At 37.9% G+C, this 112,183-nt stretch overlaps 1 protein-coding gene across 17 annotated transcripts; it reads right to left on the bottom strand.

The window, feature by feature from the left end:
* Window positions 1-8,822: 8,822 nt before the first annotated feature.
* Pcm1 (pericentriolar material 1) lies at window positions 8,823-105,382 on the bottom strand. Of its 17 annotated transcripts, none has more exons than XM_036166599.1 (41): window positions 104,954-105,382; window positions 86,062-86,179; window positions 83,951-84,196; window positions 83,009-83,278; window positions 80,898-81,068; window positions 80,608-80,724; window positions 78,852-79,040; window positions 74,724-74,901; window positions 74,472-74,561; window positions 71,868-71,977; window positions 70,131-70,347; window positions 67,944-68,142; window positions 66,767-66,940; window positions 66,144-66,298; window positions 65,797-66,026; window positions 62,585-62,736; window positions 62,328-62,457; window positions 60,792-60,932; window positions 59,790-59,980; window positions 56,591-56,788; window positions 54,756-54,975; window positions 54,506-54,651; window positions 53,816-54,006; window positions 50,587-50,758; window positions 46,432-46,790; window positions 35,512-35,697; window positions 30,131-30,303; window positions 29,662-29,793; window positions 27,158-27,278; window positions 26,144-26,302; window positions 25,613-25,752; window positions 22,869-23,003; window positions 19,602-19,799; window positions 18,521-18,583; window positions 17,935-18,070; window positions 17,373-17,533; window positions 14,760-14,826; window positions 13,199-13,455; window positions 10,087-10,179; window positions 9,892-10,006; window positions 8,823-9,178 (listed from the first exon to the last, which is right to left on the bottom strand). In XM_036166599.1, exons 2-41 carry the CDS (start codon window positions 86,155-86,157, stop codon window positions 9,153-9,155), a joined length of 6,504 nt encoding a protein of 2,167 aa, XP_036022492.1. In that variant the 5' UTR covers window positions 86,158-86,179; window positions 104,954-105,382; the 3' UTR covers window positions 8,823-9,152. The 17 variants fall into 17 exon arrangements, with proteins under 17 accessions (XP_036022492.1, XP_036022490.1, XP_036022491.1 ...); XM_036166597.1 differs by having other exon boundaries at window positions 14,754-14,826; window positions 104,954-105,381; XM_036166598.1 differs by having other exon boundaries at window positions 14,754-14,826; window positions 25,613-25,749; window positions 104,954-105,381.
* Window positions 105,383-112,183: the final 6,801 nt, after the last annotated feature.

Below are 112,183 nucleotides of genomic sequence, written 5' to 3'. Positions count from 1 at the left end.
CTTTTGGGATCAGAGACTGGTGATAATGTGTTGGCTAAGAGGACATAGCACTTTCACTTCTACAATCTCAAGGGTGCTTAATTTGGGGGATTTAGAATTAAAGACGCAACACTACATTAAAAGCACCCAGTTCAGGTTTAAGTCACTGAATTGCACAGTCCAGGCACTTACTACTGTAGTAACAGAATATGTGAGTCCTCGTTAGTTGATATAAACTTACTACTATCCATTATCTTAGAATTGTGGGGGTTAGATGTGGCCAGCAGGTCCTAGACTACCTCATACTGTGCATAGGCCCTGCCAGCAAGGTAAGGAGGTGTGGCTGGCCTTGAGCCATGAGTACAATTTGTCAGCCTTTGGGGATGTCCTCCCTTTTGGACTGGGAAAGCAGGGTTACCTAGCCAGTTGCAACAGAGCAGACAGGTTTGCTTGGACAATTTTCCACGGCATTTCTACATACCATGTAAAGATTTTTACATCAGACTTTGGCAGGATTTGCTTTGAATAATAAAGTTTATTGTCTCTCTATAGGGCAACCGCTGGTCAAGCTGACTAGTAAAATAGCTCTTAATGTATTTCTGGCAGTTTCCTAACCTTGAGATGCCACAGTTAGGATAGAGATCACATGGAGTACAGTATCCACTTGGCCTATCCATTACCTCCTTGGGGGACTTGGGAGGGGGGCAAGTGCATCAGATACAAACACACAGAGGTTCTTAACTCTGACCAGGAGTGCCATCAACCATGAGGCTGTGCGCTAGGCTAGATGGTTAGCTTGCAAGCAGGCTAAGATCTTAGACCATTCATGGGTCTTGTGACCTCCTGTTACACCTGTGCTGTAGATATTCTGTGAGATGCTGATCACTGAGCCTTTTAGAACAGCTGGGCTAGGACCCAGGCATGTAAGCCCTTGGGACAGCTGCCTCCTTCAAGGTTTTGTTGAAGGTAGGTCAAAGTGAATGATGTATATTACATTTCCTCGAGGTCTCAGCAGACTGGGGACGGAGTGGCATTCAAGACATGAAGAAAATTGACATAAATCACTTCCCCTGTTGACCAAAGGGGTCTGAGCCAACTAGCATTTTGCATAGTGGAAATCTACATAAACCAATCTAGCTTTTAGCCATATCTTTTTCCCTGAGGATCTCAACCTACCTTGGTGGTCCCGGTTCTTTCTTATTGATAGTGGTGACACCTGGAAGCTACTGCTTCCCTAGAGAGGCTGAGCAAGACCTAGCAGGTGTCTGAGGACCTGGCTTTCTGCAAATGTCATCACTATCCAAGTGACAAGAGTCCAGTAGAGTTAGCCAGGCGGTGGTGGCACACGCCTTTAATCCCAGCACTTGGGAGGCAGAGCCAGGCGGATCTCTGTGAGTTCGAGGCCAGCCTGGTCTACAAAGCAAGTTCCAGGAAAGGTGCAAAGCTACACAGAGAAACCCTGTCTCAAAAAAACAAACAAACAAAAAAAGTTTCCAGTGGAGCATCTAGAAGAATTTGGGTTCCAGGTACCACAGAGGCCAGCACGCAGCACTTTTGAGAGGTAAGTGGGAGGTGCAGAGGCATTGGATCCTGGTAGATTCAGCTCCACACCACAACTAAACCTTTGCAACTGACATGGAGGCATCCAACCTGGTGGCCCTGATTATTCCAAAAAATGTGTCTGCGGTAGGGCCTAACTATTAGTAATCGGTAAGAATTTAAGTGTTTTCATTTACCAATAAAAGACACTGATTTTCACACATAATTTTAGCTTCTGAAAAACTATTGAATGATTGTAAAATATTGCCTTAAATTTATCACATAGGTTGGGTGTATAGCTCAGTTGTAAAGCATTTGCCTAGCATGTGTGAGGCCTTAGATTCAACCTCTGGCATCACAAGATAAAGGCAGTTAAAGAAAAAATTACTACCCACCACCCAGAGATGGTTGAAGGGCTTAATGCCTGGTGGCTTTAGCTCAATCCCTGGTACCCATATGGTGGAGGAAGAGAGCTGCTCCATGAAGTTGTCCTCTGACTTCCACACATACACACCACAAATGTACTTTTATATATTGCCACCCGGTTATGCTTCTAAATTTATTCAGTGCCTAAAATGTTAAGGCCAGGTTTGATAGCACATCTATAATCCCAGTACTTGGTTCAAAGGCATCCTCAGCTACATTGTTAGTTTGAGGCCAGCCTGAGCTGTGTTGAGACCTAGTCTCAAAAACAAAAGAAACTGATGATATCAATAAGACTTGGTTAAGAACTGTAAGTTGCAATGTCAGACATAAAATATGCTGATAGAATGTTAGGAAAGTATGTACCTTTGAATATTTGATGTATAATTTTCCTTGATATTTTGTGTTATATTTAATAATTTAAAGGAAATATAATGAATTTTTCACCATTCCTTCTCCAGCTTACCTCAGGATGTTTTTTTGTTTTGTTTTGTTTTTTTCGAGACAGGGTTTCTCTGTGTAGCTTTGCGCCTTTCCTGCAACTTGCTTTGTAGACCAGGCTGGCCTCAAACTCACAAAGATCTGCCTGCCTCTGCCTCCTGAGTGCTGGGATTACAGGCATGCACCACCACCACCCGGCTCTCAGCATGTTTTATAAATATTATTATTTAATATGTAGAGTGTGTGCTATTTCACATGTAGTGGTCAGAGGACAACTTTGTGCAGCTGGTTTTCTCCACCATATGGGTTGCAGGAATAGAACTCAGGTCATCAGGCTTGGTGGCAGGTACCCTTACCCACTGAGCCATGCCACTAGCCCACAAACATCATGCCATAGTATGCAAACAGGCAGAAAATGTTGGAATTCTGACTTCTTCACCAGTGGGCTGACTGGAGACTTAACTGCCTTGTGGTTTTCTTATTTGCCTTTGTAAAATAAATGATCAACAATTATTTTCTCCTAGTTCCTCTAGGTTTAGGAATCTAGACTTAAACTGCTTCTCAACTTTGCAGGCAGTTCAGCAGAACCAGTACCAGGTACGGTTAGATACCTCAGGACTGTTTGGAGCGTTACTCACACAGATGCATGGGTGAACCCAGTACCATTTTTCTTGTGAAGTATTTAGAAGTGGTGTTGCTCTACTTGACTGGAATAATGTGAACTGCCAGTACAGAATGGTCTCCACATGCACAGACCTGAGTATTGGTGAAATTATTAAGGCCACTCCACATAGTTAAAAGGGAGGTTTATTTTTTGGGGTAACTTACAAATGAAGGGATAGGTTGTAGGGTCTGGCAAAGGTATGGCGCAGTCTGGTGGTGTTCTCTGGAGGACTCTGCTTGGTCTACCTCCTGTGTCCAGCATCCCAGAACCAAGAGTGAGCCCTCCTCTCCATCCCTGGGTCTTCCGCTTCCTCCTCTGCCCCGCCTTGTGGGCGTGACCATTACCGAAGCCTCAATGAGGGTTGGAACTTCCAGGCCAATGCTGGGATGGCTACCCACTACACCTGAGTATGCCATACATACAAATACACAAAAGTAATGTAGCTAAATACATACAAACTTGATATAGGTGAATCTGAGTATTAACTTGAATTTTTTTTGTTGTTGACAATACATTGACAATGAATACTGTCAGTTTTAACTCTATTTTTTTTTTTTTTTATTCTTCTCTGTTACATCCCGACCAGTATCCTCTCTCCTTTCCTCCCAGTCCCTCCCTATAAACCTCCTCTCTACCCCAGATCCACTCCTCCTCTTCCTTTAGAAAAGGGCAGGCCTCCCAGGGATATCAACCATCAGGGCATATCAAGTTATAAGACTAGACACATCCTATCTTATTAAGGCTGGACAAGGCAACCCAGGAGGAGGAGAAGGGTCCTAAAAGCCAGCGAAAGAGTCAGAGACAGCCCCTGCTCCCACTGTTAGGAGTCCCACAAGAACACCAAGCTAACAACCATCCAAATGCAGAGGACCCAGCTCAGACCCACGCAGCTTCCAAGATCGTCACTTCAGTCTCTGGGAGCTCCTATGAGTCCTGCTTAGTTGAATCTCTGGGCCATTTTCTTGTGGCGTTCTTATTTTATTTCACAAACTAGGTAAAATCTATGGTACAATGTAGAATGTAGGTTGTAATTAATGGCACTTATTTTTCTTGATTTTAATAGAGTAGGTATCTTATGTTTTCATTATTTAAGAACGCTAGTTGGGAGGGGCACTGGAGAGATGGCTCAGCAGTTAAGAGCATTGGCTGCTTTTCCAGAGGCCCAAGGTTCAATTCCCAGCACCCACATGGCAACTCAAACTGTCTGGAACTCCAGTTCCAGAGGATCCAACACCTTCACACATACAGACAAAACATCAATGTATATAAAAGTTGAAAAATTCTTTTTAAAAAAGCATGCTAGTAGGAAGTTTGGAAGAAATAATCTCTGGTTAGAACTAACTTAATTAATCCTTTTTGTGGGGGTTGAGAGATAATTCAATGGTTAAGAACACTGGCTGCTCTTCCAGTGGACCTGGGTTCAATTCCCAGCACCTACATGGCAGCTCACAACTGTCTATAGCCCCAGTTCCAGATCTGGCACCTTCACACAGACATACATGTAGACAAAACACCAATGTACATAAAGTATTTAAAGAATCACCTTTTCACATGAGCTCATAGGACACTGAAGCAGAGAGCAGAGGGCCTCCACCAGGTCCTCTTGTGTATACATTGCTATTAGCTTAGTATTTTTATGGGACTTCTGTGAGAATGAGTGGATCTCACTCATGTGCCAGCTTTTGGGACTCTTTTCCTATTGGTTTGCTATGTCCAACTTTGATATGACAGTTTTTACTTCACTTTATTATTTTGTCATCTTTGGTTATCATCTCTTAGAAACCTGTTCTTTTCCAGAGACAGAAAAGGAGTGGACCCAGAGAGGAAGGGAGGTGGAGAGGAACTGGGAGAAAAGGGAGGGATTATAATCATGATATATTGTATGAGAAAAGAATCAATTGTAAAGGGAAAAAAAAAGACAAAAGGATTTCTATCCTTTAAAAAAAAATTGCCTTTTGGTTATTTCAGGGATCTTAAAGTTTTTGTCTTCTGGTCTACACATATTGAGAGTCACATTAGTGGGTTACTTAGTGTTAGTCTACCTCAGATAGATGGGATAAATCCAATAAAACAGCTTGCTGAATGAAAAAACCCGAATTACTATTTCCCTTCTTCGTATTGTTCTCAGGTGGCCATGACATCCAGGCATCAACTTGACTCCTTCTTTTCAGTTTTAATTCTCTTTATTAATGTCAAATTCATCCTCTCCTCCTCCCCATCCCTCCTTAGTCCATTCTCCTCCCCTTTTGCAGCGCTGATGATCACGGGACTTTGTGCATACTAGACATCCTACTCCTGAGATATGCCGAACCCCCTCCATTCTTTTAAGCAGTGAAGCACACTGGCTATTCTTACCCTACAATTGAAGAAACCTTCAGTCACTGTTACCAGTCAGGACCACAGTGATAAAGCCAGTGTCAGTCAGTTCTCAACTCTTCTTAGTACAGCTGATTTTCTTTTTTTCAAGACAGGTTTTCTCTGTGTAGCTTTGCACCTTTCCTAGAACTCACTTGGTAGCCCAGGCTGGCCTCGAACTCACAGAGATCCTCTTGACTCTGCCTCCCGAGTGCTGGGATTAAAGGCGTGTGCCACCACCACTCTGCAGTTGATTCTTGGCATGCTTTCTACTTGCTGTTCCCCCTAAATGGTTACTTTAAAAAATGGAAATCAAAGTTCTCAAATCATGAAGGGCACATTATGTGGGTTAATATTGATAAACTTCACTTTTTCTAGTGATTTTTTTTCCATCACTACCCTCTTGAATTTACTTCTATTTTAGATTTTACTTTTAGATGTACATATGTGCCTGAGTTTATGGGTACTAGGTGCATGCAGTACCCACAGGGGCCAGAAGAGGGCATCAGATCCCTTAGAGGGGGAGCTGCAGGTTGTGAGGGGGGAACTGAACTCCAATCCTCTTCAAGAGCAGCAACCACTCTGAACTGCTGAGCATTCTTTCTATCCCTTAATCCTATCTTAAAACAAATTCGACATTACACTTTCTACTGAGAAATAGATTTAAGAAATCCACTGAAGATATTGACAGCTAGTAGATTAAAGGCCTTTTATATTTTTATTCAATAAAATTACAAATAAATCTTTTCCTCTGCCCAAACATGTTTACACAATTTCTCCTTTACCAGTCTGCTACTTCATTAATTTTATAGCATTTTTCATTAAAAAAGTCTGCATATCTGGTTTAGAAACATAGACTTTGGAGGGCTTGACAAAATCCTGGATGTCCTATTTAATCCTTGTAGCAAAAACATACACTGTCACCAGGAAGTTGATGCAAAATGTGTATTACAATCTTTGTCCTATCCTACTGCTTAAAAACCTAGAAACCAACAATCTGGTGAATGTCAAATAAGACATAGCACTAAAAACACTTGTTGGGCCAGTGAGAAGGCACAATGGGCAAAGGTGCTTGCTGCTAAGGCTGAAGACCCGAGTTCAATCCCTGGGACCTACATGGAAGGAGAGAACAGACTCCAAGTTGTCCTCTGACCTCCCGACATGTCCATCATAGTACACATGCATCCCTCCATATAAATGTAACGATTTAATGCACATGTGTTTGTTTAAAAACAGGCAGGCGTTTTGGTTCACTAGTTTGATAATCTGCCCTCTTTGATCAGCACATTCTCTGCAGTGTCCTCCTCAAACCCATTTCTGCGATAACAGGAAAACACTGAGGATGAGTCTACTGACCTTGAGGTCAGAACTGCTGTTAAGGTAGGCAGCTAGAATAGAATTCCAGTTCCTTTGAAGAGCTGACCAAAGGCTGCTTTACTCTGTCTCCTGCTGATTTAGTTATTAGGAGTAAATGATAGGTGATTTTACAATAATACCCCTCTTCTAGAACAAATCTGAAAAAGTATGCTTCCCTAAGTCCACACAGGCTTTTTTTGTATCATACTTGATATTTATATTTTCTCAGATACTTTCAAGTCAGGGAAGATAGATTCAAACTCACAATCTCTTTGTTATGTACATATCAAAGGTATTTATAAAAAAAACAATGGAAATGAGAAATAATAAAGAATCTGCTCTTCATAAGAAAAATACTCTCCGGCAGTAGCTTTCGTCAGTGTATTATTATTTTTCATGGCCTGATTTTTTTTTTTTTTTTAACATTAAATACTGCCAAGTCAAACACAATTCTGGAATGAATTCTAAAGTGCAGTGAGTACATCAATTTAAATAAATATGCAATTCAGAGTTTTATGTAAGATATGCATTTATTAACAGTGAAAAAGCGTTTACCCAAAGTGAACGTTACAAAATACAGAGTACCTCCATAGTCTGGGTAGTTCACACTGTAGCGTTATTTCTAACTTCGTAGAGTTGTATCTTACTCATTGGGATTTTTTTCTCTCTCTTATCATTAACCAAAGTTTTAACTTACAAATTAAGACAAATATGAATACTTAATTTAAGTAACTTTTGAGCAATACTTACTAAAAAACCATATTACATACATTATCTGTTCTCAATCTCTGGGTATTTTAAAACTAAATTATCTACTAAAATATGAAAACAGACTAGATAGCAGCTATACTATAAGTCAAATAAAGTAGTTTAATGAAGTCCATAGGTACCGTGGTAATAGCTAACATACTACACCCATTCTTCCACTGTGGCATGCAGAGGGGTGGGGGGAGGAGAATGCACTGCAGTGGTAAGGCCTGGCTTGAGGGTTCAAATCAAGTTTCTTGCTTTGAGTCTGGAAAATACACAACTTGTTTGTACATATAAATTATTGTTCTAATGTCCCTGAAGTCAGTCCAACTGGGTAAGAATCCTTGATTCTGGGTTGGTAGTTTCCAAATAAACTTGAAGACATTCAAGATATATGGTCTTAATTTAAATTAAATAACAATACAATAAAAGCCCTCAGAGGGAAATCATCATTTAATATTCCCTGACTGGACATTTATATTAAGCTATCAAGCAAGTGAGAATTTTAAAGGAATACCAAACAAGTTCTTACAGGGTATTTTAAACAACTGTTACACAAATTTAAGTAGCTACTTGGAATTAACACTGAATTATTCCCGGTTAATTTGCTCCAGGAGAAAACCAATCAGGGCGGTGGTAAGCATGACGGAATCAGAAGATAAAGCACTTTTTTCAAGTCGGTTTACTAAGTAATGAAAAGCTCAGAGACTTCCTTAACACTTGACTTGCTTCTCTCTCTCAGGACACACAAAACCAACTATTAGGCTTTGGTTTTAAATGATCATCTCAAAAGGCATGTTTGTCCAAAGGCATTACAAATCTTAATGTTCTGTTACATGAATTTAGTTCTATTTATCCTACTTGAACAGTTTGGGTTTTCATTGTAAATTAATTAGAATGCTACTTGTCTGTACAGAAAATACTCCCTACACTGATATAATGCTTGTTTGTTAATTTTTAGACAGGATCTGCAACTCTGGAAAATATTAATCTAACAGATCTTTTTGTCAAGTTCTAGGTACTAACATAATCTAAAGCTCGTACACAGTGTGGGTTACTAACATGTTCTATGACCACTCCACCCCTGGTCACCTTTATAAAGTCTACTTTATCCTTACCCAGGACCAGAAAGGAACTATGAGAACATCAGACCCAACAACAGTAACACTGGCATTACTCCGAGGACTGGTCTAAGGCTGGGCTCTAGAGTAAATATGTATTTCTCCAATTCTTGACCACTGCTGGTTCGGAATAGTGTTAAGTTACATAAAACAGCAATATGCTGCAGAGAATTCAACAAAATTTCCCAAAAGCATACTTTACAGATAAGTTCAAACTTTATTTAAAACTACATTTTAAAGTTAACATATCAAACATCACAATGAAGGGTGAGGGTCAAGACCATAACAATAACAACAAAATAATAATAAAATAAAAAGAAAATTCCCACAGTGTGTCAAGGTTTGAATCTGTCCAGGATTCAGATTCTGATGTTTTAAACTGCCACAGGCAGAGATTAGCACACCCATCAAAAATGCAGTGTCAAACTAATTTACATTTTATACAGATCAAAACAGATATTTATTTAGTGTCTTTTTGTATGCACTGACTATGTAAGAGAATTCGATGAGTCCCTGAAGACAGTTCATGTACTCTGGGCTCCCACTGTTTCTGAAAAGAAGAATGATGGTTAATGTCTTATAAATTGGTGAATTAAAATATTACTAAAAAATGTTCTGTCCAACACCTCATTTCCAGAAACACAAGAAAAAAAACTTATATGATTTTAACTACTGATAGAGAACAACAAAATGAAAATGCTTTGGTTTTGAAATACTCTGAGCAGCTCAGAAGTTGTACTATTACATCCATAGAGAATGAAATTGGTTTGTGTGTGTGTGTGTGTGTGTATGAAACAAGTATAAGGTTTAATTACTACAATTGTAAAAATAAACTGTGCTTATCTGAATAAAATTAATAATGTAATAATAGGATTTTTTTTGTTTACTTTCTGCAACAAAGAAGGTTAAAGGACATTTAAAATAATAAAGGCAAAACCCCCAAACTAATGTGAACACAATGACAGGAAGGGAAATGGATCTCAATACACACTTTTTACATGGGAGATGAAAGACATTACATGTATTACATGTATCTGAAGCATTAAGAAATCATAAGACATTCGTATTAGATTTGCATCTAGTACTTTATTAAAACTAAAGATTTTGAAAAATAGAGAACATAATCTGATATAATTTGAAAAGAATCAAGCAGCTGAATTGACAGACTGCCTCCTTAGATTTTCTAGGAAGTAATAGTAAAAAACAAACTAGACTAGTGTGATCATGATTATTCAATACAAAATTAAAATTGGTAAGGTTTACCAGGTTCTTTCAGTATCTGAGAATTTCCAGCTAATTCTTCAGTCTGCATTTCACATATTTCATCAGATAAATGGTTTTTCTGTTCTTCTTCTACCATTTTCTTCCTTAGCTCTGCCTTTAGAATGGAAATTAAAAGCATGATCTTTCATCTAATAGTTGTTATGAAGACAAGCTTAGCTGAAGAGAGCCGAGTACCTCAGAGTAGACTGTCAGTTTGAGCGGCAGATCATCAACTTTCACAAAGTCTTCTTCATCAGACTTTTGACTGACGTTCCCAGATTCCGCCTCCTGGAAAATAAGTATATTTAATAAAGAAAAGCAAAAAGCACAACACATTTGCCTCTGTATCAAAATCTAAATCACTCACGCCTAGAAAGAAGGTGGAGTTTTATATATTCATATTTATATGAATGATTTAAAAACGTATAGTTTACAGAACAGGGTACACAGCTACAGCTGTGAGCTTACCATTGGACCCCCCCAACCCCCACTGAAAAACCAGTTTACAAAGGCTTAATGAATAAGTAGTTACAATGGGGGCTAACTAACTAACCAACCAGCATTTTCTTCTTCTTTTGTGGTACTGGGGATTGTACTCCATCTTAGAAATGCTAGACAAGAGCTATTTCACTGAGCTCTATCTCTCACCCTTACTGTTTATGTTCATAGAATGCATCAGAATTATATTCAGGATATAATATATATATATAAGCTTTTCAACTTATCATGTTTGTTAAGGCTCATGTAGAAACACTGGTTGTGAATTTAACAATTTACTTTTGTGCCCATCTCAAATTCTTTTTCTTTAACTTGAATTCTCTTCTTTCCTTAATTATTCCTTGCAGTTTTAAAAACTACCTTTCTATTAGCTGCCCAAGTAGAAACCTGAGGTGGTTTTCTCTCTTGCACCATCATCACAATCCACACCCTTCAGCTGCATACCTTCCTCCGACAGAATCTTTTTTTTTTTTATTTTGAATTTTTTTTTTATGTGCATGAATGTCTGTGTGAGCTGGATCCCCTGAACTAGAGTTATAGATAGTTGTGAGTTACCATGTGAGAGATGAGATTTGATCCTTTGGAAGAACAGTCAGCACTCCTAACCGCAGAGCCATCTAGCCAGCCCCCAGACAACATCTTTAGACTGGTCTTCAGAGAACACAACACTGACCATTTCACTGTTTTGTGAAATAAATTTTCAGCATGAATCTCTGCCTAAAAACTGAAAACCAAAAAACCCCTATAATCTAATTATGAGATATTATCAATAGAAAGTCTTCTATTTTGTACTTATGCTTTTAATCCCAGCACTCAGGAGGCAAACAAAGGCAAGCAGAACTCTGTGGGTTTGAGGCCAGTTTGCTCTCTACAGCAAGCTAGCAGGAATAAATAGAGAGCACATCCCAAAAGACAAACAAATCAGAATCAGCTGGGCAGGGGGCAGGGAGATGGCTCATCTGGGTAAGGTAACTTGCTGCTGAGCCTGAGTTCCATCCTCAGACCCACAATGGGGATGAGAAAACAAACTCCAGCAGGCTGACTTCCACACACGGGCTGTGGTGCATACATTCACATGCCTGCCCTTGCTCTTGTTCTCTCTGTCAACTAATATAAGAAAGATTTCTGAAAGGGGCTAAAGAAATGGCTCAGTGGTTAAGATTATTGGCTGCTCTTCTAGAGGAGCCAGGTTTAATTCTCAACACCTATATGGTGGCTCACAGCCACCTGCAATTCCAATTTTAGGGAAACCAATATCCTCTTCTGACTTCTTCTAGGGGCTTGTGAGCATACATACATTCAGACACATTCACAAAAAATAAATAAATGTTGCAACATTTGACAATTAAATCAATTTTCAGAGCTTTGAATGCCTAAGTGTACATGGCAAGAAAACAAAGCAGTTTGTAATAGTTTCTACTGATGTTCTTAGTTCCCTTCTGACCAATCTGTAAGTCATAACTAGAAAAATAGCTTTAAGAACACAGTCAATTTTAATTTTTAAAAAAATGAACCAAAGGCTAGTAGTAGTGACAGACACCTGCAATCCTAGCACTCAAGAGGCGGAGGCAGGAGGAACACCTAAAGTTCCAGGCCAGTCCATCTACTTATCAAGTTCCAGAATGGCCAGATCAAAGTAACCAGCACAAAAAACCAAACAGTAGCAACAAAAAGGGAAGGGAGATATTCTACCCACCAGGGTTCAAATAGGATGCTTCATTTTGGCTAAGAAAAATTATATTAAAAATATGTAACCTAGGGGCTGGAGAGATGGCTCAGCAGTTAAGAAAACTGACTCCTCTTCCAGAAGTTCTCAGTTCGATTCCCAGCACCCACATGGTGGCTCACAACCACCTGTAATGAGATCTGGCGCCCTCTTCTGTCATGCAGGGACACATGTGGGCTTAATATTGTATACATGATAATGAATCTTTAAAAAAAAAATTTTAGGGGTTGGGGATTTAGCTCAGTGGTAGAGTGCTTGCCTAGCAAGCGCAAGGCCCTGGGTTTGGTCCTCAGCTCCATTAAAAAAAATAAAATTTTTTTTAAAAAAAGTAACCTAAACATCCCCAAACTAACCTGTTTGCTATGAAATTGAAATGAAATCAAGGTTCAGAGTGAAACTAACTTAGGTATTTCCTGTTATAAGTGTGATTTCCTAGTATACTGTTATGTAATTTGCTATATATAAATACTGACTCTGTTGAACAGTTAGTTCTCTGCCATACCCCAAATTTATACCTTCAGGTATATCAAAGGCTTTCAAAATGCCCCAAATAGCAAAGAAGTAAAAAATGGATTGTGTAAGAGATTAAATGATAGGGGGCTGGAGAGATAGCTCAGAGGTTAGGAACACTAGCTGTTCTTCCAAAGGTCATGAGTTCAATTCCCAGCAACCACATGGTGGCTCATACAACCATCTGTAATGAGATCTGGTGCCCTCTTCTGGCCTGAAGGGACATATGCAGGCAGAATACTGTATACATAATAAACAAATAAATCTTAAAAAAAAAAAAGAGAGATTAAATGATAGATCATTAGCACTACAGATTTGAACATGAACTCTTGTCGTCATCCCTAAGTTTTTTGGTTTTCAAAACTATAAAACCTCCAGGTTTTGAGATGGTCATTTAATTTACTACCATTTTCCTATCAAACTAAGCATGAACAAGAGAGAATAAATGTTCTGACAGGTTCTGAACCTAACCACAAACTGGAGTTCGATTTATATGCCCAATGTGTTAGTCGAAAATGAAATATACACAGCAATGCAAAAGCAAAACTACTTGGAAATGTAACCATTACATACATAGTCATTCACTAACACTGGAGATTCAGTATCAGGACTTCCAGCCAGAGAGCTCTCGGGAGTCTCCCGAGCAGATCTCACTTCTTTGGCGTTAGGCACTAAGGTTTCACTTGCAGGTAAGGGTAATGGCATAGGGTCAGGCTGTTTAGATGAATCAGTAGGAGTAAGTGAGTCCTTATGGGTAGTGCTATTTAAAGGTTGTCCATTTTCCAAGATATTGAGATAACAAGGTTTCACAGGAGAGCTGTCTTGATCATCTGCCATCAAAAGGAAGTCTCCATGTTAGAAAAATGAAGCACCTGTTCAATCCACAACACTAAGTAAAGACTGTATCATCAACGAGAGTAGTCAAGACATGGAAGACTCAAAAGATCCCCATCCAGATTTTCCTTATCATGGCTCCCAAGTTTAGCTGAATAGATTTAGCTAGGAACATGTTAAAGTAAATTCTTTAAGGCCAAATGATATCAGTGAATAAGGAATAATGAATTAGAATTTTTTTTTTTTTTTTTTGGTTTTTTGAGACAGGGTTTCTCTTTAGCTTTGGAGTCTGTCCTGGGTCTCGCTTTTGTAGTCCAGGCTGGCCTCGAACTTACAGAGATCTACCTGCCTCTGCCTCCCAAGTGCTGGGATTACAGGTGTGTGTCACCACTGCCCGGTGAATTAGGATTTTTAAGACTAAAGCCCTAAAATGAGTTTTATTTTAAAACAAACCCCTCTCATTTTTCTCTAAATAAACTGTGGATAAATTTTGTGTACAGCTAAATATTTGTCAAACACAAATAAAAAAGGGTGGGGAAGAGCTGAAGAGATGGCTTAGCTGTTAAAAGCACTTGCTGTTTTAACAGAGGACTGGAGTTCAGGTCCCAGCACCCACATCAAGTAGTTTACCGCAATGGACTGTAACTGCAGTTGTAGAAGGTCTAGTACCCTCTTCTGGCCTCTGTGGGCACTACATGCATGTGATACACATGCATATACTTAGGGACACCGACATTTAAAAAATAAATAAACAAAAATACTTGCACTGGGCAAGGGTCCCATGCCATTAATCCCAGAATGTGGGAAGCAAAAGCAGGCAGATATCTCAAGTTAGAGTCCAACATGATTTATAGGGTGTTCCAGGCAAGCCAGGGCTAGAGACTGAGACCCTGCCTCAAAATAAATGAATACATAAACAAACAAATGAATGGAAAATAACTGCTAGTTGGAGGCACAATATGGGTGGTGCATGGACCTGCAATTCAATGACAGAAGCAGAGGCAGAAGGATCTGAAATTCAAAGTTATCTTCAAACTACATAAAGAGCTCAAGGCCAGCTTGGGCTACATGAGGCTGTTTTTAAAAACTTAACCAAACTAAACAACAACAAAAATCAAATCAATCAATCACTGTTCTCTTACACAAAATATTTACCACAATAACAAAGATAGACATTAAGTCCAAAGTGTGTTTACACTTACATTAGCGTAGAATTAAAAACTACTCTCTTAGTTGTAAGCACATTGAAAGTATTTTAAAAAGTGTAAAAATTAGGGTTATTTAGACTTCTTACTCTTACTAGTTGTTTCTTGGTCTGCTGGTACAGTTGTGCTTTCTGGTATTTTTTCAGGATCATGTTGCAGCACCTAAAAGAAAAGTATGTTTCAATAGCAAGATCTAAAAATATATGTCCTTATAGAAAAGGTAATTACCACTGTGGTTTGTGTCCAACCCCAGAGCTATAAAAAGGGAAATGTAAAGTCTTCTCAAATGTTTCAAGGTGCCTTTAGTTAACAATTAAAAGATGGGTAATTAAAAGGTTTTCTTAGACAAGCACAAAACAAGTGATAGAATAAAACAGATCCCACAAGCTTTTACTATGTTTTCTCAGGATCTCATCTCAAAACGAAAGGCTATCTATAATTGTAGCCCTTAAGTGAATTGAAAGCCTGGAGCACAAGTGAAGAAAGAAGAGGAAGATGGACCAAGTCAAGTACTTGCAGCAGAAGGAAAGCCTAATCTGATTCATCCCACAAGTGGAAGCAGTCGACGCTAGGAAGGGTTACAATGGCAGGACAGGGTTGACGAGCATCACAGGGAAGGACGCTGGGGAGGTGTTTATCTTTTAAGGAAGTGGCGACTCCGAGTGTTTCATGTCCAACCTCACAGAACGTGGAAGATTACATTTGTAGAGAACTGAACTAGCCTCCCACGAGGGGTTGAAGTGGAAGGAGGTAGACATGGTCAAAGAAACCACACAGAAAATAGGGGTTTAGTCTAAGTCCACGTCATGATGGGATGCCTACTCCTCCCATTTAGCTCAAGAATGCCAACAACAAAACTTCTATGCCAGCATGAAGAATGGAGAACCTTTTCTGAAGAAACCAAGGAAAGCACCAACGTAAACTGACAACTGGGACTTTCTCTCAGAAAGATAGCTGCCTATAAAAATGCCTTACACAGAAACTCCAAAGAACTTAAGACATTTTTTCAAAACTGTGTGTGTGTGTGTGTGTGTGTGTGTGTGTGTGTGTGTGTGTATCTCTATAAATCTTTAAACAGCCAAGGTTCAGCAGATAGCTATCTAAAGCTTTCAGGTTTAGAAGAAAACATATGACATTATAAAAAATAATCAGAAAAATGTTAAAGTGTTTAGACAGAGAAGGTAGAAAAGTTGAAATAAAATAAAAACTAATTAATACAAGTATTAGGACCCAGGATACATTCCAGAAAGTAAAGCAAAATGATAAAGCAATTGGACAGTAAAAGGAACAGAGGAGAAAAATGAGATTATCAACCAGGGGCTATTTTACCATCTATAATTTCCACAGAGAGAAGAGAAAATGGTGGCAAATAAAGAAAATTTAACAAGTGTAAGAAAAGAATATAAATAGGGAAGACTAAACGAATACTCAGACAACAGAAAAAAAGTCACAACAAAGCTGTAAAACTCCAAATTCTTGGGAGTGGAAGGCTTTTAGTGTAGGGAACAGGACAAACCTATACATGTAGGGTTAAAATTAAGAAATCCCAGGACATCTGCAAAGCAGCTCTGTAACCAAGATGATGAAGCAGTACAATCAATATCTAAAGGAAAATAAATACCTTCAACACTTAAGAATTTTTCAAATATGTAACCTTTTATGCATTCTTTCTCAGAAGGGTACTAGAAGATTTATTATCCCTGAAATGAGGTCACAAACCACAAAGGAGAAAGACAAAGGGCTGGTTTCCATAAACCTGATGAACATATTGGAGAAAAAGAGATTCTTAGGTTGGTAACTATTCAGTAGATCTAAGGCCTAATCTAGAATGCAGCAGAAAAGGATAGTACTTGAAGGAGGGAAAAACAGAAGGAAAGATCATTTAGTTCATGTATCAAATTCTGTGGAGAGGCTTGTATAGACAGCTACTAGAGGACAGGATAGAATACTTGGGAATGTATATGTTCAAAGAATACTTATAAAAATGGAGACCATTACTACATCTGTACAAGGGATGTACAATGGAATAGTAACAATATTTACTTGCTCAGAGGCTGGAAGTATTTATATACTTTGGCTAAGTCTAAATATTAAACACAGATTTAACTAACACACACATACACACATACAGAGTCACTCAAAAAACTGAAGTAAACAGCAGAAGAAACTGTATCAGGTATAGATAGCCTCTTGAGCTAGATAAAATAAAGGCAGGAAACAAATGATTTTTTCAAACCCAGGGCCTTGCGCTTGCTAGGCAAGTGCTCTTCCACTGAGCTAAATCCCCAACCCCTGAAACAAACGATTTTTATGCTTGTAAAATTGAATAGGAGAAAAATAGGAAACTTTAAAAATTTGTATCTTTTAAAGTATCTTATAGTTTTACAACTTGTTATAAAAAAGATTCAAGTGTTTTAAAGATTATTAACTATAAAACTAGTGCTTCAGATTTTTTGTTTTTGAGACAGAGTTTCCTTTTATAGCCCTGGCTGGCCTTGAACTCAGATCTGCCGACCTTTGCTTCCAGAGTGCTGGGATTAAACACACACGCCATCCAGCAGGCATGTTTCAGATCTAAACAAATACACTAATTTTTAACTATTTAGTCATGAAAATGAGAGTGCAAAAGGGCATTCACTCTGACAGCTTTCAGACGGCTCTTGTTTTCACCACAGGACTGGGGAGGAGCACTGCTCTGTAACAGGCACCTGACTGTCGGGTTCATTCTCTTCTGTAGTGTCAGTGTTAGCCTGAAGTGAAGTCTGGACATCCACAGGACTCTCTTCAAAGTCTTCCATTTCTTCATCCTCATTTTCATCTTCTCCACTTCCATAATTAGTTAAAGCCTGGCTTTCAGCTTTAGATAGATCTAAGTTGATTACACACAAATTTTAGTCAACTCACAAATACAGATGAGTCCCACTGTGTTGCTGGCACTGACTCCTGGACTTCAATCATCCCACTGCCCCAGTCTCCTACTGTTGTACATTACCACATCCCCCATTCAATCTTAGTAATGGTGACTGTCTACTGCATCACCGAGTGACACAGGTACTGTACACATTGTATCTGAAGTACTCAAACTAGTGCACACTAGAAACCGTGGTGCTGAATGGCAAGGCAATTTCATCAGGTCATGCACAGCATTCAGTCAAAATGATACTGGGATTCAAATCCAGAGTTTGACGTAATTCTCAATGCATCCCTACAAACTATAAGCGACCTATATAAAACTTACATATAAATATGTCTTAAAGCCTTTAAACTTACTAATAGACATAGGACACCTTTCACTTTCTTCATCTTCCTCTTGATCAGAAACATCAGAGCTTACATTTTTGGGACCTTTGGCATCATAGACCTCAGAAGTCTGAGTCTGCTTAATAGTTTCAGTCTCATCCTTGTCCTGTAAACAATGTAAATAATTAACTCTTGGAGTGTTTTAAAAAGGTATACATGGTAGAGCTTTCATAGCAATAACAGCTACTCTGTAATAATATAAATTACTCTGACAATCTAGTTTTGTTTTAAAAGAAAAACTGTGCTGGGTGGTGGTGGCACATGCCTTTAATTCCAGCACTCGGGAGGCAGAGCCAGGTGGATCTCTGTAATTTCGAGGCCAGCCTGGTCTATAGAGCGAGGTCCAGGAAAAGGCACCAAAGCTACACAGAGAAACCCTGTCTCAAAAAACAAAACAAAACAAAACAACAACAACAAAAGCCAAAAGAAAAACCATGGTTTGTAATAAGAAAAGACATCTAGTTATATACTTGTAAAAAATATTAAGATAAAAGCTTTTACAATTTTGTTTTGTTCTAAAAGCATTTTATATTTATAGACATAAATGGGCACTTACTTTGTCTTCATCATCAATCTCTCCAGCAGGTGAGCCATGATCTCCTTCAAGAATCCTTTTGGCCTAATAGCAAGTAGAATTCAGCAAGAATACTTATGTAATTCCAGTTTTTCTAATCTTAATAAAGAAACCAGTAAATCAGCCTTTGTTACCCGTCATTTTTCACATCTAAACCACTGAAGTAACTTACTCAACTGTCAAAATTATTTGTCTGATGCACACCAATCTGAGACATTAGCTTATCATTTCTCTTTAAAAATTTGTTACTGATTAGTTTTATAGATATGTACTTTATCACATCTCCTCTTAAAATCAGTACACTGAGCTTTCTCTCTATGGAAAGCTTTCCCCAGTCTTCCAGTCTTAGCTCATATCTCAGCCCTGGGGAGTCTCATGAGACTGCCTACTTAACGGGACTAAAAGACTTATTTCCAGGAACCTACGATGGTATTCTGCTGCTTTATTTTCCTTATTAGTAGCAATGGTTGAAGTGGATTTCTGTCTAGAACAAAACCAGGAGCACTGAGGAGAAGACTCTAAGTTAGAAGGGTTTCTCTGTCTCGCGGTCAGAGGGTAAGAAAAGGGGATGCCCATCTAGAAAGCCTCCCAGTAAGCCTTCCATTGCAGAACTAACTGATCAGGATCGCATGAAGAAAAACTAGAGATGAAAAATGAGACCCTAGTCAATGGGCAGATGCTTGTTGGCTGGAAGTGACTTCCTGGTGACACATATTCTCAGAGGCTCAGTGGCATCTGGCAACAGCCATCATAGGGAAGCTGTCCAGGAACCAGATCCGGGTTCTCTCCTCTCTGGAGCTCTTAGTAAGCAATACAAAAGTGAACTGGACACCTCACAATTCACAGTTAGCATCAATTCCTGTCTGCACTTCTGATCTCGCCTTTGTGGTGGAATCCTAAGTTTCGTATGTAGCCCATGTACTGATTTACAAATTTGACTAACTGGTTTTATGAAAAATAACTGTTCTTGTTGAGGTCAAATGAGTTTATTTACTACTAATAATCAAGAACTGTATTTACAGACTAACAACAACTCTTCTTAAAGGCACAACTTGAAATTTACCTCTTTTGCATAAGACTGTATCACTCCAGCTGCTTCCATTTTCCTTTTGCATCTCTGTTTAACAGCTATACTATTATTATCCAAGTCTTGCATGAGCTTAAAAAAAGCCAATTCATTAAACAACACTTCAGATATCTCTACAAGAAGATCTTCTCCACAGTCTTTCAGTTTTCTGCCTGCAAATTTTGCTAGTGAATCCTATTTAAAGATAAAATAAATAATTTTAAGATCATCGTAAACTTCAACTGTGGATAAAACAATACAGGTGGTTTAAAAGATTACACTGTAATAGTTGCTTAGAGAAAACCAGTATTCCTAAAATTTTATATGTATGTATGTATACACACACACAATTTATGTTTTTTGAGATTTTAATATTATACTTCTTTCATTTCCTCCCTCCAAACCCTCCCACGTACCCCTCCTTGTTCTCTTTCACTCTGACTTCATTATATTGCTACACACATTTATGTATGTATACAGAAATACATAAGCAGAACCTGCTCAGGCTGTATAATGTTACTTGTATTTATGTTCTCACCTACCCACTTAATGTTAGCTTTCTGTACATGGTTGAGATCTCCTGGGGCTCCCTTTGTCCACATTAGCATGTCTACTGTTGCTGTCCTTGTCCCTAATACTTTCAAAGTAATGGAAAACAACACCAAAGCCATGGCTATATAAAGACAAATTAGTATTACTATGAAATATTCTATTACAAAGCAGGCATCCTGCTAGCCCCACTTAGAGTATACACAAGGGAAGGAAAAGAATATATGGTATATATACCATATATTATATATACATAGAAATATAGTACTTTCTTAATATAATTCTTGGGCACAAATGAGTAAAACCGACTCCTAATCTCCCAAAAGTTCCCAGAGAGTACATGTTGGGACTATATATGTACTACAGTAATAAAAGATTAAATACTATGTGAGGATAAACTGTCTTCCTCATCTACATGGTGCCAAATTGTTAGTTTCTTCCTTTACATTAGCCAACCAGTCACTCTCATTGAAAATTTTCTACAGAATAAGCTTATAAGTATTAGTTCTACTCAAGCTGAAACACAGCATCATCAAATGAGTAACTGTGCTATTTTATATAAAAGACTTCCCTTTTTCTTTCTTGCAAAACTATGGGCTATGCTACTTGGAGAAAAGGTAAGCTCCACTGCTGTGTCACTTTACCTACTGCCCCACAGAAAGCAACACAGAAACACTAACTAGAAACAGTCACAGAAATAGCATGGATGCTGAGACTTGCAACCCAAAACTTCTCAACAGATCTCAGAAGAAAAAACCACAAGTCAATACTGTAAGGTCTAGCTCATGATAAAAATTGGAGATGGAGGGGAGGGGAGGGGAAGGAGGGAAGAAAGGGGAAGACAGGAAAGAGTCTAAGTAATATTTAAATTAGCTTTTGTTCTTTAATAGACATGAAACTGTGGAAGAAGTCAGGAAGGAAATGAAGAAAGGCAGTCAAATTTTCTTAGAAGAGCAGCACAGACATTGATTAAAATTATGAGTTTTAAATAATTTCTATTTTAACCATATTCTAAAATAGCTATTTCTTTCTCTTTGAAATAAGCTAGCTGGTTAAATTTATAAAAACTCATTAACCATAAGTTATCTTAATTTTTTTTTTACTACTTCAGATATTGCCGTAAGAATACATTAATTATAATTTTTCTAATAATATGCTAATAAACCCTACTTGTACAAAGTACAAAGTTACTGATGAATTATATACCTTATAAATTATGTATTAAACAAGAGTCAGAACAATTTTGAGGTTATTACTGAATTTGTGCTTTAATCTTAATACTACCAAAATGGAAAATTATAGTGAAGGAAATTAGTATCTAAGCAAGATTTTAAATTAGCTAACAGGTAAAGTGATAGTACCTCACCCAAAAATCAGTTTAACTTCTGCAAAGAAAGCAAGACAAAATTTCATAGAAAAACTTCCCAGTAAGAGGAAAGAAAAATGTACTATCTAATCTAGAGTAGCAATACTCATCAATAAACTGTCTCAATGTGAACATATTCAGGTGATCATAACGGAAATGATTTTTATTATGTGGAGTAATTAAGAGTCTTTACTTACCTAAGAGTACTGCAACTTGAGCAGTACTGACATTTAGGATCAGAAAATTGTTTCAATAACTATCATATAGGTTTAGCAGCATGCCTAGCCTCTACCCAATATATCTCTTTCTTCTTTTCCTTCTTATCTCTCTCCCACCTTACTTGCTATATGAAACAAAACATCTGCAGACACTGTCAAATGTCTCCTGGGACACAAAAAAATCTTCTTGAGCTAGGAACCACAGCCTCAATATAATTTAAAGCTTCAGATTATCTGAGGGTTAGAAAGTGATTACTAGAGGCGAGGCAATGTGGGAGAGAAGGAAATAAAGGAAGTCAGATAACAGGTACAAAACAAATAGAAGGTTCAGTGTAATTTGCTTTGTCAGAGTGGCATGCCCACAGTTCACAGCAACCCATAACCTTCACCTATGTCATGACTATCTGGGAGAGAGGAGCTTAAAGGCTTCAAATAGAACTGATAAGGAGAGTGAAATGCCAGTTATCAAACACATACTAACAGTTAAAAGAAAAATTAGCTATGCTCTAAACACTTTCTCTAATGAGAGGCTGGTTTTCTAGCTTTGAAAATTTCCCAGATTATTTAAAATTAAATCAGAGCATGCTTTCTAAGCATTTCAGTCTTGAAGTATTCTTATTGGTAGAATATCAAACCAGTTTTAAAATTTTCTTCTTCATGTGTATGTGTGTGTATCTATGTGGGTATGCCAAGTGTGTGCAGATGCCTTAAAAACAACAACAACAACAACAAAAACAAAACAACAAAACCCAGAACAGAACAGAGTGGCAATTTCCTAAGCCCCTGGAGCTGGAGTCACAGGCAGTGTGAGCCACCTTGACAAGGGTGCTGAGAACCAAACCCAGGTCCTCTGGAAAAGTAGCAAGTGTTCTTAACAGCTGAGCCATCTCTCCAGCCCTTTCAAGCCAATAGACTATTACTGGAGTTAGGACAGGCCTTGGAGATGGCCATGGTAAATAAAAATACAGAAGGTCTTCTTACAATTTTTAACTAAGTAAAGAGATAATATTAAAATGCCATCTAAAATGAGTATTAGAATGGACTTTTGAATAAGTTGTATAATATCAGAATACAACAATAGAACCCTAACCAAATGGTACAGATGTAACATATATACAAATAAACTCTTACCTGTAATATACTTCCTAGTTGTTTATGAAAGAACTTGACAAATTCTTTGCTCTCATCATTTTGTTGGGTAAGGGTCAAAACCATACGTCTTACTGAAGTAAGAAGTTGAGAAGAACATACTTCATCCATGTGCTCCTAAGAAAAATCCTAGTAGGTTAGGTCATAAACTCAACTATTATTTAAAAAATAATCTACACAATTTGAAATTTCTTTCTCTTGGATAGTTTCTCTCATTTTCCAGAGAGACATTGGAAAGATCCCTAAGAGTGGCCAGTCTCTACAGTATACACCCTGAACAGTTTGGCGATTTTAACCCACACACCAGAAAACGACTAATAAAAGAAATTTCCTGTTCTAATACTTTCCATCACTTCCCTTCTGTACTAAGGAGAATTATGCATGCCAATCCTTTAATCTGTCTATGTTTTTGTTTATAGTTCATCATTTCAACTATGTATCTATAGTGGTTTAAATAAGAATGGCTTCCAGAGACTCGCATAGTTGAATCTTAGTCAGAAGGGAGTGGACCACTTTGACAGGACTAGAAGATTTAGGAAGCATGGCCTCGCTGGAAGAGGATTCTTGGGAACAGGGTGTTCAGGTTTCAAAAGCCCATGCCAGGCCCAATCTCTCTCTGCGTGTGGATCAGGGCTCTCAACACCTGCAGTATCACACTTGCCATGCCTGCCGTCATGCCCCCAGCCATCATGAGAATGGACTAATCCTCTGAGACTAAGCAAGTGCTCAATTAAATGCTTTTTCTTGTAAGAGTTGCCATAGTCATGGTGTATTCTAACAGTTGCTAGTTACTCCATCAGCAACAACTGTACCCATACCAAAAACTAAAAATGCCTCTACATAGATGTCTTCCTAACTTCAATGCCACTTAGGGCAAATCTCTTCTTAACTGTACCTTAAAAACCTTATGAAAGAAGACCAAATGTGGTGGCATGCTTCACTTGGAGAATGAGGCAGGAGGACTGTTTTAAGTTCTAGGCCAACCTGGGCTACATACCAAAACTGTCTCAAAAAACCAAAACTATATGTCAGTTATGAAATAAGCCTAAGCCTGTTTAGCTACTCAAGGACAGTCTAGAGTAGACCCGTAACGAGTAATCTCAAGGTTCCCATTCCTTTTCTGCTATGAATTCCTTAAACAGGTCCTGTCACTATTTTCCAGGTCAATTCCTCTCTCCTCCTAACAATGAGGTGGCTAACCTACATGATACCAAAGGCTGACCTACGTACATGAACATATATATATACATAAGTTCATGTGCAGAGGCAGCTTCTTTCTGCAAGGAGCCAAAGACCAGCACGTGACTGTGGTGTTGTGTGTTTTCCTTAAGATAGTGTCTCACTTCATAGCTAAAGCTGACCTTTGACTCTTGATTCTCTCTTGCTTCAGCCTCCTGACTACTGGAATTACAGGTGTATACCACCATGCTTGGTCTCTAACAAGTCAACATAGACAACACATTAAAAAGTTATCTAACATTAAAATATCATCAATAAAATAAACGTCATCAACTAAAATGCCACTTTCCCAATACTCTAATCATTTAGAGAAAAATATTTAAAATGACTCTAACATCTGGAAGGTTCCTCATTCTTTCCCCTTTCTGACTTCCCTTCTTTAACACTGCGTGTGTGTGTGTGTATGTGTGTGTGTGTGTGTGTGTGTGTGTGTGTCTGTATGTACATCACACTTGTTCCCAGGGTCTGAGGCCAGAAACTGGCAGAAAATCCCCTGGAATTGTACTTACAGATACTTGTGAAACAACATGTGAGTGCTGGGAACCCAACATGGGTCCTCAGTAAGAGCAGCAAATTCTCTTAACCACTGAGCCATCTCTCCAAATACACGTGAACCTGATTAATAAAACATACTACTGGATGTACAGATGCAGTTTAAACCCAGAACAACAGTAGGTATATCCTACTCTTACCAACGACAGATCATCTTCACAAAAAAAAATTGACAAACCTGAGTTAAATGGCATTATAGAACAAGGCTTTTTTTTTTTTTTTTTTAAAAAAAAAAACCTTACTGGCCTTTTGCTTAGAAATTCTAGTTTCCTATTTTTATGGCTTTTCTGTGTGTATGTATACGTGTGTACATATGCGGGTGTGCAGTCTTTGTGCTTTTTAGTGTTTTCTGTTTGTTTTGTTCTATTTTGGTTTGTTTATTTGCCTGTTTTATAAAGAGAAAGAAAAGCAGGCATAGAGTTGGATTGGTAGGGAGATCTAGGAGGAGATGAGGGAGGGTAAACAATGATCAGAATACAATGTATGGAAAAACTATCTATTTTTTTAAAAAGTAATGGGAAGAAAAATTTAAAATGAGCCTGATGACAATACATTTTATAATTTTCCATATCTGGGTGAAGTGCAAACTATGTTTTCATTTCCAATTTTTAAAATTTCCAACTTTTGAAATTTTTACTTTAGATAAAAAGAGTGCAATTTTAAAATTCTTATTTTAAATGAAATCATAGTATGCGATTTCAGAAAGCAATTTGTTTCTTCAACTGGCCTAGAAGTCACTGTGTATACCAGGTTGGCCTCAAATTCAGAGGTCTGCTTGTTGATGCCTCCTGAGTGTTAGAGTAGCATGCAACACCACACCCAGTCATATTCCACTTGCACGTTTTTTTCTTTGCCCTGTTAATGTTAACAGCACTATTTACAAGTAAGTATATATGGTCACTGTTAGTAATTATATAAGCTGGTTTATTTTTTACCTTCAAAAAAGGAATGACTTCTTTCATAATTGCTTTAATTTGGCGGTCCAGTTGTTGAGTATCAATTCTAGGACACGGGACAGCAGAAACGTCACTTACAGGCTGTGGCGAAATGTGATTCTCAATAACGGGAGTTTCTACTTTTTAAAAAAAATGATGTATCAGTGAAAGCCAATGATATTATATACAGACATATATATACATTTATATAATATTTTATAGAATGTTATAATAATTTTATGCTAAAATAATACAAAGGAAAAACCAAGTAGTTTTAGCAGTCCTTATAATCAAAAGAAAGCAGTAATAAAACCAGTAATATTAAAAAGGGCTTTAACTTTTTTTTTAAGCACAGAGTGGCAAGTATATAGTTTAGATTAGTCCTGAATTTGTAATGTAGCCCAAACTAGACTTAAACTATAATCCTCCTGCTACAGTCTCTTGAGTTATGGGATTATAGCTATGCCCAGCTAGCTTCAGAGTTTCTGTATGCAACTCTGACTGTGACTTCTGATCGCTCTGAAAACCCACCTTCTAAACTGCCGCCTGTGGCAGTGGCAGCAGCACCATCTTCACCCTCAGCAGCGCGGCAAGTAGACCTCACATCTGGGTTACTTCCAGTCTCAGTCTTCATGCGTTCATACTCTCTCATTCTGGCTAAGGCCTGATCCAAGTGGATCACAGTGTTACCTGAATTTGGAACAGAAATATTCCGAAAGTATGTAAAAGCAAATCTTGCCCCATACTCTCAAAAATATAAAAACCTGAACACAGGAAGGAGACTTAGCTTTTTCCAGGACCTATTTTTATTTATGTGCAGGTATATGTATGCGTCTGTTAAGTAAATGCCACATGTGTGTGGGTAGCCCACTGAGGCCAGGAAAAGGTGCTGGTTCCCTTCAAGCTGGAGTTTTAGGCAGCAGTGAGCCATCTGATGTAGGTGCTCTTCACTGCTGAGACATCTCTCCAGCCCAGAATTAGCTTTGGAAGAATTTCCATTTACGGTGCTAATGAGGCACTTCATGTACAGCATCATCATCAGTTATTTGTCTAACCCTTAAATTACCCTACAAATGACAACACTTAAGTAGCTCGCCTCAGACTGCAGAACCAGTTAAGTAAAGGGATTGGTACAAAATTTGAGTTGTTTTTTTTAACCTCAACCCATTAACTTCATATTTTTATTGAAAATACGTTTGGAGAAAACCATGGATTTTCCAATAACTAACTATATGATCTTTTTCCTTAAAGAAAAATAAAATTCCATTAAAAAAAAACCCAAAACACTTTATTATTCGTATTTGAAGGGTCTTTGTTTTTCCTAAGAATATAGCCAATTAGACAAGAGTCCTACTTCAGCAGTATGTGCATAGCTTAGAGAGTGGATGATTTTCCCAAGGTCAAGGAATAAACAAAAGTCATGGATTTAGACTGATGGATATTTTTTGTGTCTATCCTAGTTATTTCCTTATTTAACTATCCAAAGTCTGCCAAGAGATCATGATGTAAAATCATATGTAAGATTATTAAGAAAGCTCTGCTTACCTAGATCATCTGTTGCAAAAGGTTCAAAGTTGGAAGATCCAGACATGACACTCACATTATCAGCATCGTTCCGTTCACTTATTTTGTGTGTTTCTCTTTCAAAGTTCTTCTCAAAAGTTTCCTAAGTTAAGTAAACAAAAATCACTAAATAGTCCATCTAAAGCGTTTCATAAATATTAAAAAATCAAACACAGAAACTTCTATTTCCATAAAACCATACATCTAAAAGAGATAATAAGAAATTGCATGAGTATTCTACCCAGACAAGACCACAATGTAACCCAAGTTATTAAAGAGCCATTAAAAAAATTAAAATATTAAGTAACCTTGGAGAACTTCTTTGCTAAATAAAAATAAGAAAGCCAACTCATTAAAAATTATAAATTGATAGTAACATTTTAAATTACCTTTACATTTTCATGGACACTTTAGATTCTTACTATATGTATCTCATTGTCTTATATGTGAAGAACATGACATTAATAATTTTATAAAATTATACTTTATTTGGCACAGTTAACATATAATAATGTACCCATTTTAAGTATATAGTTTGATGAGTTTGGACAAATGGATAAACTTACATAATCAGCTTCTCTAAAGATAAAAGACCATTCGTTTGACACAGTGGTTTTAGTCACAGCACTTAGGAAACAGAGACAGACAGATCTCTGTGAGTTCACCAGCCAGGTCTATATAGGAAGTTCTAGGTCAGCCAGGGCTACCTGTGAGACTCCCTCTCCAAAAAATAAGTATAATATATGTCATATCTATAAAGATAATTTCCATCAGCCAAGGTCTTTTTGTATCCTCTACAGTTAATCTCCATTATCTGTCATCCATATAATTTCTGTCACTTTGTATCAGTCTTTCCCAAGTTATCTCAATGTCCCTAATCCTTACTATAATCTAGTAATTTCTTCCCCTTCCCCAAATGAATGAATAAATACATAGACAATTGTGTCATTTTTCATTTCTTGCAAAGAGGAACATACCATTTTCAGTTACTTGTAATAATTTACCAAAGTACTAAGTACTCATTTCCAAATTTATATTTAACATTATAAAAATGAAAACTATGGGACTGAGTCTTTCCCAAGTTATCACAATGTCTAGTAATCAGCAAACACCAGGTTCAATGAGAGATGTTGTCTCAAAAGATAATATAGAGAGCAATACAGAGTGTCAAGGAAGACACTCCATGTCAACTTCTGGCCTCTATACACAGGTGCACAAACACATATACCACACACACATTCATATACACATTATAACACATACACATCTATATGTGTACAAGCAAAACAAAATATAAACTTTATAATTTTTATGGTAGCATAAGATTTAGAGCATAGTGAAGAACAATTTTCTTTTTTTTTTTTTTTGGTTTTCTGAGACAGGGTTTCTCTGTGTAGCTTGTGCCTTTTTTCTGGAACTCACTCTGTAGCACAGGCTGGCCTCGAACTCACAGAGATCCGCCTGGCTCTGCCGCCCAAGTGCTGGGATTAAAGGCATGCGCCACCACCGCCAGCCGTGAATAACAAAAGTTAAGGAGGAATTGTCTTCAACATGAGTTTAAGAGTAAAAAAATAAGAGAAAATCCTCAATTGTTTCAAAGCAAATTATTCTTATCTGAAAAAGAGACAACTTGAAAAAACAAAACAAGAAACAAAAAAAACAAAACAAAAAAACCAAAAAAAGACAAAATATCCTTTTGGAGAAATATATTCTGAAAAACATTATGTTAACACTATAATAATGAGAAAAATCACAACAATGTTATTCCAACCCTTTACCTATAAGCCGATGTCTGCTAATCAATTATTCTATTCCTACTGAGATCTCTGGGTGCTTGAGTTATTAAAAAAAAAAAGCATGTGCTATACAAGAGCTGAATCAACATTTGAACTTATAAATAGGCCATTCCCAAGTATCTAACATAAAAAAGTAGCCTGCCATTTTCCATGTGTCTAAGTAGAATACATTACTTTTTTTTTGAGCTGAGGATAGAACCCCGGGCCTTGCGCTTGCTAGGCAAGTGCTCTACCACTGAGCTAAATCCCCGACCTCTACATTAAATTTTTTTCTTGATCTTCTTTTGTCCATGTTTCTCTGTGATCTAACTGCTATTTGTCCTACTAATGGTTCTGAAGAACACAGCAAAGACTTATTTAAATGTCTAATAAAGATATGTATGGCTATTGCAAGGTGTTTTGTTTTGTATTTTTGAGACGGAATTTCTCTGTGTAACAGCGTTGGCTGTCCTGGATCTCACTCTGTAGACCAGGCTGGCTCTGAACTCAGAGATCTGTCTGCCTCTGCCTCCTGAGTGCTGGGATTAAAGGTGTGCACCATCACCATCCAGTTATTACAGCATTCTCAATCTATCATTTTTTTTAAAAGCTCAACATCAACTATATTAGGTAAGGCTACAATCTGACAAACTTCAACTTTTGTTTATTATACATTAAAAGTATGTCCGCATTTAACATATATTGGCTTACATCATCAGTAGTAGCAAGGCTTTCACTTGGAGTAAGTTCTGAGTTTGATGCTACCCAAGTGCCAGAATTCACAGATTTTACATTTTCTCCTTCTTTTTCATCACTTTCAGAAATATGTCTGGATACAATATCCTAAATAAGGAATAAATAAAGACATTTATATACAACACACACACACACACCATTCCAAATTTATGTTGCAAACTTAAAAGCAGAGGTAGATAGGAGAAAAAATCAAGTACTTTTCATAGATTAAATACAAGGCACATACATACATACAAACATACATACATATGCATGTAAAGATAACCTAAAACATACTGAAGCTATATAAGAAATTTAAAATAAAATGCTGCAAAAAGCCGAAAAAAAGTCTAAACACATAGAGAGCAAAGATGTGCTCCACTTAAGAAAGCAATCATATATAAACATGGAGTAAACTGATAGAAGAATATGAGGTACCAGATACCTGCAATGCATATAAAGCCCTCTGTCTCAAGTAGTCTGTATTAAGTAGCTGCAGCTCATGGAAAAGTTCAATAAGAAAATGTGGACGAGACTCATTTTGAGAAATTAATGTAGCTACTTCAGAATAAATAGTATCCCGTAAAGCTTCAAACATGGAAAAATCACTTCCAGTTTCTAGAAGATAAAAAAAGATCAAGAAAATAACAACAACATAAAACCTTCATAATAACTCCTATTAATCTATATCATTTTCTAAGCTTTAACTGAACACAATTAGGGCTTTTAAAGAAATAATCTTAAAACATCGAGATAAGTAGTATGTATTAAAATGTTTAAATTCAAGAATAGCAATATCTTAACTGAAAATTAGTATTAACTTAGTTTCAATTTTAGAAAATTGACCAGGTGTGGTGAAGCCTACCCAGCAGTGTGGAACGTAAGGGCTAAAAGTTAAAGCCAGCAGCTGGGGCTACAGAGCCAAAAACTGGTCTGAGAACTACGCCAAACCCACATTCAAACAAAACCCGGAAAAGTATATGTACTTCACGGGACTAATGACTGAAAGCTATAAGCACTGAATGCAATAAGTTCAATTAAAATAATTTTGGTTTATTTTGGTAATATGAACTTCAAAATAAAAAAGGAAATCCATTTATTAATGCTGAAAAAAAACCAATGCTGCAGCTTAATAATTCACAATTATGCCATAACTGCTTAATTTCACTACAATGTCATATTTACATAACTTGTTAAAATCAGAGCAGAAGGTGCCCAAGTACAGTTGCCAGTTTTACAGACATTCTACATCACTATATTATTTACCTAAAATACTGCCACAGAAACTGTTGACAGCACTTTTAAAGTCATACTTTTTTGTAGAGGTGTGTAGTGATGGAAACCAGTCCCAGGCCTCACACCTCTGAATCATATGCTTAGCCCTAGACTGTTTTCAGGGTACACACAGGAAATGTGTTCTCTCTAGAAACAGAAACAAAGACAAAAGCAGCCCACACCCAAATTTTGTGATCTTTCTGGAACAACAGTAGAACTGCAAGTATCTAGTTACTTTTTTTTCAAGTAATGATTCTAAGAAAAAGATAAAAAATGTTGAGTGTTTCAATGTATGTCATTTATCTGAAAAGCATGAAAAGAGCATGAAGATGTAATCATTTTTGCAGAATAGGGATAAGATAATGCAGCAGTAATGTATGCTGATTAAAAAACCCCTCTGCACTAATTAGCTAAGCTACATGACCAGGTATTAAATCCCACAAACATAAGAGTAAAAACATGCAACCTATCCTATTATTCCTTAAGACCGCTATGCATTTTAAAAGGTGATATATTAAGGTTCTCTTAATAGTTTCAAAATGTCCACATGTGATATATTAAAATAAAAGTAACATTAACTAAAGTAGGAATGAAAACCAAGAAATCTCTACTTCAAGGAAGAAAAATCCAGATCAGGTACTATTTGTTATATAAACTTTCAATCCATATACAGCATCTTAATTATAGTTTAATTTGTAAAATATTTCCTTCAAAGCTCTAAGAAAGTAATGTATTTATGGCTTAATAGTTTGATATGATAAAATTATTCTATAATAAAATTACTCCTAATTAATTACAACCTTCAACTCTTTTTTAAACACAATCAGGAGGTTTAAATTTCTCCTCCTAAACTAAATTAATGCTAGAAACCTCCTCCCTAATCCTGATTCTTCTACTGTAGGTTTGGGTCCTGTTTTACTTGACATTTTCGTTACGAACCGGGCCTTTAGCAGCTCACTCAACACTCTCGCCATTGTTTAACTTTCATTAGAGACTCCTAAAAATTCAAATAGGACTTTACTTTCCATTCACATATTGCTGCAAAAGGAATGAAAATGTTTTTATAACTATGAATCATATGAATCATATGAAATAAAAAAATCCCTCTCATTACTGCTGTGGTAGGAGATAAAATATTTTTGTAATTCTAATTCATATAAGACTGTATCTAATACAAATATGTATTCTGGAATCAAAATAGCATTTTGGGATATTTCTATTATTTATTATAGTCTATACCCATCATTGCTGGGTTTTATTTTATTTTACTTTTCAAATATTGACTGATAGTGAAAAATAAATAGCTATGGAATAAAAACGCCTGTATCTACTTACAAAACAAATTAATGCTTCTCATTATTTCAGATATATGAAACAAGTAACTTTCAAACACTATCACAAAAACAGTTTCTGTTACTTTTACAGATGTGTTAGCTAGGTTTTATGTTAACAAAACAAGAAAGGCAGGCAGTTTTGCCAACAGCAAATTATAAATGTAAGACTTTAGAATGTGAGTATTTCATCTTTATACGTTCAGAAACATAGATATACTAAGTTAAATCCAGAAAAGAAAAGAAATCCAAGGGTTAGGAAAATGGCTCAACAGTCACGAGTACTGGCTGTTTGCCCAGGATTCAGAGCCCACATAGTGGCTAACAACTGTCTGTAGCTCTAGCCCCGGGCATCCAACTCACAGACATACATGTTGGCAAAGCACCCACATACATTAAAACTAAAAAACAAGTTGGGTCTGGTAGCACAGGCTTTTAATACCAGCACTCAGGAAGCAAAAGCAGGTAGTTCTCAAATTCAAGGCCAGCCTGGTCTACACAGAAAGCTCCAGAAGAGCCAAGCCTCTGTGACTCATAAAATAAAACCAACCAAACAAAAAAATTAGGATAACGTAAGGATTTGAGGTTCAGTAAGTAAAGAAAGGTAAAAACCATGGACACCAGAACTAAGCAGACTGCTACCTGGTGCTTCATCACATGTACTTCTGTTAGATTTGCTAGACTGTTCTAGCATTTTAGCATGTGCTGGAGGAAAGGATAGACACGGGATGAACATAAAATGTGTACCTGTTGTAAAAACACAAAGCGTTTATAAGTGAATGAGAAAAATCAATTAATTAAAAATGTTTGCCTACAGTGACATGCTATTGCAAGAAAATGCTATATTTGGAAAATTCTCATTAGATGGGCTAGAGAGATGATTCAGTGGTTAAGAGGACCCATATTCGATTCTCAACACTCACGTGGTGGTTCACAACCACCTAGAACTACAGTCCCAGAGGCACTAGTCAGTCACGTGGTACATAAACACATAAGCAAACAGAACTTTATTTTGTTTTAAAAAACATACTTTTTAAATTTAAAAATGGGAAGTAAGCTCCTTAAAGAAATTCTGCTATAAAGTTGCTGTGACTAATGATGACAGTCACAGTGAAGCATTGTCTTTTTTTTTTTTTTTTTTTTTTTTGAGGAGAGGGAGTATAAAAACACTCTGACACTCCTATAATTCCCGTGGGAGAAGAGGAAAGCATAATCCAATAATAGCAGTAAGTGCTGTACTCTAATTAGCATGTTATAGGCCAAGTTACAACAAGCATCAATAAACAATGTAGAAAATATTAGGAGCACAGTAAATGAAAAACATGTCTTTTAGAGTATTAATGAGTAGCATATTTAGCATATTTTTACACTCAAACTATTTAATTCACCAAAATTCAATAATTTTTTGAGACAGGTTATTACTATGTGCCCCTGGCTGGTAGACAACTCAGTATATGGACAAAACTAGCCTCCAACCCACACAGATATGCCTGTTTCTGCCCTCTGAGCACTGGAATTAATGGCATGTGCCACCATGCCGGAACTTACTATTTTTTTTTAAATCTGACAATAAGGTCTGGGATACTAAATTTCCGTGGAAATAATAATACTAATTTTTATTAAGCCATTCAATTTTGTGTCCTTTCTCAACTCCCACCCAACTCTTTGACAATACCACTGCTGGGTAAAAAATAGTGACAGGAGATGAAAATTTAAAAATTTTGTGGGGTCCAGTACAATAGAATCATTATTTTTTCCAAAAGAACCCTGTACTTTACAGTTAAAATGTTCAGTGCTACTAACTCCTAGCAATATGAGCTTGAGAAAGCCATTTCAAAATACAAGCAAAGGTGAAGTTTCTATTCTAATTACAAAACTAACAACTATCTACTACATCCATTTCAGAAAACATAAATGAGTTTATAGTTCATAAAACCACTGCAAATATTTTGATATATTTCCTTCTATCCTTGTTTTCCTTTACATTTTATTCATAGCTGGAATTAGACTGTTCAGCCAACACTAAACCTTCAATTTTTTCTCACTTCTGCTCCCTTAGGGTGAATTCCAAAGAACATATCCTAAGTAAGGGCATCATTTACCAAATTTTACAAGAAAGTACAATTTCATATTGCCAGCCTTTTAACAGTGCTAGAAGAAAACAGGTATCTCCCAATTCCACAACTGAAAAACAGAAGTAAAACAATGGCATTATGAGGCTCAAATGACCTGGTGAAAAATTCTATGAAACAAAAAAACCTGTAAGTAGTAACTATGATACAAATGGTAGCTGAGATCATTTTCACCAAAGGAGACAAATGAGATTATAAATCTATATTTACCAGCTCTTTCTATGTATGTGAGATGTGCCTATTCTTTGTAAATCACTAACTTACTGGTGCTGACTTAAAATGATGACAGCCATGACTCCATTTAATGAACACTTGCAGAGAATGTTCCACCTATCATGTATTATACAAACATTCAGTGTAAAAATACAAAAGTAGTTATTTGCTACCAAAGCACTCAAAAAGATGACACAAACATCTAAAATCATTTAATACTACATCCTGTGACTCAGATAATAGAAAAGGTTCATACAAGGCAAGAATGGAAATGAAAGGGAAAGCTGGCTAATCTTCGACTCAGATACAATTTTGAGATTCCAGAATTAAAATTTTATTTAAGAATGAAAGGAGCTTGGGGGGGGGGAGATAAAAAAGGGATGGATGTGATATGGAAAAGATAACAGCTGATGACTGGTAAGCTGACAGATAACATGGCAGCCATGGGAATGCTCTAATTCAGCATCGCTAAAAGAAAAGAGTTTAAGGCAGAGGAGCGTGAGAAAGGAACCAATTCCTTGATGGTCACATATGTTATATTAAGGGACACACACTTTAGCACAGGCAGGATGCAGCATATGTTTTAAGAAAGGAAGTAATGAGATTTCATATCAATCCTAGTTAGGTAAGATTTTCAGAATTTCAATTAGGAATTCCATATTAATATCAATGATTTGTTTTAAAATAATTTTAATGTGTCAGAAACATTAAAGAGATCACAGCAACAACAAGTATTTCTAGTTTACATTTTCTATGATGAAAATCTTTCACGAGACAGAAATCTGTGAAAGCCTATTATTAAAACTTGCTTTAGTATAGCTTTTCAAAATAAGGTGAATTCCTTGGATTAAAATAAACAAAAAAGAGGAACATACCTGAAGATATTTCTGCAGACCTACTATATTTTATTATTTTTTCCAGCTGTTCATGATTCTTTCTGCTGAATAATTTTGCTTGAACAGGCTCTTCAGTCTGGGCTGAATGTCTGTTCCTACTTTTGCAAGGCTCCCATGTGCTAGACACACTGGCACTCTCACACCCTCGGGTAAAAAAGGTGACAGCTGTTATCAGTTGCAGCTAACCTGACTGGAAGGGAAGCTCATTCCCACAGTAAAATTGTACAAGTAACTCTCAATTCAGAGTGCTGTAACAGCCTGGCATGAACACAATAGAAAATCATGTCTTAGAAGGAGGAGCAACAAGAATCAATTCCAACAGTTTATTTATCTTCTAATAGTCATCAGAACACCTTGACTAAAAGTACAGTTAAGAAGAGAAATCACAGATCTGAATTCTCTTCCAGACTCCAACCTAACACGTTTTCAATTTTATGAAATACAAAACAGAAACACTCTACTACATTTTCTTCCTAAGGTTTTTAAACTTCATATTCATTGTTATGTGGTACAACTCCATCTCATTCTATATAGATGGTTATATCTATCCTCCTCCCCCTGAATTAAAATCAATTATCTTGATCAATATATTAACCCTCATATTTTACTGTATCTTATTTTTGACATTGTTTTAGTTCCTATTCCAAAGTCCTTTTTATTCTTTTGGTCACAGAAGTTGTACAGTATGTTCAATGATTTGGTAAGCAAACCCCACTTAGCTTCTTTTCTTGACCACTCTTAGGTATTTATCCTTCCATATACGATGAGAGCCTTTTTGTTGGTCAGTTTCAAAATAACCCAAGGCAATGCAAAGTAGACCAAAAATAAACACACTTAATTTGAAGAAAACTTATATTTAATTTTATACATTTTTTATCTCAGAAGTAGCTATGTTTTCATACTTAATCTTTTTTTATATTATCCAAAATAAATAGCTTTTTATAAACCTACTACTTTTCTTGCTAACAAGAAAAGTGTGTGCCCACTTATTCAGTTCCCAGGTATTCGTTTACCTTGTTAACATTGGTTTTTCTCCAGTATCTTTGGGGATTGCCTAATATAAAACAAAAACAAACCAAAAAAAAAAAAAAAAAAAAAAAAAAACCTAACAGAAACAAATATTTCTCTTTACCAATAGTTATCCCAATTATTTCTGGTCCTGAGATAAACTAAACAGGCTGGTAATAAAAAAGGGTCCCTTTTTAGTTCCCCATTCTGACAGAAATGTCTGTGAAGTGTTTCCATTCTACAGTGCAATAGGCACTAATGAATGGCTTTGTTGTCCTTAACTCGCTTTATTTTGTTTCACTAGGAATGACTTCAAATCTAACCTACCACGATGAATATGACTTTTTTCCTTTTAATACAGATTTTCTGGTAACAAATCATGAGAATGTTTCTGAAATTATACAGTCAACTGTCTAATATCCTTTTGATATATTAGCAGTTGCTAATACTTTACTTTTTCTTTTGATACACAGTTTTGAACTTGTAGCAAACTTCCTGCATTAGCCACTTTACCTTTGAATTTTACACTGAGATTGGTTTGTGTGTATGTGTTTGTGAGTATACCTCACAGCTGAGCAGTGTGGTGCACACCTTTTATCTCAGCACTTGGGAGGCAGAGGCAGGCAGATCTCTGAGGTAGAGGCCAGCCTTGTCTACATATTGAGATACAGGAATACACATAGAAACCCTGTCTTGTTCACTAGTGTCTCTGCCTGTTAGTGTCTCCAGGAGATCACTACTGGGCAGACGAGAAGGGCCGAGGAGAGGCTGCACGCACCTTGTCTCCCACAGCTTCAAGACTAGACAAGTGAAGGCAGGACCTTCACTGCTGCGTCCCCTGACCAGAGCAGCTGCTCTCACGATGTCGAGTGAGTGCCAAGTGCTGTGCTGTCTCTGCCACATCTTCTGTGCTTTCAAACCTCTTCTATTTTTAAGGACATAATTTAGGTTAGGATTTCTTAATCTCAAATTTGAGTTTCTGTTTTTTTTTTACTTTTTTTTCCAGGATGACGTCCAGTCACAATTATTCATTCTGAATGAAACTTACTGGGAAGAGTTCTCTTAAAGGCTAGTTTATTACTGTTAGTCACATAAAACAGGTCCATTAATAAAGGGAATGTCTACCAAAAGTACGTGGAAAATGATATGAGTACCATACATATGATCGTTTGATTAACACAAATTGCTCTGAAGAAAAGTAAGTATGCTAACCTAACAAGATTTATAAAAATGGAATTAAACTTTTGACTTTATTACTGAATCACATGAGAAGTATTAAATGAATTCTAATTGAAATTAAATATAGGTTATGGATACATACAAAATTCTCTTTGTGTACTTTACAAAGGGAAACATGCAGTCAACTTGCCCCCCTCAAAGAGAGAGGAAGAGAGAGAGAGAGAGAAATACCCTACAATTGAGATGCTACGAAGAGGGATATGCTGGTTGGTTTTTATCCACTTGACACAAATCTAGACATATTTACAAATAGGGATTCTTAGCTGAAAAAACTGTATCCATAAGACTAGCCTATAGCAAAATCTGGGAGGTACTGCTGATTGATGTGGGAAGGCCCAGCCCACTATGGGTGGTGCCAACACTGAGCAGGTAGTCTTGGTTGAAGTAAGAAAACAGACTGAGGGGCTGGAGAGATAGCTTAGTGGTTAAGAGCACTGGATGCTCTTCTAGAGGTCCTGAGTTCAATTCCTAGTATCCACATGGTGGTTCACAATCATCTGTAATGAGATCTGGTGCCCTCTTCTGGCCTGCAGGCATACATATGGACAGAACACTGTATACATAATAAATAAATCAAAAGAAATGCTTTAAAAAAAAAAAAAAAAAGGAAGAAAAGAAAACAGACTAAGCAAGCCAATAAGTGAAGTTTCTCCGAAGCATCTGCATCAGTTCCTGCTCTGATTCCTTTTGCTGATGGGCTTGATGTGGAAGTGTAAGCTGAAATAAACCTTCCCTTCTCAAGTTGCTTTTGGTCATGATATTTTACCACAGCAATAGAAACTCTAAGATAGAGGGAAAATAGCTGTCTATCATAAGTAGATAAGATTCTCTTTACTAAAGACATTATACATTTTGGATGCAGGGCATGGTAAAATTAAGCTGGAACTGACTTGGAAACTTCTTCCCTTCTGGCTTTTATAGTGCTTAAAGATGCTATGCAGGCCAGTGGGGAGGAAAATAATCCATCAACAGCCCCACCTAGTGGTGGACCATGCATGCTGCAACACCCACCTGAAGTCACTGGTAAAATGGTGGCAATGTGTTATGGGGTAAACTGATCTCTGACTGGATTTGAGGCTTGCTCCACAAGAGGGAATTCATACCTGGTACTGTAAACCTATTTCAAAAAGTCCGCAACCAGAAGATTATAGACCCTACATGGGAACCTACTACCAATGTTTTGCTAAAGGACATGTTCTCAAACTGTCTTCTAAATATTATGCTCATTGCCATAGATTTATGCTGCTCTAAACTTTAATCAGTTAAGTTTTTTTTGCAGTGGGCATAGGTTAATGCAGAGGCTCACAATAGGTTGAAGTTCTATGAAAGTAACTGTTAAGTGTTCAGCATTAATGGGACATCTGTTAGTCTCCCAAGCAGGGAGGCAGAGAGACTATAGGAGCCAGAGACTTGGAAGGACCACTGTGCAATGCTGTCTTTTAAACATGATAGTTTCATTAACTCAGAACAGCTATAGCTACCTGCATATGTTGCCCATAAGATCAAGCCAGTCAACCATCTACCACTGATGGGACAGGGACTCTTGAGGCTCCACTTTCACTGAGGAGCTATAGACAGTTGGTGGTTGCTGGGAGAGGGTGAGGAACTTTTCTTGGAGTAGGGAGTAGTCACTGGTAGGTTGCTCACGCTCCAGTGGTTGGCCCCACACCTATGCTTAACACAGCCAGTAATAACTGTATTCACTGAGCGTTGAGTGTGGTGGTTTGAATGAGATGTCCCCAATAATCTCAGGCATTTGGTACTTGAACCCCAGTTGATGGCACTGTTTGGGTGTGAGCTTAGAAACTGCGTCACTGATGGAAAAGGTATGTCACTGAAAGCAGGCTCTTGAGAGTTTAAAGACTCACACTACTTTGAGTTCACGCTCTGTTTCCTGCTTGTAGTTTAAGACAGAAAATAAGCTCTTAGCTTCTTCCTCAAGTTGCTATGGCTGCTGCTTTCTCACCACAATGGATTCTCATCCCTCTGGAAGCTTAAGCCCAAAGTAACCCTTCTTTCTATAAGTCACCTTAAGTCACGGTGTTTTAGCACAGCAATAGAAAAATAACCAATACAGTGAGTTGTTTTAAAAAAGAAGAAAAGGGCTGGAGAGATGGCTCAGCAGTTAAGAGCATGGGCTGTTCTTCCAGAAGACCTGGGTTCAATTCCCAGCACCCACATGGCATTTCATAACTGCCTGTAACTCCAGTTTCAGGAGATCTGACACCTCCACACAGACATACATTCAGGAAAAACATGAATGCATGTGAAATAAAAATAAACATTTTTTTTTTTAAAAAGAAGAGGATATGAAGGAAGAAGGATGCGTTTGGGGATAGAGTAGGAAAGGGGAGTTGGTGTTGGGGTCCAAGAATGAGTAATATTTTTTAAAAGAGTAGAGGACTAGAGAGATGGCTCAGTGGCTAAGAACATTTGTTGCTCTTCCAGAAGACCTGGGTTTGTTCCCAGCACTGACACAGTGACGACACATAACCATCCATAATTCCAATTCCAGGGAATCCAATGGCCTCTTCTGACCTCAAATGACACCAGCCATGTAGTGCCCACACAAACATGCAGGTAAAACACTCATATATGTAAATTAAAACAATCTAAGAAATTTTTTTTAAAGAGGGAGGGACCAGAGAGGTGGCTCAGCATGAAGGCACTTTACTGTGTTACCCTGGGAAACAGAATTTGATCCTGGAGCATATATAAAGGTGAAATGAAAGAATCAATGACATGGAGTTGTCTCCTAACCTTCACACATATGCCACAGTGCATCTACCTGGGGACTCTGACCCAATAGTGTCTGTCTATCTCATAAACACACACAGAGAAGAGAGAATAAGAATAATATATATATATATATATATATATATATATATATATATATATATATATATATATAATAAATAATTTTAAAATAATATTTACAAAGGGAGGAAAAAGACCCATGAATCCCAAATTAAAATGATTAAAGGCAAGGGCTAGGTTTCTTTTTATTTTTCATACTATATTTTAAATTTTATTTATTATGTATATGTTTAGCTGTGTCAGCCTGTAGAGGTCAAAGGACAACTTTAGGAAATCTGTTCTCTCTTCCTCAATGGGGATCTCAGAGATGGAACCTAGGTCACTAGGCTGAGTGGCAAGCATCTTTACCTGATGAGCCCTCTTTCCTATCCAAGATCTGGATTTCTAAGTTAAGGTACTAATGTGTGACTAATGAGTTATTTCTAGGGCATTTGGGGGTTGTGTTGGGTTTTGTTTTGTTATTGAGACAGTATCTCACAATGTGCCCAAGCTGGCCTCAAACTTGCAATCCTCCAGACTCAGCCTCTCAAATAACTTCAATTACAGATGTGAGCAAGCAGGTCAAGTTTCTTCAAGGGGAACAGCAGAATTAGTAAAGGTTAATAGTCCATGTTAACACTGGCCGAGTGAGACGGCACTGTGAACGCGTGAGTACACGTGACACTCTGAGGCTCTCATCTCTCCTGTCTGTTCACATCTCTCTCCTGTCTGGTCACTGGACTCCACATGACTGGAGCAGCTCCAAGAAGCAGCAGCACTTCTACTGATGCCTTCAGTGTCGGGAAAGGCAGCAGCCATGGCGTTCTCAAGGCCTGCATATATCCAAACAGCCACTCAAGGAGGAGCTGACCCACTCTTTAGCAGCTTCCTGGAACACAGGGCTGCTATGCGGCCCATTCTCACTTACAATCTATCCTCTCTCTGTGGAAGGCTGTCTAGAAAGAAAAAAAAAAAACATGCATGCTTCCACCCTCACAGCTTCTAATGAAACAGGAGAACTTTCTGACTCACTTCTGTAGTACACCAGTGGACTATAAAATGGCTAAAGATGAAACTGTCTCTTGGATCACTTTGTTTCAGTGTTGTTCTGGAGTCTTAGTACAGTGTATACTGATTTCTTTAGTACAGGCTAGCTCCAAAAGTCTGTATATTTCTAATGAGCTTATAAATGTCAATGTTCTTTATCAATGGCTTATATTCTAAAAAGCAAGAATGTACTTGAACAATTTGATTCTGTCATATATAAATCAATTTTAGTGCTATCCTGTTTGATTCTGCTGTGGAACGGGGCCTTAACGATGGCAGTGAATGCCAGCTGAACAAATGTGATTGTATTATTTGGGCAGATATTTTTAAAATTACACACGAAGGAAGACAGTACAAAGATCAGAACAACAATCTTTGCCCTAACATAAAAAAGCTGAACCATATATATGGCAAAACAGAATGGCCATAATCAGCAGTACTAATGACAGCAAATTTTGGTACAGACGCTGTGACAGGGGAACTCTTATATACTGCTGGTGGGCATGTAAACTTGGATAGCAATGCTGGGAATCATTTGGGAAGTTTCTCAAAAACAAAACAAACAAACCAAAAAACCCCTAGAAATAGCCATCTGATCCAGTTATCTGACTCTTAGGCATATCCTCAACAGACTACATCCTATTACAGAGACAGCTGCATTTTAATGTTCCCTACCACTCTCTCCACAATAGTTACTAAGTGGAATCACCCGTCTGTCTATCAACTCACAAATGGATAAGAACACATTACAGTACTACTCAGCAGTAAAGAAAAATGTAATCGTGATTGCAGGTTAAATGCAAAGAAGTAGAAAAAGAATTAAGAGTGCAGTAGCTTAGGTGGAGAAAACAGATGTCACATGTTCTCTCTTACATGCAAATTCTAGCTCCAAATCATTTGTCCCTTGTGTGTTTAACTTGGAGCACAAGAGGAAGCCAGAAAGGGGCATTTTTCAGGTGGAGTTGGGCAAGGACGCTACTGGGAATAGACAGGCTTGGGGAGCATGGGTAAAACCAAGGGGTTGTAAGGAAGGCCAATCCAAAGGAAGGGGGTATGGGAAGCCCTATTAAAGCCTACTACCTCAAAATCCATTTGTAAAATATAATTGGAGTTATAGTAGACTACATGTGCTATGAAAGAAGAAAAGGGTATAGTAGGGGAGGAGGTAAAGGACTAAGCAAGCATGGAGGTGGGGACAGAGTAGAATAGGAGATACAGATTGTGAATTAACCAAAGTGAAGGAAACCATGTTAGTACGCTAATTTCAAAAACAAAAAGAAATGTCTGCATGGAATTACCCTGCACTGGTGGACAATGTAGCTCCCAGAGGGCATGAATTATTATATGAAAATTGCAATGTAAGTCAGGAGATGCCTCCCTACGATTTATTGGTCAGGGATATTCCAAAGGTGTACAAAATACCACAGGCTATCCTCAGTTACTCACTGTGTTGATTACTTTTATACTTGATATACTTTTATATATTACTTGACACAAGGTAGGGTCATCTGGGTAGAGAGACTCTCAGTTGGCCTATAGGTAAGTCTCTTGGTCATTTTCTTGATTAATGACTATATAGGAGGGACCAGCCCACTGCGGACAATGCCAACACTGGGCAGGTGGTCCTGGAAGTTAGAAGAAAACAGGCTAAGCAAGTCAAGAGGAGCAAGCCAGTAAGCAGCACTCCTCCATGGCCTCTGCTTTAGTTTCTGACTCCAGGTTCCTGCCCTAACTTCCCTTCACGATGGCTTACAACTGAAGGCTGAATTAAAGCCTTCCCTCCCTAAGTTGCTTCTGGTGTCAGGGCACTTTATCACAGAAAAAGAAACCCTAAGACACCCACCACAACTCCATGATAAGACCCTATTGCTGAAGACAGCACACACTATGGTTGTAGGCCATAGAGGTATCAATCTCAGTCCAACAGAGGAAACTTTCTTTGTTTTGGTTAGCTTTCATAATGCCAGACAGAGCCATGAAGGTTGCTGAGAGAGAAAAGGCACCTGTGATCTTACCCAGTGCTGGATCCTGCATGCCACAATACCGACGGAATGCCCACTGGTGCAATACTGACAGTATTTGAGGAAATTTCATGCCTGGTACTATAATCTTGATCAAAATCCCAAGGCTTCAGAGGTCTTAAGCCCTAGAACTGAACCTGCTACTGTTATTTTTCTAAATGGTCATTGTAAAATTGCCTTCTAAATGTCTATGTTTATATCCATAGATGTAAGATGCTCTAAGTCTTGGTGAGAAATGCTGAAAAGAAACGGAGTACTCAGTCCTAAATAGTGTCTTTATCAACAGCATCTCCTAAGTCCCAAGGCTCTGGGTAGGTCTCAAAAGAGATGGTAGCAAGAACGTAAGGGCCAGAGCTGTCTTCCAGATATGACACGGTTACAGAACTCAGAAATCCACAGCAGATAAAGCAACCCTGCACAAGATCAAGCCAGCCAAACTCTGGCATGGACAGATGGGAGAGGTACTCTTCAGGCCTCACTCCTCCTTTGTTAGGAGTAACTGGCATTTGACCACTGCTGGGGGAGAAAAACTCAGTCTTTTTGAAGGTGTTTCCTTCCACTGGCAACTTCTTGTGCTCCAGTGAATGACCCACCCATATGTGCAACACTAACTGGACTTAGTGGGGTATCAAAAAAGACAGTCTTCTCCCTCGTTGGCCATCTGAAGGCAAGATGGGTCACCAGCAGCTCTACAGAGTTACTCACAGTTCTAGGCAGGGTTCTTGTGTTTTTTCAAGCCTACTCGACCAACTACGGTCTGATCCAGAAATATAAACTGAACAAGTTTTCGCAGTGATTCCATTAGTATGCAAAGGACACAGGTTTCATAAAGTTGGACTAAACAACCTTTCTTGAATGGATTATTCAAGGCCATCTACCAGTGAAAGAGATCGTGCAACTCTTTGTCACAAATAAAAAAATTTTAGACTCTTTCAAAGGAAAAAAAGGACAAAGTTGGGAAGGTGACATGTTGGGGAATATATGGGCAGTTGTTTGAGGGAAATGGGGTTGGGTTGTTTGATATTTCATTTTATAGAATATGAAATTCTCAGGAATAGAGAAAATTCATAATTAAAAAAGAAATAAAGGGGTTTCACAACAATAAAGATTTCTTCTTGACCAACTAAAGCAGGATCTGTATTTTGTCTGCTTGTTTATTAAAAAGGGTTTTAGTAGGTAGCCTAGTCTGACCTTGAACTCTCAATAATCCTGCCTCAAGATGAATCAGAATCTCTACTTAAAACAGTATTCTATGGGAGTCCATATGAAACTTTAAGAAGTTTAAGGAGTACTGCCCCCCAGCACATCAAATTATCTAGCTAAATGAGAGAATGTTACAATAAAAATTGCTCACATTCCTTCAGTTATGTATCAGAATATTTGTGGGGACAATGAACTAAGAAATCAAAAATTATGTGATTGTTCATAGGGTCTGTCTCGGAGAAAATTAGCATGATTTACCTGAATGGATCTCTGGTTTAACCAACGTAAGCATGTGGTCTTTATCTACAACATTCCAGAGTTTAACTGAAAAAAACTGCTTTAAATCTGGTGCTTTGGTCAACTTTTAAGAAAGGTAGAGAAGAGCCTACTTTTTAAAAGCGAGTACACTAGCAGTGCTCTAAAGGGAACTTGAATCTGATATCAGTAACCAAATTCAACGAAGCACAGTTCATCTTCAAGTAAGCCTGCTCTAAAAGTGGTTCATTTATGGACTAAAAACAACGTGGAGCGGGGCATATAGAAAGTGTGGTGAATGTGGTAGTTCTGGCCGTTGATACTACTGCCCTCCTGTAACTTTGGAGCTTAGTCATTATTTTTTGAATAGAGAGAAAGCAATACAGACACAAGGAAAATAGTAAGTTCAAAAGATCACACTCCACCACAGTGGTTATTATCACATGAGCTTTAAAATTCCATGTTTTCGATGGACAGTGGTGGCGCATGCCTCTAATCCCAGCACTCGGGAGGCAGAGACAGGAGGATCTCTGTGAGTTCAAGGCCAGCCTGGTCTACAGAGTGAGATCCAGGACAGGCACACAGTCTCGAAAAACAAAAAAAAAAAAAAAAAAAAAAAAGAGAAGAAAAGAAAACAAACCTACCACCACCACCACCAAAACCAAAAACCAAACCAACACTATATTAAGAATTAGAAGGCTATTAAAGACTCATCATGAATCTAAGAAGAAGACTTGATTAAAATTCAATGTAGTGCCCTGGTATGACACTACTAAAAGAGAAAAAGGAAAAAAAAAACAAAACAGTAAAAGTTCGGTATCTATTTTTCAGTAACATAAAATTTGAAGAACATCTGCCCAGCTGAGTCTCGACAGCTGATAGCTGCTGGGAGAGAATCATTCTTTTTTGAAAGTGTTCCCTGGGCTCCAGTGTATGGCTCCACACCCATATACATATGGGCTGCACTAACTGGAATTAGTAGGTTATCAAAAAAAAAAGAAAAAGAAAAGGATATGACACCGGAAGGGAAAACAAGCTGGTGGATGAGTGTGTGTGTACATATAATATATATATATATGTGTGTATATATATGTGTGTGTGTGTGTGTGTGTGTAAGAAATGAGAAATTTTAAGAAGCACAAAGAATAAATGCAATGCTTTAAAATACTTACATGAAATGCTACTTAGGAATTTAAAAACCAAAAAATGACTGAAGTGGGTCTCAACAATACCTGTACATCTGGCTGTATAAAAATGTTAGCATGTCAAATTAAGAAGCCCAACACTTCTTGTATTTATACTATAATGCTCAACAAATCTCAAAACTTACCAATATTTTTAACTCTACTTTTCAGCTGAGTAGAATTCCTCTTCTTACTCCTCGATTTGGGAGTTTTGTCTTTAGAAGCCAGGCTGGCCTGGGCAGATGCTTTTCTAGTTTTAAAAGTTTTAGTTACTGTTGTTGGATCTATGGGATCGGGCATACTGCTAAAGCTTTCCAATGATTCTTCATCAAACTGGCGTCTTCTCCTGCTTGTATCTGGTTGATTTTTGCGGTTACTATTTGTAGCTTTTTCTGCAGACACTGCAAATCCAGTCTTGAAAAGTGGCTTTTCTACTACCCGTTCTTGATCATATAACCATGGTGTCTTGATGTTTTCAACTTCCTCTTCAGGCTGTTTCTGATTCCTTACCAATAAAAAAAAGTTAGACATTACAATTAAGATTTATTTATATCTATTGAAATCTCCATATGTGGAATAGATTTAGGTGAATAAAATCATAAGGCTAGAAATGTTTTCACAAAAACGTGCATTCAATGTGTAAATGCTATGTATTATAAATTACTTTTATCTTGGGTCCTTTACTGGCAAAGTCTAAATCAAAGACCTAACATTTATAATGTAAAGAAGGAAAGAAAATATAAATTCAAAGCTCTAAGACGTACCAAGCAGACCACGGCAGAAAAGGCTGAGGAAGAGCTGAACTGCTAGTTTGTGAATCTACAGGAGTTGCTCAAAGCATTTCACACACGGGATTTGTGGAGACAAATGCCACTCCACTGGTGTACTCCTTTACTCACTGCGTATGGTTTCTGTTGGTCCAATGTCATTTCTCAGGTTTTATCTGCTAAGTGCCACTATCACTGATTTTAAAATATACAACATAAAATTGTATGTTGTGTACTTATAATGTCTTAAGAGCAAGTGTGAAAAAGAAATATACAACTTTTTATCATAGAGCCTAGCAAATGTTCACACAGAATATTTTTGGGAGACACTGACCTATATATTTTAACTCAATGAGTCAGACATTTCTAGCTTGTAGAACAAATTCAGCCAATATCTGTTTTAGATGACCTGTAAACTAGAAGATTTGTTTCTATTCTTTGGGTTTTTTTGAGACAGGGTTTCTTTGGGAAGTCCAGGCTGTCCTGGAACTCACTCACGAGATCTCCCTGCCTGTGCCTCCCCAGTGCTAGACATATGCCACCACTGCCCGGCTTTGTTTCTATTCTTTTTTTTTTCTTCCACTTTTTTTTTTTCCCCGAGACAGGGTTTCTCTGTGTAGCTTTGCACCTTTCCTGGATCCCGCTCTGTAGACCAGGCTGGCCTCGAACTCACAGAGATCCGCCTGCCTTTGCCTCCCGAGTGCTGGGATTACAGGTGTGCGCCACCACCGCCCGGCTTGTTTCTATTCTTAATAGTCTGTTTTTTTTTTTTTTTTTTTATCAGAAAAATATTCCACATATGAAAGTTATACATGAAATTCTCATTTCTTTTTTGGTTTTTTCTAGACAGGGTTTCTCTGTGTAACAGCCCTGGCTATCCTCACTTTGTAGACCAGGCTGGCCTTGAACTCACAAAGACCCTCATGCCTGTACCTCCTTAGTGATGAGAATAATGGCATGTGTCGTGAAGCCCAGTGAAATTCACATTTCAGTCTGTAAAAAATATAGTGAACGCAGAGTCATACAGTCATTCTCATCTTTATAGATTGTCTGTAGCTGTTGTTTTTTGGTTTTTTTTTTTTTTTTTTTTTTTTGGCTTTTTCAAGACCAGGTTTCGCTATAGCTCTGGCTATCCTGGAACTCACTCCACAGACCAGGCTGGCCCCAAACTCAGAGATCTGCCTGCTTCTGCCTCCCCAGTGCTAGGATTAAAGGCCTGGCCTTTTAAAAAAAAATAATAAAAACTGCATAGATGATTGGCTACGACAGACAGAGTATGGTCTGCCTGGCTTAGAGTATTTACTTGCTAGCACGTTTATAAAACACTACTAGGTCTTGGCTTCCTTATTATATTTAGTCACTTAACCTGGGCTATCAATGTTATCTATCTTCAGATTTGGTAAGATAAAGATACCTAATTCGAAATAATTCAAGTAGATAAAACAAGATATGTAGTTCCATCCTAAACATGACATAGTTAATGCAAAATCAAAGTAGTTTTCATATTGAGGGCATATAAAACATGGATAATGAAGTGGAAAATCACAATAGGAAGCCCAGTTCATTGAAGTTTTGCATAAATACTCACTGTGTGTGACTCACACAATCTTTCTAAATGGCAACTAATCCCTGTATCAAGCTCTGATGAAAAAATGTTTTCATAATGAAATAAGGAACTTAACAGACAAAACCATTAGGATAACTAATAAGAAGGAGTCAACAATGTCAGGGAGAGGAAGTAATTCCTAGGTGACTATAACACAGGAATTCTAAGATTTATCTATTTATCCATTAAGTGTCTCTCCAAAGTTCATGATTTAATGAACAGTGGCAAATGCTAATTTAGGAAACTGAGATATGCCCAATCAGATTACTAAGTGGGGTATACTGTGGATTACATATTTATAAAGGGCTCAGGTAGAAAAAAAATCACAAAGACATTTCCAACAGAGTACTGGGTCCAACTGCTATCTAAGTTTCTCATTCTTCTAGGTTTTGTTTGTTTTTAAGAAAACAATGAGGCTGCAGGCAGTGTTCTGTAAGCTGTCATGCCTTGCTGCTCCTTACGTATGCTCAGTTTGCCTATTTTCTCTGAGAACAAACAAACTAAAAGAGAATATAGGGATATTTTTTAAGTTAGCTACCAAAATAATTGTCTGGATTAATGTAATTATAAAACTTATTTATATCGTTGTAAAAATGCCTAAAGAATGATGGCTGGAGCCAGACCTCTTCTTTTACACTACTGTGTCAGAGATTATAGCTAGAGAGATCATCATATTAAAAATTAATAAACATGAGAAAGAAAGAATATAAAACCCTAACTATGGTTGATATCATGTACCATCAAAACTTCCTAGATAAAAGTTTGTTTGACAGAATTTTAGTATGTAGTCCTCACTGGCCTACACCAGGCTGGCTTTGAACTCCAAAGATCTGCCTGTCTCTGCCTCTCAAGTGCTGGGACTCAAAGCATGTGTCATCATGCCCAGCTAAAAGTTGTTTTTATAATCAAATAATACTCAATATAATAATATCTGAATGGTCTTCAGAGGCAATGAATCAAACAACTATTCCCTAGCAGTTATTATCAGTTTTCAATTCTAAGATGGTAAACACTGAACTTTTTAAACCTAAAGGCAAACATCAAATCAAGAATAAATCATACATTTCTGGTAATGTCGTATGAATCTCATAAGATACTCTGAACTAAAACTCTGGCAGTTGGACAAGGATCATCAATCAGTTCTTACGATTGAGGGATATCTATTTTTTTTTTTATATATAACCAATACTATATCAAGCTACACAATCACAAAATTACACCTGTGTCACAAAGTAAATTGTGAGCCACCAATATAGGTCAGCATGTTAATGTTGCCAAGCCTGATAACCTGAATTTGATCCCTAGGACCCATATGGTATAAAGAGAGAACCTACTTACTCTCTCAAATTATCTTAACCTCCCCCACAACCCATACACATACACACACATATGCTGTGGGATGTTCTGTATGTTAAATGTTTTGATTGGTTAATAAATAAAATACTGATTGGCCAGTAGCCAGGCAGGAAGTATAGGTGGGACAAGCAGAGAGGAGAATTCTGGGAAGTGGAAGGCTGAGGCAGAGACTCTGCCAGCCGCCGCCATGACAAGCAAGATGTAAGGTATCGTGAGCCACGTGGCAACTTATAGACTAATAGAAATGGGTTAATTTAAGATAGAAGAAATAGAAAGCAAGAAGACTGCCACAGCCTACAGTTTGTAAGCAATATCAGTCTCTGTGTGTTTACTTGGTTGGGTCTGAGAGGTTGTGGGACTGGCGGGTGAGAGAGATTTGTCCTGACTGTGGGCCAGGCAGGAAAACTCTAAGTACAAAGAGAAAACTCTAGCTACACATACACACACATACACACACACACACACACACATACACACACACACACACACACACACACACACACACACAATGTAATATTTAAAAAAAAAAAATTTGAGTGGTAAAAGCATCAGAATTTGATACAATCAAGTACCTTTGCTTTTCTGCTCCAACAGAAGAACTGCTTTCAAAAGGTTTTGGAAAAGCCATATATTCTGCTTTCCCTGAAGAATTCTGGGCTAATGGCTGTTGCTGTTCAGTAGGTGTAGAAACATTCTGAGAAAAATCTCCAAAATTAGAAGGAAATAAAGGGCTGAAATTCATTCCTAATAAAAACACAGGAAAGAAAAGAATGAAGAAGTACCTTAGCCTTAAATGAAATTAAAATTTATTTTTAAGAGCTTTAACCCATTAAATATCCAATTCAAACCTACCAAAACAGTCAGTTCAATAAACTAATGTTCATTTACTCATTTACTACTACAGCTCAGCCTACTCCATCTGAGGTATTTGTGATATAAAGTCATTCATGGTTCTTCCTTAAGAACTAGAAGCTGAGGCTGGAGAAACAGCTCTTGGATACCTCCTAAGAGCACTGTCTTCCTGAGGACCTGGGTTTCATTCCCAGCACCTACTTGGCAGCTCACAGCTGTTTGTAATTCAAGTCTCAGGGGGATCCTATGCCCTCTTCTGGCCTCCATAGGCACTGCACTCATGTGCAAACCCACATTCAACACACACACATATCTACATAATTAAAAGTTAAAAGTTAAAAATTTTAAAAAAAGATCTAGAAGTCATAACAATGCTCTTATCAAATTATCATAAGGTGCCAACCTCAATTATAAGTACTTTATATACAATGTCACTTAATATTCAAAATAATGCTACAAAATTGATACTACACTCATTTGGCATGGGTATGAATATTATGTGAAAATGAGTAACAGATTCATCTTGTCATTTATTTCTTAAAAGCCTACTCAAGTAATATATGCTATCAATATTAGTCAATATTCATGAAGTAAAAAAGAGCCTGTTCAAGTTTTAATGCCCATGCTTTGAAAATCTTAATACATCATGAATATGGATATTAATATTCATGAAGAATTCTCAACCTTTATGTTTTTTAAATTCCTTGGCAAATACATTCAATTATTCTTTCGTGATCAACTGGCCACTTAACTTGTTCTAATACTTTCAAGTGTTTTCTTACCATTACTGCCATTCTTTACCATTGGTCAGGCTATCACTCTTTCCCTAACATCACTATGGAAGCCTTCGAGTCAGTTACTCTTAGCTCCTTCCCTCCAATCCCTCAATAGTACCACAGTATAATCTTCCTGAAATAAAAATCTCATGTTATTCCCCAGCTCAAAGTACTTCTGTAGTCCCTCTTAATTGCAATATAAAGCTTAAGCTTCTTTTGTATTCCACAAAAGGGCTTTGCCCCTCTCCAGCCACATCAATCACTTTCCGTCCTTGGCTCTGAACACTAGACATACTGAGCTACATCTAAATTCTCCAAATGTTATTTTATTGCTCTGAAACTCTTAAGTGGTTCTACTGGCTAAAAAGCCTTTTCCATTTTAATCATTAAGGAAATGACCCTATTCATCCTTTGGCTTAAATATCATCTTTTCTAAAACCAACTTGCTCATATTCTCCAAGTATTTGTATCCCTACTATAGCAATCATTGCATTGCCATGAGCATTTATTAACATTATTTATTTTTTATTTTTCTGGTTTTTCGAGACAGGGTTTCTCTGTGTAGCTTTGTGCCTTTTCCTGGATCTCACTCTGTAGACAAGGCTGGCCTCGAACTCACAAAGATCCGCCTGCCTCTACCTCCAGAATGGATTAAAGGCGTATGTATGCCACCACTGCCTGGTTCAACATTATTAACCTTCCTAACTAAACTCTGAATTCCTTTTAAGATTTATCTTAACTCATCTTTGGATCCCAGTTAGTACCTAGCATATCAGGGGAAAACAAAGCAAAGCAAATAAACATAAAAACACCTAAAACTACCTTAATAAACCCTACACAAAATACACTCACCAAGATGTGGCTTCTCTTAAGTACTATCCTACTCATCTTTTACTCCCTAAAGTTCTGCCTGGTGACAGCAGCCCTTAAACAAGACCACTATCTTTCCCCTGAATAAATAGCTGAGTTTTGTTAGCAGTCATGCTTATTAATTTTCATTAGAAGAACAATGTAGAAAAATGTAACTTTAATAGTTTCTTGCAACTCTAAAACATGCCAAAAATTCATACAAGACATTCATGACTCATCAAATTAGAGAATACATGTCAATGAAAAGCTTAGCCACAAATTGGACATCTAGAATGCAGACCCTCCCCACATAGTTCAGGGAACATTTAGGAAGAGGGAACAAAAAGGTTTTACGAGCTAGAGTTTGAGGAGGACCAGAGTGAACAGTGTCTTTTGGACATAACAGGACTCTTGCTGCATTCATGAACTCACGGCTATCTGCAGTAGGCCTATACAAGATCAAGGCAGCCAACAGTTTAGCATGGAAGAGGGAGGGGTTCATGAGCCCCCTACCTCCCCACCCCTAGCTGAGGAGCTACTGACATAGTGACATTATGGAAGAGGGAGAGTCTTTAAGGGTTGCAGCTGCCAGTAGGTCAACCAAGCTCCAGTGAATGGCCCCACACTCAGACTTCTGAGCAGCTACAGCTAAAAAGTACCAAAAGTTGGGAGAGGGTGGAGGGTGGATCTGGAAGATTAGGGGGGATGACTGGGCAGTGAATATGACCACAACACCTTTTGTGCATGTAGGAAATTTCCAAAGAATAGAAGTATCATGTATTTTAAAACAGTCATGTAATACAGATGGGGAAGCGGTTCACAAAGTCCTATCCCTTCTTGAAAAGCCACTGTCAACTAATGGCTGCTAAGAGAGGAAGAGAATGCTGTTCATACCCCAGTAGACTGCCTACACCCATGCACATACTCGCACACTAAGTGGACTTCGTAGGTTTAAACACAAAACAAACAAAGAGTAAATGGACTTGGGAGGGAAAAGTCGTGATGTGGATATAGGAAGAATCCACAGGGAGGGAGGAATTTGCTCAAAACACACTATATGCATATAAAACACCCTGGAAACAAAAAAAAAAAAAAAATCAATACAATAGATAAATTATAATTTCAAACCCTTTTTTTTCTTTTTGGGGACAGATCTCATTTAGCCCAGTTTGGCCTCAAACTCAGTATGTATCTGAGAGTGGCCTTGAATTCCTAATCCTACTGGCTCTACTTCCTGAGTGCTGGAATTTTAGGCATGTAATTTCATACCCAGTTCAAAATCTTTGCATTTACTTATTTTCCCTTCAGGTTTTCAGTTACCTACCTGGTGCAAATGATGGAAAGTTGGTAAACCCGGGCAGATTCAACAGATTTACAGGCTGTGTTGGAAAGCTGAAAGGACAAAATAAATTGGGAGAAGAGGGGTGTGATGCACTGCTGCCTCTTTCTTTGCTTCTAGTTTTTTCTGGATGCTGGTTTTGTTGGCGCATAAGTTCGGTTAGCATTTGTTTTAACCTACAAAAAGTTAAGCCAGTAATTGAAAAGTCAGTTTAAAAGTACCATCAACAACAACAACAAAAGGTCAATTTTAGAAGTCAAAAAGTCAATTTAAAGGTACTGTCAACAAACTAAATTAAAAAACAACACATGTAAGAAATGACTGAATAGCACTTAGAATAGTCAGACCACTCTGAACCTACAACAAATCTTGCTTGCTCTACTAGCCTAACTCAATAACTTAGCCATTGGAACAGGTACTGAGCTTCGTTCTAACAGACACAGGTATAAACCAGAACCTAATTTTTTTCCTGCTCACTAATTTACTGTGGTATAAATTATATACTTTACCCAACATTAAGTATCTAATTCAATACACATTTTGTACACAAAAATCAGGCCCAGTAACAGACCTCCTGCAGTCTGGCTCATGCCTTTCCCCTTGAAGGGACTTGTAAATCTCTCACTGGGCACTCACTACATATACAGTATTAATACTTTTCATCGAGCAGATTACCTCTGAACGTTATTCTGCTGCCACGTTAGCTGTGTGTAGCACTGGTTCAGCTGGTGCATTATAAGGTGTACCTGAGGAGATGCCACATTGCTTGGCATAACACTGTAAGGACCTGTTAGAAGAGTCTGCAGCAAACAAGATAAAGTCTGTTGGAAGAAAATTTTGGCAATAGTTAACCAATGTGTTGAAAAATTTTGTACTGCTTCAAAACTATGTAATTTAAAAAATACATTTCAAAGATAAAATTTACCTGCTGGTCTTGCATCAAAGTCTGACAAATGTTGACACTGAAATCAAGTTGTTTCTTTAGCTGATTGATCTGTTCTTGCCACTGCTCTTTCTCTTCTATGTAGGAGAGCTCTGATACCCATCGAAGGTTCTCCTGCCGTTGCATGCTGATATTCTGTTGCCTTGTCTTGGCTAAAGGACGGTAATTTCCATCTGCTGAAACAGGGCGATTGTTCTTCCACCTAATGCAGAATTCAGAGCCTTAAGTCATCACATGCAACAACTTCAATTTTAAAATACAGCAACAAACATCAAATCCTCGTCTCTGGACCAGTATTTCTTTCTTCAGTATTAAACATGAAAAAATAAAGAGGGAAAAAAAAAATCACAGATTTCCAGTCCATTCAATTATTCTTTAACTGCTTTCTAGTCTTTCTCATTTATATTCTTACACTGTAATCTAAAATATTCTACAAAAGAAAATTTTCCTTTTGACTAGAGCACTTTTCCATTCTTCGAGCTTTATCAAGTGGCACTACTGTATCTAGTTAACTTATTCATAAAGTTTTATCACTACTAGAAATAACAATGCAGAGCACAGAGGACTGAGCAGTACAGGCACTTGCCACCAAGCCTCATAACCCAAGGGCCCACAGAGTAAAAAGACAGAATCCATCCCTGCAAGTTCTTCTCACACTCCACTTGTTCCCCATGACACATACACATGTACAAAAATGTATACACAAACAAAAAAAATGTAATTAAAAAACTATAAATAACAATGTTGCTTCCTGTTTTGTTTTGTCTTATTTTTTTGCTTTGCTCTGTTTTCAATTTCAACAATGTCTCACTACATTGTTCTGGGCTCAAGCGCTTCATGGAGCAGCTGCGACTTTGGGGATATTCCACTACTGCCGGCAATACAATTAGTTTATTAACACAACTTTTTCACTACCTGAAATTTTTCAATTTTTTGCTTAATTCCCCCAAAACAGGAGCAAAGATGAAAGCTTAGGAATGATTCTTGACCTGGTCTAGGTGGAATCTATTGCAGCAACATCTTTTTGTTAGGGAAAAAAAAATGTATCTTGTTTCAGAACCACCCCTGTGTTCTGAGTACCCCCTACCCCTAAAATGTTTAGAATATCCTGAGGGGCAGATTCTCTTTTGTTTTTCAGAAGAAGCCCCGTTTAACAAAGCCGGAGCTTATAACAAAGACTCAATTTCTAGAAAGCCCTTCAGGATGAAGGGAGTGGTTTCCAGAAAATCCAAAGATGTCACTAAAGGGTTGTTACTTCCAGACCCACCCACTGACCTTTAGGGAAGGGAAGGAAATGGAACCAGAGATTGAGTCTCATTATCAATGGCCAATCTATCTAGTCAATCATGGCTACATAAGAAACTTCCATAAAATCTCTTAATAATGACTTCAGAGAAGTTCAAGAAAAGTGACCAATGAAAATGCTTATCCCCAAAGACAGCGCAGACGCTTCCTCCCTCTAGACGCTGCCTCCTAACTATCCCACTTGAAACGGCCAGGTCCAATACTTCAACATAAATTGGTAATGTGATTTCCTGAGTTGTACAAATGGTTAAATCTAAAGCAGATTGTGGAAACTCTCATTTTAGTGAAGACAGGAGAAGACAGGTAAGCTGGGCATTTGCACTACAAAGAATACTCTTGTGGGTTTAATCTTTAATTTGTAAGATCTGCACTACTTTTGAGTAGATAGTACTGTACTATTACTGAACTGAATTTCAGGGTACTTGGTTAGTTAATGTGAACTACGGAATTGATTGGTGTCATAAAGACCTGAGATACTTAAAGTCAAGTAAAATTTAAACACAGAAACTAACCTATTTTTAGTTTCCTTTACATTGTAAGAATTTTGATTCATACTAGGATGATAACTAGGAAAGTTATCATTGGAACTGGCATCTTGCTCCTCTTCTTCTTCTTCATCTGTCCGAACAATTCCTTCTGAAAGATAACCATCTTCATCTCCTTCTTCATCTAAGGCGCACTGAGTAGAACCTCCCCAAGTTGCCATTGTTCTAAGGGTAATGAGACATAAAACAGGCATCAGTATGGAGATTAGCTAGATATTTTGAGAGCTATAATGCTCAAGATTTTATATATATGAAAACATACATACATACAAAATTTCATAAATCATAGTAATTCTGTGAGGTGTTACCCTCTGTTGCTGCCATATAGAATGTGTAGTTTGCCTTCCACAAAATAATATTTCAAAGAAATTAGAATAATCACCACATCTTCTGGAATTTTTTCCTAAACTAAGCTTCCCTCAGCCATCCTCTATTTTGGTGCTACCTAACAGAATGCTCTACTCTAGTGGTAATGATCTATATCAGTGCTGCCCCATGCAGCTATGCAGCAGATACAGGTACACATGAATACTCAACACTTCGAATGCTGCTGACATGATGGGGGAGAAAATGAAATTTTAACCCTTACTTTAAATAGCCACCATATCTATTGACTATGGTATTAAAACACACATTTCTAGGCCTACAAATGCTAAACTGTCTCCTCTCATGATTCCTTTCCATTCAAGAAATCTTTACATGCCCAAGTATACAGATGTATGAAATAGTTATACAATTTAAACATCTGATAATCACAGAGAATTTTATTTTTGAAAATTCTTTGGCATATATATATATATATATATAAGATTATATATATATATATTATATATATATATATATTATATATATATATATAATCTTATCAAAAAATACTAACGGGATGATATGCTTATTTTTACATGAAGAATTAAATCTTTGCCAAGCAGGGGCGGCACATACCCTTAATCCCAGCACTCAAGACACAGAGGCAGGTGGATCTCTGAGTTTGAGGGCATCCTGGTCTACAGAGTGAGTTCCAGGATAGCCAGCTACACAGAGAAATCATGCCTCAAAAAAACAAAACAAAACAAAAAAAGCATTAAATCTTTCAGGGACTAGACTAGAGAGATGGCTCACCAGTTAAGAGCATTTGCTGCTCTTTTAGGGAACCTCAGTTTACTTTCCAGCATCTGCATAGGACAAGCTCACAACCACCCCCAACTACAGCTTTTAAGGAGATCCAGTGGCTAGAGCCTCCACAGGCATATGTGCAGGTGTACACACACTCCTACATACACACACACAATTGAAAAATAAAATTAAAATAGGAGGAATATTTGAGACGGAAGTATACAGAACATCTTTATTGTTTTTCAGAGTTCATTAAAAATATTTTGAGCTCAATTTTAAATGCTTAGAATTCTACTTTGCACAAGAAATACAAAATTACAGAAGGATCTTTAAGATCATTTTGGAAATTATTGGAAATTCTGTTCTAATCAAGCCAAAATTCATTTCTTATTGTTTTTGTAAATTTAAAAGTCATCAACTCAAAGTATAATTTTCTACTCTTTTTTCTTTCTTTTTTGGAGCTGAGGAGCGAACCCAGGGCCTTGCCTAGCAAGCGCTCTACCACTGAGCTAAATCTCCAACCTTCAAAGTATAATTTTCTAAATTAAACATTGGAACAAAAAATAATCCAAAGACAGACTAAATTTGAAACTAACAGGATGAGGTATGATAGGGAAACATTAAATGTTTTCACAACTAAACTTCTTAAAAGCAGGCTTTGTATGTGCAGTAAAAACACAGCAATTCATAACACACAAATGTTTCAGACAGCCTTTGTCAGAATGGCAGGGTGGCCTTACAAGTGCACATGTATGTTTCTTAGCACCAACATAATAGATAATTCACATGCTGCAACACAGGTAGTCAATACTAGAACACCTTGGATTCAGTTTGCATTTAATTCTGGACATACTTTTGGCTGAATATATTAATAATAAATTAATTCTGAATATATTTTGTATGCTTGAAATAACTAAATTTTTTTTTGCAAGCCCTGCCTCCATTCAGTTGCATTCAGTCACATGAACCCATAGGAGGGGTCACAACCCACAGGTTAAGAAGTGAGACTCTACACCAATGACTCTGAAATCAGATGCTTATCAAAAATAACTGAAGAACTCTGTGAAAGCAGAAATGCTCTGGACTCTGGCCAGAACAGAACAGAATATCATGTAGTTTATTCAATAAAATGCACATTAAGATTCCACAGTATGAACTCTTAAGAGGAAGACAGCACATGTAATATTCTGGAAACGCCATCTGAAAATATGAAAAGATAAGACTGCAACATATCTTGGTTTCAATTTTTTAGATTAAATACTACTATACAACTAATTAACTTATTTTACAAATAACTAATTCTTTTACAAATATTTAAAATAAGGAACCTTCAAATTTATTTCTAAAAGTTTAATGTTTTACATAGAAAGGCGTTATGGTTATCCTCAGGAATCTTACAAATGGCAAATACACAATTTAGGATAAAAAGTATTTCAACTGGGCATGATGGAACCTGCCTATTATCATAAGCACTGAGGAGGTAGAGGTAGGAGCAAGTTCAAGGTTATCCTGAGCTCCATATGGAGGTCAAGGCCAGTCTTTGTTACATGAGACTCTGTCCCAAAACAATGTATCAGTCTAGTCTGACAAATAGCACAACAAAACACATATTTTTCATTTTATAAGTTAAAACTATGCAAAGAAAGTAAGTTTTAAAGATGATCTGTATCACCAGGAGGTGGTAGTGCACCCTTTTACTCCCAGCACTCCAACTAGGGAGGCAGAAGCAGGCAGATCTCTGTGAATTTGAGGACAGCCTGGTCTAGGACAGTCAAAGCTGCAACACAGAGAAACCCTGTCTTGAAAAACCAAACATACAAAAAACAAACACACAGACCGGTATCACCATCTGATCAAATAGCATAGTAACTGAAATAGAAAGAAAAGCTGTAGGACAGAAACTGGCCGGCTGGATCGAGTTATACTTAGCCACACACTGACAAATACATCAGTGAAACAGCTAACTTGTGCTGTGCTGTGCTGTGCAGGAAAAGGAGTCTGCCTTGCTTTTAATCTGGGTAAACAATATTTAATATTTAAACAACTTTCTTACTTTTCTGTTCTACTTTGCTGAGGAGTACACAGGTTCTCAGATCCATCACTTCTCAACGAAATAGCCACTGGAGAAGAAGCCTCAGCTAGACCTTGCCTCCTCTGGTGTTCGGCCATTAGAGCTTCAAGTTGCTTCCTTCTCTGCCGCAGCTCTTCCCTTAACATTTCATGTCTTCGCATATCCGACCACAACTGTTATTTTAAAGATCAGAGACAAGTAAATACTTGGATTTGCTAAAGCCTTAAAGAATAAAAGTCTTAAGGATATTGTCAGGACAACAATATTCTATTTTCAATGTTTTTATTTTCATTCTGAGATATCCATAAAGGGAACTAGAGAAATCGCTCAGTGGTTAGGAGTGTGTACTGCTCTTGCACAGGATCTGAGTTTGGTTTCCAGCACCCCACATCAGGTAACCCACAACTGCCCATTACTCTAGCTCTCAGGGATAGTTGACATCTCTGACCTCCATTGGCACCTACACTCACTTGTACATATCTCCCCGACAACTCACACACAATTAAAAATACTAAAGTTAAAATCTTTTAAAGATGCTCATAAGGGCTAAGGAGTATTTTAGGAATAAGAAAAAGGCAGTGATCAATCGTTCATGAAAACAAGAAATACTCAATATACTTCATGAACTATCTGGAAAAAGCTATTATTTTTCTGCAAATCAAATATAAATGAAATGCCAAAGAATAAGCCCTTCTAACTGAAATGATTACTATTTGCTATAACTGCTCCTCATATTTGCTAATAAAGAATGTAATTCTTTTGAAACAATAGCAACATAATTGGGGGGGAGGGATTTATTCCCCAACTAAAAGAAACAAAAGACACAGAAAATATACTTCATATATATTAACCATCCAGTAGGTCAAAGGCCCCACAGTCCAATCTCTAGCATACCTCTTTCCCAATCCTCCCCACAAAAAACTATTTTACAGATTCAGGAATTGGATTCAACTCAGGAGCAACACGCAATAGACTGTACCATACCTCATTATCTACTACTGAACAATCTTCAGGTTCAATAACAGATTTGCTTGTGCTGGTCTCATTTTCATTAACGGTTGGAGTTGAAGTAATAGCTGGTAGATACTTTTTGGGAGGACCACTACCCATACTAGTGGCTGATAGCTAAATGAACAAAAAACAAAACAAAACATATGCATACAAACATATATGAGTATATGTAAAACAATACTATAAAGTACTAAAATAATTGAATTTATTTCATAAAGTAGTTATTTTACTTCTCTAGACCTCTAGTGCCATATATAATCTGTTATTGAGACTAAAATTGCCACCATAATTCACAGATGAAGAAGAAACAAAGATGGTAACAGGCTAAAGGTGATGAGAAGCAACAATCAGGAACAGTAAAAACAATAGGAATCAAATATTGAAATATTGGAGGGGGGATTTACACTCAACCCAACCTTGGCACATACACCTCTGGACATTATTTATATTGGGGATAAAGGACAAAAAGATTAGAAAAAATGGAAAAAGTAAAAACTTAGAAAAAAGTTGTATTAGAAACATAATTTGGGGCTGGAGAGATGGCTCAGAGGTTAAGAGCACTGACTGCTCTTCCAGAGGTCCTGAGTTCAATTCCCAGCAATCACATGGTGGCTCACAACCATCTGTAATGAGATCTGGCTCCCTCTTCTGTATACATAATAAATAAATTAATTTAAAAAAAAAAAGAAAAGAAACATAATTTGATGTTTTTCTCTTTCTTCAAAAATTCAACTCCAGAGTAAAGTTAACTAGACTGAGGAGATAGTTCAAGTGGGTCAAGTGTTTGGTTTGGTGTGCAAGCACAAGGCCCTGCATTCAGCTCTTCAGGCCTCACACAGAATGCCAGGCATAGCACATGGGCCTGTAGTCCCACTTCTGGGAGGCAGAAACAAGAGGATCCCAAGGGCTCATTGGCTAAGCATGCACTTCAATCAGTAAACTCCCAGTTGAGTGAGGGAGACTATTTATAGAATGAAATGTAACAGAAGACACCTGACATTAACCTCTGGTCTCCACACACACAAATTAAGCTAATCAGCATGTTTTTTCAGGAAGATCTCAAAAAATAATATTATTCCATATCAACTTTACATCTAATGTGACAGACAAAAAACTAAAGCTATACACAATTATTTTATTTACATAATTCATGATGACTTAAAAGCTTTAGTGTATAGTCCTAGATCAATAAAAATGGAATGCTGATCTGTAACTGCTAAAGGTAGCCAGAATATCTTAATGTGATAACAGTTATAAATTTTCAAGTCATGAAAAATTGTTAACTAGCCCAATACAAAAATAGAAGCAATCATTTGATTCCCATGTAGTACCTTTCAAAGTAAAAAGATAACCCAAATCCATTTCATTATTAGTTTGTTCATTTCAGCAATCAGAACATTAACAAATATAGCCTGCCATCTAGGAAGCAGTAAAGACAGACTACTTTAAACTGACATTAGGTTTTAAATGATTTTCAAACACACTGATAGAAATAAATTTTGTAATTACCTGAAGGTCGGGGCATGCCTTCTGCACAGCTTGAATTTTCTCTTGAATTTCAATCAATTTCTTTCTTTCCTCCTGCAACTGTCTTAGCTCTCTCTGTTGCTGCTGTAGTTTAGCCTCATAAAATTTCTCTCTATAATTAAATTGGCAGATTTGTGAACTTCAATAAAATAATTACACTAAGCAAAATACAACACAGCAAGTACTAGCTAAACAACTGGCTCTGAATTTTGATTATGAACACCAAAAGCTTACCATACCTTGTTTTTTCATTTACTCCAGTATCTTTTTGTGTTTTATTAGAATTTTCTCTTGCATTATTTGAATTTTGTTTGGTCTCTTCTTCTGCTGCATAGAAATCACCCAAATTTGATGTATTGGCAGAGACACCCACTTGAGCTGCATCATCATCCTAAAACAGCACAATTATATAAAACTATCTAGAAATCCAAAGACATTATCAATTTTATACTTTACATAATTTACTAGGCTATAAAACATAAAGCAATTAATACAGTAAAGGATATAAATAATTTTTACAGAAAACTGAAGTGTATCCTCTATTAATGATAAGAAATTAAGTGCTAAAACTAAAAATTTCTATTTGTAGTGCTGAGGATTGATCACCTTATATGCCTAAGGCCCTAATACACCTATCTTTCACCACATACTGTCTTGCATGGTCTTACAACACTTAGCCAGTATGTGGACGCTTAACACCTCCAAAACTGTAAACTAAATGAGCTTGTTTTCTTTAAAAAGTTAATGAACCTTAGATATTTCATTACAGTGTTATGTACTAAGATACCTTTACAAATTAACTTGCCATTTATTATTTTGTTGAGATAATGAGCTATCAAAGAATAGCTTTATGTCAAATATAAAGAAGCTAAGAAAAATACTATGGAGCAGAAAACAATGTTACAATTTAAGATGCAACCTTTATATTATTGCAAATAATCCCTGTCTACTATCTGTTTAAAAATTTCCCCCATTTACTCAATTTTATCTTTAATTTCCCTAACAAGTACCAATACTAATGATACAAATGATAATGAAACAGACATGGTGGCTCAGTCCTGTATTCCAGTACTCAAGAGGCTAACAAATCAAGAGGATCTCTTTGAGTTAAAGACCAGCTTGGGTTATACATAGCGAACTTTGGCCAGCCCGAGATACAGGATGAGACACCCCCCCTCCTTTTTTTTAAAGAATATCCTATCTAAAATCTATAGTGATCACTTGAACATCCAAAGTTTTTATCTTACTAACAGTACATTTGTTTCTTTTGTTGAACTAATGCAATGATTGGTAGAAGTTGAAATGAGCTTGTGCACTTTCTTGAAAATATTTAACTTATTTATAATCCATGCTTTTTCTGAAGATTACATCTGAAATTTTAACCTCTGGACACAATATTCTAATAAAATCATAATGAATTATACCTGATTCTTATTAATTATAGAACTATGAACTTTGAGATGGTGATTCTAGTCTAGTCTTTGTATCAATCAAAAGACTAACCTAGCGCAGGGAGCATATGAAGAGGAGACTATCAAGAACTGTGCTGTAATTTAAGCAATGAAGAAGCTGTATATGAAATATTTTCATAAAATAGTACATGGAAAAATACAGTACAAGAAATAATTCAAAACAAAGTTCATTTCTCATACTTCAGTCTTTCTATGTGTTATTTTGTGATCTTAAAGGAGTTCTCAATCATATTGTCCTAAAGCTATGACCCTTTAATATAGTTCTTCCTGTTGTGGTGACCTCCAACCATACAATTATTTGCATTGTTACTTCATAACTGTAATGTTGCTACTGCTGTGAATCGTAATATAAATATCTGATATGCAGGCTATCTGATGTGTGACCCCTGTGAAAGAGGTCATGACCCACACTGAGAACCACTGTCTTTAAAAAAAGGGAAATTAATAACAACAAATAGCAAATATGAGTTCTTACAACTATGCAAGAATACTCAGTAATAAGCCTAACACATTACTACCACTTGTTTCAGAAGCTGTTTCGTGCATTTCAAAATAGTCATGTGATACAAGTTTAAAAAGTAAAGTAGAAATTCAGAAAGATGCCCATTCTTTCTATCGATTTCATTATACATATGCAGCCAATGTCGTTAGCTTCGATGCTCTTCCTGATACTCTTCAAACATATGACCAAAATAAATCACATACGTATCTATCTCGAAAGGTGTTTACTTGTTAAGTTATGCACATTTTACATGCATAGGTTTCCTTGTATGTTTGTACATGTTTAAGCGCTTTTGTTTCTTCAACAGCTTTTGTTCTCAGAGAGAAAATTGAAAAAAGCCAATAAATACTATTAATGTGTAAACAAGTTATAGTATACCAATATAATAAAAAAAATGTAATCAAAGGTATGGGGACATGGACTCACTTTGCTTACAATATTGATTAACTAATTCTGGAGAGCAATTAGAAAATTTCCATTAAATTAAAAGGTATAGTAATACATGGCAATGGTCTAACAAAACACTTGAAAGAAACAACAAAGAAAAAGGAAGCAAAGGAATAATTTCACAAGTTAAACCATTTTTGTTACTCTAGAAAAATTATACCTACCATAGGAAACTGCAAAAAGAACAGTAGATCTTTGGACCACATTAAATAATAAAGAAGTGTTAATATTAACATAATTACATGCACATATGTATAAATTATTTTCAAAAACATATTAATAGTTGAACTCCACTAACATGCTAACATTTGGATTTTCTTTTCTTTCTTTCTTTTTTTAACATCAAGTAGACAAATCTAAATTCTGGCTGTCGTAATTAAGTAACAATGGGCAATTGGCCTTTTTTTCAATCTGCTTAATAATTACCTTATGATGATGCTATGGGATCTATTATATGAGGCCAATATCATCAACAAAACCAAAAACAATTATATGGAATTGTGTATCAAACTATACTGGTATACAGCCAAGCTCCTGGGTTTTTATATACAGATGGCTGCATTCACGCTAATAAGTTGCAAAGGTGTTACATGCTTTATAAAGACAATTTACCTACTCTAACCCCTCCTCCCATTTTTTTCTGAAAGTCTCTTGTGCCCAAGGCAGACTTCCAACTTAGATATAGTCAAGGATATCCTTGAACTCCCCGAATCTTCCTGCCTCCACCTCCCAAGTGGTAGGACTATGGATGTGCAGCATCATGTCAGGCTCAATTTCTAAACTTTACCAGGGAAGAGTTTGCCAGTATCTCATATATAGCATGTAAGCTACTAAACCTTTAACAGTAACATATAAGACACAAATACAGGGCTGAGGATGTAACTCTCAGTGGCAACATGATTTGCTTAGTATGTAAGGGGCCTCAGTTCAATATAAGAAATGGAAAGCAAAGGAGTTATACCAACATAATTATCAAACACACACAAAACTTTGATATTATATGACTATTCTACTTTAACAAGTAACTTACCTGCACCATAGCAACGAGATCTTGGAGCTGTTTAAGTTTCTCTTTTGCAGCCATGAGTCTACTAATCTTCTGTTCAAATTCTTCATCTTCTGGTGCCTCATCAACCAGACTGCTCCTATGACTAGATAAAGAAGCACCACTTGCTCCTTCTTCTTCTACTTCTTCCTCCTCCTCATCTTCACCCCGTGCTACATGTAACCTCTGTTCTCCTTCTCTATTGTATCGACAGTCTGTTAAAACAAGTATCATTCAAGTAATTGATTTTAGAACATTAAGAAGACAAATCAAAGATAATCTACTTCACAAGAGTAATATGGCAAAATGTCTGTGAATACAGGAAACCATACCTAATGGAGGCATGTTTAGAGCTCTGATGTTGGCAGCAGATCTGTTGTTAATTTCACAGTTAGAATTAACTGATCGCCCGTCTCTATTATTAGAAACACACTGTGTATTACTGTTACTGTTCACTTCATTCCAAGTAGAAGCTACCTGTGGATTTCTGAAAGAAATTAAAGCCAAGTCATTTAGAACAACAAAAAACAAAAAATTTTTTAAAAAATCTACCTACTTAGAGCTATAAAACTAGTTTCAAGCTAAGAACAGCACTACCTAAACCATTTAAGCTCAAATTCTTAATAATGGACTCCTGCTTTTCATTAACTTCACCATAAACTTAAAAGTTTATGGAGAAAAGCATCTGAAAACTCAAAATATACCTAAAGTACAGTGGTAGGAAAAGAAAATGCTAAATTTTATACTTGAATTTACTTGCATTTAGTAACAAACAGCAATTTTACTAAATTATTGCCTTCAGTATTTTCTTCTTTTTCTTTATAAGGCAAGGATGATAAGTACACTAACAGTTAACTTAAAGGAAAAAGCCTAATAAGAAGCTAACAATGAATAGCCCCACAAAGCATCATGTTTAGATGAATACACTGGGAAAAAGAAACTTAAATGTTGTCACCTAATGTTAGTAACAGGTTCAGAATTTTCATGCTCAGAATCATATTCTGACTCCTCAGTTTCTTCATCTTTCGTATTTTCATTTACAGCATCTGTCATCATATCTGATGTTTGTTCATAATAATGAACTAATTCTCTCAATTCATTCAATCTCTTTTGAACTTCATTTAACTTCCTGATTTAAAAAAATTAACACCATTTTAGAAGGAAAAAAAAGCACATTATTTTCACTTAATAGCAGTTGGTACATACACAAGAACACACACACACACACACACACACACACACACACACATATATTTAGATCAAATTAAGTATTCAGGGCATCTGTCAACTTTAAAAAATACAGTTTCAGCTGAAAATGTTGGCACATGCCTTTCATTCTAACACTCAAAAGGCACATCTCTGTAAGTACAAGGCAGACCTGGTCTACACAGTGAGTTCCAAGCCAGTAAAGGCTGGCTATATAGTGAGACCCTGTGCAAAACAATCAATGAAAACCACAAAGCAGGGACTGATATGTCTACACATCATCCCTGTTCTGCAGGTGAAGCAGCAGAGGCTTTCTGAGTGTTCTACTCACAATGACAGTCTTGTATAACATCATTGCAGGGCTGTGAGTCTAGAGCCCGGGCCTTACTGTTTGAATATTAAAACATTTTATAGACACTTCTTGCTGTTTTTATTTTTTTCCAGAGCTGAGGACCGAACCCAGGGCCTTGTGCTTGCTAGGCAAGTGCTCTACCACTGAGCTAAATCCCCAACCCCACTTCTTGCTATTTCTAACCCTTTCTCTGAAAAAATAATCAACTAATAGCAGTTTACAGAAACTACCTACACGATGTCTTATTCTTTTAGCCAATTGTTAAGATTAATATATATTACATCCCCTCCTTCTTTCTTCATATCTTAAGTTCAGTTTCTTACAAATTTTTAACAGTTTAAGAAAATCCTCAGCTGGGTGGTGGCGGCGCAGGCCTTTAATTCCAGCACTCAGGAGGCAGAGGCAGGCGGATCTCTGAGAGTTCGAGGCCAGCCTGGTTTACAGAGTGAGTTTCGGGACAGGTACCAAAGCCAAACAGAGAAACCTTGTCTTGGAAAAACCAAACAAGAAAATCCTCATAATGTAATTCTACTTCTTTAATAGATGTGAAGAATGATTGCATAAAGTATTTTACTGTAGTTTTTCAGCTGGATTTGGAAGAGCTTCACTTTCCCTCTCGTGCTGAGAGACTAGAGAAGTGGCAGGACATGGACCAGAGGACGTGAGGCTATTGGCCTCGCCATTGACAGCCGGTGCAAAGCCTGCAGGAGCACAGAGAGCTGCCGTTGGGCTTCTCTTATCCCCACTTCTTTGGAGAGGAGTTGAAGGCACGACTAAAAGAGAGAGGAAAAAGATATGAAGCAGCATATATTTACAGTTGGACACTTATAAGCAAACAGAAAATAAAATTCATTAGCATCTTCAAATCTGCAGATTTAAATTCTGAAAGCATATATATTAATAAGTACCCAGGCTACTTATTAACACAGTTCACAACTAAACACTTCAAAATACACAAGGAAAAGTATTTTTACTTCTTCCTTCTAAACAATCTAGCACTTTTACATTACAGCCACTGGGTTAAAATAGAAAGGGAGAAAATAAGACAGAAATTGAAGAGGATTACAATGCTATATGCTAGAAAAGCCACCAAAAGAACAACAGGATAAACTTGTCTTGGGTTAGGTTAAACAGTGTCACTATGTATGATGTATAGAACACAAAAGGCCAATCCTAGCAAGTAATGAGTAAAGACTATGTATTTGTCTACCTCCCACTACTTCAAAACCACTGTCATTCACCTTTTTCTCAATGTGACTATCATTGTTGCCTTCTCATTTCGATGCCACAATTATCATGGCGAGTTCCCACGGGTCTCTTTTCCACTCGTCTTTCTTTACCCAGTCTCCCTTTAACTACTGCTCTTACACTCTTTTCTACGCGGAGGAGGAGGAGCTTTCTGTCAGCTGTCAGTCGGCAAAGTAGTACTTTCTTGGCATCTAAAACTGACACGCCGCCATAAACACCCCTTTCCAATTTTGTTTTCCTTAGTTGTCTTCCTCTGTTCAGAAAGGTTAATAACTGATGTTATCCTCTACAGGAAGAGGAAGGTAGAAGGTGGAAATGAACGTTTCAGGGCAGAACAGCAATGTTTCTTTGAAAGTGGCAGAGAACCAGGACAGATGGGAAGAATAAAGAGCAACTCCTCCACGCTGGGTGTGGCAATGCAAACTCAGAACCCAGCCCTTGGGGAGACCAAGGCAGGAATGTTGTGAATTTGAAGGAAGCCTGAGCTCCACTGTCACATCTTTGCTCAAAACACAAAAAATAATAAAAGAGAACATCTGATTCTGTTATTTTGAATGGCTTATTTATTTCTATTTTATTTGCATGAATTTATGTGAATCACACACAGGCAGGTACCCAAAAAAACCAGATAGCATTGAATCCCCTGGCCCTGGAGTGACAGGCAGTTGTGAGCTGTCTAATGTGGATCCTGGGAACCAAACCTGGGTTCTCTGCAAAAGCAGTAAGTGCTTTTAGCTCCTGAGTCATCTTTGCAGCCTAAGAATGGGATTCTAAAAATGGTGTTCTTATCCACTATCACTTCTTATTCAAACAAAAACTGAAATGTTACAATAACAATGGCCAGTTGGAGTTACCCAGGAGATCTCAATTTCCTGCACTTGAGCTCTTATTACTGAGGGACAGGGACTAGGATTGGAGTGGGTAGCCCTTCCAGCTTTGGTCTCAAAGTCCCAATCCCTATAGAGGCTTCAGTAATGGTCACGCCTACAAGGTGGGGCCTAGAGAGGACTCTGAAGACCCGAGATCCGGACGGAGGAGCTCTCTTGGCTCCTGGACCCTGAACGCTGGAGATAGGCTGAGCAGAGTTCTCCAGAGAACACCCAGACAGCGCTACACCTTTCCCAGACCCTGTTACCTATCCCTTCACTTGTAAATTACCCCACAAAATAAACCTCCCTTTTAACTACGTGGGGTGGCCATAATAATTTCACTAATATAGGATTGAGAAAAACCTTTAGTAAAATAATAAAGACTAGAGACTAAATATGAGTTTTTCCAATTTCAGTTTTTGTTGTTGTTTTTTTAATGAATAGACTTAACATCTATTTGGCTCTTACCACATATTGGCTTATTAAGACCCTTTCACATTCAAGTTTCTTCCTCAAAAATTATAATTTTTTTGTAGAACTCTATTTATTAACTTATCAATCAAATAGTTACTAAGTAACTGCACTGTGCCAGTATATATACTTACATGCCCTTTACATAACACTGCTGAATCAGATTTACTCACACGATGAATTGTTCAGATGCTGATCTCGAAGGGTATGGAGTTCTCCAAGTAATTTGTCCATTTTCTGTTTCTTTTCCTGTAGTACTCTCATTTTGCTAAAAAGCTGGACTTTCTCATCAGGTAAATGTTCAGAAACTGAGGGATTTCTGCTCTGAGAAACCTCTCTAGTTAATGAAAGGCTTTCTGCCTGTCTTCTGTTGTCTGGAACAGTGGGAGGCTTAGTTTAAAAAGGAAAAAGCAAAAGGGAAAGGGTCATTTCAGAGGAAGGCAATTAAAGGTTGCATTTTACAGTATGTTGACATTTATCTTGTTTCCTATTTGCTATTAACACAATGCTCCCTTTAACAATTTTATTGCTATCTCCTGTGAGTATCTGAGGGCTTCCTTACATAGGGTATGACAGGGTTCATTACAAAAAATTTACTAATTTTTGCTAGATAACTGTCCAAAATGGCTAACCACACTCATTTTCTTAGTGGGCAAGACAAGAGTCATTGCATCTTTAACCACACATCCTTTCCCAGTGTGAAGGCAATGGTTCCCCAATTCTTGTCCAAATTCCACACTAAAAATTCACACATGCACCATTATTTTACAAAATTCATAAAGCTGAAAAACTTATTAATTCTAAAATTGCTCTTGGTATATATGGGAGCACAAGCCTATAATCCTAGTGCTTTAAGAGGCTAACACAAAAAGATGGAAAATTTGAGGTCAGCTTGTCTTGCTTCAATACCAAATCAAAGGAAAATACTACCCCTCTCTAAAAACCTTTCTTAAACTGTCAATAAGATAAAATAATGCAAGGACACAGACTTAAAACTAACTTTAAGTCCCTTTGTTTTTGGTTTTTTGTTTTCTTGAGGCAGGGTCTCGGTAGCCCTGGCTGTCCTGGAACTCACTAAGTAGATTAGGCTTGTCTTGAATTCACAGAGATCCACCTACCTCAGCTTCCCACTGTTCAGATTAAAGGACACACTACTATAACTGGCCTAAGTTTAAATCTTAAAGGTTATATAACTATCTAGTGCTTACAGAGGTTAAAAAAAATGTTTATCTAACAGTCAACACAAGGAAAATCTTACTACTAAGCACATTAAAAGTAGCTTTTCTGGGTGTGGAGACATGCTTCATCAGTTAAGAGTACTCGCTACTTTTGCAGAAGACCCAGGTTCTGTCCTAACATGCACATTAGATAGCTCACAACTGCCTATAACTCCAATTCCAGGTGATCTGAAGCTCTCTTCTGGTCTCTGTATGCATAGGATACATATATACATTCAGGTACACAGATACAAATAAAAAAAATGATAATAGGGCTGGAGAGATGGTTCAGAGGTTAAGAGCACTGACTGCTCTTCCAGAGGTCCTGAGTTCAATTCCCAGCAACCACATGGTGGCTCACAACCATCTGTAACGAGATCTGGCGCCCTCTTCTGGCCTGCAGTCATACATGCTGTATACATAATAATAAATAAATCTTTAAATAATAATAATAATAAATCTTAAAATAGTAGATTCTCTTCTAACCTAGAGTTTCTCAAAGGAGAATATCAAGAATAGCAATGAGATCATATGAGGCCTACTCAAATCTTAAGAATAATGATTTTGGAGGTTGAGGGACTTTGTGTATCTACTTTTAAAAACTCAAACCAGGTGATATCCATGTTTGCTAAGGTTTGAGACCCACTGGGTTAATTAATGTGATTCATAAACTCAACTACATAAGCCAATTACCTGAGAATCACGAAGCTGATTATGGAACCGCTGGATTAAATCATTCAGTTCTTCATTTAGTTCAGACGTGATGCTGACTCCAGATAAGCTTCCTGTGGTTTCTGTAACAACTGAAACAAAATGAAATACTAGATTCAATTCAAAGAAGCATCAAAGGGAGCTCAACCTAACATAATTTGAAACTTTTAATTATATATTAGAAGTTCATATCTGACATAAAAATACAAGGACAACTACTAAACTCTAGGAAAGTGACTCATGTTTTTAATCCCAACAGACTGTATTCCCAACTAACAAATGTGACTTGTTAGGCTAGAGCTAGGATTACTCCATTAGTTTCTTTAGATAGAAGGTACAGTGGGCAAATCAGACCCTGAAAACACAAAAACAGCTGACTCTGACAGGTCTCTATCTCCACCTCTTCAAGAAAACCAAAACTCTATTACGGAAATGGGCAAGTTTTCCTACAAAGCACAGACTGAAAATCATCATAGCTCTGTGGAATACAGTTGTTTTGTCTACCCATTTCTGCCATTAAAGGGCAAAAAGCAGCAACATGTAAAAAAAATGGCAATGTTTCATAAAACCATGTCAACTACAATAAAAGACCACAGATTTGATCATCTTCATTAAAAACAACAAAGCTCCCTCACCTTCCTCCTAACGCATGTTTCTGAAGACAATTTTGGCAACACTTACTGCTTTACCAAACAGTACCCCATCTTGATTCTCTCTTTTAACTTTCCAATTTTATAAGAAGCCACAGGCTACAAACTGCTTTTTTTTTTTAAAAAAAAAAAAAAAAAAAAAAAAAAGAAAGAATGAAAAGAAAATACCATCATTTTCTGCTGGACAACAAAACAAAACAAATCCCTAGCATTTAAGGACTAAGAGAAACCCTTTTCTAGTCTCAACTTTCCTCGGAGAACACCAGAATTACAATCCAGATAACTAAAGACAGGAAGAAAAGCACTTTCCCCAGGCAGGCAGGCAGGCAGGTGTGCTGTGTTCTGAACAGAGGAGATGCTAACCTTTGCTTTCATCAGTTTTCTTCAGCAAAACTTCATAAGTACAGGAGCAGAATTGTTTTAAAATTATTAATCCAAAATTCTTGTTGAAGAAGTACATAAAGCTCAAATTCATTCTAGTTACAGTCTTTTCTTGCAATTCATGATAGTGTATTTTTGTAAAAGAAATTACTTGCACATTTTAAGCTAAATTCGATGGATTTCTATTAAAATTCTGTATAAAGCCTAACCAAGCCAGAAACTGTGTTTGTCGTCCTTCTCTATAAAGCCTTAAGCAGTAGCCTACAATGACGGTGATCCAATGAGATGATGCAGCTTCAAGTACTCCAGACCATGGAAAGGGCACTGGGAACTTTGGGAGCACTGCTCCATGAGGTCTGCAGGCCGTCAGTGGTCAGGAGAGAGACTGCAGGAGTGCACTCACACTCCAGTAAGTAACCTGAGGAAACTCATGTCACCAGACCAGCAAGATGAAATGGCCTGGTTGCAGTGCTCAAAGACAAATCAACTAGGAGAACTGATGAGAAAACAATTCAGCTAACCTAAGAGGTTATCATGTCTATTGCTTTGTGTCCCAAAATACATAATTGTTACTTGTCAGCTAAAAATAAAACTAAAAAGAAACCTTAGCCTTACTGAGTTTTAACAAGAAACAATCTTACTTTTATCCTAATGAAAGTCTTAAAACAGGTTTGAAGACAGCAAGAAAAACTACAAAATTAAAAACTCAATATTAAACAATTAAATTGTCACTTAATGATACACAGCTCTGAAGGAAAGGGGGGAAAAGAACATTTCTGAGTCTCACAAAAACTGAGTAAAGTATAACAGCAGTTTAAAAGCTCATATATAAAACTGGGTATCTAACTGAAATAACAGAACTACTAACACTGACTACTAAATATGCTCTATTAATTTACTACCTTATTAGACTTCTTGTCTTTTTTTTATATTCTCCGGGTGCTAAGGACTGAACCCAGGGCATACTTAACCATGCAAACCTGCAGCCCTCTCCACTTCCTTATTTTTTGAGACAGAGTCCCACCATGAAGTGCTGAGGGAGGGAATCTGTGTACCTAAGAGGTCGATGTTGAGTATCTTCTGCAGTCACGCTCCATCTTCTTTTTTGAGACAAGATTACTCACTGAAGCCAACGCTCATCAACTGGCTAGACTACTGAATCCCAGGGACCCTTCATCTCTGTCCCTTCTAGTGTTGAGGCCACAGATATGTACCAATGCACTTGGCTTTAAATGGTTGATTTACACTGAGGTTCTGAGGCTTTGTGGGACATGCACTTTACCAACTGAACTATCTCCCCAGACCCTAAGAATTCTTGATCTTCCTGCCTCAGCCTTCTGAGTGTTGGGATTATGGGTATTACACTACCATGCCCGGTTGACTTAAGATTTTTTTTTAAACCTTCCTCGTAAGGCAAATAAAGAATAATCTTAGCTGAGTAAGATCAAACAAACACAAACAAACAGTAACCCCCAAACTGGAAATAAAAGCATCAAGAGCCCTATCACTCTGAGGTTAAAAAAAACAGTACTACATACAGGCCTGTCTCTTTTACCTCTTAAAGGTACTCTCTGATGAAAAGGAGAGCGAGCTGTCTGTCTGCACGGTACAGTATGATAGCCAGGAGTTGTTCCTGCAACCTTTTCTGTATAACCAGAGAAAAGCACAGGACAGAGTAAGCCTTGCTTGCAGGTTGCTACACTAGTCAACAACCGAGATCTGATTATGTAATACTAGCAATCATTTTGCAATACAGATAGTTAATGAGCCTTTCTTATAAAAGTAACATTCTAAGACTGTCACATACCAGAGTCATCCATCACAGCTATCGCTTGCTCTGCTTTATGCTGCAAAGCTAGAAGGGCGGCTTGTCGTCCCTGCAGAGCTCGCAGCTGCTCCTGCTGTTGTAACATTCTTTTCAATAAATCATGTTGTTTCTTCAAATTTTCTGTCTCTTCCATGGGCTCCTGTTGATGATCTCTGGCCTGGAAAATAAGACCAACAATATTTATTTCTGACTGTTGAAATCCATGGTCCTGTTTCATTTGCCAGTGGCAAAGTACAGCAAAGACAATAGTTTTGATTGAATACACAACTCTAGATAGTTTTCAAGGCTTAGAAAACAGATATGTCCCACATTAAGAATTGGGGAATTTCAAAGCAAAAAAACTATGACAAGGAAATAAAAGGAAAAAAAAAAAAACCCTTACAAAACAGAAGGTTGAAAGTCTATGAAGGCATAGGGAGCTGCACATATTGCAAACAAAAGAATAGGGAAACCAATTATAGGTTATACAGAGTTAATGCTCCAAAAGATTATTTTCTAAAAAAACTAGGTAACCAAGCTTTCTACCCCATTCTAGAAGATGATTTTGAACATATACAACAAAAGCAAATGAGAGAGAGAGAGAGAGAGAGAGAGAGAGAGAGAGAGAGAGGAAGACAGAGAGAACACACCAACTTCTAACCAAGGTTGAGATTTTTTAAATATATTTGTTAATTATCTTATGTAAAAGGGCCTAGCTGAAACACATCAAGTACATAAACAAAGCAGAAACCTTTATTAGTGTTTTGACTCTTACGTCTATTCAGCTGAGTTTGGAACTGAAGACACAGAGGAAATACGTCCAGACACCCACTCCCCCCCATCCCCCCCACCCACCCCCTCCGTGCAACATAACAGATCTAAGTAGGACTACTTGAAGAAACTACCAGCGGGACTGGAGAGAGATGCTCAGCAGTTATATGCACTTGTAGCTCTTGCAGAGGACCCAGGTTCAGTTCCCAGCACTAACACAAGAGGCTCACAACCATCTTAATTCCAGTTCCAAGGGATCTAACACCCTCTCTGACCTTTGTGGGCATCAGACATTCGGAGGATGCACACACACACACATGTAGTCTAAACACTTACACATATAAATCAACCTTTTAAAAGAAAAAAATTTAAAAAAGAAGTAATGACCAAGTGGGCTGCTGGTATGACTTAATGATAAAGCTCTTGCTTAGCCATGCATAAGGCCCCTTGTGTGTATAAACAAACAAAAACAAAAACAAACAAAAAAACACCTCATGCATACACAAAATTAAAATTTAAAACACAACCGCACAAAACTAATCAAGACAGAAATATAAATAACAGCCCCCCAAACAATAAAATTGAAGCCTAATTATTTATGAAATGTATATTGTATTCATCAATAATTTACCATCAAAATATTTGAAAGTTCTGTTATGTTAATCCATTGACATAAAATATTCCCTTTATTGTATTGATTTGGTTTTAAATTTACCATGCTAACAAATTTTTGTTGGGATTATAAAATTTTAAATGATTTCTCCCTAAAATTATTAAAGCAACTCAATGATTTCTTTTGAAAGTAAATATAAACCCACTGATCTACTTTCCTTGGTTACATGTGATTTCTAGAGAAACCACAGGGAACACAGAGAGTTTGAGAAGTTTCCTTCTAGGTGACATCCTTCACCAGTGCTACATAAAGCCTCTTCCATCTACCTCCTCTGCAGTAGAACTAGCAAGATTGTAACTAAGAATGGGTAACCAAGACAACATTTTACATTGTGACTTAGAAAAGAAAAAAATAAATAAATAAGAGAACAAAAAAGCCTAGAGCCTACAGTTAAGTACTCAGAGAAAGTTAAGATAAATTGGAAGTTTTAGTGGAAGTTGTCTACTGCTATTAACACTGACATACATATAATTTACATTTCAGATTGGCATTTATAATCAATCAATTATGAAAAAAGTTGAGAAAATGGGTGTGGTGGCACACCTTTACTCTTAGTATTTGAGAGGCAGAGGCAGGTACAGCTCTGTGAGTTCAAGGCCAGTGTAGTCTACATAGGTATTCCATCCTAGTCAAGGCTACACAGTAAGACTGTCTTCAAAAAGAAAAGGGAGGAGGAGGGGGGAAACAAAGTGATTGCTTCCCTTATAAGCAGAAGAACTTGAGTTGGATCCTAAGAACCTGTATTTTTTTAAAAAGGCTAGACCTGGCAGTCCCTCCATGTAAACCTAGCTCTTGGAAGGTGGAGATGAGCAGATCCCTGGAACTCACTGGACCACTTCTCTAGTCTACTCTGTCCAGTTATAGGCCAGTGAGAGATGCTGTCTCAAAAAAATGGTGAGAAAGTACCTGAAGATTGACAAACCATGGTGTACATGGCTTCTTTGTTACATAATACAAAATGTTATATCTATAAAATACACCAAAAAAATTAGAATCAGCCTTTGTAGATGGATATGGCTAAAATATCTATTATTTCATATCAATCTGTAACTCAAAGGTTGTTTTCAGCTCCGAATCTAAGGTAAGACCTCAAACTTTTTCCTCTATTCTTCAAACACAATACATTTCAAAAGGTTTCTTTCTTAGGAGGGAAGAAGCAGAAGGGTTATGGAGAGTGATAGATTCTGCAAGCAGAAAAAAATTAAAGTCAGGTGGTAGGCATTAAGATTTGAATTAAAGTCATTTTATGAACTATGTACTAGTCAACTACATTGTGATGACCCTAAGAATCAAGACCTAGGGTTGGCAGGATGGCTCTGGATTAGAGCCTGTCACACTGCTAAGCATTAAACCTTATGGCCTGAGTCAATCCTCAGGACCCCAGAGTATTGGGAAAGCATACAGGTTGTCCTTTGACCTCCACACACATGTTGTGGTCCAACACAGGCATTCACACACAAAATAAAAATTAAAACAACAACAAGAATAAGGATAGTTGAAACATAACAAATCCCTGAGCAAGTTTAAGATAGAATAATTCTCATCTATAAGAATACTTGCCAAGAGACTTAGAAACAGAGGCTTTTTTTTTTTTTTTTTTAAAGTAAATGTAACACCACAGGGGAAAAGGAGACTTGGCCAACGAATGTGTCACAGTGCTTTTCAATTGTATAAAGAAAGAAGACAAGTTTTAAAGGACACCTGCTGTAGCTCACATTCATCTTCTCCCCTTCAATACTATTAAGTCTAAAGATAACCATGCACTTTTCTGCTCAGAAGGGAGTACCCTTAGCTTAATGCTTTGTGTAATTAAAGACACTTCCCCGCCCCCCCCAAAAAAAAACCATGAAAAAGCACAAAATGCCAAAATATTTGAAGTTTTGCCATTTTAAACACCACAGAAAGAAAATATAACTACAAAAGAAAGAGTGACCATTGGTAACAAGCTAGTAATAAAACTTACAAAATTATTCTTATGTACCCTAAACTATTAAAATGGTATTGTGCTCTCACTAAAAGGACACACATGCTTTTACAAGTGTATTAGAAGAAGAGTTATACAAACAGTTTTCTTCACTAATCCTTAAAGTCTTTGTACAAATCATGGGAAATCTGGCAGAACATTAAAGTATCAATGAGCAAATCAACTAACTAAACCTTTTTTTCTGAGAGGGAGAAAGAGAAGAAAAGGTTTTAAACAGTACACAAATACAAGCCAAAATCATGAAAAAAGCATTTCTTCCTTTAAGGACAGAAAATCTAACACCTATTTTCTTTTTCTCTAATGAACTACTATAATAATAAGACAAAAATTTAAAGTATCATTCTAATTCATAAACACTACTATTATAAACAAAAACAATCATTGGTCAAGGTTTAAGAATGTTTTTATATACTCTGAAACTTCAATAGCAAAAAGAACAAATTATGATTCTAATCCTTTATAATTGTAAATCAAAGTCAGCTACCATATTTTATCCATGCAGAGGTATAGTCTAAAGAAAAAAAAAGAAATAAAAACACTTAGCAGAAGCATTTTACTAAGGCAAATTACAGTCTATTAACGGTGTTAATAAATTATAGAGTTCAGAGGAACAGCAGTTAACAAAAGAAGCAAACAAGGAAGAAGTGGGAATAAGAGCTGCTCATTTAAAGACTCCCCGAGTTAACAGTGTGAAGTATACCTTTGAGGGCAATCCACGTTTTCGGCTACATTTCCTATTAGGTCTCAGTTCCCTGTCATTCTGAGGAGCTCTGTCACCTTTCCCTTTTGGACTTGTAGTAACGTCAATGTCTGAAACCTGTTCTTGTGAAGCTGAATTCCCTAGTTTGTCCTCAATGCAGGGCCGAATTCTCAGACTAAAAGATGCCTCCTTTATTAAATAGTGTAGCATATTAATTTCTTAACACAAACTCCTGTTTAACATATAAGCCAGCCTTGTAAATAAATACAAAAATGTCTCATTCCACTTTTTAAAAAATTAACCCAAATCCACCCCCAAGAGGCAATAAATTTAATAATACTTTTAAGTTTCTATAAAATAAACAGTTGCTTATTAAATTCAAGCAAGCATTACATCTGTGACAAGTTCCAAGAATGCAAAACTGCTAAAACATTATTTTAACATTTATTATGGTACATAATAATTTACAAAAGGCCATGCTTTTACATGATTATGAAGAAAATTCTCATCATAGTAAACACTTTGGATTTGAGAATCTAATTACAATCAACTATATCATTCCCATACCTCTCCAATAAAATCCTTTAACCAGCCTGCCCCAACCCTTCTGCTTCTGTTGGTACGTAAAGGGAGAAATTATTCCCAGCACCACTATGAACAGAAAACAATTTCCCACATCAGAATCCATTTTTCAACAACTGTTTGGATCAAGACCCCTGAACATTTCCTAAATACAAAGAAAAGAAGTTCAAATTTCCTATTTTAAAAAGTTTGAACAGGAAGGAGAGGGAGGAGAAAAGAAGCAGGTAAATTTTGCTGAGCAATAATAAAAGGAAACAAACCCTCAAATTCCTAATGCTGAATGGTATTTTGAAATATATTACAAAAATCAAAGACATGGGTGCTTATCCTTTCAAGAGAAAAGGCGTACTAGCACTAGGTGTTTAACAGTGCCAAGTACATGACTATAGTGTTTTCCACAGTGTAGTGGATATCATCTGTACTTCAGACAAGTGCATGATTATAGGCACATCTATTCAAATAAAATGCTTAAAAGCAAAGCAGTTTTAAAATGTTCTACATTCTATGTACTAAATTCATCTTACAACCTTTTCTTTCTTCAAAGTTCTACAAATTACTATATTTCCAAGGGACAACTTTTTTTTTTTTTAATTTTACTTTATAATCAGAAACCACAATAGTTTTTCTTCACTATTGAAGAAATAATGCCAATATTATCCTGTCTTATTTATTAGCCTTTATTTCAACTTTTTACACATCTATCTTTGCTATAGTACTACAGTATGAGAAATTAAAAAAAAAAATCTTAGCACATTTAAAATGAGTTCTCATCAGCAAATGAATGTAGAAATTTCTCCAGTTTAACAGGCTTATTAATCCTGAGTATCTCTAGTGATATTAACAGCTCTTATACCGACAATGAATTCTAACTTTGCCAATGCTTCTTAAACTTAGGAAAGCTGTACTGGCCAAAACTGACTACACAGACATTTCTGTACACTGAAATTCAGAAATAACTAGATTTCCAATTCAAACTTTGAAAACTACTTTTAATGTTACTAAATATAGCTTTCAAACTTCCATGTTTAGGAACTATATATAACATTAACAATTTGAGGGTTTCTTTCCTGGAATATATTTTCTATTAAAGAATGCCAAAAACTGTCATCTTGAAAAATGGAGGAAAACCTTACATCTTCATTTCCAGCACTTGAATTACCAAAAAGCCGCTTACCGTGGTATCTGAAGCCTCAGACTGCACATCTATGTTTAGCGATGTGCTCTCAGCTACAGAACCAGATCCCACAGCTGAGTCTATAGTGCGAACATCCTCCTCCTCATTTTCTCTAGCCTGAAATATTGTAGTGGTATAAATCATACAACTATTAAAAAGGGCAATAAAAATGTTATAATGGATGGCAATATGTTAACTCCTCTGGAGTGGCAATAGAATGTCATCAATATTTGCACATTGTACATTATAAAAAAATAACATATACATCACTTAAAAAGTCCAAAACTTACAAGGATTTTCTGGAGAAATTTCATATAGGACTTTTCTTGTTCTTTAAGGTGTTCTATTAGATGAGTAAGGCGCTCAACATTAGCAGATCTTTCATTTTTCTCTACAAGATCTTCTCTCATAGAACTAGCTTTAGTAATATAGTCACGAATTTGAACAAGCCTGCTCACAATCTGCAGGGAAAATATAGAAGAAAAATAAGGATGACAGTACACAACATATAAAACTAAGCCTAATTAATTCCATAGCAGTAGCATCATACATATGTATTTCAAATGAAGGAGGATCAAAGATATATCTAGGTTTGCCATATAAATTTATACATGCAAGAAAATTTGAATCAAACAGATTTTTAAAATTAAAACAATGGTCAATAAATTTCAATCACCATCAATTTAAAAGTAATCTCAAAATTATTTTAGTTTATATTATCTGAAAAATGGCATCTATTTTAAAATTTCATTTATTATTGTTATAGAGAGATTCTGTTTGCTTTTTTATATCTGTGTAGTTGAGTGGCATGGAGTATGTGTGGAGGTCAGAGGATAACTTCCATGGAGTTGTTCTATTTTATGTGGGCTCCAGGTATTAAATCCTTAGGCTTGCAGATGTAGACAGCAGATGAAGCCCCAAGTTAGTGAAGTCCTAAGTGAATATGGACAGTTCAGAATGGCACAGCCATGCATAGAACTCCAACATCTCAGACCCATGAAACACGGCACTCTCTCCCCAGGAGCCCAAAGGATGAGTGTTGATGAATGACTGATCAGTGTGTGCAAAGACTAGCAACTGCAGCTTCTTTTTCCCAGTAGTTACAACCTAAGCCTGTTCACTTACAGAGGCCTCCTACCCAGTTAACAACTAGTTAACAAGACTAGTTAACACCCCACACTCTGTGCTGTACCTAATCAACACACACTGAGGTTCCGGGTCTCAGCAGCAGCAGAAACTCTCATCCTACTTTACTCTCCATGTGTCTGACCTTTCTTCATTCCCTCACCACCCCAGTCAGGGCTCCCAGCCCCAAGAAAGTGCAGGTTGTCCCACTAAGCCAACTCTCCAGGCCCCAAACTTTTTTTTTTTATTTATAAAACAAATTGCTGAGAAATGACTTATATTTTCCATGGAGGTGGGGGGCACACATCTGCACATAGTATGTGTCAAGTCTGTGGCATCAGTTCCCTCCTCCCACCTCTACTCGGGTTCCAGGGATCATAGTCAGGTGCCAAGCTTACACAATGAGCACTTTCAGCCTGCACCATCTCACTGACCCTAAGTACTCCGTCTAATGCTTACATTTCTTTATAAATAATTGGTAGCATTATAAAAATAAAATGTTCAAGTAGAATTTTTGAAAGTATTTTCCAAAGATATCAGCATCGTTTTATCCTGTTTTTCATGATATACTTTATTTTAACTGGGTACATGTGTATAGACAGGTGCATGTGAGCACAGGAGCCTGTGAAGACCAGATGCATCTGATCTTCCTGGAGCTGGAGTTCCAGGGGTTGTGAACCAATATGTCCAGTGTGTATGCTGGGAACCAAACGTGGGTCTTCCATAAGAGCAATATGAGCCCTTAACCACTGAGCATCTCTCCAGCCCCAATAGTCACATTTGAATAAAATTCTTAAAAAAAATAAAATTGCCAGGTGGTGGTGGGCACACTCCTTTAATCTCAGTACTCAGGAGGCAGAGGCAGGCGGATCTCTTTGAGTTCGAGACCAGCCTGGTCTACAGAGTGAGTTCCAGGACAGCCAAGGCTACAAAAAGAAACCCTATCTCAAAAAAAAAAAAAAAAAAAAAGGAAGGAAGGAAGGAAGGAAAGAAAACCTTAATCACACTGATTCCAACCCTGCTTTATTAAAAATTAGCAATTTAGTATTTGGCAAGTAGAGAAGCTTTAATGAACATAAATATGTAATTTCCCAATCATTTAAGGAATAAAATATTATTCTATTTAAAATATATGGTACATTACTGAAGAGGGTTAGAGGAAAAACTAATTCCACCGAACTAAAATTCCTACATGCATAGCCTAATACTTCTGGAAGATCTTAAGGTTTACACTTTACACCTGCAAACCACCACCCAAACAATCCCGTTTTATGACCTGGCTGCTCTCCATTGCAGGTTCTCCTCGCCCATCTTCTTCAGAGACTTGACAGTTCTGCAAAAGGTCATTGCTTAAAGCAGAAGCAAACAGCTCTTTGCACTGTGCCGATGCAGCCGTTTCTCTTTTGGGAAGACTTGGAGTAGCATCCTTGCTCTTGTTAGTATTAATCTGCATAGGCAAAAAGTTGAAGGGCTTCCGGTTTTCACTGAGCTGACGCTTGTTGTTAGCCGCTGTTGCTCTACCTTGAGAATCACTTCCAATACTTCTCTATACACAAAAAGAAACCAAATCACACAAACATTAATCTTTCAAACGTTTCACAAGAATCCAACATTCTCAGTTACAACAGTAGATAATGAGGACATGGTTTTGTAAAAAGTATTTTAAAAAGCTTCAGATCTACAAAATTCTACTAAATTATCAAAATTTGATTACCCTCTTATTCTACTAGACTTGGAATCTACTTTTCTGCATGTTCGGAAACCTCTTTAACCTCTGCAAGATTCAGATATGACAATAAAATACTAGTAAAAATACCAGTCAAGAGTTTATTATCATTTCTACTTGACTTTAGATCTAAACTTTATTTTGATGATTGTAAGTCAGTTTTATTCTAAATTTTAATCAACCACATTCATATCTATCCAATAAATGTACTAAACTTAGTAGCAATTTCATCCAGTTAGCAATATCTACTTTGAAAATGAAGTATCTTAAGCAAGCTATTAGAATAGTAATAGCCCAGAAAGAAATACCTTTGGCAAATGTAAAAATATGACTTTGCCTCTCTCCAAAGACAATACTATCATCAGTATTTAAAATTCCCCCGACACATACAGAAACTTTTATTCTTTCCAATCTTTTATTCTTAAGACATATTATTCAATCTATTTCAAGTATTTCCCATGGTATAACTTATTTTGAAAAGAGTTCACAAACCTGATCTAAATCACTGAAGTTTATCCGCTGTTTTAGTTTCTCTAGTTCTGCCTGCTCTGGAACAGACATCTGAGTCATATATCTACTATGTGGAAATGTATGTGGAATCTTTGTTCTTCGCCTTCCAACTCCTGGTGATGACTCCGGAGAAATATCATTAGTTACCCTCTTATCACTTGCTACACCAAACTTTTTCTTATTCTTTTCTGATGATCTATTGGCCTTCTTCTGTTGGCCACCCCACTCCTTTAAAAAAGTAAAATCAAAAGTTAATCTGATCCATATCAAACCAAGAGAGTAATTTGGTATGCTCAAAACAAAACAAAAACAACTTTGGTTTAGATATTAAAATACCATGACATTTTTCACATACAAATACTCTCTTAGAGGTTTATTTCTTTCAACCCACTTTTCTCATTATTATATCTATCCTAATATTTCAGCTTGGCCTTTAAAAAGTTTACTACCTTCCTATTATAGAACAGATATTAAACTCCAAATCCCAACCTGCAAATCAATTTAAAAATTTTCAATCGTTTCTTTTTTGTTTGAGATAAGATCTTGTTCTAGTTTAGACTGGCTTTGAACTCAACATACAATCCAGGTTAGCTCAGAATTCCTGATTCTCCTACTTTAGTCTGTCAAGTACTATCAGATTACAGAGATATTCAAAAGCATTTCTAAAAACTATTCTTTCTAGTTATCTGTTATGATACATATCTATGCTCCCAACACTCAGGAAGCTGAAAAAAGAAGCTACAGAGTTCAAAAGAATTCAAGGGTAGCTTAAGGTTGTGAAACTGTCTCAAAAAAGTAAAAAATTGTTCTTTTCTAAATTAAGTAGGAAAATAAATAAATCTTTGAGTGGCCTTTAGATTATAATCAAATTATTCAGCAAAAAGCAGATATTAACTAGAATTGACCAAGGTTCTAAAGCAATTACTGTTTCCTAAAGAATCATTTAATTTCATATGGTTTCAGTTTCTTAATCTTTAAAATAGGGTACCTTAAAAATAAGATTAAAAATAATATGTATGAGTATTTAGAACAATGCCTAGCATGTGGTAAGCTTTAATATAACTATTATATTTTATAGGCAAAAATCTACTACATATTATCCAATACAGAATGAAATGGTATTTTAACTAGAAAATACTTTCATTTACTACATACCTACATAATCTAATTCATTCAACAGAAACAACTCTGCATTCCTGCATTCTCCACATTGGAAGACTCTTATTCTTCATTTATAAGAAATTTTGCCTCTCTAAGAACTGTTTCTAGATGCCATTCCATGTATGGGCATTCCTGTGAACCTTCTATACTACTTAGCCCATCCTTTCAAGCCCAGGTGAAAAAGAAATTTGTATCTAACGCAAATTTAGCTACTCAGAACTTTAAATTGGTCAGTATCTAATTTCCTCCATGACTGACAATCTTCAAGAAGGCAGCCTCAGTATATGACACAAAGCAGAGAAAGAGAAACAGCAGATCTGGAAGGGAAAGCTGGGTTAGCAGAGGTTCTGAGGAGACAGGCACAGCGGTGAAAAGCAATTGTTGACAACTTCCAGTGCCTTTTTTTCATTTCCTAAAACTCAACTATCCTCCATAAAGCACTCTTACTTCTTTATAATAAATCACTGTTTAGGTTAAGCTAACTCATGTTTTCTAGTAACTAAAACTAAAGTGACTTCAACCAATAATAAGTAGCACAGAGTCCCTTAGTCTATTTGCCTGTAGTTTTTGTAGAGTTTCGGCAAAAACAACTGATAGGAAAACCTTATGGTCAACAATATACCATCTACAGAAAAATATCAATTGCCACATCGTTGAGTCAGTCATTTACACAACTGATGGGAAAAGCTAACTGCACATCAGTGGTCAACAATACACCATCTACAGAAAAATATCAATTACCATATTGTTGGGTCAGTCATTTACACAACCGATAGGGAAAGCTAACTGCACATTAGTGGTCAACAATACACCATCTACAGAAAAATATCAATTACCATATTGTTGAGTCAGTCATTTACACAACTGATGGGGAAAGCTAATTGGACATCAGTGGTCAACAATACACCACCTACAAAAAAAATATCAATTACCATATTGTTGAGGCGGTCATCTACACTCTCACTGCTCCAGTTTGGTAAGTCCTGATCATGCATGACTTCTTCAAAAGGACCTCCTCCTGTGGCCATGTTGGTTCTAATAATTAATTCTCTGAAAATAAGTAAAAAACTAAGCTTTTTAACACATAAAGACATGCTTTATTTTAAAATTTATTTTTATTTACATTGTGTGTATGCATGTTTTTGTATGTAAATGCAGACATATATGTACCACAGAATATGTACAGAGATCAGAGGACAACTTTCTGGAGTCAGTTCTCTCTTGCGCTGTGTGGTCTGGGGATGAAACTCAATCATCAGACTTGTATGACAAGCATTTTCATATGCTAGACCATCTTGTTGGCCCAAACTTCAGAGTTTAAATCATTCCATCAAATTTAGTAGTATAAAGGAATCTCTGAAACACGAATTTTAAGAAATACAATGTCAACCACATGCCACAGATAAATTGATTTATCTGCTATACACAAAAAATAACATGAGTTAAGTAGCAAGAATGATAGAGATGGTAGCACATGCTTGTAATCTCAGTAGTAGGAGGCAGAATTACATGTTCCAGAGCACCCTGAGCTAAATAAAAAAGAACAAAGGAACTAAACATTTTTCAGAGTACCTATTGTCTCACAGTGTTATATTAATTTTCCTAAAGTCTACCAAACTCCTAAATCCTCCCTGCAGAGGGTTTTGGCTTTTGATGTTCTTTTCGGTGGTGTTGTTTTGGGGCTTTAAATCATATTCATTCATTCGTTTGTTTATTGGGGGAGTCCATGCCACAGTGCAGGTATGGAGGCCAAAAGATAACCTGTAGTAGTCAGTTCTCTCCTCCCACTATATGGAACTTGAGGAGTGAACTTCGGATGTCAGGTTGTGGCAAACATCTCCATCTGATGACCATCTCCCTAGGCTGCTTGCTCTATTTTTTGAGATCAGTCTTACTTTCTATGCCGCCCATGCTGGCTTTGTCTTACTTAGCCTCCCATGTGCTAGAATTAGAGGCATGGACCACTAAACCCAGCAAGGTACCCCATGAAGGTTTTGTTTGTGGACATGAAAATAAGGGTACTGAATATTATGTCTAGGTCAGAGAGCAGAAACAGAAGCAACAGAGTTAGGACAAAAGCAGAGTCAGAAGTAGAAATGACCATGAGGAAAGGTTTCTAAATGATCTGGACTTCCACCAGCTACTGGATTACCATGTTGAAAGAGGAGCAGATGAAGATGGGAAAAAAAAAAAAAGATAACTTTATCTAATATGGAAAGTCACTAACTATAAACAAAAGAAATACACTTCAACAGTCAGGTAATCTTAACAGAATCATTCAGTTACAGAGCAAAATCTTAAATTAAATTTGCTCTGATTTTAAGATCCTAACTCACTCTATTTAATAATACCAAATATCATCATCCATGGTAAAACAGGATTTTATCTCGTGGATATTTTAATGTTACAGTATCTATTAGAATAATATATTAACAAATTATGCAATATATTAAAATTTTATCTCAAGATAAAAAAATGACATAAAATTCTACACAATATTAACTTGAAAATCTTTTTTAAAAAATACTTGCTTACAGTTACATATATATTTATTCTGGGTTTCTTGTTTTGGGGGGTGATCTCTTTTTAATGCTGAGTAGGGAACTGAGGCCTTACACATGGTAGGCAAGTGCTCTATCACTTCTCTATCCCATACCATTTACGTTCTTTTCAAGGAGCATATACTATTTTAATAATTCTCTGAAACAATGGAAAGAAGCATATCTTAGTCTTTTTTACACATGCATAGGTGCGTGCGTGCGTGCATGTGTGTATTGTGTGTATTCATCAGTGGGATGGTACATGCAGTGAATGAAAGACAATTTCAAGTGTACCTTTGAGACACGGTCTCTCATTAGCTAGTTCACCAATTAGGTTAGACTAGCTGGATAGTAACCAAGTCCAGCATTTTCACATGGGTTTTAGGGACCACACTCAAGAACTTATACATGTAATGCAAGCATTTAGTGAGCTACCTCCTCAGCTCAAAAAGCATACTGTAAGCAGTCAACATTATTCTTTAAGGCATGGAGAAAAATCTTAATAAAATCAGAATGTCACATATCTGTTACGTGGCACTATTCAAAAACTGTATCAAGCAGAAAAAATATGATACAAAGTAATAATAGGGAAAAGAAAAAAAAGTGGTATTCTTTTTTTTTTCTTTCCAGACGGTTTCTCTGTGTAGCTTTGCGCCTTTCCTGGATCTCACTCTGTAGACCAGCTGGCCTCGAACTCACAGAGATCCGCCTGCCTCTGCCTCCCGAGTGCTGGGATTAAAGTAAAAAACTAAGCTTTTTAACACATAAAGACATGCTTTATTTTAAAATTTATTTATATTTACATTGTGTGTATGCATGTTTTTGTAGTTTGCATGCGCCACCACCACCCAGCAAAAAAGTGGTATTTAAGCAATATTCACTAAAAAATTTATAGAACTTCCAATATCACTGTGATGGTTTGAACATGTATGGCCCCATAGACTCATGTGTTTTGAATACTTGGCCTATAGGGAGTGGCACTAATAGGTATGGCCTTATTGGAGGAAGTGTGTCACTGTGGAGGTGGGCTTTGGGGTCTCATATATGCTCAAGCCATGCCCAGTGACAGTTCACTTCCTGCTGCCTTCTGATCAAGATGTAGAACTCTCAGCTTCTTCTCCAGCACCATGTCTGCCTGAAAGCTGCCATGCTTCTTACCATGACAATAATGGATTAAACCTCTGAAACTGTAAGTCAGCCACAATTAAATGTTTTCCTTTATAAGAGTTACCGTGGTCACGGTGTCTCTTTATAGAAATAGACACTCAAAGACAATCACCAATAACAACTTTAAAATAAGAGGGAAAATGATGTACTTAATGAGAAAATATATAATGCAAACTTGCAAAAATTTTGCCTCATTTAAAAAAGCACTATCAAATACTATAGGACAGTATTAGAGAGAATATAAGTATAAAAACAGTCTTCTCTATTGACAATACTAAATATTGTAAATGCATCACTTTTCTTCTAAATGTCTAAATTTAACATAATACATCCCCCCTGCTTTCCCTCCCCCCCAAAAAAAACCCTACTGTTACTCTTGTTGGAACTTGACAAAATTACTTCAAAAATTCATCTGGAAGAATTAAGAAGTCAGAGGGACAATATAATATATATAAAATAAGAAGCAAGGTTAGTGATAGATGATAGGTCAAGTGAGTAGAATCAATCCAGCACAGCAAGCATGAGGATTTTCTACACAGACTCGTTCTAGCCCAAGATAGCAAAACATGGTAATAAGGTGTGATCACGGCTATACTGCTTACCATTCTACAAGTATCACATTAAGATCTTACCATTCATAACTTTGTCATGTATGATTATTCCACTGGCAGGACAATCTCCTAACAATTTGCAGAAAGATTTAGAGCCTTAGCAGATTTTCTTAGCTGGAATGCTTACTACACTCAAGCACAAAGCACAGAAACAGAATTTAGCTGCATTTTCCCCATGACTTCCAAAGATATATCCCAGTATCTTTCTACATCACTCATTTCTAGAAGTGAACAGAAGTTAATACCTTTGCCACTAGAGCTTCAACCTCCTCAAACAGGGAAAGGTTACTTTACCAACACTAAAATAATAGATTAAAAACAGAACTGTCAATGAAATGGGACTTTTTAAAAGTCAAATGAGAAAAACAGACTTCAAAAAAAAAAAAAAAAGGAAATTTCACTAAATTTAGAACACAAAGAAATAAGAACATCTCAGATTGTAGTCACACAAAAAGGGAGTCCCAAGATTTCTGACAACAGAAAATGATAAATTGGAGGGGGGGGGGAATCTGAGCGATGTACAAAAACATAATTAGCATCTTTAAGTTTTTTATTACTTCTAATTATATACACATGTGGGTGTGAGATGTCCACAGATGCCCTAGAGCTAGTTACAGCTAGTTTTGAACTACCTGATAAAGGTATTGAGAACCAAAGTAGAATCCTCTGCAAGAGCAGTAAATACTCTTACCAGCTGATCCATCTTTTGCAGCCCCAATACCTTTATTTATTTTTTTAAAGATTTATTTATTATATATACAGTGTTATGCCCGCATGTACACCTGCAGGCCAGAAGAGGGTGCCAGATCTCATAGATGGTTGTGAGTCACCATGTGGTTGCTGGGAGTTGAACTCAGGACCTCTGGAATAACAGCCAGTGCTCTTAACCACTGAGCCATCTCTCCAACCCCCGACAACACCTTTATTACATAAAAATTAAAGACATATATACAAAAGAAAAAAGTAAATACAAAATAAAAACAGTCAAATCCAACTGCAAACTAAAATAAGAAACTACTAAAACTGCTAAATTTCACATACATTTTATAATACTGATTGATACTAAAAACAAAATGGAACCCTCAGATACTGTGGGAATATAAACCGGTATCCTCTTTCTGGATGGCATTTTGTCAATACTGTATCAAGAACCAAAATTGTTTACATCCCAGTTATTGCACCTCTCCATATCTAGCCTATCTTAAATATGGGGTGGGGGTGACATTAGGCCTTGACAGTGCTAAATTTAAATTAACTACATGTTATTATCCTATGAAAATGACAGGATAAATGCTATTAGGCAAACAGTCCTACTTCCACTGAGCTTTGAGAAGGCTAAGCATCCTTCCAGATGTGTAGTTATGAATGAAGGCTGGACAATGTGGCATCTTTATTTATGGGAAAGTTATACAAGTGAGAGAAAAACAACATTGAAAATCATGCATGCACTTAATTACTGGGTATGGAGGAGAAATACAATAACCTTTGCTCTGTTCTCTGATGCATATATTTTAATATTTATACCAGTTTATATTAGAAATATTCTTAACTTTTAAAATAAGTAATATCCATAGACAAGTATGTCCACTGAATTGAAACTTACTTGAACATTAAACAGTTATTATTATATTCTAGATGCAATAGTATAACTTGGATTAATAAGGACCACGAGCTCAAAACAACAGGCAATACAAGTAGGCCTGTGTTTAAAAGCACTGAGAGGAAAAAGTCAGACTGAGAAGATGGCTCCGTGGGTTAAGTACTTAACACATAAGCCTAACAACTTGAGTTCAAATCCCCAGAACTCAGGTAAAGCTTAATACAGTGGTATAAACTTCTACATTCCCATCATGCTCCTATGGGAGAGAAGGAAGGCAGACAGGAGAATCCCTGGAAATGTATGGGCCAGCAGCAGTAACCAATAAGACGAACTCAGTCTCAAGTAAGATGGAAGACAAGAACCAACAGCCAACAGTGTCCTCTGACTTCCCTACATGCTCCATGTTCCTGACACAAATGCAGCCACTCTCACATGTACGTGAACACACACACACACACACACACACACACACACACACACAAATAATATTTAAGCAAAAACTCTTTAATATTTTATATTTTTAATATTTTATATTTCCTATAGGTAAAATAATAACGTGACTTTAACATAAATTAGGAATATTTTTGGTAAGAAGATGACCATGGTAGGCCACACCTGAAATCCTAGTACTAGGAATTATAAGGAAAGTGGCAAATTCAATGCCAGACTTGGCTTCAGAGTCAAAACCTATCTCAAAACACAAACAATACACTGAAAATAAGGCTGGTTACGTAACTCAGTAGTATAGGGTTTGCTTAGCATGTGCAAGCCTCTGAATTTGATGCCAACACTGCCAAACTAAAAATGTATTTGAAGAGAAAGTGTTTTATATTCTAGGTTTATATTACATTTTGAACTAAAACTCAGCTTATTCAAAAGATACATTTATAGATCAATGACTGTAAAAATAAGAACTGTATAATTTGGGGGAAAAATCTTTTCTCAATGACTATTAAAGTTTTGTCTTCTGGGCCAGTGAGATGGCTCAGTAAGAATCATGCCAAGCATGATAACCTGAGTCAGATCCCAGATCCTACATGGGAGAGAACTGACTCTTGCTTCTCTGACTTCCACATGAACTGCCCTCCCCAAATAAATGAAGAAATGTTCTGAAACTGTAAAGTCCTGTCTACTGAAAGAGTAAGAGAAACTGCTAGCTGGGATATCACAGATACATGCCGTGGAACTTTAGCCTCCAGGCATGATGTAACTGTTGGCATCCTAGAATCAGAGTATATATGAGACTCACACAAGAATGGACCAAGTGAGGAGGGCAGGGATTAGACCTTCACCTCCCATTCCAGTAATTCATGCCCTCTGATGTCCCTACCAACCCAGTCAGTCACATGTGATCCTGACCCAGCTGGTGTGGTCTTTGGACTTCCCACAGTATGTAGAAAAGGAAAGGCTATCTAAAGGCAGGAATCTCATCTATGAAGCTTTCAGGACTCCACTACTGGGATGACTTAAAAAAAACGTGTGTGTGTGTGCCACACATGTGTTAGTGCCCACAAAGACCAGAAGGGTGTTGGATTCCCTGGAGCTTAAGTTACTGCAGCTCACAACCCGATGTGGGTGTTAGAAACCAAACTCAGGTCCTCTGGAAGAGCAGCAAGTCTTAACCACTCTCCTCTGGGGGATGGGAGGTGGCTTTTAGTAACATAAATATTTTGGGGTCACCTATATCCCTGTAAGTAAGCTCAATAAACTATTGATTCACCAAGCTGGACTTAGATATTTCTTTGGTTTGTCCGTGGTGAGCAACAGGGTGAACAGACTTTTTGTTCACACCTACCTAGGAAAAGTAACAAACACTTGGTGTCCAAATAATAGCTTGACAGAACTAGTGAGTAAGAAAGGAGCAACTGGAGTGTCTTTGCTAAGACACACAATTGAAATTAAGCCACCTGAGGAGAAATGTTCAAAAGGGCAATCTCAATAAGGCAGTTCTCCACGTGACATGGAATGGTGTGCTATGGGGTTATAAGACTTGCAACTAACAGCAAGCCATCTGCCTAGAGGGAAAGTCAGGGCAGAACTCCTAGGGACTGTCTTCCTCTCTTATGCAGTGACATGCCTTCTTGATGAATGTGATCCTCCAAAGGAGTATAAGCATCCCCCTAAAATGGCTGATGCACTAGAGAACACACTGCATTGCCTGAAAGTAACATCTTTGCAATGGGTTTTAAAGGAAGCTGCGGCAGCAGGTAAGACAGGCAAGTGATGAAGAACTCTCTCTCTGCTCAGGGGAACTTATGCAGGAGAAACTACATTAGAAAATAAATACACAGCTAGTGTCTTCCATTTTAGTCTCTGCTTTGACAGATGGTGTGGGATGTCTTTCTGCATGCTGTGAATATTGTTGCTGATAGGTTGATAAATAAAATGCTGATTGGCCAGTAGCCAGGCAGGAAGTATAGGCAGGGTGAGCAGATGAGAATTCTGGGGAGAGGAAGAACAGAGTCAGAAGTCGCCCGCCAGACACAGAGGGAGCAAGATCACAAGGCAGAACTGAGAAAAGGTACCAAGCCATGTGGCTAAACATAAATAAGAATTATGAGTTAATTTAAGTATAAGAGCTAGTCAGTATTAAGCCTGAACTAGTGGCTAAGCAGTTACAATTAATATAAGCTTCTGAGTGACTATTTTATAAGTGGGAAATGGGACTGTGGGGGCCTGGTGGGACCAAAGCAACTTTCCAACTACAGACAGCTAAAATGTATCAAGAAGATGATGAGATCAGTCATTGGACTTGGTATTTCTTATAGCTGGTGAAGGAGCTTAAGGAAAAGAATAAAAGTAAGATCTATGCTAAATATCCTTCTTGGGATTAATGAAACAAAAGAGAAGGAGAGGGGACTTCAAGGTGGCAGAAAATGAGGTATGATAGAGAAGTAATGTATGATACTCATTTCACCTGGCTAGACTGGACTGCATTCACTACAGAGTTAAGAAAGAAGGAAATTCAGCAGACCTCGGTACTGGTAGGTCTGTTGTAGCTTTGCTGAACATGACAGTGGGTCAGTATCTTAAGAAGTAGGAGAGGCTCAGGCAAATATGTGTGACTTAGATAGGCATGTAAATCAGGTTCAAAGTATAAAAGCAATTAACAGGGGAATAAGAAAATAACAGGAGAGAGTTTTATTGTAGATGAAAGCAAATGCATGAGATTTGTGTCTTGAATTTCTAGGAGGTAAAAAAAATGGCTGGAGGACAATTTGGAGGACAGCCAAATGCTGAACTAGTGAGGTTTTGGAAGGCTTTAGACCTGAACAATTGATTCATCAAAGGAGTGGAAGAAGGTAGGTGAGGTCCACTGTGCCAACAGCTTTGGAGTAAAGTGATCTACCAGGGTGAAAACTGCTCCCTAACAAGTGGCCAAAGGTGCCTACAGAAGATGAGGACTATACAGGATGATTCAAGAGTGAACAATGGATTGAAGACTTAGTAGTGCCTGGCTAATGTGTAGAATATTGAGGCTCTAATACAAGTTTGGGCCAGGCTGCTTTGGTTCCTGGCTGTCACTGGGACTATCAGGTCAATGCCATCCACAGATAGATATGAAGATAGAGTGGTGCACATTAAAAGGATTGAGATGGGTAGTATATCCCCAGATATACCGTGTACATTTCTCCTGAGATTAGAAAATGTGCTCGTCTAAGGCTCTTTTTGCAGATAAGTGTGGCTAATGGAATGGAAATGTGGTGGCTGCAGAGCTGTCCCAGAGTGTCAGAACTGGAAAGCCCAACACAGACAGAAGAGGCCTGGAAAGCACTGCACCTTGCCACTCCCAACTTCCCCTTTGCTCAAGGGGTGGGGAAATATAACCCATTCCCCAGGATGAGGAGGTGGAACAATTCATAGAGAATGATTGTAGATCAGAGACCTAAAGTGTTTCCTATCCACACAGCTGTATCCAACAATGCCCTTTTGAAGAACAACTGATACACACATAAGATCTCTTTGTGTTGTACTGGATCTTACTAACTGTATTCCTATAGATACTGTATCCTCTTTGGTGCTGAATCCCAAGACCAACTGGCACATGCCTAGAATAGACTATGGTAGCCCTTCAGAGATCACTAATCTGAGTACCTTCCAGATTTAGAAAAGCATCTGAAAATACAAACACAACTAAAGGCACAAGAGTGGGGAAATACAGGGGTAAGGCATTCTTGTGAGTTTTGTGGTTGGATAAGGCATAAATGATAGCGCTGACTAAATGGTGAAGAAAAGCCCTACAACAACCTGTGCCTATGCAAGCAAAAACATCAGTTAAGGAGTATAAATATAAAAGTCACTCCAAGAAGCTACAAGACTCCTAATAATACCAATACCATGGGCAGGCTACCTCTCTATGAGGTACAATGCAATCTACTGCCACTGATATTGGTTGAGTGCTATAACTGGAATGTTAAGACCCTACAACTCAAAACAGCATGTTCTAGATCAGAATATGAAGAAATCAAGTTAGGAGTGAGCTCCCTCCTTGCTGGCTAGCATTCTTAGCGCCAAAAACCATTATGAAGGCTGGAGCTGGGACTGTTGTCTACATACTATTCAGGTATGGTCACAACAGTGTTAACACCATATGCATGCCAATCAAGATGTACCCATTGGTATAAGTGCCATGACTTGTGAGGTATAAACACTTGCTTTCTGATAGGATTTAAGGCTTAACTCCAGAAAAAGGGAGTAAACTTTAAATTTGATACTGTAAAACAAACATCTGTGGCTAAGGAAGTCATAGATCCCAATGGGAAAGCTTTAGCCAGCTATGTACATGATATACCTCTCGAAATTCTTCCCATCAAAATTCTATTCAACATTTATGTTTATGCCCATAAACTATTTGCTGCTCTCCACCTTGCTTGGCTTGGGAAGCTTCTTTTTGCTTTGGACAGCAGCTACAGAAGAGACTCATAAGCAGTCCAAGTACTGAGAACAAGTCACTGTTGCTATGACAAAGAGGCCCATTCATTACTCAACCTCTAAATGTGAGAAAATAACCATACATCTATATGAGTCTCCCCCTACCTACCCACACACAAGGCTCAGGGAACACTATGGAAGAGAGAGCTAAAAGTGTATCAGAAAACAGAAGAGGTGGAGTGTTGAACTCTGTGCTCTGGGTATCACACAACTGTTGTCATCCTGAAATCAGAGTATGAAACCCACACAACAGTGGGACCACTGATAGTCCCTCATGGAAAGAGAGGCTCCTGGGGTGCACATGACTACTCCACTCTCTTAAGAATTTACAACACTTAACACTGGCTGAGAGAAGAGACTGTTCTTTAATGGTGTACCTGCCCATGCTCCTTATAAGCAACCCTAATTACTGGACTTCGATGGACTCGTTTCTCTGTTCTGTCCCTGCCCTCTTTTACTAGAGTGACTTGGTTCCCCAGAACAAGTCACACAACAGTATTTATTAACCTAATAATATAAAATTTGTTTAAAGGGCACATTCATATAGAAGTGAAATTAGCATAATGCCAGAGCTAGTTATGGTGACTCATACCTGTAATCTTAGCACTTGTGAGGTGGAAACAGGAGGCCTTAACAAGTTCAGTGCCAGCCTGAGCTACATGAGATCCTGCCACAACAAAAAAAGAAATATAGAAAGCTGGAGCTGGAGAGATGGCTCAGTGGTTAAGAGCATATACTGCTCTTTCACAGGATCTAAGTTCCAATTTCAGCACCTATGTCAAGTGGCTCACAACCTCCTCACTCTAAGCAATTTCCCATCCTCTTCTGGCCTTCATGGGTACTTCACTCACATGCACCTACACACCTACACACACACACATACACACACACACACACACACACACACACACACACACACACATACACATCCCTACAAATACACACATACACACATGGGGTGAGGGGCAGAGGTAGAGACAGACAGACATAATTGAAAATAAAACTGTAAAGAGAAAAATATAAAGCTAAATAAATGCATGTGAATCAATTCTCAATATATTAACATTCAGTAAATTTCTCAAAGGAACTAGTATCTCCTCCTATGAAACCTTTCTAAGGGGTGCTGGGGAGCGAGCTCAGTTAGCACTTGATAAAGGATAAGGATCTGAGTTCAGATCCCCAATACTCACATAAACAGCTGACCATGGTGGTATGCACCCATAATCTTAACACTGGGGGAGCACAAACAGAAGACTCATGGGGGCTTGCACTGCCATGACAATAAACAAAAACAATATACCCAAAGGAGATCTTTTCCACTGCCCATTCAATTAAAGACTTAAAAAATAAAAATTCAATAAATGGAGCTGGTGAGGTGGCTCTGAGCAAGGAAAGGTACTTGCCACCAAGCCTAACAATTGGAGTTTTATCCCTGACCCCCCCACCGTGATACAGCAAAGAACTGACTCTACAAGGTATCCTCTGACTTCCACCTATGTGCCCAAGTGCACACACAATAAATAAATGCATTTAAAAGTTTTAAAAACTGAGTAAATTCCTAGAACTCAAGATACGTTTTTCAAATTGAAAAAAACAAAAACAAAACTCCAAACTCTGAAGATTTAGTGGAAGAGAAATAAATTACAACAAAATGTAGCAGTCAATTTGAATTGACGAGAACTTGAGTTTCAACACTTGTGAGGCAAATGCAAGAGAATCATTGGAAATTTGAGGCAAGCCAGGGGTACACAGAGAGACCTTATCTAAAAAAGGAAAAAAGGCACTGAACCTCACAATGTACCTTACTAACTGAACTTGTTGTCTTAGTTAGGGTTTCTATTGCTGTAAAGAGACACCATGGCCACAGTTGTTGTGGGATATTTGTACACAGTGTGAAGATGTATTGTGAACAGTGTAATAAAAAGCTGAACGACGGCCAATAGCTAGAAAGAGGTTAGGTAGGACTTCAGGGACAGAGAGGACAAGATGCTGGGAAGGTCAGAGTCACCAGCCACACAGAAAGGAAACAGGAGGTGCAATATGGAAGAGAGGTGATACCATGTGATAGAATGTAGATTAATATGAATGGGTTAATTTAAGCTGTAAGAGCTAGTTAAGAACAAGCCTAAACTATAGGCTAAGCTTTCATAATTAATAATAAGTCTCCCTGTCATTATTTGCGAGCTGGCAGCCCAAAGAAAACTCTATTATACACAGCAATTCTTATAAAGGAAAACATTTAACTGGAGTGGCTTACAATTTCAGAGTTTTAGTTCATTATCATGGCAGGACATGGCAGCATGCAGGCAGACATGGTGCTGGAGAAGGAGTTTAGAGTTCTACATCTTGATCCACAGGTAACAGGAAGTGAACTGTGACCTGGGTGTAGTTTGAGCATAGGAGACCTCAAAGCCCACCCCAACAATGACATACTTCCACCAACAAGGCCACACCTCCTAATACTGCCACTCCCTTTGGGAGCCATTTTTTTTTTCCAAACTATCCTATAAGTGTTTTGCCTGCAAATATGTCTGTGTACCATGTGTATGTCTGATACCCTCAGAGACTAGAGAAGGTATGGGGAACTGTGTTATAGAAGGTTGTGAACCACCCTGTGGATGCTGGGAAGTGAACCACAATCCTCTGCAATAACAAAAAATACTCTTAGCTGCTGAGGCATCTCTCTATTCCCTCGTCATTTTATTTCTTGAGACAGACTCTTGCGCTATAGCATGGTGGTTCTCAACCTTTCTAAGGCTACAACCCTTTAATATAGTTCCTCATATTGCTACTTCATAACTGTAATTTTGCTTCTGTTATGAATCATAATGTAAATATCTATTACACAGGATATCTGATATGTGACCCCTGTGAAAGGGTCACTTGACACCCCCTCCATGGGGTCACAACCCATAAGTTGAGAACAGCTGCTATAGCACAAGCTGACCTGGATCTCACTATGTAGCCCAGGCTAGCCTTGAATTCACAGCAATACTCCTTCTATAGTCTCCCAAGTGCTAGGATGACAAGTGTGTGCCACCATATCTAGATTTTTTTAAAACAAAAATTGTACACATTTACAGGGTAATGTGGTATTCTGATACAAGTATACACAATATAAAGCTAAAGTCAGGTAAAAACACTTCAGTCTTCTCAAACATTATTTTATTTTTAAAAGATGTATTTTCCCCTTCACCTCTTACCACCTACTGCAGGTAGGGCTGGTCCGGGGTCACGAGTGATCCTGTCCCTCAATGGCTGCAACACTCAGAAGACTGGGCCTTGCACCTAGCCTGGGCAGCACAACAGAACTGACCATGTTGATGGGGGCCTAGGTGATCGGGCCCCACCCCTCATCTGCCATATGGTGGAAAATGAGGGAGAAATGCCTTCCCTTGTCTCTTGGCCCTCTATACCTGTGACGGTGGAGAGCTGGCTCTGAGGTCTGAGGGTGGGAGAGCTGGCCCTGCCCCTCACTGGCTCCAGCACTCAGGAAAGGGAGCCCTGCACCTTGCTGTTCTACAATTATATCCTACATCTAGTATTTTCTTATAAGCAGATACCCACTTGCAACCAAAAGACACTCACTGCCCCGTGATATTGCTATCAGTCTCAAATCTCTATCTTCAATACCATCCCAATCCACACCTACAGTTAACAGCTCCTCCTATCAAACACTTCCAACACATTACAAACCAACTACCTATCTGCACATCCTCCATCAGCTCCAAAACATTCCTCTTCTGTGTCAGAAAAATCTAAAATACCTCTTAATGCACCAATTCTTATCAAATCACTTCTAAATAAAGATCTTCCTTTTCCCACTCTTCTGGCTAACTCAATAAAAATAGTCTGCAAATAGCATAATAGCATTTTTCCTCTTTTAAAAAGTATACATCAAAAACACAGGGTTGAGGATTTAGCTCAGTGGTAGAGCGCTTGCCTAGCAAGCACAAGGCCCTGGGTTTGATCCTCAGCTCAAAAAAAAGGGAAAAAGTATACAACAAAAACACTACCCTGTCCTGTGCATCATTTTGTACGATCCTTCCCTTGATAATAGCGACTCCTAGTTTTGCTCATCTTTCCCTGCTGTGGTAGTTTGAATGTAACTGACCTCCATAATCTCAGAGGCGGGCACTATTAGGAGGTGTGGCTTTGTTGGAGTGGGTATGCTTTGTTGGAAGAAGTGTGTCACTGTGGGAGCGGGTTGAGGTTTTATATGCTTAGGATACCACCCAGTGTCTCAGTCGACTTCCTGTTGCCTGCAAAATGTAGGACTCTCAGCTCCAGCACCTCATCTGCCCGCACACCACCACGCTCCCAACCATGATGATAATGAACCTCTGAAACTGTAAGCCGCCACCTCAAATATTTTCCTTTATGAGTTGCCATGGTCATGGTGTCTCTTGACAGCAATAAAAACACTAAGACACCTGCTTTTATGAACTGTGTGTGTATATGGTTTCTCTACACAGCTTAGTCTCAATCCCAGTGTCTATTTTATCTTCCTTGTTCCAATACCTTTTTCACTCTGAACTGGCCATTTGTTCAAGGTCAGGAACTTAAAATTTCCTCTCTGATCCTAATTCCTGCATTCTACTATGTCACTGCCTAATTTGCTGAATCTGTTCTTGACCTTTCTGATTATTTCCAGTCCCTTGATTGTCTTGCTTTCTCTTATCTTTTAATCTTTTGCATTCTTACCCCTAAACCAAGTAATCATTATAAAAATGTCTTCCCAGCATCCTTGACTTTCCTATTTGCTCCTTCTGTTAACTCTAGAAAAACAACTACCTGCTTTCTTTGATTCTATTCACACCCTGTCAAAGTGGTACTGACTTTGGTTTGACTTTTGACAAGACTTTGTTAAGCCATGTGTACTACATACACTATCATGGGGTAATGCATCTTGTCTATTTTATTCAATGCCTTATCCCCAAACCTTTGTCATTACACATTAAAAGTGTACTCAAATTTATAAAATGAGTGCACTGTTCTGCATTGCCTGTTAACTTCATACCAAATTCCCTAAAATGACTATCCCTCTCTGATTTTTCCACAGTTGTCTGCTCTTTTACAACAGAACAAATCTCACTGAGAAAAGCCCAAGTCTTCCCAAGTGAATTAAGTCAATTACCCTGTATTTTCATTCCTCATCCATCTTCCCTAATTTTTCCTTTCAGTAAAATTATTTTATAGTAACTTTAATTCTTTTTATCTCACAAAATATCAACCACAATGCAATCATTTAGCATTAAACACTCACATTTGACTTCTAACTTCCATTTTTTCTATTCTGTTATAATCTTTCAGCATAAAAACAAAAACACTGAGAACTGTGACTGAGACATAAATCAACTACCTGTCTGTAGTTCTGCATCTCAGTCTTATTCCTGTTCCTCATAAGGGAGTTTGAGTATTTGTTTGCTTTCACAGAAAGCAAGGACAAATTAAAACAATTGTTAAAATAGGATATTTTAGCAGGTCATGGTGGTACACATCTGTAATCCTAGTTCTTGGGAGGCAGAAGTAAATCAAGAGTTCAAGGTCAACTACACCAGGTATACAAGAGATGCTGTTTCAAACACAGAAGAGAGACAGGGGTTGGAAAGCTGGTTCAGAGGTTAAGGGTACTTGTTACTCTTTAGACGGCCCACATTTGGGTCTCAGCACCCACACTGTGATCACTGACCATCTGTAACTCCAGTCCCAGGGAATCTGACACCATCTCTGACTTCTGCTGGCACCAGCCACAAAGATAGTGCACAGACATACATGCAGACAAAACACTCACACATAAAATAGTAAAATAAATGAATCTTTAAAAAAAAAAAGTTCCTTGTGTTTGGGGAGGAGGTTGGGTTTTTTTTGTTTTGTTTTGTTTTTGTTTTTGTTTTTTGAGATAGGGTCTGTCTGTGTGGGACAGAATGGCCTTGAACTCCTGATCCTCCTGTCTCGATTATCCAATTCCTGGACTATGGATATACCATTTGCCTGGCTTTTCTTTTCTTTCTTTCTTTCTTTTTTCTTTTTTTTTTTTTTTTTGGTTTTTCAAGACAGGGTTTCTCTGTGTAGCTTTGTGCCTTTCCTGGACCTTGCTCTGTAGACCAGGTTGGCCTTGAACTCACAAAGATCCATCTGCCTCTGCCTCCCGAGTTCTGGGATCAAAGATGTGCACCACCACTGCCAGGCTTGCCTGGCTTTTCTTAAAACTGCATGGGAGAAATAAATTCAGATTCTTTCTGCAGATATATACATACACACACATTTTTTAAAAGATCAATTACTTCTAAAATACTTTAAACAAAATTTCTTCTAGTTTTCACCCTTTAGCCATTATATATTTTTTATGCAGCATTTCACATATCCCAGGCAGACCTCAACTTGGCTATGTAGCTAAGGACGACCTTGAACCTTCAGCCTCTACTTCCCTAATGCAGGGATTACAGGCATTCAACACCATTCCTGTTTATCTGGTGTTGGAGAGCAAACCTAGGGCAATAATAGTGTATGCTAGGCAAATGCTTTATCTGTTAAGTTAATCCCAGCCTAGCTATTTATCCTCTACACAGACCTTTTCCATTTCTTTTAACTTTAACTGAACTTACATTTCCCTAACACTAACTTCTTATGTGGCAAGGCACTATGCCTCGAACTAATGTTCAAAATAATTTTATATAACTAAATCAATGCCTCTCAGTTGTAGTTATAACAAATTTTAAAAAGCAGAAAAGATCATGAAACAAAGATAAAGCCAATTAAGAAACTCTAAAGGCCATAACTTGAGAATGATAAATTCAAACTCGAATGAGCTTAAAAACAATTCTTCAAGACAAAGGAATTTCAGACAGTACTGTATAAATTTTTTCAGTTTAGCTATTAGGAATGGAACCACTCTTTTCTAACAAAGAATGAAGATACACCACAATAGCATGTCAAAAGGCAGTAGGGTAGCAGAGAGACTCATCAATCCTGCACCAGTTTCTATACAGCAGGCCCCAGCATAAAATGTTCCCAACTTTAATACAAATGAAACTAACATATTAACGTGTCAACTGTTTAGAAACAAAATTTTCAGAAATACCTTTCTCTTCCACAGTGCAAAGCAGCTGTCTGCTTATTAGGAAAAAAAAATGCCAGTAAATTCTTACACTCTTAAGTACAGAAAACAAACACTAAATTTATGACCTAATGTTTCAGATAACCAACAAATGTAATTTATAAACTATTTTAGACTCGAATTTACCTTAACATAGACGTTTAGGTACACCAAATCTCTTAAGACCCTTCCAAACAAGGCATAACATCCACTTTAGAATATAATAAAAACAGCCCCCATTAACCACTTAAGACCCATGAAGAAGTTTTCTCTCTGGACTAAGTCATTAACTCCCTGTTACTCAAACTATTCAAGAAATTGTTACTCTATCATGTTTTTAAAAAGTCTCATTCATGAGAAAATATGTTCATTACATTGACGAGGTATACCTTCAACTTCCAAATTCAGAATTAACGTTGGCCGCCAGTGGCCCTGACCAGGAAGGTGATGGGGAAAGGCAGAAGCAGGTGCACCCGAGGCTCTAGTAACCAGAGAACACAGAAGGCGGGGTCTGGAAAGCAGTTATGGGGCCGAGGGGGGGGGTGGCGGGGGCACCCAGAAAGCCCGCTTCTTCTAGCGCCAAAACACGATCTGTTGCCATAGTTCGTACAACACATATCTCAACAGCCATGGGGGAGGGGGGGGGTGCTTTGTTTTGATGGGCTTTTTTTGGGAGAAGTTGGGGGCGGGGGAACGACAAGGTGAGCTGCGCAAGAGCGGGCCGCGAGATGAAAAGTTGGTTCCAGCAGGCGCCCCCATAGGGGCCTGACACCTAGCCCCTGACAGCAGTTTTCTGCCAAGCAAGGCAACTGCTGTGTGAATCCCACCGGACCTCTACGCTGCCCCCGATTTTAGATCCGAAGACACTGGACCGGCAGCAAGGGATGGCGAAGGGGCCGTGGGAGGGCGCGGAGAAGGGTTCTGCAATTAACCTTCCCTTATAGCGAGAAGCTGGCGTCAGGAACGCCTACCCGGGGCCTTTCTGCTCCGAGGACACAAGCGACAGCACACACACACACACCGCGGATCCCCGGGATTCGGGACACACACACACACACACACACACACACCGTGAATCCCCGGATTCGGGACACACACACATACACACCCCGCGGATCACACACACACACACACACACACACACACACACACACCGCGGAAAACACACACACACACACACACACACACCCGCGGATCCCCGGCCGCAGACGCTCTCCACCTAGGATTCGGGATACACACACCGCGGATCACACACACACACACACACACACACACCGCGGAAAACACACACACACACACACACACCGCGGAAAACACACACACACACACACACCGCGGAAAACACACACACACACACACACACACACACACACACACACACCCGCGGATCCCCGGCCGCAGACGCTCTCCACCCAGGATTCGGGCAGCGGGGGTGGGGCAGGGAGGGGGAGCTCACCGAATGGAACTTGGCGAGTAGGGTGGATGGGAGGGAAGGAGGGAGGGCGGGCGGGCGGCCCCTAGGCCTCAGGCCGCCGAGGCCCGCCGCGGCTTGGAGAACTCAATCACCCCCAACGACAGCCCGGCCTTCCCCTTCCCCTCCACCCTGCAAAGGGCTCGGCTCCAGCAACCCCGGCACCGCGCCGGGGGGTGGGCTACAAGATGGTGCAGGCGCCAGCCAGCTCGTCCCCAGCCGCTCACCCGAGACGGTGTCAGCCAGGGCCAGCCTAGGGGAGGGGGGCGAGAACGGCGCGGCCAGGGGACCCCAGAGTCAAGAGGGACAGGCGTGGTGGCCCCAGGCCCGGCCCAGCACGACCCCGGCGCCGCACCACCCTGCTCGCCCGCCGTTGCCAAGGGCCGCAGACGCGCAGGCAGTACCTGTAAACGAAGCCGCCCCTGCTGCCAAGGGCGGAGTGCCGGTCGCCACCCGCCGAGGAGCCGCCACCAAGCAGCGGTTCTTCCTCGAAGCCCGCGGCAGCGAGGCCCCCACGAATCCCCGGACTGCCCAGAGCCCAGTGGCCGCCTTCTTCTACATCAGCTCCTAGGCGCCAACCGCCGCAGCCACCGCCATCTTAGGACCTCATTGTGGTGGGAGAAGAGGGGCGGGGGAACCGCAGAGGGAGGTGTGGGGGGGGGGGGGGGAGGCAACGCTCGGCGAGACGTGCGCCGTCTCCTCGGCAACGGCCGCGCGCGGAGGCGAGAACTCGCCCCGGCCGGAGCCGCAGTGCGAAGCCCCGGGCGCGCAGGACCGGCGTCACGTGAGGCTCGGGAGCCTGCGGGCTCCCTGAAGGCCCTCCAGTCCGGAACGAACCATCTGAAACTACATATCCCAGAATGCCACTCATCCGGGTAGCCAAAGGCTCTCGAACTCCAAATCCCTGCATGCTGTGCGCCTTTCAGCGGGTCCGCTGGATTAAGGCTTGAAGGCCTGGGCCGGAATATTTTGAGTTCTTGGAGGAGCTGGGGACGTCAGCTCCGGATGGAGACTTGAGGGACTAGTGAAGCCTAGGATCTCTCCTGTAGTCCATTCTTACCCACGATCCTGTCACGAAGGAAACTCTCGGGCCCTTACAATCTAACCCCTGATTTTAACAAGGAGATTAAACCCACAGGAATTAAAATTTGCTGCTCCCGTGTCATAAGTGAATAGTCGGTGGAAGAATCGCGTTTTCAACGCTCTTCGCCACTTGGAACGCTGTCCCGCTTCTTTGTTGGTAGAAACAGGTGGTTTTAAGTAGAGTTTAATCTCACGAAGATTACTCTGAACCTGTTGTCTTCAAATTCCTTTTTAATGTTTATTCTTCCTAACAGCTGTATTAAGGTTAGTAAATGGACAGATAATGGCTTTAAAACAGCACAAAAATTCAATCAACTTGCAAGGCTTTCAATATGCCAGGCTCCAAAGTTAGATTACCTATCAATTTTAGTTCCATAAAAGGATGTTTTTAGACAGTTTGTTATTATAGGATTTTTTTTAATTTAAGGTATGTAAGAAAGAAAGAATGGGCTTCTGGGTTTCCACAATAAATTGTTCCCCTCAATTACCAACAAATAGTTTACAAAACAAATAGTACAACTATCTCTGAACACAGTACATAATAATAAAACACTTCCAGCCCACTGCAATTTACTTCGGAGTCCAGGTTTACTGTCAATGTTATAACCCTTGTGTATTCATTTTATTTCATTTTTGAGGCAATGTCTTATGTATCCCAAGCTGGCCTCAACTCTCTCTGACTTCAGATCCTTCTGCCTCTTGAATGCGGGGTATGCATTGCTGGAAATCAAACCCAAGGTTTCATGTATGCTGGGCAAACTTTCAACTAAGCTACATATCCAGGCTAGTGGTAGATATTGAACCCAGGGCTTTTCAACATGCTAGGCAAGCACTCTACCACTTACCTATATCTTTAGACCTCTGTTTACTTTTCATTTGAATCTGGGCCTCACTAAGTTACCTACACTGGACTTGAACTTGGATCCTGTGGGCTTTTTCCTTTTTTTTTTTTTTTAAGAAGATATAATATTGGGAAAAGTAGAGGGTAGATCTTGGAGGACCTAAGAGAAGGAGCAAAGATGTGTGCGAATGTGATCAAAATAAATTGCATGAAACTTGCAAAAATTTTAATAAAAATACTGTATATTTTAAAAACTTTCCTCAAACTAAAATACTAGCATCACCGATTTTTGTACGGAAAGAGGGGGAAAAAAGCTGAAAAGCTGTAAAGTTATCCTGATTTCCAAAAATTTAGCTTATACATATAAAGTCATACCTTAAGGAAATGAATCAGTTTGATATTACTAATATCTGACTATGCTAAATAAATGATATAGGCAGAAAGTGCTTTGGTAATTCTTGGGGTTGGGTAGGGGTATATTATCTCAAGAATAATAGTATCTCTAGGAGTTCTATGTAAGAGGAAATAAGATGAAGCCATCTGTAAAATGTGGGTAGGAAATTGTGGAGCCCCACAAAGGTTCCTAGTGAGATTTGAGCTTGCTTTACCCAACAGAGATGCATTAGAGGATGGCCTGACCATGTGCATGGTTAATAGGTGATTGGAAGGGTCTGCACTTGGTTGTGCTAGGGGGAGGTCTTTGCTCCACCCCATTGCATTCCTATAAAAAGCCCTTTAGAAGAGACAGGGGGGTCAGTGGATATTGATCCAGGCCCTCCCGAGGCTATCCTGTGTTTCTGTCTCTCTCTCCTCTGTCCTTCTATCTAAATATTTCTCACTTCTCACTCCTGAAGAATACCCTGGGGAAAAAGCTGGACTCCCACAGAAACACAAAGGGCTGTAAGGGGTGGGGTGCATTGCGTGTGTGTCGGGGGATACCACACTAAGCTACACTTGGAAACTGAATTTCAATTTTTCACATTTAGGAGAAAAATTGAACATGTTTGTTGAAATGTTCAGGAGTATAAATGGCCGATGTGGAAGGAAATGGATTATGCCATGAATACACAGTACATTCAGAATAAGCAATGGCCAAGACAAAAAACCAGACTGGCTGAGGTAGAGATTCATGTTGGGTGGGGCATGGTGGGGGCTGGAGAAGGTAGAGACTGGGTCCAAAGTGTGGAAAGCCTTCATTACCGACCTGAAGGAGCTGGACTTCATTCTACAGGCCGTGTGAAACTATTTGAGACTTTGGAAGAGGTTTGGTTGGTTTCGCAGTTCTGGAGAGAGAACCTGGGACGCTGCATGCTGTGGGCACGTGCTTTTCTACTGCTACGTCCCAGCTCCTGCTTTTCTTTCTTTTCCTCTTCCCTCCTTCTTGCTTCTTCTTTGGCAGGCTGGCCCTGAACCTATGACTGACTGTCCTGTCCCCACCCTTTGAGAACAGACTGAACATGAAATCGTCGAGACTTTTTAATTTGGGGGCCATGTTTAGTACAAACCAGGAAGAGAAGAAAAGGGAACAATGACAGGAGAGGGTGGCCTCTGGTTTGGAATTAGAGGGTAACTAAATGAATATAATTCAGTACTGGGGTTTCCAGTAACAAACTCAGTTGTCACGGTGGGTAAAATACTACTAGTTTCTGTTTCTTGATACGTAGTGGGGCACTGGTCAGGTGGTACTTACAATATAACATTTTGTGTTGTTTGTATTTTAAAATAATTTTGCAGATGATGTCTAGAACTGAAACGTTGCCCTTTTACTTTACATATGCTCAGTTCCTTGCATATTTCATTTATTTTGGTGTTCCTCGATTTGTTTTTATTTCTGTTATTAAAAAAAAAAAAACCAAAAGACAATTTTCTGCAATAGCTAGTTTAACCTGCAGGTGGTGATAGATTGCAAAGGAAACTCTTCAGTGTCCATTAGCCCATTAGAACTCAGTTTTATTGTTCTTATTATGTGATTTTTTGGTATAATACAAAGAATATATAAAGTATATGTGAGAAGCTAAAATAATAAAATCCCATAAGGATTCATTAGCTAACCTAAAATAATCGATTTACTATGTGTAGGAACTCCCCATTTCTTTCCTATAAAGTCACTCCTCTTTACAAAGTAAACACTATCCTGAACTGGTTATTATTATTATTTGCTTTCCACATATAATTATGAATATTCATGAATAAATATTGTTTCATTTTTAAATTTTCAACATTGATATAAATGATATCGTACTGAATATGTTCTTACTTGACTTGCTTTGTTCATTCAACATCGTCTCTCTGAGATTTATCCGTGTTGATATGTGTAAATGCAAAACCTAAGTAGAATGTAAAAGTAACTTTGAAATATACTTAAAAACTACAACTTATTTTGAATTAACTTAGTGGATAAATTGATGAAAGAAGATATTGGTCATGCCATCCAAGATTCTGATGACCTCTGACCTGGTTCTTACACTTTTGTTCAGTTTATTCACTGTTACTTCCCTGGTTTAACCGAGCTCCAAGTTTTGTAATTATGGCACTATTGACATATTGGACTTAATGATTCTTGAGGCTGGCTTTTAATTTCGTATGTTTGTTTGTTTGGAATGTGTGTATGCATGCAGGTCAGAGGGCAACTTTTGGGAATTCTGTCCTTCCACCGTGTGATTCCTGAGAGTGGCACTCAGGTTGTCAGGCTTGGACACAGGGCCTTTTACAGCCTGAGCTGTCTAGCTGGCTGGTTGGTTTTTTTGTTTGTTTGTTGTTTTGTTTTAGGGGTGGGAGTGACTATTCTGTATATTGCAGAATATTTAGCAGCACTACCTGGCCTCTACTTACAAGGTACATAGAACAACTACCTTCTCAGTGGTGGAAACCAAAAGATTTTCTGACTTTAATTACCAAGTATCTCCTACAGCAGAGAAAGAGGAAAGACAATCATTCCTAGAAACATGGGTCTAGTCTCTGCACAGAGAAAATTATATTAATTATGATTTTCTTATGTATCTCTTTTGGTAAAAAAAAAAAACTCTGTTAACATATATAATTAAATCAATTATATGATTATATCAGCTAATTAGATCTGATCCCCATGTATAATTAATGTCTCAGGACTTCTGATACCCTTCTGTTCCCCTTCTATCAGATTACCATGGCATCTCTCGTTACTGCCCAATTCAGATTCTTCATCACCACCTCACAAATATCCAACTGCTGTTCTCAAAACGGAATATTAGTGTTCTCAAAAACCACTCCTGCCATAAATATAATCCCCGTGGTTCTGATAATTCCAGCCGTGTTTGCATTGGGTCCACCTTTCCCTAGCTTCACTTCTGCAGAGTTGTAACGACCATACATTTCTAATGTTTTCCTTGGGTGTCTTCTTAGGGTGAGGGGATGTATGGCTTCACTCATCCTATTTATCCACAGCAACCCTGGTCAGGCCTGCAGTCTGAGGATCGCATTAAAGGGACACAGGTGACAGTAAACAAAAGAATGCACAGGAAGTAAGTGCTCTCCTAGTCTCTAACCATCCCTACAGCATGAAAATATGTTACAACTAAATGTACATTTTTTGTTTGTTTGTTTTGTTTTGTTTTTGTTTTTCGAGACAGGGTTTCTCTGTGTAGCTTTGTGCCTTTCCTGGAGCTCACTCGGTAGCCCAAGCTGGCCTTGAACTCACAGAGATCCGCCTGCCTCTGCCTCCCGAGTGCTGGGATTAAAGGTGTGGGCCACCACCGCCCGGCTAAATATAGATTTTTAATTAAATTTAATTTAAAAATAAAAAAACTAATTTAATTAATTAATTTAATCAACAAATGAGGAGGAGGTTAAGAAATATGAGAATAGGGCTGATAGTTTATTTTCTAAGAAAGTGTTAAGGGTATGAAAATGAACCCTTCTTTTCACTGCAAAAACCCTGTTGTTGAAAACAAAACTACATAAAATAAGGACTCAAGTTTGCTATAGTTGTAAGAGAGTAGTTTGGTCTCATAAAATATTAAATCTAGTCTAGAAAAATATCTTTTTCTGAATAAATAACTGTGATCTTTAGGTTTGACACATGCTTTCAAATAAGTGCCAGTTATGGGATGAATATACAACATGGTTTGTTGCAGAATCTTTGTTTACACTGTGAAGATGTGTCTTTGCCAAGGCGCCTTCTAATTGGTTTAATAAAGAGCCGAATGACCAATAACTAGGCAGGAAGTGGTTAGGTGGGACCTCAGGGGACAGAGAGGACTCTGGGAAGAAGAAAGTTGGAGTCAGCAGCCAGATGCAGAGGAGGCAGGATGGACAGAATGGAGATGAGGTAATGAGTCTCAGGGAAGAATGTAGATTTTTTTAAATGGGTTAATTTAAGTTACAAGAGCTAGCTAGGAACAAGCCTAAGCTAGGCTGAGGTTTTATAATTAATAAGTCTCTAGTATCATTATTTGTGGGCTGGCAGTCTTAACAAGAAAGTACTACTACAATGGTTAATGCTACACTGCTCCACATGAGAGATACTACATTATTTAGTTATAACTAGCTGTGTTTGCAATCTTTTCCTGTTTTACCTTCGAAAGCCTCACACACTGCATCTCTCTTGCCATGATGAAGATGCTGAACTTGGAGAAATGGCAACACACACATAACCAGATAAGAAAGAGTCAAATGCTCTTTCTTTGCCAGAAGAGAATGAAATATTTCCAGGGTTAACAACTGTGGATGTTGTGTGAAGGCTGAAATACACTTGGTCTAGGGAAACGACAAGCAGAATCTGAGTGAGCCAGAATGATGTAAGGCAGGAACTGACAAGTTTTCTAGAAAGGGAAAATCATTAAGTTTTTCTAGCAATGTGAGCCCTACCAAACTATAATCACAGAAGGAAACCATCCACAGACAATTGTAGATGGCTGTGCATGTCTATGTCCCAATAAAGTTTTATGGACAATGAAATCTAGGTTTTTAGAACACTTTTACAAGTTTCAAATTATTAATCTTCCTTTTATTTCTTACAACCATGTATAAATATAAAACAAGTATTAGGGCCCATTTTAGCCTTATAGATGACAGACAGTTTGCTGACCGCTGACATAGAAAAATAAATGCTTCTAGTTTTTATATAATTAATTAATACTAGGTTAGATTAGAAATTATGAATGGGAGAAAATGAAATGTCATTAGTTTGTAGGGTGGTTACTACACCCTACAAACTATGAGGAGTATTTTGAAATACAGAAAAAAGATATAAGCTGGACAATAGTGACACAGACCTTTAATTCCAGCAATCAGGAGGCAGTGACATAGGAATCTGTGAGAGTTCAAGGCCAGCCTTGTCTACACAGTGAGTTCCAGGACATCCAGAGCTGCATAACAAGACCCTGCCTCATATATATATATAAATATTTTGTTTGTCCCTCCTCAAAGTAGGTGGGCCAAGGCATTCCCTCTGTGAAGAGTCCTCACACTCAATAATATCAGAAATGAAAGATAAGATTTCAGACACTGAGGAAACAAAAAGATGAACACCAGAATAGTTCCTACTTCTCACTGTTCGCAGGAGAAAAAGAGACAATGTTGATGGGAAATGAAAAGAACCCGATGCTTGCCCTTGCGCCTCTGTAAAAGAGGACAAAGGAAGCTCAGGAGCAAGGGGCGTGGGGTCCAGTGACTGCAGCAGGAACCGAGGCAACAGTGGTACCGCCCGCCAACCTCACCCCCATTCAAAGCC

The sequence above is a fragment of the Onychomys torridus genome, chromosome 17, assembly GCF_903995425.1.
Source record: "Onychomys torridus chromosome 17, mOncTor1.1, whole genome shotgun sequence".
In the NCBI taxonomy this organism is placed as follows: domain Eukaryota; kingdom Metazoa; phylum Chordata; class Mammalia; order Rodentia; family Cricetidae; genus Onychomys; species Onychomys torridus.
The sequence above is the reverse complement of the archived record's forward strand: the minus strand, read 5'-3'. Positions and strand labels throughout refer to the sequence as shown.

Coding starts and splice junctions, on each gene's coding strand:
- Pcm1 (XM_036166597.1), bottom strand. CDS start 86,157: ATGGCCACAGGAGGAGGTCCTTTTGAAGAAGTCATGCATGATCAGGAC. Junction 54,652..54,755: donor CTTTGATGCAAGACCAGCAG/GTAAATTTTATC, acceptor TTCTTCCAACAG/ACTTTATCTTGTTTGCTGCA. Junction 26,303..27,157: donor TTTTGCAACAGATGATCTAG/GTAAGCAGAGCT, acceptor TTCCAAATTCAG/GTAACACTGTGATCCACTTG.